The 144,179-nt window shown below is 37.6% G+C and overlaps 2 long non-coding RNA genes and 2 other non-coding genes across 4 annotated transcripts; 2 read left to right on the top strand and 2 right to left on the bottom strand.

The window, feature by feature from the left end:
* Positions 1 to 16,440: 16,440 nt before the first annotated feature.
* LOC103677805 lies at positions 16,441 to 38,471 on the bottom strand. The gene is made up of 8 exons (XR_572526.2): positions 38,389 to 38,471; positions 36,903 to 37,029; positions 30,884 to 31,368; positions 29,420 to 29,589; positions 28,821 to 28,912; positions 23,433 to 23,652; positions 19,802 to 19,932; positions 16,441 to 16,612 (listed from the first exon to the last, which is right to left on the bottom strand). It is a non-coding gene; the product is annotated as an uncharacterized LOC103677805 (long non-coding RNA).
* Positions 38,472 to 48,910: 10,439 nt separating this feature from the next.
* On the bottom strand, positions 48,911 to 91,961 carry LOC121105357. The gene is made up of 3 exons (XR_005837801.1): positions 91,816 to 91,961; positions 91,308 to 91,415; positions 48,911 to 49,210 (listed from the first exon to the last, which is right to left on the bottom strand). It is a non-coding gene; the product is annotated as an uncharacterized LOC121105357 (long non-coding RNA).
* Positions 79,829 to 79,955, top strand: LOC121105482. Its single transcript, XR_005838008.1, has one exon.
* An 8,144-nt stretch (positions 91,962 to 100,105) lies between the features above and the next one.
* LOC121105463 lies at positions 100,106 to 100,210 on the top strand. The gene has a single exon (XR_005837991.1). It is a non-coding gene; the product is annotated as a U6 spliceosomal RNA (small nuclear RNA).
* The last annotated feature ends 43,969 nt before the right edge of the window (positions 100,211 to 144,179 follow it).

Raw genomic sequence — 144,179 nt, 5'->3', positions numbered from 1 at the left:
TAAGTGAGTTCTAGCAAACATTCAAAAAACAAATAATGTATTTTAAAACAAAGTCTTTAACAGAAGAGACCACTTGCCAACTCAATTGATGAAGATGGTATAATGTTGGCATGAAAATCAAATAAGGAATATAAAAATAGGGACTACTAAAAACCAACTTATGCTATTCTTTGTAAGCATAGATGCAAAAATCCTAAATATTAGCTAGCCAGCTCTAGGAATTGGTAAACATTTCCTGAAAATCAGGAGGAATTCATTGATACACCTTATAATCATTTCTATTCTATTCTACTGGAGATCTTAGCTAGTGTAATATAATAACAAAAACAAAGTCTAAGAGCTGGAAAAGAAGAAAGAAGGCTTTTATTATTTGCAGATTATATAATTGTCTATATGGACAAACTCGATTTTCTGCAGATTAGAATAAGAGTACAGTACGATTGACAAATATAAGGACAATATACTAAAGTCAATTGAATTTCTGTATACCTGAAAATGATTGGACTTTTAATTTGACAAGTATACTGCTTACAATAAAAACCAAAAATATAGTAGTAGCCAGGAATAAATATAAATAGGAGTAAAATAATATAATGATGAAAGAAATTAAGTAAGGACTGCATTAATGAAATAAATACCATATTCATGGATAGAAAGACTCAAAAAATAGGTCATTCTCCCTAAATGGATTAATAGATTGACTAAAATTTCCATCCAAATCCCTAAAGAATTTGAGCCTGGACAAGCTTGGAATTTGATAAGCTGTTTCTAAAATTTATATGCAAGAACCAAGGATTGAGAATACCTAAATTATTCATGAGGAAGAAGGTGGAGGAGGATGAGAAGGAGGAATAGGAAAGTGCCTTACTAAAAATAAAACTCATCATTAAGAAAATTTAACTGACAATGTAGTACTGGTAAAGAACAGACCAGTGGACCTACGTACAGGGCAGGCCCAGAAATAGACCTCTCTCTATATATGGCTATCTGGAGTATGACAGAGATAGAATTCTCGGTCATTTGGGAGAGAATGAACTATCCACAAATAGTGCTGGGGCAATTTTGTATTCATATTAAATAAATATATTTGAACTCTGCTTTTCACCAGTACCAAAAAAGAAAAAATATTTCTATTAAACTCAAACTTACCTGTGAAAGACAGAACTTAAAAAAAAAAAAAAACAACTTTGATGAAAACACAGGAGAACACATCAGAGTAGTGAAGGATTTCTTAAATAAGGCATACAAAAGGATCCTAAGGAAAGATCCATATATTCGAATACATTAAAATACAGAACTTATCAAATCACCATGAAAAGACAAACAACAAACTAGGTCAGGAAAAATGTTTTCCAAATACGACCAAGGAAACCTTATAACCGGACTACGTAGAGAATTCCTGCAAAGCAATATGTAAAGGCAAACAATAAATTATAAAAACGGGAAAATAATAAGAAGCATTTGACAAAAGAAAAAAATATGAGTCGCCCAAACTTAAGTTGAGCAAATACAGAATGAAAACAAAATGAGTTATTCCCTGATATTGATAAAAACTTCAAAGATGGATAATTGAACTACTGGAAAGCATATGACAGAGCAGAAACATTATAAAGGACTGATGAGGGCGTACGTGGGTACAGTCAGTGGGAAACAATTAGGCATCCCCTCTTAAAGTTGACGTTATGCCTATACTACACCCAGCAATTCTGTTTCAAGGAACATACCATAAGGAACTCTTTCTGTATGCACGCTGGAGATATATTTTAAAACGTCAATAGAAGCAGAGTTTGAAATAGACAAAAACCAGAAATAATCCAACTGCGCATTGATGGGAGACTAGATAGGTAAATCATATTTAAATTCATGTAGTTATAGAGCATGCAATTTTGAAAATGAACGAGCCAGAGTATCAACATGGACACAACTCAAAATATAATCTTTAGGGGGGAAAAAAAATCACCGGAGTATATACACAGAAGTATGTTTTATTATCAGCATATAAAAGCAAAGCACGTACAAAACTATACAGTATATTTTTTAAGGACATACATATGTGGTAAGACCATGAAGAGTATCAAGGGAACGGTTAGTGGAAGTTTTAGAGTATTGACTACAGAAAAGAGTGGGTAGGACAGAAGTGTACTTGAGATGCAAGTAATTTTCAAATTTTTAAGACAGGTGGTTAGTATATGTCTAGCTGTCTTCTTGTTCTTTTAAAAATTGTACATATAGGTCATATGGTCCCTTTTTATGTATATTTTAATAAATTAAAATTAGGGTCTTTAAATGTGCTTTATTTCTGAGTCAAGAATATAGGAATTTGAGCTTTATTTTATCTATCTGATTTTGTCCAAAATAGTCACCCTCCCTCCCCCCCCCCCCAGTTCATCACTGAACAAACTATTTGCTTTAACCTAATTTATCACTATTTAGGAGTGACAGCCTGCCTTCTCCAGCCTTTCATTATTGGCATTTGCTTTAAGGTAATCACCGGGAATAACTTACTAAACTTTCACCACTGTATGCCAAAGGCTGAAGTTCCAGAACATGTATGGGATTGTCGCTGGCTTTCACTGCATCTTAGACTTAACCAACTCAAGCTCCTCACATTTCCCTAAGTTTTCTAAAAAACCTATTCTTTTTAAAAAATAATTACTTTTTAAAAAAGATTTTATTTATTTATTTGAGAGAGAGAGAGAGTGAGTCAGCATGCGTGAGCAGGGGGAGAGGGAGAGAGAAACTTAAGCAGACCCCGTGCTGAACTTGGAGCTCAACTCGGGACTCAATCTCAGGACCCTGAGATCATGACCTGAGCAGAAACCAAGAGGCAGATGCTTAACCGCCTAAGCCACCCAGGCGCCCCTGAAAAACCTACTCTTAAATATCAATCCCTAGATCATTCAGGGTTCTAACTAACCTGACATAATGTTTCTTACTTAAATATGCTGATGCTTGTCAACTGTAGCAAGGTACCCTAGGAAAATAACTATATATTTTTAAAAGATGTTACATACACTATCTTTCAAAGCCACCAAAGAAATCTTAGAAATGGTATCAACTTCACATAGGCCCTGGTAGAAACAGGGAAATTAGAAGATCATCAACAACTATAAATAAAACTCTGCCAAAGTGAAAGCCTATTAAACACGGTTGACCAATTTAATAGCCCTTATAGATTTCTATCCTAACTGACTTGCTGTGACACCCTGATTAGATTGTAATCCACAATCACCGAGGCAGCCATGTCTTCCTGCCATTAGGTTTTGAAAACAGGCATAGCCAACGATGGCTAGAAACGGACCATTATTTTAAACAATGGAAGGAAAGACTAAGGGTAATTCATTTAGGTTACACACAGAACGGAACATCTCAATGTTACTTGAAAACAGATACAACTTCAGTTAGGAACTGAGTGGAATTTTTTTTTCTAAATATTGATCACAGGAAAGCTAGTGAGGAGACAGAATCACTAGCGTACTGTTCTTTCTCTCTTCGAGACAGAAAGAGAGATCGGAAGGATCTTTCTAATTCCAGCATCCTCTGTCTTCTGTAGCTATTGGACATTGCCTTTCTCAGACAGATCGTGATCACTGCCCTACAGCACAGGTTCCGAGGAACTGTTCCTGCCCTCTGGGCGGGTGCACACACAATTAGCCGGAATCAATTAAAGATTAAGAGGAACAGCTTTTGGAAAGGCGACACAAGAAAGAAACAGTCACTGCAAATAAGTGAAGCTTGGTTGAAAGACTCAAGTAAAAATGTTCTCAGTCTGAAGTTTATTAGTGTTGTCATTTCAGATCCAGAGTAGTAGGGCCATGTGAAACTTTTTAATATGGGAAATAAACCAAAATAAAGTGTTGCCGAAGTAGCTGCTGTAATCATTTCTCGTCATTCTCTCTTAAGAACTGAAAACACCTGGTCACTTAACGGCGTACTGGGGGTATTTTCCAGGGAGATGCTCTTAGGGTACAAATGTATGTATGTCCCAGTGTCTGACGGGCATTTAGATGTCCTTTGAGTGGACTCAGCTCTTCTCTTGTACTTGGCTTTTTTTTTTTTTAATTGTGTAAACTTTATTTAGCTATGAACATCATTATATTACATCCTCAGTCTAGTATCTTTATCTCATAGCAATGGACATGGAAAACTCTTGATACTTAAGTAGGCAATTCTTATTCCCGAATGGGCTATGCTTTCTAAGCCTTTTCAATGTCTATGGAGAATACAACCTTCTCTTTTTTTTTCATCCTTCACCTAACTAAGATTCAACTTACTTCACATCAGAAATTAGCATTTAGCAAAATGCCTTATATCCATTACCTTGGTTAGTCTCCAAATAACACTGAGGTGAGCTCACCTGCCTAACAGGTGCGTAAATGAAAGCCTAGAGGGGTTAACTTGTCACGTGGCTAAGAAAGGGCATTGTGCCACAAAGCTGCTTGGATTTGCCTAGACCACAGCTGTGACTACGGAAATAAAGAGCAAGAGGTTTCAACCTAAAAGACTTCCCTGGTACAAGTGACAGGATTCAGTAATCATTTGGATCTTGAGGCAGGGGCTTGAGAAGCAGGGAGTCATCAAGGATAATTGGAGGCTTCTGACATGATTACACCAATAACTAACCACAAATAGGAGCTCTTAAAGCCAACTTGATAAGAAAGTTCAGTTTGGACAAGCTGAGATCTCAGTGTCTCTGGGACATGCAGGTGGTGCCCACTTAAGGGTTCAACAAGATCGTACTGTGGTTCTGAATAAAAGAATATAATGGAAACATGAAAAAGGAATCTAGGGTGTAAGGGGCAAAAAAAACCAAACCAAAACAAAAAAACAGGGTAAAAAATATCCTTTTGGCTCTAAAAATAGTGCAACTATGTACGTGCATATATAGTAACAGAAAATTTAGCCAGATAAAATAAATATGTCTAGGTTTCTAATCAGAACACAAAAAAGTTCATATAACAAACAAAACTTCTTAAATTTAGTTTACTTAATGATTTGCTTTCGTGTTTTGTAAAAATCCAGTAGCCTAAACACACACAACTTAATTTAGAAAGCAAGTACCATATTGATCTAAGACTGGAATGAAATAGAATTTGTCTGGTTAGGAAAGGTTCCATAATTTGGGTTTGTTCTTGCAATTCTGCAGTTACAACCAAGTCTCTATTGATTCAGAAATTTTGAGTGAATGCTGCAACCACTATTGAAGATGACAATAGAAGAATCAAGCAGGAATTTAAGAGTTGCTATCAATTTCCATTTCTGTCTTAAGTGCCTATCATTGAATTTAGTTGTGGGTATTTTTTTTAGGATGGTGTTTCTTGTTGTTTTAGTAGGAGAGCTATCCATAAAAGATTCTATGAGATTTTAGATAAATGTTCCACTCTTTTTATCTCACACACACTTGGAGAAAGAGGGAGAAAGAGAGAAAAGGAAAATGTAAAAGAATAAAATCTGACCTAATTTAAGCTCTAGCTAAACTTTCAAAACTACAAGGCATTAAATATGGTTATTAAATTAAATAAAAATGTTAAAACTTCTTGACTTATGCCACTATGCCATATGCGCTAATCTCTTTTAATTGTCCCCAGCCAGACATCAATTTTTTAAAGGGAGTTTAAAAAAGAAGAAGAATGGAAAATTCTTAACATGGCTAGGTAATAATCTGCTTGCAAATTGTTCATTTATGTCACCAAAGGGAAAGGGGAGCTCACATTAATACTGCATGTTAAGATGCTTCCTCTAGCTTATTCCACATACTTTACCCCAAATTGCCCATATTGCTCCTTAGAAATGTCACAGAACGTCTGCGTCAGCTAATTTTTATGGATTGGCATGAAAAGCCTGAGAAACACAGCCAGAAAATAGTCTCCCCATCACGCTCACTCACTAGATTACTTTCAGAACTCTTCGGCGAGAAAAGAAAAACCATATCATGAGCTTTGAAAAATCCAATTGCCAACTAACCTCCGGCTGTTTGTTGACGGCAGTAAAAGGTATCAGGTGGTCCTAAGCCTCAGACACGTGATTTAGCAAAGTTGCTTTCCGTGGTAAACGGAGTCACTCAAATTTAAAATACATTTCTCCTAATGACCACTAAATTTATATAGGACATACTCAACACAACAATTGAAGCCTATAATCTGTCCATTAAATACACGGGCCAGATTCTTAGATCTAAAAATTCTGGGGTTCACTAGCACTTAGTGAGTTTGTGTCACGTATTGAGAGTCTAAGTTCCACAAGAGTATTTACTATTTATTTATTTTTCAGAGAGGATGAGAGAGAGCGTGAGAGCGCAAGTTGGGGGGCAGGGGCAGAGGGAGAAGAGAGAGAGAGAGAACCTTAAGCCCCAACAAAGGCCTCGATCTCAGGACCTGAGCCAAAATCAAGAGTCGGACGCTTAACCGACTGGGCCACCCTGGCGCCGTGTCACAAGCCTATTTAAATATCCAGTCCAACCACATTTCACAGAGGACAAAAACTGAGGTCAATGAAAGGCAGTAACTTAGCTCATAAGGTGACCACTTCCACTGCCAGGACCAGCAGAGCGGGAGTCTCTCTGGGAAGCTGCTCTTCTCCCACCTCTGTATTTACATTTGGCCCAAGCACCGAAGGTTCTTATCAGGAGCGTTTGAATGGTAATGGCTCCAGCTGTGTGAGTATCCAGCACTAATCAAATGTTAAGGAGAGTAGGTGTATTCCTTTAAAATGACGTTTTTCTCAGGAATAACATAGTTTACCTTTAGGTGTTTCCAAAAGGAAACTTTCAATAGTGCATTGTTGATTTATTGCCTTCAGTGGATTTTATTTCTAGAGATGCTAGATTTGTGGATGACGATAATGGAGCCTGAATCTGAGCCTCATTCTGTAGTAATTCTTTGAACATAAATTAATATCCCAGAGAAAATTCAGTGTGTCTTATTTTTACAAAGGCCATGGAGTTTTTTCAGGAGTTGAGTAGTTTCGAAGCCTTTTGAGCACAGAAATTAGGATTTAAATTATGCTAAAAGATTTGAAATTACATTTCTTTTATTACAGAGGTATTTCCCCTCCAATTATAAATCAGTTACCTCCGATGAAAATACATTGTCAAAGTTAACTACTGAGCTCATCATAATTGCATCTAGAAATAAAAATACTTTTTTTTTTTTGTAAGTCCAGTGCAGGGCTTGAATTCATGACCCTGAGATCAAGACCTGCGCTGAGATCAAGAGTCAGACTCTCAACAAACTGAGCCACCCAGGTGCCCTGAAACAAAATACGTGTTATATTAAATTCTCCAATTGAGTTTTTAAGTATCACTTTGATAGCTTCTCTTTGTTTCTGTGCAGTAGGCAATCACTTTTCTTAGAAAGTTTCAAAAAAGGATATATCTAAAAAATTAAATTTTTTTATTTGAAAGTTATTAAGGTGAGTGGGTATTTTGTTGGGGTATTTTAACCTACAGTGAAGATTGACTAAGCAAGCAAACATTTTGGGGTCTTCATATTGAGATATTCTGCAGGAGACTAAGCTCATCATATTTTATTTATTTATTTATTGGGATTTTTTTTGGTCGTTTTTTAAAAAAATTTATTTAAATTTTGCTTAGTTAACATACAGTGTCAGTATATTTTAAAATGCAATTAAAACGTATCTCAAAGCTAACTAAGATTTTCTAAGCCTACTTTGGAAAAAGACTTTTGGAACTGGTTACCGTCATCATTCACAAGAGACTTTTTGGGATGACTACCCTGCAAAGGACCTTCTGTGAAGGGCTGCTTATAAAAAATTATACGAGACATAGTTTGCTCAAGAACTTTCTGACCCTGTTGGTAGTTAGTATATATGGAGTTAAACTTAGTGCTCAAGATCACTAATCATTGAGGAAATGCAAATCAAAACCACAATGAGATAACACCTTAACATTTTTCAGGAATGGCTAAAATGAAAAATCACAGGAAATAGCAAGTTTTGGTGAGGATGTAGAGAAAGAGGAATTCTCATGCACTGTTGGTGGGAATGCAAACTGGTGCAGCCACTGTGGAAAATACTATGGAGGTACCTTAAAAAATTAAAAATAGGATTACCATATGATCCAGTAATTCCACCACTGGATATTTGCCCCCTTGAAGGCCCCAAAACACTGATTTGAAAAGATTATGCATCCCTACGTTTATTGCAGCATAGCCAAATTATGGAAGCAACCCAAGTGTCCACTGATAGATGAATAAAGATGTGGTACACACACACACACGCAAAGTATATTACTCAGCCATGAAAGAGAATGAAATCTTGCCATCTGCAATCACGGGGATGGACTTAGAGGGCATAACGCTAAGTGAAATTAGTCAGAGAAAGATAGATACCATTGATTTCACTCATATGTGGAATTTAAGAAACAAAAAAATGAACAAAGAAAAAAATTGACAAAAAACCAGATACTTAAATATAGAGACCTGGTGGTTGCCAGAGGGGAGGGGGTCGGGGGATGGGTGAGATAGGTGACAGGGATTAAGAGTACAGTTATGGGGGCACCTGGGTGGCTCAGTCGTTAAGCGTCTGCCTTCGGCTCAGGGCATGATCCCAGCGTTCTAGGATCGAGTCCCACATCGGGCTCCTCGGCTAGGAGCCTGCTTCTTCCTCTCCCACTCCCCCTGCTTGTGTTCCCTCTCTTGCTGTCTCTCTGTCACATAAATAAATAAAATCTTAAAAAAAAAAAAAAGAGTACAGTTATCATGATGAGCACTGAGTCATGTATAGAGTTTAAGTCATTATATTGTACATATGTGACTAATATAACACTGCATATTAATTATACTTGAATAAAAAAATGAAAACTACCGAACTGATTTAAAAAAATTGTACAAGACATAGTTTGCTCAAGAAACTGTTGGCAGTGTGTGTGTATATATATATACACATATGTATACATGTACATATATATGTGTGTATATATGTATACATATATACACATGTATGTATACACATATGTATATGTATATATATGGTTAAACTTAACCAACAATGCAAATGAGATAGTAATCTCAGTGAAAAGACCAGGTTTTGCATTAGAAGGATCTCTCTGTTCTTCTGGCTTTAAGAACTTGGGCAGGGAGCCTGGGTGGCTCAGTCAGTTAAGCATCTGCCTTCAGCTCAGGTCATGACCCCAGGGTCCTGGGATCCAGCCCACACTGGGCTCCCTGCTCAGTGGGGAGTCTGCTTCTCCCTCTTTCTCTGTGGCTCCCCCTGCTTGTGCTCTCTCTGTATCACTCTCTCTCAAATAAATAAATAAAATCTTAATAATAATTTTTAAAAAACGAACTTGGGCAAATTGTTCAATCTCACTTAATCTCTATTTTCTCAACTGTAAGTGGGGTTATTGACACATCCACAGGATTTTTAGAGACACGAAAATGTGTTTTTGGATATGAAAGTATTTTGTAAGTTGCAAAATACAAATGGCAAGTTTTATTTAAAGATAACATAGGCTAGTACCACAAATACAGTTTACACAATAAATGATACAGCAGTTCATGGGAGGAAGCAAACAGCTTGCACAGGCAAAACATGTTTTCAATAAAGTATACTTAAGGTTCATTTAAACCTGAAATTAAGTTAGGCAAATTATGGAAAAGCACTGCTTTGATTATGCTTATGAACAAAGTCCCTTTCTCACCAAGTTAACAGGGTAGCCTTTTTTTCTTTACATTTGTGCTAACTGATACCATGTCTAGATTTGAAAATATAGTTTAAAATTCAGCACCATTTAAAACGGATTTTCCTTGCTAGAGATATCATTGCTAATTTNNNCAGGAAGTGTGGTGCAGACACGTGATCAGCAGGGTGATGGAGAGTGTGACCAGCAACTGATTGGACTGGAGCCCAAGAACGGCAATCAGATATTAACCACTTTGAGTCACAATCTTCAGTGCATGGAATGCATCTAAACGGGTCATTTCATTTCCTGTGACATCCAGTCTGCTCCGTTCCCTGACAGGGAAAAACTGTTTAAGTTCTCTCGTGTTTTGTGAAGTTCTTGACCGAAGCATCTAAATTAGAACGGAAATGGTTCAACTGACAGATCCAAAAAGGATTTTCCATTTTCATTTCTCCCTGCAAGACAATCACCAATCTCATCTAGCCTTTTATCATTTATATATTTTAATTTTCTTGTGAGCAATTTTTTTCTGTACAATTATTATCCCTTCCAAAATAGTAATGGTATTTTTTTCCTGTTATGAAAAGCAAAGTTGTACTTTTCTTTCATTTTGTAGGTATACTCTTTGATGAAAAGAAAAAAAAGATACATAATAGCTTTCACAAATCCCTTACTTTTTCAAAGAGAAACTTTACAGAATATTTTATTTTTAGTTTTTTTCTAAGTTTATTTGAGGGACAGAGAGGGAGTGCTCAAACAAGCACCGGGTGGGAGGGACAGAGGGAGAGGGAGAGGGAGAGAATCTCAAGGATGCTTAACCCACTGAGTCACCCAGGCCCTCCTACAGAATATTTTAATATGATATTCAAAAGTAGATGTTGGTCATGCAAGGTAAAGGAATAAAGACACAGAAAGTTAATCAGCATATATCGGATTTGCAGAGTCTCTGATGTACAGTAGCTGTGGCCAATAACACATGACTAGCCTAGTCTTATATTGGCTGAAGGTGCTTTTATTTTAGTTTCTCTCACATAGTCAAAAAAAGCAAAAGTTCTGGAATCTGACAGACCTGGGTTTAAATCCCACTACCACTGTACACTATTTACATATTTTTGAACAATTACTTAATCCCTGTAAGCTTCATTTTCCTTACATAGAAAATGGAGACACTTGTGAACACCTTGTGAAGATTAAAATGAGATAATACATGTATAGGTCATGGCTGGCCACCTAGGACATATTATGTCCCCAGTAGTGATGAGCTCTCTGACTCCTTTTTAGAAATGAATCTTTGTTAGTAGAAGTCATTGTGATTGGGAGATCAGTTACTGAAGCATAAACCAGCTTATCCTGACCAATACTGGACTTTGTATCTAGAAATGGGATGATATGTACCAAATAAACTATAATATATGGCACTGACTAGAGGGGTGATAGTAAGAGAATTGACATTTCAGGATAGATGTGTAGCAATCCATGCCATACAAAATTAGAATAGCTTAGAAGGTTGACAAAGTGTCTGATGAGCTCATAGCCCTAGGAGAAGCTGGAGAACAGAGTGTCAGTGCCCTTGTTAGTTGCTGCATATGACAAGATACAAGAAACACATGACTTATAAAAGAGCAGACTGATCTGTGAATAGTAATGAAAGGGTATGGAGCACACAATTTTAAAGTCCTATATAAATGGAAGACACAACCATTTCTCAAACCTAAACAGTAAAAGAATAAAATTAAGACATGCTCTGATAAAAACTTGGCTTTGTGGTAAGAATCAAAACAAGGGGATACTTGTCTCACCCACTGTAAAAACCTCTGAGTAGATTAAGGTAGTGCCCAAGAAATTCCTAAAATCGGACAGAATGACTCAGTGAACAGACACCAAAGTTGTAGCTCTCGCATCAAAGTCTGATATTTCTAAGGTACTCACAATAACTCAAGAGAGGAATCATGAGAAAGAAGAAGCAAAAATTTAAACAAGTATACATGTATTTATATATATGTATAGATACTTGCACACATATATGATTCTTGGATTTATTTTATATACTAATATATATGTAAAATTCTAAGAAGTATGTCTAGAAAAGAACAAAGAATTATGGTTTATTAGTACATGGAGCTAACAGGAATTTAATAGATATGAAACCTGTCATTTTAAGAGAGTTTATAGCTATAGATACAAGTCTTCTTCAAAACCAAAAATTATCCTTCAGGACCTATGTTTCTACAGGCCAATAATAGGCTCAGAATGTCTAGCTTCCAAGAAGGCATATTTTCCGATGCTCACTTCACATGGAGCCAGGGAAGATAATGAGAAAAGCCAACCAACCAATAAAAACAGAGAGAAGAAACAAAGGCCATGAGAGCCCTTCCCAGAGAATAGAACTGGACAAAATCAAGGAATATTCCTTTCCTGGGGGCGTAGAGGGATTTCAGACACTAGTATATACAGGTATAAAAAGTTTTCAAATAGGTTTATTTTCTGATTCTAAACCACCGTAACAGGTAAAAGCAGCATAAATGACCATATTTTGCCTATAAGCCTGCCTGCATTACATTCAGATTGCACTTGTAGAATCTTCTAAAAAATGCAAATTCTGATTCCTCTTCAGATAGATGTCCACCATCACTATCCACACAACTATACAGCAACAAAATGGTGAGCATGATGAGGATAGGTGGTCATAAAATCGTATCCTCTAGCCTTATTGCAATTCAGATAATACAGGTCATGAATGCTAGCTACCGACGCTTCCTAAGTGGATAGAGGAAACAGACTCCAGTTTAGGCTTCTTATAACTGAAATTCGACTTGCTGAGACATCACACGCTATGCCATTACCTTTTCTGCTGATTTTCTTCAAGTTCAACTTTAGTCATGTGGCTTCCCTCCTCATAATCTTTCCATGGCTCCCCATGACCTTCCAAGACATGGACAAGCTCCTCACTCTGGCATTCCAGGTCCTTCCTTATGAGACTCTAATTGTTCCAGCTTTATGTCTTACCACGAGCATAATTGCACGTGACTGCCACAAAGATAGGCCAGTGGAGTAGGTAGTGTTTTCTGCCCCAGAGTAGAGAGCAATTTCATCCACTGGCAGTAGAACTGAAGGTTTGTATGCCACGAATACTCTTTGGGCTCTCGGAAATAACAACACCCCCTGCCTTATGCTGTCAAAACAATTTGACCCTCAGAGATTCTCTTTTCTGCCCAATCAGTCCTTATTTTAAATCTTGTCCCTGATGGAGCTCACCCAGAGCTTTCAAACCCAGCTGGGCTACTGGATTTTTGCCTTTGGAAACTTGCCCTGCCCCTGTGTTGACACCATGGCATCCATCCATTTCTGGCTACTGGTCTTTGCTCTCAGATTTCCTTTTGGCAATTGTGTTGTTCCTTCGGCTTGGGCTGATTCTGACATCAGTCTTCATGCGACTTTGCCCCATCTGTCATTCAGTCATCCTCTACGCCCTTCTTGGCTTTAGCTGCCACTGCCCAGCCTCATGCCTTCAGGTGGGGGTTGGAAACACCCTCCTCTTCTAGTTGGCAGCCACTCCTCACACTACACCATATGCTGTAGCCAAACTAGCCTAGTCATCCAGTCTGGTGGCTGCCTAGAATTTCCTTCCTCCCGCGAGGGTTTTGAAGAATGGGAAGATACTATCTGTCTGAGATCTGCCCTAAATGCCATCTCTTATGTGAAGCTTTCTTTATCTGACTCCCTTGGACAAAATTAAGCAGTTCTCACTATGCATGCCCATAGCACTCTTTGTTTGGTCAAATTTGTATTAATCTCATCACTTCATGATTCCAAACCAAGCAAATGCTTCATCTGCCTTTATGGCCCAGCTCAAATGCCACTCTCTGTATCCCTCTTTGATGTTCTCCCCACCCATAGCAGAAGAAAACAATTCCTTTTCCTGTTTCCTTGACATTCAGGATAGATCTAAGTTCCTTAATGGCAGGAATATATTTTATTCTTCTTTGTATTCTCCAGGCCCAGCTCAGTGAGTTGTCAATAGGTTTCTGTAAAGCCTCACTGTTGACATGGACTTTTACCTATGTTATTTCATTTGATCCTCAAATGACAAATAAGAAAAAAAGAACAGTTATTATCCTCATGAGAAGAGGAAACCAAGGCTCCAAGTCATTAATCAATTAGTCCAATCCTACATAGGTATTACTGGAACCAGGTCTTAAAGGGACTTTAAGTCTAAGTAACTTACTACTAATCATTCATTCATTCAGTATCTGCATGCTAGAATTTCAAAGGCAAATAAAATAGGATCTTACCCTAAAAGGACTTACCTAAAGGTAACAACGAAAAAAATTAAACATATAATACATATAATACAGATTGAGACATACTTTGATAGAAGAAAGCCCAGAATTGTATCAGAACACATTCATGGAGATATATACATACTGAGATTATATGGGGGTGGAGAAGGGCCTAGAAACATTTTTATGTGGGATAAATACCACACTGGATCTTAGAGGACAAGTAGCAGTTAATCAAATGAATACATGGGGGAAAGAAATTTCTAGACATGAAGAAAGGGTGTACAAAGCCACAGAACTGTGGGAGGACACAGCCCTTCTGGGGAGCCACAAGCATATTAGAATGGCAGCTGCACTGAGTATGAGGACTAGGAAGGCAGAGAGGTGACACGCTCCTTGGAAGAGAGCGTGGACACATAACAAAGACAGTGTCAGAGCAGAATTACTCAACTCTCATTTGGCTTCCCTGTTCTCCATGAAAGGGCAATGACTTTTTTTTTTTTTTTAAAGGAAAGCCACCTTGGACATCATTAAGATTTAAAAGTGAAAGTAAGGGGCACCTGGGTGGCTCAGTCAGTTAAGCATCTGCCTTCAGCTCAGGCCATGATCCCAGGGTCCTGGAATCGAGTCCCGCATGGGGTTCCCTGCTCAGCAGGGAGCCTGCTTCTCCTTCTCCCTCTGCACCCTCCCCCCCACTCATGCTATCTCTCTCTCAAATAAATAAATAAAATCTTAAAAAATAAAATAAAAAAATAAAACTGAAAGTCAGCATGGTAGTAGCGGAGGAGATCATACACACTGGTTACTTCACATGACTTAAATGCCTCAGATCCAGCCAGACGGCTTAGGTGACGAATGAACTCCAGGAGGGCGTGTCCCCAAAATTCTCCTCCCTCCTCCAATTACTGCATAAAATGTGAGGAGCCACCATCATGATGTATTTTGAAAGGAATTACATGGCCTTCCTCTCCATTCTTCTTAGGGGTTTCTTCTTAGAGACAATTTAAATTAGGAAAGACTCATTTGTTAGTTTTAGGAGTATTTCTTAGTGTCATGCGGTAGGCGGAGTAACGGCCCCTCAAAGATGTCCACATCCTCATCTCCAGAACCTGTGAGTGTGTTACCTCACACAGCGAAAGGGATTTTGAAGATATGATCACATGAAACATTTTAAAAGGGGGAGATGTTCCTGGAATTTGGGGGGGGGGGGGCCAGTGTAATCATCGTGGTCTTCACAGGTGAGAAAGGGAGGTGGGAGAGTCAGCGTTAGAGAAGGAGATATAATGCTGGAACCAAGGAATGCATTTGCTGACTTTGAAGATGGAAGAAGCCCAGGAACTAAGAAACACAGGCAGCCTCTAGAAACCGGAAAAGTCAAGGAAAAAGATTCTCCCTGAAAGCCACCAAAAATGATACTGTGCTGCCAACACCTTGATTTTTAGCTCAGTGAGACCTGTTTTAGACATTTAATCTCCAAAACTATCAGATAATAAATTTATGTTGTTTTAAGCAGCTAAGTTTGTGGTAATTTGTTACAGCAAGAACAGAAAACTGAAACACCAGCCGTCAGGTTTCAAAATGCCCTTCATTTTTCAATGACTCTCTTCATTATTATTATATCTCCAATTTTTAGCACAATGCCAGGAACAAAATAGACACATAATAAAAATATTTAGATTTACTTAATTGATTAGATGATTCGTTCATTCATTCTTAGGAGCTTATATTTCACCTGTAAGTTAGGAGATTGAATCTTTCTGAAGTCTGCCAAATAGTTCTAGTAACATTTCCAACATTGTTCTGTAAGTCTCCAATGTGAAATGTAATGTATTTTTAGGACAAAAGAGTAACTGGATATTTGAATGTATTTTTAAGCAAAACTTTCAATGAAATATAAAATACATAAAGTACACAAATCTTGAATGAATAATTTCATTAATTTGTAAAAGGGAACACACCCATGCAACCACTCGCCAGATCAAGAAATAGAACATTGCTACCCTGAAGTGTCCCTCTTGCCCTATCCAATGACTGATTCCTTAAAAGTAACCAATCAGGACTTCTAATACCATAGATTAGCTTTGTCTGTTTTCCAAATGTATATAACCACAAACATATAATGTGTACTATTTTGTGTCTGGTTTACTTCAGTCAATAGTATTTGGGTGTCGTTTTCTCACCTGTTTCTACTCTCACTTCCGACACCAAATGTAGGGGTTTTATTTCCCACCTGAACCAATTTTCCCACATTCTGGACACCAACAGGGTGTCCTACAATTTCATTCAGACACTGTCTGGAATTAGCATAGATTCACAGATTAACGGCTCAATCCCACAGGACTGCCCCTACTTCAGAAGTCAGTCACAATTCCCTGGCTTCCTGTACTTCTGACAGACTGGCTCTTAGTTGAGGGAGTCCCACAATCCCTGTCAGGGTTTGATAATTTGCTAGAATAGCTCACAGAACTCAAGGCAATAGTTTATTTACTATCACCAGTTTATTATAAAGGATACAACTCAGGAACCACCAATGGAAGAGCTGTATAGGGCAAGGTGTAGGGGGAAGTGAGGCAGAGCTCCTGTGGTCCCTCTGAATGTATCACTCTCCTGGCACCTTGATGTGTTCATCAACCTGGAAACTCTCTGAATCCCATTGTTTCATGAGGTTTCATTATGCAGGTGTTTCTGGAGGCTGGAAAGTTCAAGATTAAGATTTAGTGTCGGGTGAGAGTCTACTTCCTCTTTTCTAGGCAGTTCTCTTGTTATGTCCTCACATGACAGAAGGGCAAAGGAATTCTCTAGGTACATTTAAAAGGGCATTAACACCATTCTTGAGGGCTCCATCCTTGTGACATAATCACTCCCCAAAGACCCCACCACCCATACCATCTCATTGGGGATTGGGATTTCAACATGTGAATTTTGTTTATTGAATTTAGTTCATTGCAGTAAGCATGTGTGATTAAATCATTGGCCATTGGTGATTAACTTAGTCTCCAACTCTTCTGTCCCTACCCACACCAGAGATCAGAGGGTGGGGCTGAAAGTTCCTCTGGAAACCAGCCCCACCTGAGCTATCTAGAGGCCCACCAAAGGTCACCCCACTTGCATAAACTCAGGTATGGGTGAAAGGGCCTTATTATGGTACGAAAGACACTCCTCTCATCCCTACCTATTGGGAAATTCCAAGAGTTTTACAAACCTCCGTGCCAGGGACCTGGACAAAGACTAAGTATATATTTCTTTTGTCTTTTTTTTTTTTATTATTATGATATGTTAGTCACCATACAGTACATTATTAGTTTTTGATGTAGTGTTCCATGATTCATTGTTTGTGTATAACACCCAGTGTTCCATGCAATATGTGCCCTCCTTAATACCCATGACCAGGCTAGCCCATCCCCCCAACCCCCTCCCCTGTAAAGCCCTCAGTTTGTTTGCCAGAGTCCATAGTCTCTTGTGGTTCATTTCCCCTTCTGTTTACCCCCCCTTCATTATTCCCTTCCTTCTCCTACCAATCTCCCTGCTATTCCTTATGTTCCACGAATGAGTGAAACCATTCGATAATTGTTTTTCTCTGCTTGACTTATTTCACTTAGCATAATCTCCTCCAGTCCCGTCCATGTTGCTGTAAATGTTGTGTAATCATTCTTTCTGATGGCTGAGTAATGTTTCATTGTATATAGGGACCACATCTTCTTTATCCCTTCATCTGTTGAAGGGCATCTCGATTCCTTTCACAGTTTGGCTATGTGGACAATGCTGCTATGAACATTGGGGCACATATGGCCCTTCTTACTATGTCTGTATCTTTGGGGTAAATACCCAGTAGTGCAATTGCTGGATCATAGGGTAGCTCTATTTTTAACTTTTTGAGGGACCTCCACACTGTTTTCCAAAGTGGCTGTACCAACTTGCATTCCCACCAACAGTGTTAGAGGGTTCCCCTTTCTCCACATCCTCTCCCTAGTAGATGTACTATTACACATTTACATTGTGTGTAGAAGTCTATTCGTTTTCATTATGGTAAAGTATTCTATTTTATGAAAGTATTAAAACTTATTTACTTATCCTTTATATTTTTAAGGGACATAGAGGTTGTGTCCAGTATGCAGAATAATGCCTGATGAACATTCTTTACTTGCATTTTTGATAGTCCTATATCCATTAGTAGAACTCATGGGTCACAGGGTGTTCTTGTGTTCAAACTGTATAGGTATTACCAAATGGCTTTTCAAAATGTTTGCACCAATGTATAGTCTCAATGGTGGTGAATGAGACTCCCAATTGACACATATCTACATCAACACTTAGTATTATTATTATTTTTTTTTAATTTAGCAGTCTGGTAGGTATATAGTATCATGCCATTAATTCTTATTACTCTGATATATAATTAAATTGAGGGTCTTTTCATATATTTTAGGCCTCTTTTATGGTATTTCTTGACCATTTTTCTGTTAGTTGTCTACCATTTTCTTATTGATTTTCTAGAGTTCTTTATATATTCTGGATATCATGGATATGAAATCTTGTTTGGATGTATGTATTACAAATGCTGTCACTCTTTCTGGGGCTTGCCTCTCACTCTCTAACAGGTGTCTTTTGATGAACAAAGTAGCAGTCCAATTTATTGACTTGTTTTATATTTGTGGTTTTCTCCTATTTAAAAAATGTCAAATATTCTAAATCCATGATGATTTTCACCATTCTACTTCTGAAAACTATCATTTCATTATCCAGCTTTAAATTTATAGCCCATCTCATTAAAATTTTTGCTATACAAGTATTTGTCTGATCCACTACCCATTATTAAAAAAAAAAAAAAAACCCTTACCTTTTGCAATAAATGTTATTTTTAATCCTAAAACAAGAGATCGTAGGGGCACATGAGTGGTTTAATCAGTTGAGCATTTGACTTTGATATTGGCTCAGGTCATGATCTCAGGGTCATGAGATCAAGACCAGCAAAGGACTCCACGCTGAGAATGGATTCTGTAGTCAAGCTGTAGTCAAGTAACTGACAAACTTGTTGAACAGGATCGAACAAAGTAATGTTTCTGGACGCTGCCGGGTGGGTTGATATCCAGCTCTAATTAATTTAAGATTCCCTCTCTCCCTCTCTCTCTGCCCCTCCCCTGCCTCCTGCTGGCATGCGTGCAGCCGTGTACTGTCTTAAACAAAAAACCAAACCAAACATGAGATTGTATATGGTAGCTTTATTTCTAAATCACTTTCCCTTCTAATCTTTTTATGTATTTGTGTATTCCTCATATAAATATCACATAGTCTTAATTACCATAGTTTGTTGTAATAACTCTTAATAGCTGGTTGTATAAGTATTTCAGCTTCATTCCTTGTCCTCAAGATCATTTTGGAAAAACTTGGCTTTCAATTTTACATGTTAAAGCTTTTCATCATATTCCATATTTATCTTATGTTTTTTGTTCTATTTATCATTTTGTTGCTGTTGTTTCCTTTTTTTTTTTAAGATTTTATGTTTTTATTTGAGAGACAGAGGAAAAGAAAGAGAGAGGAGGAGCAGTGGGAGAGGGACAAGCAGACTCCACGCTGAGCACGAACCTGGATGTGGGGCTCCATCTCACGACCCTGATGTCATGACCTGAGCCAAAACCAAGAGTCAGACACTTAACTGAGGCCACCCAGGCGCCCCTATTCCCTGTGTTTTAGCCAAATACATTTTACAGACTTGTCCTAGTGAACTAAACCTCTAATCTGTTGTGTTAAACCTGATATTAGATTTGTCCTTCGAGTTTTTAAAAAACCTACCATTCACATTTGATTCTTTTAAAAAAAATGAATCCCAACTTGTTTAGTAAAATTCTCTATCTTTTCAATTTTTCTTGAATATGCTACTCACAATTATAGTCCATGTCTTGATAACTCCAGTAAGTCATGTTATTACGATGATATCTTTTGCCGGGGAGGGCCCACTATTATCTGTAGACAGAGAGAGTGGGAACAGGGCACCTTCGTCCATTTGGGACTCACCTGAAACACACAGTTAGGTTGCAGTTTTTACAAAGTGTTCTCTTCTTCGTAGGTCCCCACCAAGAGTTTCAACTTGGCTGTCCTAAACAATTGTTTCTTCACTCATCACTGAAAGAATACTGTAAATTTTCTTGTGCTTTAAAAAAAACTACCAGTGATCATGCTTCCTTCTCTGCACTTCCTTTCTTACTAGGATCTTTTCCCTTCAAATCCTAGGCATCCTAGAATTCCTTTTATCTTCACCCTCTGGAACACTGGAAAATTGTAGAAAACTCTAACGGCTTCTCTCTATTTTAGTGGCAGCCCTCTGTTACAATTCCTGACATTTTATGAAGTCAGGAGTTGGCAAATGCCCTGAAGAAAAGATACGTACGGCTTGCAGCCTTATCTCTTCACCATTTTGTGCTTTGTGGTTTCCTTCTCTCTGAGATCACATATATATCATAAATATCATGGTATATGATATACGTGTCTTGTTTTTTGAGTTGTTCTTGGCAGGAACGTTGTTCTGCTATAAAACAACTCTGTTGTAACTGAAAGTGGAAGTTGTTATCTGGAAGATATTTGATATCGATAAATGAAGTGAATAAACAAAAATAACTTAGCTGAGTGATATTCTTACATGAAATTATGGGAAAGAACTTACACGTTCCTTTCTGTCCTATCTCTGCAGAATTATAAAAAAGAGGTAGTAGTTACTAGAGTATGGGAAGTATTCTTCCAGCACTTAGAAAGAGCATAAAAATACTTCCCCAAAACACAAACCATTGAGCTTTCATTTCAGTCCTCTTTAAAATTCTCGTATGGATTATAAATTGTTTTCCTGCTCTTATAAAAGGTAAGGCCTAGAATTCAGCATTAGTTCACTAAGAACAGGCTACGTCACAGAGAACTCTTTGCTTTTTAATAGCCTGACCCCACAGTTAGAAAATAGAAGTCCTATGGTAATGCTATAGCCTTAGAATATCCAGATTGAATCAAAACAATTCTCATAATGACTTTTTGGACATGTATGATATAATTAACTATAAATAATTTGTCCTGATTGAATTCTAGCCAGAGTGTGGATTAATAGAGCTGGATATCAACCCACCCGGCAGCGTCCAGAAACATTACTTTGTTCGATCCTGTTCAACAAGTTTGTCAGTTACTTGACTACAGCTTAGAAGGCGTGTTCGCGACATTTTTCAGTGATATGAAACTTAGAAATCTGGTTCATTCAGGATGCAAAAATCAGGATTCTAAAAGTTTTCTAAAGAATGTAAACAGCAAGACATAAATTTACTAAGAATAGAAATAAACATGTGAACCTACATTTAAAAAATAATTGAGTACGTGTAAAATGAATATTTTTATAAGAATGAGCATTACATTTTTATTAGAAAAATAATTTGGAACGCACTGGTGTCATAGTAATGTAAGACCGGGACCATGAGAGTTCTATGTCAAATTTGCCTGACTTCACCTGCCCTGATGTAGATATCAGGTTTTAATAGAAACACTAGCAAAGTGTGAAACATCTAGAGAAGAATGACTGGGATTGTGGTCAGGAATCACTGAGAGATTTGGGACTTTCACGCTCAGAGACAATTTGGAATTATAAATCCTATTCTCCCATCTGACAGTGTTTCTATATGAAAATTGAGAGAAGATAGAACTGTGAGAAAGGAAATAGACTTAAAAAGAGCCAAATGTGACAGGAAAATGAGTTTCTAGAATGCATATTTTAACTTGCTGTAAGGCAAACTTTTTACTAAATACCGACGTTGAGAACTGAATGGGCTAACTTGTGATGGTAAGCATTTATTTCTTCATTGCTAATTCACTTACAATTCGATAGCTACTGAATGCTTATGCTGTGTCAACATTGTAAAATATTAGAGAAAAGAATAACCAGAAATTCTACCTTCTCCCCACGAGCTCATCACTTAGTAGGAATGGAGTGGGTATGGGAGATAAAATGATAGATGGAAAAGTAATTATAATAGAATGTAAAAGATGCTATGGTAATTGTTTTCAGCAGGCCATATGAGTGGATAGAATTACCAATTCTATCCCAGGAAGAAGGAAATATCTAGGAAAGCTTCATTACAATAAAAAAAATATTAGCTAAGACTGGCTAGCTTTTTTCTTTGTGAAGTTCTGTAACAAAAGCTTTGCACACCTTATCTGGTCTAATCTTCAAGACCATTCTGTATTCTATTACTTTTCTCAGTAGATTAGGAAACTGATGTGCAGTAAGGCTGTGTAACTTTGCCATGGTTACCCACCTAGTAAGTGGTAGACTCAAATCACAAATCGAGGAAATTTCATTCCAAGAACAATATTCTCTTTTTTCCTATCTATTTTAACGTCTATATATTTGATATGCGGAACTTTATAAATCAAGTTGATAATGACCTCACAGATTACTAAAGAATGTTCTGAGTATATATTACATTTTATTATAGTTCGTCAACCCTTTAATAGTGGTATGTTTATCAGTTTATCTCCCCAACTTGAGTATAAATGTGTTTTTTTTTCCTTAAGTTTTCATTTTAATTCCAGTTAGTTAACACACAGTGTTATATTAGTTTCAGGTATATAATATAGTAATTCAATACTTTCATACACCACCCTGACTCATCATAAATTCACTCCTTAAACCCCATCACCTATTTAACCCATCCCCACACACCTCCCCTCTGGTAACCATCAGTATGTTCTCTAGAGTTAAGAATCTCTTTCTTGTTTAGCCTCTCTCACTTTTTCCCCCTGTGCTCATTTGTTTTGTTTCTTAAATTTCACATATGAGTGAAATCATATGGTATTTGTCTTTCTCTGACTGACTTATTTCACTTAGCATAATACTCTCTAGATCCATCCATGTTGTTGCAAATGGCAAGATTTCATTCTTTTTTATGACTGAATAATAGTCCATTATTTATATATACCACCTCTTCTTTATCCATTCATCAATTGATGGACATTTTCATACCTTGGCTATCATAGATAATGCTGCTACACACATCAGGGAGCACGTATCCCTTTGAATGAGTGTTCTTTGGGTAAATACCCAGTAGTGCAATTGCTGAATCATAAGGTAATTCTATTTTTAACATCTTGATGAATCTCAGGGGCAATATTCTTAACCAATGTTTTCCAAACTTTGTCACAACCAATTTGTGAGCTATATTATATTATACATGGTAAGGAGAAATATTTTTAATGAACTCTTGCTTTAGCTATACAAGTGTAACGGTGTCTGTATGTGTGCACATGCACGCTAAGTTACAATATAAAATGCATTTCTTATAGTCGTACATTAGGAATCTACGGCTATGTAACAAATGACTCGAAAATGTAGTGGATTCAGATAGCAGTATTCATTTATTATCTTCCAGTTTCTGTAAGTCAGAAATCAAGGCATGGCTTAGCTGGGTTCCCCGACTCTGGGTCTCTCACAAGACTTCTGTTCTCTTCAGTCTTCACTGGAGGTATTTGTGTCCCAGTTCACTCACCTGGTTGTTGGCAGGATTCAGTTTCTTCTAGGCTGTTGGACTGAAGCCTTAGTTCTTGACGCATGGTTGGCAGGAGGCTTCCAGCTTCTTGCTCCATCGGCCTCTCCACAGAGCACCTCCCAACATGGCATCTTGCTTCACAGAGCCAGCGACAGAATAAGGCAACGGAGAGCTTCGGCACAACGGAGCTTGCAAGATGGGAGTCACAGTCTTCTGAAAACTAATCACAGGAGTGACATCCTACAACTGTTGTCCTATTTGATTTGCAAGAAGGCGGTTACTGGGTCCAGCCCACATTCAGGGCACAGGATTCCACACAGGCAGGAATTCCAGGAGGAGGGTATCATTGAAAGTCTTGCCAGAAGTTGACTAACAAACAGGCTCTAGTCAGTAAGTACTATATACCCCGTTTCCCTTGACTTGTATAACTCAAGAAGCTATGTGGAAGTCATTTGAGGAGGGACGGTCAAAGGTTAGCATGGAGAAGCTTCACTATCCTCTTCCTCTACACTCTTAAAATCTGGGTCCTTTCCCCACAGCTTTGGTAACGATCACTGACATTTCTAACATGGAATAACAGTCTGTACAACACGGTAGGTACTGTTCTCAATGTCCCACAAATATCATAGCTCCTTTAATCTTTTGTAAGCACCCTATGGCTTAGGTATTATGATGATCTTCATCTTGTGACACACAGAGCGGGCACAGAGTTACTGAGTAGAGAGATGGGGCTAGAACTTAATAAGCAGCTGGTACCAGGGAAAAGGCTCTTCTCTTACTTACTATATATATATTAGGAGGTGTCCCACTGAATCTCCTAAAAGCTGAGCCCACTGCCTCTCCTCCCTCTCCTTTTACCTTTCTGCCATATTTCTTCTGCAGACAAGCCAACATTTCTTGGCATTGTCATTTCTCTTGGCTTTCAGAACACTGCAAGATCATAACTATAGATCGGACTATTCCTTCCACGGATACCAAATCGTGACTGAATCATTGCGTGTATGTGGTCTGTCTCCTCTATTAGATTTTAAGCCATTTACAGGTTGGCATCAGTTAAAATAAGCCGCGGAGTCGGTAGAGTGAGTGCATAATAATAATTGGTTGACTAACTTTAGAAACATTCAATTTACACTGAACGTAGGATTGAGCTTATGTGTATTCACTCAACAAACAGGTTAAGCAGCTACTCTGTGTCAGGTACTGTTCTAAGTGCCGGGTAAAGAGTACAGAACAAACGAGACAAAACTCAGCTCTCGTGGAACTTACATTCCCCTCAGATGAGTTTAAGATCAGTGAATGCAAACCAAGAAATGGATTCTGACTAGCTCACCGAAATGTACATCCAAACGCTAGGAAGCAATAAACACACAAATCACCAAAGATACGGTTGTCAGAGTAAATTGGGGCAGAATCTTGTCGTCCTTACATTTAAAGTCATAAAATCCTTCCCCAGTAAAGTACTGCACCTCTATGCAACATTCAAAAATGTTCCAGACATTGATAGAACAGACACCAAAAAGGAAACTGAAAGGCCTCTCATTTTATCCTTGGCTAAAAATGCTTCTATTGCTGACCTTTCCAAGGACTAAAAGATAGAGCTTAATGTCATAATTTCCTTTCCAGAAGAATTCAGAGCCTGTTTTCGTATTCAGCTTCTCACTTTCTCAGCTTTCCCGACTTTCCCCGACACTATTCTCACATGCAATACTTAGCATCTGGACAATCCATGTTTTCCCTTGCCAACGCTCCCCCCCCAAACCCCCCCTTTTTTTATTTCACTAACTCTTAAGGCCACCCTGTTGCCTCACTCAGCTACTCTCAGTTTCAACCACCACAGCACATTCTGGAATTATCTCATTATAATAGTCCAGAAATATGCCATAAATTAGAATTCTATTGTGGTCTAATAATTAGCTGCCACCGTGGAAAGAATTTCACACCAGATGAGGGAAGGCGTTTTGATCCTGCCAGGGGGCCTGCTTTCTTATTCATTTGCAAATTTCCCAGCTTTACAGAAAGGTGGTTCTGAATCCTACAAAGTCTGGTCTGCACAGCTAACTGGGGTCATCATGAGGCTGCAATTAACTTCAAGTGGTTTGTTTCTTATCGTAATCCTTGCCAAGTAATACTTCTGGGACAGGAAAAGTACCATGTTACCCAGTTCCTTTTTCAGTTGGAAAAGAGTCTATGTTGCCACCCACCAACTGCTTTGTGAGCCTGGCTTTGACGAAGCCTGCAAGTTTTTCAAATGAAATTTACTCCCAAAGATGCAGAGATCCGTGTCCTGTTTTGGATGACAAATGCTTCCTTAGGCACTGGCGAGGTCAGAGCAGAGACAGTCATTGTTGTTTAGTTGTGTTTTTTTGTTTTTTTTTTTTAATTTTCCAGCCATTCAAGGACTTGGATAAATTACCAGGGAGAGGAACATTTAAATGAGAGCTGCCCTCACTCTAGAGCAATGAACAAAACGCCGCACTGTGCATATGTGGGAAAAAAAGCAAATGATGAGATCTCCTTTTCAAGATACACACGCACACAAAGATCGGCAGCATTTGAAATAGTAAAAAAGATATTAGATATTAGATACTAGAATTATTTTTAGATATATCTGCTCTTTTTTTATGTTTACATTCGGTGACTTTGTCATAGGTGGATATTTCTCTATGAAGGCAGATTTATATTTAACATTTTAATGTTAAAATTTTCTAATTTGAGGACTTTATTAAGTATTGAATCTACACTCCCATGATGTTTGCAAGTTGTCAAATATGTTTTAGTTATCTCAAGTTCATTCAAATTCAGTCAATATTATAAATTACAAACATATCTGTACAGATATAAAACCCGTTGCTAATGTGTATATATTTTTATACACTATTTTATTCCCAAGAATAAAAAAAACTATGTTGAAAGCATAGATGAAGTTAATGAGAAGCCATGGTTTAGTCTGTTATAACCACTTTTCCTAACCCTTAAAATCTCTTCACCTACAATTTAGACAAGTTAACTCCACTGAAAAGGAAGACCTGGAACTACTATAGGACTTACCATCTGGCATTATAAAAGGAAGCACAAAGATTTTGATGGAGTATTATAAAAATATTTTCCCATTCATTTGGCTCAAAATACCATACGCTTTTGAAAGATGCATAATAAAAAATGGATTTTATGAATTTACATAAACATATGTTCTTTGGCCATCTCTATTAGACATTTATTTCAAATATATATCAGAGCATATGCAAATAAATGTGGTCCAGGTTCTTTGATGATAGCAACTCAATCTGAACTCTCTTCCCTTTGGAGTTTCCATGTCATTAGTTTTCTTTGTGTTCAGTGCTGCTCCGTGAGGCTCCTCCTTGGACAATCTCCCACCTTTTTTCTTAACAAAAGTAGGCAATGCCTTCCAGAAGAGAGATTTATGGTCTAGACGTTTCTGGATTTCTATGATTACAGGAATCTTCCCCTCTTTTTCTCAGGGTTCCACTGTTAGTGGTGTCCAGACAGCATAGTATTAAGAGAAACCAGGGAAGAGAAAATGTTTCTGGATTGGCTTCAATTTCAATTGGCAATTTTCTTTGATTTCATTTTTCCTTTTACCTATTGGTTTTTTGTACATTTCAGATTGGAATTGTTGCTTCCCTAACATTAAAAGTCTTTCTATATATAAAGAAAACTGAAACAAGAGGCTAAGGAAGCTGTCACAGCTCAAAAACCAACCCACAATGAACTAGCCAGCTGCCTGAGGAGGACCTCACCATGAGACAGTATCTGATGGCGTCATCACTACACAAAATCTTGGCTGAAGCTTTAATAGTTACACAGAGTGGATCAAGATTTGGAAGGACAGACTCATAGTAACCAAACCCCAAATAGATTGATTTATAAACAAAAGACCAATTAAATAATTTAGAGCAGGAATATTGAGAGAAAGGGTTGGTTTCCACACCCACCCCCTTATTTTGTCAAAATGAAGTTCCTGTATTTCTCTTTAAAAGTGATATAAGAACGTCTTTGTTACAGGCTGAATTGTGTCTCTCCCCACCTCCCAAATTCATATGTTAAAGTTCCAACCCTCCTATCTCGGAATATGACTGTATAGTATTTGGAGACTGTCTTTAAGAGGTAATTAAGTTAAAATGAGATCATTTCAGTGGGCACTAATCCAATATGACTGGTACCCTTTTAAGAAGAGAAAATTTGGACACAGATCACGTAAAGACAACAGGGAGAAAATAGCCATCTACAAGCCAAGAAGAGAGGACTTAAAAGAAACCAACAGCTGGCACCTCGATCTCAGGCTTCTGACCTCCAGAACTGTGAGAAAACAAATTTCTGTTGTTTAAGCCATTGGTCTGTGATAGTTTGTTATAGTAGTCCTAGCAAATGGATTCAACTGTGGGAGGAAAAGCCCAGAAATAAAAAAAAAAAAAAAAAAAAAAAAAAAAAAAAAAGACAAAGACAACAAAGAATACATAAAATTACCTAAATAAGCTGTGGTTATAATATTCAAGTATATCATTTTATATATTTTTTGGTGCATATATATGGCTGTTTTTAAAACAAAAATATAATTTTTACCAGATATAATATAAACTTACTTTTCCACTATTTCTATGTCTATAGAGTGCCTTTAAGGGCTAGATAATATTGCATCGTATGATCTTTATCTTCTATTATTTAACCAAGCCTCTGGCATTGAACAGTTAGGTTGTTTCCAACATTTTCACTCTTATATAAACAGTCTTTGGTTGAAAGCCTATTTCTACAACTTTATGACTATGTGGGTTTAGACAATTAGTGATAAATTTAGGGAAAAAGAAGTTCAATAAAAAGCTAGGACTATCAGTTCTGAAATATATGGATAAAATCATATAATTTCATTTAGGATTTTTCTCTTAGAAATATATTTTTTTTTTTTTGGCTGATGAAAATCTTTAGCACCATATTATGCATCTGGGTCATGTTGCCAAAGCCTGATTGCTTGCACATTATTTTAGGATTTATACCCTAGTTTGTATTTCAGAGTCCTCATCACTCAAAAATTTAAAACAGGCAGCTGATAAATTATTAATTCCATTTTTCAGTTTAGGCTTAATCTAAACATCTTCCTTGGGGCCAGCACTCTAATAATATATGAGCACTCATACAACTTAACCTTTACATTTAGGCAGGGATCACACGCATCTACTTTGACATAAATTAAATATGTTCAGGTTCCTTTTCACATTAGCAAAAAGAAGACTGGCCAATAAAGGAGAGAATGAGAAATGAAGAAAAATTATTTGTATCTGCAGTACTCATTGATGTGCTTGTATTTAAAACTGTCATTACATTCTTAAGTAGCTTGAGCTTAGCTATTAGAAAATTGAATTTTTTTCATTTTACCTTATTTCACATTTTGGAGATTACTTGAAGTCTCATGGCATTTTGTCTCATTCTCCCAGAGCAAAATTATACTTTAGTTTTCTTTTTAGTACCTAGAAAGGGGGAGGGGGTAGCAGTATATTTTTGTGGTCTATGCAGAAGACATGAATAATTTATCTTTATTTTTCCCTTTTTTTGAGGATAAAGTAAATTTTCTTTAAATTCTAGCATAAACACACAGTGTTACCTTAGTGTCAGGTATACAATACAGTGATTCAACAATTCTATACGTTACTCAATGCTCATCATGGTAAGTGCGGTAAGTGTACTCTTAATTCCCCACCCACCTCCCCTCTCATAACCATCAATTTGTTCTCCATATAGAATAAAGTACGTTTTAATTAAGCAATAAAAATTTAAATCGTAATTCTGTAAAATAAGGCAATTTCAATGCTCATTCCACCCTACTCACAAGAGAAGCATTAGGAAGTATTTTTGACTTAAGGAATTAAACTGGAATTTACAAATATAAGTGGAAAGTACTCCATAATTTTTCCTTCTTGTTTAATAAAACTACAGTCTTATTTGAAAGGGATAAAAACAAGCGTTAGAGAGCTCACCTTCTCCGGCTATTTAGGAAGAGCGTGATGCTTGATGTTATGTTGAGAGCAAGGAATACCCTAAGAAGGGTGAATGTTTCCTCCCGGAAATTAAGTTTGAACGTCAGGTATCTACCGCAAGGTGAAATGTGGTAGGTGCTTATGACTTCAGCACCAGAGCTTTGACCTGGCTTGAAAAATCAGAGAAACAAATGCATAGCACAGAATTCTCTCCAACACATTTTGTACAAAAGATGGATATTTAATAGAGCGTATTTTGACTGATTTCTGGTTTCTACGTAAGAAAACATGCCATGTGAATCAGAGCAAGTTTCATATAGTCTAATGCACAGATTCAAGTTAATTACCTGGTCAGTAGGCGTCACTTACCACAAAGAGCTTTGCTTTGCTCCTGCCTGCTGAGTTGCACTAGGATTTTTAGTTTGCTCTTTCTAATCATGATAGATGCTCATTGTTTAAAAAATAAAAATAAAAATAAAAAGCAAACAGTTCAAAAATGGGAAGAAGAAAGTGAAAATCATGAAAATCCCACCACCTAGAGGTAACCTCTACTGACATACTGGGGAAAATCTCTCTATGCATAAATGTAAATACAGAAATAAGCATGTAATTTTATATGAATGTGATATAGCATAAGAGCTAAAAATATGGGCTTTGCAGGAGTACCCACTTCATAGGGTATTGTAAGAAATGAATGAATTAATAAACAAAGAATTGTCCCTGGAACATAGTAAATGCTCCAAAATATTTGCTATTATCATGTATAGATACATAGGGGGCTAGGGGACCAAGGGTCTTGGTGCTGGTCTCTCTCTCTCCCTCTCTCTCTCTACACACACACACACACGATTTAAATTGATTTGTTAACAAATATGAGTATGACTTGAGATAATATTTACTGAGTCAAAGGAGAAAAGTTTGGTAAGAAGAATCATCTACATACACATAGGTCAAGGTGTTAGCTTTTTTTTGGAGGATACATTGTTGGATGCTTATTCAATTAAAAAAAATACACACATTAAATGCAAAAAAAGAAAACTTTGCTGGCATGCTGGCTTCAGGGTCTGTGGTTTTAATCTACCGCTACACTGTCAATGGTAATTATGATGCTAATCAATAAAACTGATAGTTACAATCATTAATAGGTAATCGTACTTGCTACCTTACCCTGCAGGAGGCACTGTCCAAGCACATCACATGTATTAACTAATTCAATCCTCACAAGAACCCCATGAAATGGAAATTATTATCTCCACATTAAAAATGAGGAAACTCTAGCATGATAGCATGAAGAGCTTTGCAGACCTTTCCCCATCGAAAATTATATAAACTGCAACCATTTAAAGTCTCTGGAAATGGTCCTAAAAGAATATAGAAAATGAATAAACATTTATTCCAGAAAATCTATAAAATTCTGCAAGAAAAACAAGAGTCTGCGGTATTTGAACCAAGTCCATTCCTTACCTCCCACCTCTCTTCCTGCTCAGCAAGGCAAAGACTCCATTTGATTGGTGCAGCCAAGAGCCCAGGGCTCCTCCCACTGGAGGGCTTTCTTCCACCCAGCTGCTTGTCCTTGAGGTTAAGTTCTAGGTGAGTGCCACGATGCACTGGGAATTGCCTTCTTCTGCCTAGCCCCTGCTCATGGACTGGAGACTCTGCTTTGAATTCAGTGTCACTGAGAATATTGGGTCCCTGTCAGCCTTGCTTGGGCCCATGAGGTGGTGGGTCCGTGCCAGAGGAGGGAAGTAGAGAAGACCTCAGGCTACTGCCCTTCCTCTGCCTATCACTCAGCAACTGAAATGAGCATGTCAATCAGAGAGAATTTTGCCATCGTCCCCACGGCCCAGATTCAGAGCCCTGGCTCAGAGATTTTGCCTTGGAGAGAAGTAGGCCATAAAACAGATAGCTCCTAATCTCTTCCCAAAGGAACTTTCTTCATTTGCAACAATCTGAAAATAAAATGAAGAAAACAATTCCATTTATAGTAACACCATAAGGAATAAAATACTTAGACCAAATTAAACAAAAGAAATGCAAATCTTACACTCTGAAAATGAAAAAAAAAGTTGAAAGGTTAAAGAATATCTAAATAAGTGGGGGGAAACATCCCATATTCATGAGTTGAAATACTTAATATTGTTATAATTTGGCAAAAGATTCGTAGATATAATACCAAAAGCATGATCAGAAATGGAAAGAAAGATAATTTGGATGTTATCAAAATGTAAAATGTTTGTGCTTCAAAAGACACCATCAAGAAAGTGAGAAAACAAAAAAACCTGTGGAACGGCAGAAAATACTTGCAAATCGTATATTTGATAAGGGACTTGTATACAGAATATATAAAGAACTCTTCTAATACAATAATAAAAAGACAAATAACCCAACTCAAAAATAAGCAAAGGATATGAATAGACACTTCAAGAAAGAGACACAAATGACCAATAAGCACCTGAAAAGATCCTCAGCATCATTAGTCACCAGGGAAATGCAAATCAGAACCACAGTGACAGACACCACTTCACACCCACAAAAAAGGCTAGAATCAAAGAATCAGAAAGTAACAAGTATGAGCAAGGACATGGAGAAACCAGAACCCTCATAGAATGTAAAACAATGTAGCCACTTTGGGAAACAGCCTGGAAGTTCCTTGAATGACTCCACACAGAGTTACCATGTGACCTGCAATTCTCCTAGGTATATGTTCAAAAGAAATAAAAACACACAAGAACTTTTTAAAAAAGATTTTATTTACTTATTTAATAGAGAGAGAGCACAAGCAGAGGGAGTGGCAGGCGGAGGGAGAGAGAGAAGCAGGCTGCCCGCTGAGCAGGGAGCCCGATCTGAGGCTCAATCCCAGGACCCTGGGATCATGACCTGAGCCATAGGCAGATGCTTAACCAACTGAGCCACCCAGGTGCCCCTGCAAAAACTTTTTATAGCAGCATTATTCGTGAGAGTAAAAAATGTTAATAACCCAAATGTCTATCAATGGATCAATGGATAAACAAATGCGATCTATCTATACAATGGAACATTATTCAGCCATAAGAAGGAATGAAGTACTGATAACTTGCTACAATTGGGATGAATCTTGAAGATTACGTTAAATGAAAGAAGCCAGTCACAAAAGGCCAGATATTACATGATTCCCTCATACAAAATGCCCAGAACAGACACATCCATAGAGACACAAAGTAGATCAGAAGTTGCTTGGGGCTGGGGAAAATTGGGGGGGTGGGTGGATGAATGATATCTAAAGGGCAGGAAGTTTCTTTCTGAGGGTGATGGAAATGTCATAAAGTTGACCGTAATGATCGTTGCACATATCTGTGAATATACTAAAAACCATTCAATTCTACACAAATGGGTGAATTTTATGATGTGATGGTTAGTTTTATGTATCAAATTGGGTAGGCATGGTACCCAGATATTTGGTCAAATATTATTCTGGATGTTTCTGTGAATGTATTTTTTAGATGAGATTAATTTAAATCAGTAGACTTTGAGTGAAGCAGGTTACCATCCATAGAGTGGGTGGATGTCATCCCATCAGCTGAAGGCCTTAAAAGAAAAAGACTGACCTCCCCAATCAAGAAGGAATTTTGGCAACAGACCGCCTTTGGACTTGACTTGCAACTCTTCCCGGGGTCTCCAGCCTCTTGGCCTACCCTGAAGATTCTGGACTTGCCCAACCTCCACAGTCCCATGAGCCAATTCTTGAAATAAATCTCTCTCCCTTTTTCTACACACACATCCTATTGTCGCTTTTTTTTTTTTTTTCTGGAGAAAACTAACTAATGCATACGATATATAAATTATATCTCAGTAAAGCTGTTTTAAAAAATGAGGACACTCAGGCAAAGGGAGGTTAATTAGCTATCCAGATCCCACAAAACAGAAAGCCTCTCTGTCTAGCACAACGGTGCCACACAGGGCGTTATCCGTGCCCTTGGTAACTGTGGGCCGGGTGTGGAGTGCTGCCGAGAAGCTTGAGCTAAGTCTAGGACGGCGGTAATGCTGCTGCTGAAATGGGGGTCTGCATCTGCAAAAGGGGCGCTGAATGAGAGGACTCAAGCTCTGCAGAAGGGATGAAAAATGTGTTTGGCGACTGGCATGACACAGACGTTAGGCTGTTAGGATGGACTGTGGCTGTATCTGGCCAGACTGGAAGAGAATTCACAGCATCTTAATCTCAGCCCTGACCTCTAGAAGCAATATTATCAAGGGCATTCTCCTCCTTTGGGCAGCATTCTCCTTTGGGTGGCATTCTCCTTTCTCATCGTGTGGCAGCTTTCTTACTACTTCCCTCACTGAAGTGATTTCTACAACAGAGGACAGAAAAAACACATAGTCCCATTGCAGTAAGAAAATACTACTCTAATGTGAGAACCATTCAGTTCCTTTATATTTTAACCATTTTGTAGAAATTACCCTTTCTAGCTTTTTTTGAAACAAGTGCACAGAATGTAATATTTTCATGCATCATCATTATGGTCAGAGTGATGGTAGGATTTCTCCAACAAGGCGAGAGATGCTCTCAGAGGCCATGGAGATATTTTAGGCTTGTTGCTTATACATTAAATGGCCCTGAAGCCTTTTGAGTGATGATGCCTGATTTCAAAAAAATAAATTTTCAAGATCTTAGTCCTTTCCATGGTTATACTTTCAGCTGTTATATTTTTGTTTTGACTGGGTCCTTCTGCTGTTGGGCACTGACAGATTAGAAACTTAACAGGTTATGATTTTGAGTAATGAACCTGAGCTTTGATACATGGCTTTTGCATCACTGACATTGTCCACCCAGGTGCCTTTGCCTTCCTCTTCCTGAATTCCTCTTGCATTTTTTGATAGAAGAGCCCTCCAGAATTTGCTTGTAGTTGTGCAGGATTGATCAGCTGATGTTTTCAGGTACAGCCTCACAAGGTAGCATCCCTTGTCACAGGCACTCCTGATCAGAGGCTAGTTTTAGACATATTTTATTGTTGGCCTCTTACAAGTATTTAGTCTTTGGGGGAACTCACTGACATTAACCAAATCCTTAAATGCCTGATTAAATTATTTCCTACATTTAGTTAATACATTTTACAGAATACTGCAGTGCACAAGATAATATGGTAGTCATGGGAGATACAATGCTCTCCTGAAATTCACGGAAAAGAGAGAAAGATACGTATGTATCTATGGAATATAACCGTATAGCAATCAGTACATTTGTGCTTGCTTTACAGTGCTCCCAGGATCAAGGTAAGTGAAAACCAAATAATTAATCAGAAAGTTTTCTGAGGTTCACTGAATCAGGAAAACATCATCTCTATAGTCTTCTGGGGCTCAGTTATCCAATATATATTTTTTTTTTTTTACTTATTTATTCATTTGCTCATTCATTTACTCAACATAGGCCACCATATGTTGATGTGCAGCTTGTATGACCTCCAAAGGTACTGGGACAAGGAAAAGTTAGGGACTGAAATTTGGCCTGTGCTCTGTTCTCCATGCTGGTTCCAGTCAGACGGCCACCCCTGAGCCAGGCACCTTATTCTGATACATCTCTCCAGAGAGAATGCCTTTTAAAAATCTACCTACTCGGACGTCAGTTTGTACCATCTACAGTCCTGTGCTTGAGCTTAGATAGAAGTACGTCTTACCCTTAAATGAGCTTGCTAGGTAGCAATACTTGAGATATTCTTTCTCTCCTTCATATGGTGTTGAATAAACTCTGATGTATCTGTCCTCGTGCAGCTTCCTTTTGTTCAGTATTCCTTATCAATTATCAAAAGATGGCCACTCCATGAACTCATTAATTTTAATAGGCTGCAGATAGATGACAATTTGTTTTATCTGAGTTCCATTCTACACTGATGTTTTAAGGTGATTTATACTCTTGGCTGAGCCTTCTGGGAGAGGTCATAATCAGTGACATTTCTAAATAATTTACTACTGGGGATCACTTCTCAGAAGGCATATGTACAATGTGGACTTCAACTTCAGAAGGACACATGGACCCAAATTCTGGAGTCCATTTGAGGCTGCTTGCTTCCTAGGCCTTGACAAATTATCACCCTTCACCCCAAATGCCCCATAAGAGGGGAAATTATAGCTTTTTGGCAACATCTCTGTTGAGTGACTGCTTAGCAGCTATAATAGTTCTTTTGTGGAAAATTTCACACTGAGAAGCAAATTGTTCCATCGTTTAAACACTCCCTTAGGATTTTGTCCCCCTTTAAATATGCCATGATCTACTTACTGTGTCTACCTATATTGGTCCTGGACCTATTTCATGGGCTACGTGCAGGGCAGGTCTAAGTGCAAATCATCTTGAAATGTCTCTAAGTCATTGAAGATTTTGAATATACCCTTCCATATATGCTTTCTCCCAAACTTTTTTTCTTTCAATAGATATTAAAATTAATAGGTAATTTAAAAAAATATTAGCTTTGGAGAATATTCCATTAAATCTTATGAATTAAATATACACATATTTCCTAAGAATAGTCATTTCAATAATTTGAACTATTAGTAAAGAAAAGTGAAAGGAGGGGCACCAGGTGGCTCAGTTGGTTAAGTGTCCTACTCTTGATTTTAGCTCAGGTCATGATCTCAGGGTGGTGAGATCAAGCCCCACATCAGGCTCTGTGCTGGGTGTGGAGCCTGCTTAAGATTCTCTCTCTCCCTCTCACTCCCTCTTTCAAAAAAAAAAAAAAAAAGTAAAAAAGTCAACAAGCTTCTAAGGCATTGAAATTATGACTATTTAAATTATAAAATTAGTTATATAAATTAGGTATACATGTATATGTAAGAAGTCATTCACTTGGTCACTATAAACAAAGGAATAAAAAATAATGCAAATTCTTGTACTGGATACCTATATAAAATACAAGGCTTAGATAGACAGTTAACACCATATCTGAAACTTTGTTTCTTCTCTGTTAGTTAGCAATTAATGTACACCCCTCAGAGAGAGAGAAAAGTTCTTTTTTTTTTTAATTCTCTAAGAAGATTTCTCAATTTCCATCACCGGAAAATTTTGTTTCTTTTATCTGTAGAACCGTATACATCTGTGCTTCTCATCTTATGATATTGCTGAGAGAATGACCCAAATCACATATTATCCTTCAAAATAATTACACAAAAAACAATGGTTGTGATTTGTATCAAACTACATACTTTTACTTTCATTGGTATAACACATTTAACACCTTGATGATACTACTGGGAACTCATGTAAACAGTATCTTGGCATATGGGGTAAATCTGCATAAAGTCGTTTGACTTTATTATCAACATTTCAGGGGCATCTGGGTGGTTCAGTCAGTTGAGAGTCTGCCTTCGGCTCAGGTCATGATCCCAGAGTCCTGAGATCAAGTCCCCTAACGGGAGTCCCTGCTCAGCAGGGAGCATGCTTCTCCCTCTCCCCCCTGCTTGTGCTCTCTCCCTCAAATAAATAAATAAAATCTTTAAAAAAAACATTTCATAGTCATACCAAATGGGATTCACACCAAGTCTTCTGTCTCATTACTTCTGTAGGTGAGCAGAACTTAGCAGCACGCTGGAGCTCCTCAGGAAGAAGAACCTTCTACACATGGCTCTATTCGACAATGAGAAGCATACTAGAAGAGAAGATGCAATTGTACTACTTTTCTTTGTAAAACCTTTCTTTTTGTTACAAAGATTGATTGTGTATTGCAAAAGAAGGAGGGAATATATTCTGGTTCTGAGTTCCAAAATAAAATATGAATTTTTTAGTTATTTGGTATCATTTGTTAAGATTGTTGTTAAATGACTATGTGCATAAGAAGATGTTGCAAATAAATTTGCCTGTGTAGTCACACTCCCAAGTGGAAAGTTACGCTTTTTTTTTTACTAAAACTTTGGCTCAACGTGTATAAATATTTGGAAATGTTCTTCTGTTGCACCTTTCAAGCCAAGATTGCAATCACCACCATACTAAAATAATTAATCACCAAAGCCTGTAAGGTTGCTAAAACCCTTTTGGAGAGCCAAAAGCCTTTCTCTGGGATATATTTATCGTTTAAATTCCCAAAGTCCCGGTTCCCACTTATAGTGCTCTGAGTATCACAGATCCAGTCGGTTCGTATCCAGCTACTCTGTGGTCTTGTAGCAGGAGCAAATAAATGGTGCCTTCATTAGTGTCACTGTACCTTTGGTCACTTAAAGCCTGTGGGAGATTGTTACCAGCTGTGTGGTGTTTCAGGGTCTAGTTCTTCTGTCACTGGAAGGAGGAATCAAATATTTCATGTTGGATGATGTGACATATTCTAGCAGATGCTGTCTTTTTCCTTCTGCAGATGCTTCTGATTTAATTCGTGTATTAGGATAAGCCTATATTTGCTGCTTTAATGGTGCGGATGTCAGAAATTCTTTCTGAAGTTAGGAGATGAAAGCCTGAAAGAATGGTTTTAATCTCTAGGTTTGTTTACCAGAGGAGGATATTATGAGAAAATACATTCTGTTCATCATCTTCACACCCTATATATTCTTGGGAAGTAGAATAAGAAAACACTCTCGGTCTTGCTAATACCCTAATTCTATTCTTAGATGTTAACAAGCAAGATGTGGAATATAAATGCCATGGCAGAACTGCTAACAAAAACAGGGTCAAGGTCCTTAATAGCAAATGAATGACTGGAACAAAGCTCCCTAAACCATGTTTATTCAACTCTGGAATCTTCCAACGTACAGACAGCACCTTCTTGCAGGGTCATCTGCAGCCCAGATGCTGAAGCAGTTAACATCTCAGCACATCTGCCCCTGGGAGTCTAGCAAATTCTCTGATATATGTGAGGCGTGAGTGACGTTGCTGTTCTCCACCTTAACAAATGGGGGGAAGGGGGAGAATATCTTTGGTTGCAAAATAAGATTTTTCTATGAGAAGAGGGGATGGAGACAGGACAGGGGGAAAGAAGTGAGTCATGCAAGGGACAGAAAAGTGATTGACAGCTGCTTACCCATCTCTCTGTCCAATCTATAGCTATGATTTAAAGGCAGAAGTGGGGCACCTGGGTGGCTCAGCTTGCTGAATGTCCAACTCTTGATCTCAGCTCAGGTCCTGGTCTCAGGGTCGTGAGTTCAAGCCCCACGCTGGGCTCCACGCTGGGCGTGAAGCCTATTTAAAAGATAAATAAATAAATAAATAAATAAATAAATAAATAAATAAGGCAGAATTGAACTGAATGTGCACAAGTAGATATAGATTGACTTTGTGGAATTAGATCCTGGCTCTACTACTTATTATCTGTGTAACCTTAGGAAAGTCACTCAACTCCACACAGCCCAAGGTTCCCCATTTCCATTCTGAAAATTTAGAAATACATATTTTAAAACCAATACATTCTAATTATAAAAAAAACACATATGAACACATAAATAAAATAAGAAAGTCCAGCAGTGTCCACAGACATATACATATGTAACACATTTCTAAGAGGTAATTACTGCTAAGATTGGTTATATCCTTTTGTCTCCTCATGTATAAGTTGGAAATAAAAATAAATGCACCATAGTATGAGTGAGAATAAAAAGGAGATAAAATACATAAAATGCTTAGAACATTGGGAAGTCTTATCTTTGTTTTCCTTTGCTCTCTGCTTCCTTCTTTCTAACTTTACTCATTTTACTTAATCTGATGCTTGCTCACATTCAGACCAATTTTTAAGCCCATAGTATTGTGCTAGTCAGATGGTGCCAAAAACAGCCCAGTATTTCCATGTCCTATTACCACATTTATTTCTAACCCATGGGTTTGTGGTTGATTTTTTGTTTGAGGGTCTGCAGGTTGGCTGGGCTTGGCTGTACCAGACTACAACTGGGTCACGTCTCAGACCTTATATCTCACTTATTGTGGACCCAGGCCAAGTGGTGACCACTATGGCAAGATGGGCATTTCCTCTCATGGGGGATGGCAGAAGATAAAGGGGGGCAAGGGAAAACATGTGATGCTGAATTTTGAGAAAGATAAAGATATATGACCAGATTTTTAAATAAGTTCTGTTGCATAGTGAAAGGGTGAAAGGTCCCCTCTCTTTTCCCCCCACGCTTCCCAAGAAAATGTTACGCACTCTATCTCACTGCTGTATGACGTGTGTTCCTGGATTTTCTTTAAGAGAGCAAATAGAAGTGCTAAGATCTATTCCAAGAACGTCAGTGAAGAACAGAAGCTGCTTGGGAAGACAAGCAGCCACTAAATTAAATATGAAAATGAGTCAGGTGGTATTAAGGATAACAGGGAGGTTTCTAATATGGGAGGATTGCCACTAAATAAAATAAGAGATAGAGGAGGAAGTGGGTATTGGGGGAAAGAGAGTGATTTAGGGCTGGCGGTAGGGATATAGTGGCCCCCAACAATGCAGAAATGAAGAGGGCAGGATGATAAGGAGACCTATGCTCATGAAGGGAGGAGGAAGCAGCTTGGATTGTTCAAACTAGACTTGGTTCTTTTTCTTTCCAACTTCAAAAAGAAAAAAAATAGGATGGGAGAATAAATGATATTATGTGCAGATGATCAAAAGGAGAGGATTAGATATTTTTTAAAAACTTGTATTGGGCCACCATGTCCCAATTTTAAGAACAGTGTAATCTGTTCTATCATTTTTATCCCATGCTAATAGAGCAATGAGCCAGGGAAAAGAGCCTAGCCTCTTTTACTAGCTGACTCCACGGCCACCATTATTCAAAAGGAAGTTTCTCAGTTGTGTGACCAAGACAGGAACTATGGCAATCTACCCCCCCTCCCCGCAAATTGTCAAAATAATGATTAAAAAAAAATCTAAGTATCTAACTTAAAATATGCCTTTCCCCCTATTTGACCACTTCATAATAGCCTGGAAAAGTCAGTTTCATCTTGGGATATTTTATGTAATGAATAGTCTATGAATATTTCAAAAGAGCCTACTTTGAATTGCATTGTTTTAGTAAATTGCAGATCTATGTTATAAACACACACACACACACACACGCACACACCCAGCTTGTCCTTAAATTTACAAAAAGGTAAAACTTAACTAATAAATTGGATATTAGACAGCTGCTCCCTTCCAGAATAACATTAGGTATACTTAAAAGAAATCTGAGGGGCACTTGGGTGGCTCCAACCCTTGAGCTCAGCTCAGGTCTCGATCTCAGGGTTGTGAGTTCAAGCTCTACACTGGGCTCCACGATGGGCATGGAATCTACTTAAAAAAAAATCTGAATCATTCTTGGTATTACAATTGGGTTTATTCTAGCTCAGTTGTCAATCTTCCATTGTATTATGAAGTCCTGCCTTATTTAAGATATTTCTTGTAGAATTATACATTTACTAGAGTTTTCTCTAATTCTCTCCTTTTCTTTTCGTCTCAGTTTCTCACATTTACTTAGGTAATCTTAATAACGGCAGTCAGGGTTAGCTTAAAAAAAAGATCTCTCACTGAAAAGGTAAAATAATCATTTGTTTTCTCTTTGTTTTCTATATACATCCATGGAAATGACCATATTGCTCATAAAAATGACCCAAAAGAAAATATTTCTTTTCTGGTTTAAAACTCTTTATAGGAGCATTTTTAAGTACATAGATTACAGTATGGGGAAAGCCAAGTGGCTCTCTCTAGGGTAGGAAAACTTAAATCTTACTCATTCTACTCATCTTATTTCCACTTAAAACAACGTTGTCAACCTAGTTGAAAGACAAATTTAAGATTCAGCATTATACAAAAAAAAAACAATTTTCAAAGGACTTATATCCCATTCCACTTTTTTTAGATGAAAGGAATTTCAGAGAAGGCTATGCACAGGGAGGGAAAGTCATAAATATTTCTCGGATTTAATTATTTCAAACCCAATTTTGCATTTTTACTTACAAAGAACACCTTTAAAACAGACCTGTACTCAATTTTCACCTAGAACGCTGGAGTTGCCATTTTTCATCAAATTAGAAGCTACTTTTAGGACTAATTTAGTATGTTTTGTAATCAATCAAGCAACTTTAGGGCTTACTATCAGTAGTAAGTATTTAACAATTATTCAGAAAGATGGTGTCTATTATTCCCAACAGCAGGAGGGAAAAATATAATCCATTAGTTCATCTTTAAATTAAGGTAAGCTGTTAGGCCAAAACTCTAAGTAAGTAGGCCTTGTGAGCATGCCTGATGAAAACAATTCATCATTTTGATTAGAAAAAGAATAGCATCATTTCAGGAACAAGACCGAGCTATTTCTTTTTCCACTGGCATTAATCAAGAACATTCAGTAATTTTTCTCCAGGGTATTTACCGTTATATACCTTCAGAGTTATGCTCAACAAAACATCCAGTATTACAAAATAAAGATAAAATACTCCCAGGTTTTTAGAGATCTTGAAGTATCAGAAATAGTAAATGATGCTTTATTTCTATAACGTTATAGCTTTTAAAAGGTCTCACATACATTATTTCATTTAACCCTTAAAAGGATCTCTTTCAGGTAAAATTATTATTACCCTCTGCTCAGAAAGGTGCACCATTTATCCAGATAATAACTAGCAGACCTTGTTTGATTCTAGGGCTCTGGATTGCAAAACCTGTTCTTGCTCTGATTTATCACTTTGCATTCCTGATTTTATGAACAGACTTTCCCATCAACCACAGTAGTAGTTTTTAAAAAGGTAGCCATAAAACAGGCTAATTTATACTTGGTAATTTTTTGTATCCTTAATGCTCAGTAACAAACAGCTGACCCATCATGAAGTCATATTTCTGTGATTTTTTAAAAAACCATGAAGGTTATTTTACTTGTATATAATTAACCGCAGTTCGAGCTATTAAATATGTAGCGAGGCAGGATAACTAAATGTTAGAAAGTTTCATTCATTCATTCATTTAACACACATACATGTCTCACAGTCAGTGCAATAATTAATTAATTAATAATTAAATGCTGGGGGTGGGGAGTACGTTAAGAAATACTTCCTTCTCCTAAGGAGCTTACAGTCTTTGGAAACCAAGGCATCTAAATCAAAGATAGCTGGATCAGGACTCATGGAGATATTCACTGTGTCCTGCGTGCACAGAAAAAAGTGATACATTGTACTAAAATGGAGACTAACTGATTAAGAAGGTGACCAGTGAGATAAACTTTTTAAGCCTGAACTGTAAAAGGGCAGAGTGATTGGTAGAGAGGCCTAAAGCAGAATGACTCTCCCCGGGACACACTGGCTCACTTGAATCATGTGACCGGATGTTGGGCAAGGCTCCTCCTGGAATCAGCCGCTAGGGCCTATGAGGACAATCAGGGATTGAGTTAAAAAGAAGAAAAACAGGGGCGCCTGGGTGGCACAGCGGTTAAGCGTCTGCCTTCGGCTCAGGGCGTGATCCCGGCGTTATGGGATCGAGCCCCGCATCAGGCTCCTCTGCTAGGAGCCTGCTTCTTCCTCTCCCACTCCCCCTGCTTGTGTTCCCTCTCTCGCTGGCTCTCTCTATCTCGGTCAAATAAATAAATAAAATCTTTAAAAAAAAAGAAGAAGAAGAAAAACAGGTGAGTGAGGAGAAGTTGGGAGCGCAGTGTTCATATGGACACAATTTCCTTCCCTTCCCCTTTGGAGAAGGAAGGAAAAATAGTCTGTAAACGCCAACCGAAGGAAAGTGCATTGAAAAGAGGCTCCAAGGGATCCTTTGTAAGGATTAGGGCTGCCTGGCTAGAGAGACTGGCATCTCACTGCCTGCCTGGACATGTATGGAGGCCATGGACTTACTGATTTTCCCACCTGCGCCTCCTTGAACACGAGAGCAGGAGGATTGGAGGGAGAAGTTCGGACCCTGGGGACGGGCACGGGAAGAATGGAACGGGCTTGAGCTAAGAACGTTTGCTACTTGCAGACAAATGAGATAACTGTGGAAGCTGGCTCGGGTCAGCTGTCCAATGTCAGACCCACGGAGCAAAATGACGGGCGGGGGGCAGCTGAGCGGCAAGAGGCTGGTGTGTCCCAACACCAGCAGGAAGTGGGAAGAAGCGGCCCAGGTGGAGGTGGCTGCCTCGCAGCTGGGAATTGTCAAGTGAGATGCTCCCCCACCCCCACCCCCACCCCCACCCCGGGCTGCTGATGGGCTTCAGCGTTTGGATTTCAGCAACAGAAGGGCCCCCTGACCTGTCACTGTTCACCAGGGAAGCAGCAACCATTAACAGAAAACTACAAAAGGTCCGTGAGGAAGAGCCACTGGTTTATCTCCCTCCCACCAGCCCCAGCACACTGGAGAAGAGCTGGAGCCAGGAAAAGGCAGACAAAGGAAGGGTCCCAGAGGCAGACCCATCCCTTGCCCTTTCCATTGTAAGGGGAGTGAGGAGTAAAAGAGCAGATTACGTCCCTAAACCACAAAAGTGATGGGCCCTGTAGGAGGGAAGTAAAAAAGATGCAAAAGACAGAAGCTCTAACTTCTACAGTAGAGAAATTTTAAACAATCAAGAGTAGTAAGGAAGTCAGTAAATCTGTATTTTTTGTAATGTACTACCCAGTGCATTGGGGAAGTCTGACAGTGTCGCTGAGGAGGGTGACTGGAGAAAGCAAAATCCGGTTCATGTGATGCCTCCGCTAAACAGCGAACAGCGAGCTGATTACAGCTAGACGTATGGAGAAGGGCAGGAGACAGGCCTAGGGAGGTGAGCGGGGGTTAGGACAACGTGGGCTACAATGTGCTAACTACAGAGGACTTTGGAATGAAGCTATGGGGAGCCACTGAAAGGTTCCAATCAGGGAAGTCATATAATGAGTGTAAAAAGTACCCTTTGGCAGGAGAGGAAACACTTTGCAGGAAAGCCAGGCTCATCTAGTTTAGGTAGGTTTAGAAATGACAATAAATAAAACACCATTAAAAAATCCAGTGTAATTAACATACATAAGTTTCAGGTGAACACTATAGCGATCCAATGATTCCCTAGGACACCGGGTGCTCATCACAGCAAGTGCCCTCCTTCATCCCCATCACCCATTTCCCCCATCCCCTCACCCACCTCCCCTCTGCTAACCAGCAGTTTGTTCTCTAGAGTGAAGAGTCTGTTTTTATGGTTTATATCTTTTTTTCTATGTTTGTTTGTAAAATACCATTTTCGTTAAGGAATGCTTAGGTCACTCTTGGCAACTATATCAACACATTACAATATTTCTTCTCAATGTACAACAATCAGCACAAACCTAATGACAAAATAGTTTCCTATGTCTTTAAGTACAGATCTATTAAAAGCTACATAAAGATGCTTTTAGAGTCTTTATGCTAAGGCAATTTAGAATGCTAAACTGCGTTAATCTCTCTAAATCCCATCTTTTACCCCACCACTGACCTGAAAATATTTAGTAGAATGTAGTACTTTAGAGAGCAAATTCCCCAAAGGTGCTTCCAAAAATTCATTAACAGTATGGTCATAGTTAAAAATGTTCTTGAAAACCGAATGCCAAGGAGAAAAACATTTCTAATCAACATTGCTGAACATGGACATTTTTACCTCCTTAGCTAGTCACTGGAAGCTAAAAACTGAACCTCGCTCCAATTTTTTTTACTTTAGGGAAAAGAGAATATGTTGGTGAAAATTTGAGAAAAATGAGATATTTTTTAACCCAGTACATTTAGGAAAATACATGACCACATGTGTTCTATGTAACCCGTGTCATTAAAACTGCCTTAAGTTCGGACACGGGAGAGGAAGAGGGAGCCTACCCGGGCCAGCAACGGATGGTTTCATTTAAACTCTCCAGTCTTTACCTGGGGTTCCTGTGGTAACAGAAGGTGAGACGCACTTGTCTTTCTTTTCATCTAGCTCTAGAATATTATGCCATTTATTTGTTTTTGTTTTTTTCAGTTTAGCAGGCAAAAAAAAAAAAAAAAATCCCCAAAGAATAAATATCTAAAATTTAATCAGATGGAACATGTTTTAGTTATGAAGTATAAGAAGAAATGAAGGTATTTCTTTTTATAAGGTTAATATAGGAGAAAGACCAAAATTAAAACAATTAGGGACTGCAAATTAAATCACTGTTTAAAAAAAAAAAGCCAAAAGCCTTAGAATGCATGACCGACAGCATCATTAGAATCACCTGGAAGTTTATTACAATTATGGGATCGCAGGCCTCACCCAAGACTTGCGGAATTAGAATTTACATTTTAACAAGACCTCTAAACAATTCTTATGTACCCTGAATTTTGAAAAGTTACAGAAAGGCCTGTTGAATACCTTAGATAATTCTAATGAATGGTTTCTACCACATGACTTACGGAGTTAGCCCAAACCTGTTATCAAGTAGGGACATATTCTTTTTTTCCTTGCGGATAGCTAAAACAAGCCTAAATTTGCTTTGTACATATTTAATTCTTTCTCAAATTTCCAATATATTAATACCTTTATTTATGGGAATGAATTTTGTCTTGCCAAAAAAAAAAAAAAAAAAAAGGAGTCCAATCAGCTGATCTGAGGAAAAGGATTTCTAGAAATAAACACCATGGTTTGAAAGGCACCCTCATAAATTAAAAGTTCCATTCTCATTATTGAGAGCTAGCCCTGGCATGTTATAATGAAAGAGGGTTTTCTTTCTGCCAACTGTGCTTTTTTTGGGGGGGGGGCAAGTTTGAATAAGAACAGTTCACTCGCTTTTACTATTCCTTACCCTCTTTCTCTTGTAACAGTCAAGAGCACCCCCTTCTTCAGGCAACACCTCAGAGAGTAGAAAGTCTGGGAGATGGGGATAGTCCATTTGCACTCTGTGCTTTCAAAGACCTAAGACAAACATTAAGAAAAATCACGGAGGAGAGATGTGATCATGAAGATAAAGAAGAAAGAATGGGACAAGAAATACCACCTGGGGAATGTCAGACATGGCACACTGTGAACAAGTTCAATGCATAAAGCTGCTTAAAAACAAAGCTTTTTTTCCCAGGTGCTACGTGCTACGTCATCTTATATGTTTTACTAGACAACTTTCATTCCGAATGGTAGTTTTGTGGTTATAAAACTATGAAGCAAAACTTACATTTGTTTATGAAAAGAATATAGCAACTTTCGCTTTGAAAATGCCAAATGTTATCATTCACTATTGTTTATTCATTCAGTCCTACATTCATTTCTTCAGTAAATCTTCGTTGAGTAAAAACTATGTTCCAGGAACCATTCTAGATGCTCAGAATAAATCAGTAAATCAAACAAAGACCACTGTCCTCAAGGGGTTTGTTTGTGTTCTGATGGGATTAGAGGGAAATAAAAATAACCTACAAACCAAATACATAAATAGTTGCTAGAGGATTCCATTATCAACTAAATTGGCAATCCACTTCCTTTTGATTCCACATGCATTGAGAATAAGTGTGTAAACAGTGAAGGGAGGAAAGTGGATAGGAGGAGACAATGGAGAAACTAGGAGTTGCTCTTAAAGAACAGTAATTGAGTGGAGGGGAAACAGCAGGAACACAAGTAAATATTATAAGGCAGATTCTATCAAGTGGTTAAAAAAAAGCATTATAAAGAGTTTTCAGGGGACTTAGAGGAAGGAATTTTTTATTTAAATAAATGAAACGACAAGAAATGAGGAAATGGAATATTCCATCAGAGAAAGGAAGTGCTAATTTTAAAGAGCTTAAATAATAGATGTGACAAGTTGTGCTTAAAGAAACTATTTCAACTGTGTAATAAAAAAACATTTCCCAAGTTGAAAAATATATTTCAAAAATCTGGCTGATTTCAAAGAATGAAAGCTCTGAGCTTTGGCTAATCCAAAAGGAATATTTATATAAGGTTTTATAAACGGCCAGTATCCTTGTTCTAAGACGATTTCCTTTCCGTTATGTACCTTCTACGTTCGCTGTTGGTATCACTCAGCCACTGTGTTTTGGTGACGTGTAAATTCAAATTCAAATTTAATTTTCTTAGTTGGCTTAGAAGTTGTTTCATTTGTTAATGAAATCACTTTGAAATATAGGGCATAAAGGTGGAGACGGGGGCAGTTTTAAGCTGCCAATGGAATAGAACACCAAGGTCTAAGAGGATAAATCGTCAGTAAAACACCCAGCGATAAAGGCCTCCATTGTTAGGCTGATGTTTTCTTAAGCGCTCCAAGAAAAGATGAATTCACTCTGATTCTCTTAAGAAACGGGACTTACCTGATCCTTCCTTCCTTTCCTTCTTTCTTTCTTTCTTCCTTTTTTTTTTTCTTTTTTTCCCCCCTAAGCAACAGATGGATAAACAAGGAAAGTCAGTGTAGGGACCATGGAGAAAAACTAAATGTACACAGAAGAGTACAGAAAGACTTTCTGAATTCCAAGAGGCAACAAATGAAGCAATAAATATTAGGCCAATATAATAATGCTATTGAGTAGGGGGCGCCTGGCTGGCTCAGTTGGCAGAACACGTGACTCTTAATCTCAGGGTCATGAGTTCAAGCCCCATGTTGGGCATTGAGCCTACTTAAAATAAAAAATGGTACCGAGTATTAACAGTTAACTTTTATATTGTACTTCACAGTTTACAAATGTTTTTCACATGCCTTAAGATATTCAAATCAAAACAACTCTACTTTCATCAATCATTAATTATCTCCTAGTCATTATTATTCATAAAATAGGCTCAAGTTAATTCCAATGTCACCTGTGGCTAATCCTTGAACTGTGGTTGTTTTGAGTTCTTTCTTGGGATGGAAGGACAGAAAGAAACCTCTGAACTACCTCATCCATAAAATCTGATACCACGCAATAATCTGGAAGAGCAGTGAAAAAAATGGATATGCAAAAGTTCTTTCAATTGCGGAAAACCTAGCCCAACTGATTTCCACCAACATGTCTCCTGCTCTCTGCCCCATTTAAAGCTAAGTCCAGAACTGAGTTTAATTGTCTGGTTTCCCTGAATTGGGTTACAGTTCCCCTCAGAACGAATAGCAATAGCCAGGCGAAGGACCCAAAATGCCCTAAACTATCTAGGCTAAACCCAGGTCAAATGTTCCGTCCCTGAAGCTAAAATAGAAGATATAGGATAGAATTAGCATTCTGTTGTTTTAAGAATGGAGGCTACCTTGCAAAAGCAACCCCTACCTACTGTAGCTAAGGAAGAAAATGTTGCAAAGAAGAGGGTTTTACGGCTTGCTACTGTGTTCTTTCCAGGGCTAGTCTGCCCTTTCTCCAAAAACCACCCTGCGATTTATGAAACAAATTTCATACTTCTTAGCCTGATGTTTTAGGTCCTTCCCAACCTCGTCATGACAATTTACCTAACTATTCCTATCTTCAGCCCAACAGAACCACTCTGGGGCCTTTGTTTCTTCTGCTTTCTTTATACAATTTTTCTTTGCATTTCTGTTGTCTTAAGTATACTGATAGAATAATCGAGGCAAATGCCATGTGTTTTTATAAAGCTGAAAGTCTGTCTTCCTTTCAATGCCCAAACTGTAAACCTCTCACACAGTACCTACCCCATTCTATCCAAGTAACGGTCATTTCTGGATCTATCTACCAGAGTCTCTATTCCTTACCGAAGGTGGGGTTTAGATTTCAAACATCTTTGCTACCTGTGAAACAACAAAATACCTTACACTCAATAATACGGATGTTTTTAAAAAAAAATAAACATGGAATATTGAGGAAAAAAGCAACTCACCCTAGGTCTTCTCTATTTAGGCAGAATGTTTTTGTTTGTTTACATTGGAAACAAAGTTTTAGCAAATCAATAATTCATTCGTTCATTCAGCCTTTCATTTGTTCAACCTTTGACCACTGCAAACTGTGCCAGGTATGGTGCAAGGTGATAGAGACATGATATTAAATGGCTTCGTTCTCATCCTCAAGAAACTCGTGGCTTAAATGGAAAGACACACAAGTAATTACAGTATAATAGAATAAGATGATGTGGGAACACAGAGGAGTAAAAGATGAATTATGTTACAAAAATTCTTACAAATCTTCACAGAAAAAAAAAAACATTTGAGTTGGAAAGAAAGGGGCAGGAGAATGGCAGGCATAAATAAAACCAAAGAAACAAGGTGTGGTTAGAAATCGTGACAGTTTAACATCACCTGTATTGAGTCAATTTGGGGGTGTAGAGGAAAATGAGGTTGGGAAAATTTATCAAAGCCAGCTAATAGAGGCTGTATGTTATATTCCAAGGAGTTTACATTTCATCATGTAGGTAAACTGAGCATTAGCCAAAATTTGAGGCTGGGGATTGGTATCAGATTTACACTCTAGAGGGTGATGTATAAGGATGGACCAGGGGTGGGAAAGAGACCCTGGAAGATGGTTAGAAGGTGAGTGTAACTTTGAAGATTCTATCCTGGAGAACAGGATACATTTTAATGTCACAGTCATTCATCGAGGCAGGGAATATTAAAAATAACAGATTGGGCAGAGAGGAAAAAAAAATGATCATGTTGAATTTGAGATTCATGGAACCTTTAGGTGGAGGCATCTAACAGAAGAAATCCACAACTAGAAATCATTACTACTTTACCTATTTCATCACTGGTTATGGGATTAATAAAAATCAAAATGTTTTAGGGGTAAACATAAAAGTATACAGTATTATACACAGTAAAAAAAATTGCACAATGCAGATTATTATTGTACACGGTCAAGGTAGATAAACATATAATTTGCCATTTGGCTTATTTGGTTTACATTTTACGAATGGGGAGGGAGATTAATAAACTGATGACTAAGTGAGTAATGTGTCATGTAAATTGGATCCAATGACTGAATGTGTAACTTTGTGTTAAGTTTGATCTAAGTTGTTAAGGATGGTGAATTCAAGTTCCTGGACCGGACTGCCACCCAGTTAGTGAAGTTCAGAGGGGCTGATACTTCACAAAACGTTTTCCTGTCCTTTCTGTTGAGACTTTATTGTGTTTTTCTCTGCCTTTACTTTCTGGAATTTTATCCCAACTACTGTCACTTTCTGTGCACCACAAAAATCTACTCAGTATTTTGGTTATTTAAAAGAGTTACCTTAGTGCTAAGATATTTTCAGTTATTTTGCCAGAAACCATTGAAACCACAAGAAAAGATAAGCTCAAAGATTTCTTTGGGTTTCTCTGAAAAGTTATATTAATCTCAAACAATACGGTAAGAAGATTTTATATGCAGGTTATATATCAGTCACCGTTAAAGTCAGAAATAGAAGCTCTCATTTGAATACTTACACACACTTGGGAAAATAATTTTCTTACATGTTACAATTCACTCTTGAATACTTGAGCCATTGGCAAACATTGACAACTGGGCTCGCAACTGTTCTAGGCTTTGCTGAGGACATTGTGATGGCAGCCAGAGCTGAAGTCTAATATGGATATTATTGGGTTTGCCAGCTAATTAAATTTAAACAAAAAAAAATTCCTGAGATAGAATCCCACCCTACAGGACATTATACTCACTTTTAATATTTAATTAAATATGATGTAAGTTTAAGAATATGAGAAAACAAGCCACAAACTGGGAGAAGATATCTGTAAAATACATATTTGATAAAGACCTCTATGGACATATACAACAATAAAATAACAGCCCAATTAAAAATTGGGCAAAAGATCCAAACAGACATTTCACCAAGGAAGATATACAGATGACAATAAACATATGAAAAGATGCTCAATATTATGTCGCGAGGGAACTGCAAATTAAAACAATTGCAAATTAAAACTGCACACCTGTTACAATGGCTAAAATCCAAACACCAACACCAAATGCTGGCAAGGATATGGAGTAACAGGAACTCTTACTCATTGCTGGTGGGAATGCAAAACGGTAGAGCCATTTTGGAAAACATCTTGGCTGTTTCTTACAAAACTAAACATACTCTCACCCCATAATCCAGGAATCACACTCCTAGGTAATCACCCAAGTGAGTCGAAAGCCTTTATCTATATAACAACCTGCACATAGTGTTTATAGTAACTTTATTCATAATTGCCCAAACTTGGAATCAGTCAAGATATCTTTCAATGGATAAACACTGAATGATAAATAAGCTGAATGGATAAACAAATGGTATGGCCATACAACAGATTATTATTTAGTGATGAAAAGAAATGAGCTACTAAGGAACAAAAAGGAATCTTAAATGCATATTGCTAGGTGAAGGAAGCCAATCTCAAAAGGCTATATACTATATAATTCCAACTATATGACATTCTGTATAAAGCAAGAGGGAGCAGGAAGGAAGGTTGCCGGGGGGAAGGGGAGAGGAAGGGATAAATAGGTGGAGTACTGAGAGTCTTTAGGGAAGTGAAACGTTCTGCATACTATATGTGAATACATATAGTAGTGAAGAGTGAATATAATGCATTTGGCAACACCCATAGAACTGTCCAACAGAAAAAGTGAACCCTAATGTAAACTGTGGACATTAGTTAATAATAATGTATCGACATTAGTTCATCGGTTGTAATAAATGTATCACACCAGTACAAAAAGTTAACAATAAGGGGAATACTTTCCTCCTGAAGGTAGCAGAGGTAAAGTATTTGGAAGCCTCTGTACTTTCTCTTCAACTTTTCTATAAACCCAAAAATGCTCTAAAAAATAAAGCCTATTAAAAACAATGCTTACAAATGACTACATTTTTGGTCTTGTAAAAACAAACCAATGGTATGAGAATGTTGGTGAATTCTGTAAGAATTCTAACTAATGGTGTTCATGAAGACTTCATAGAAGTAGTGAACTTCTTTTTTTAAGGGGGGAGGTGCAGAGGGAGAGAGCCCCAAGCCAACTCTATGCTGAGCATGGAGCCCAACACGGGCTCAATCTCATGACCCTGAGACTGTGACCTGAGCCAAAATCAAGAGTCAGATGCTTAACCCACTGACGCATCTAGGTACCCCAAGGTAGTGAGCTTTAAGTTTTGAATGATGAACTAAATTTAATGAGAACCATTAAAGCAAACAAGACATATTTTATCAGGTAGCACTTCATAAACAGAACTCTGTGGGGAATGGTAGTCATTTAGACTGTATTGCGTTATACTACATTGAGAGAAAAAGGTGGCATAGCAGGGAATGACAGTAAAGTATTATCTTTCTTACATAATTATTCCAATGTAATCATACTTTTCCTCGTTTAAAGCCTTGGGGGGCCACCTGGAGGGCTCAGTCAGTTGAGCATCTGACTCTTGATTTCGGCTCAGGTCATGATCTCATGGGTCTTGAGAGATCATGAGATCCATCCAGGCATCCTGTTCCATTTGTTTGGCTCTGAGCTTAGCAGGGAGTCAGCTTGAAGCTTCTCTCCCTCCACCCCTCCCCCACTCATGCACACTCTCCTGCTCTCTCAAATAAATAAATAAATCTTTTTAAATGAATGAATGAATGAATGAATGAACAAAAGGTTTAGAAAAAATAATCATGCTAGGATTATTAATGAAAGTTTATGAAGGTGTTAAAATCAAATTCATCTCCCCCATCTTTGAAATATTTTTCCCTTTGCCAATACTGATGTATTTACTTACCATTATATTTTTCTTTTACTGCCAAAATTTTCTAATATGTGAGCTATATTCAATTCTTCAGCACCAAAACTTTATTTCCCATGCATCTACCTCTGCTTCTTTAAGACTCAGTCTCAAGAATTACTTCAATGATCTCTTTTATCTCAAACTCAAAGGTCTTTCCTCCATTCTCTCTTTTTAAATTTTTTTTGACACTTTTTGAGCTCTTACCCCTAATGGCCACAACCATTCTTCTTCAAAACTTCTCTATCCCCAGATTTCAAACATATGGGATTCTTCGCCTCTGATTCTAGTACTCTGACTATTCTGGTGATAATACCTGGATGGGTACAGTACCTTCCTCCCGCTATCAGATTGCTGTGCTCTGAGTATATGGAATGGATACAATCTGGTAGAATACAAGACCACCTGACCCATTTGCTATAAGAAGAGGCATAAAGCACTACATGGGAACTGATGTTGGCTTAATAAATGTGTGGGGGTAGGTAGCATGGGATCAGGGGATAGCAAATGCAAAAGCATGGTAATAATCCCATAACATATCAGATACTGGCTGAGAAGTTCAGCAAGTGCAGAGTTTAAAGGCAGATACAAAGTTGAAAATCAGAGCTGAAAAGTAGATTGAGAACTAAATTGTAAGAGATCTTATTCATTACGCTAAGTTTTTGCCTTGTAACTATGAACATAATCAGTGCTCAATAACTACAAGTACTGATTCAAAGAATCAATCTATAGACCAATTAGGATGTATTGAATATTTGAAGGGAAAAATAAAGAATGGTCTCTGATTACAAGAAATTTAGTATCAGGCTCCTGGGTGGCTCAGTCGGTTAAGCGCCTGCCTTCAGCCCAGGTCATGATCTCAGTACCCTAGGATCAAGGCTCGCATCAGGCTCTCTGCTCAGTGGTGAGTCTGCTTCTGCCTCTCCCTCTCCCTCTGTGATCTCTCTGGCTCTCACTCTCTCTCAAATAAATAAAATCTTTAAAAAAATTTATCTAATTGTAGGAAACAGTTTATAAAATGAGAATATATAAAATAATGCTAAATTATATGGGGTACTTAATAAGTATGAGAGAAAAGAATAGTAATCCATGTGTTGATAGTCAGTGTGTATTGACTATCCCAACTAAATGATTTAAACTTGAATTAGGCCTTGAAAGTTGAGCAGAATTTGGTTAGAGTCGGAACAAAAAGGAGGGCATTTTACATAGGTGGAAAATCTCAAACAAAGCCATGGAGCTGCAGACTGACAACGGGTGGGATGAGAACAATCCTAGCATTTGGCCTGTATGAACGCTAGCATTCTGGGAAATGCAATACTTGTTAATGGTTGTGGTACTGGCCCTACATGATCCCCTTCTGATATTTATCAGCAAAAAAATGGAGATAAGCTACAAAAATTTTGTTAAGAATCAAAATTGAAGGTAGTGAATACACAGGAGGAATGAGCATATGTATAGGTTGCTATCAGTAAAATAGAAGTGAGGCAAAATTTAGGATTATTTAGAATGAAACTGAAGTCACTTTACTATAGAAGTTTCTATGGCTCATTTAGACCTTCTGTAATATCCTAAAGGCAGAATACTGGCAGGTAGAGGTCTTCCCTGTGTATCTTGTTGACCTCCCTGAATAAGACTCTTATTACCTTGCCTCTGTGTCACTATAGTGTACTTTACTTTGGATGATCTTCTTTCTTCTGTCTGCCTATTCTGCTCTGTATGTCATTCTGCCCCAGGAGTACCCTGTCTCCTCCTCTATGTCTACTCAAGCCTTGACCATTTTTTTTTTTTTTAGGATTTTATTTATTTTGGAGAGGGAGAGAGAAAGAGAGACAGTATGCAGGAGGGGCAGAGGAAGAGGGAGAGAGAGAATCTCAAGCAGACTCCACGCTGAGCATGGAGCCCAACATGGGGCTCCATCTCAGTACCCTGAGATCATGACCTGACCAAGAGTCAGATGCTTAACCGACTGAACCACCCAGGCACCCCCAAGTCCTGACCATTTTTATGGCCCAACTGAAGTCATACTTCTATTTACCTTAACCAACAACTTCTCAGAACTCTTAGTATAGATTAGAGAAGTTCCCTTCTGAGACAGAGAAGAGGTCCTTCTGGCTATTAAATATTGTCAGAGGAAAAACCTTGCTACCCAAAGTCATTTTACTTGGTGTTATTAAATTTGTTCTTCCAGCCCTAAAGACAAAACAAAAACAAACACAAAACCAAAACAAAACCCAAAGTGGAGATATTTATATCTTTCTTAAGGACTTTTCTCAATTCCTTTCTTTCTCTATCTTGCCATCTAGAAAGATTTCCATTATTTATAGTCCTTTTACCACTCAAGGTCCAACATCCTCTAGTATATACAGAGGAAAAAGTCAGTTTACGCATATTCCCTCTTGACTTCCTAGGCTTGATCTGGAAGCTATGCCAAGAGCGTGAGTTCCACCCAGTGATTCTCCCTGTTCCTGGGCCAACTTCTCAAGGGAATGCTGCTTCCTTCCCACAACATATAACTGACGTATAATTAAAGGATTGGCCGTAATTGCTTGTTCTATTTTTCCCTNCACTCTACAATACCACAACATAAAGCTATATATGCATATTGGACTTCTCAAAAGGTGAGATAATTTAATTACAGTCATAAAAAATAAAACTAGAGATGTTTGCTTTATGCATATTTCAATGTAAAAGTTTCTGAGATATTACACACTTCACAGGAAATGTCCTGTGAATACACCCTGCTTCCTGGCATTACTTTTCTCTCCTTAGACAAGGACTTATTTGTAAAATAGCCTCTTGATTCAGATCTCCTGACAGCAGATTACATCACGCAAAGACTCAGCACATGCACACAAGCATGAGTATAAAATAATTAATCATTTATACACTGAGAGCATATTGAAATAATATTTTGGATACACTGGATTAAATATATCATTAAAATTGATTTTACCTGTTTCTTTTCCCTTATTTTAATGTGGTTATTAACAATATAAATGTGTCTTGCTATAATGCTATATATAATTCTGTTGGACATTGTTGGTCTCAAATACTGGAGAGGGCGCTTTTGCTAGATGAGGTTGGGGATAAGTTATAGGGAGAGAGGAAAAAAGCCTCAGTAGGAGAGTTGTGGTGATTTTAAAGTTCTAATTCCAGCAGAAAAGTCTGGGCTAGATGTCTTCGTATCACAGTGAGGTCGAAGGCACGGACACTCTAAGGCTCATCCTCATATGGGGGTACACCTCACCTGTGTGAATCACAGGATTTTTTAAAAGTCTCCCTATGATTATGATTGAGTCATAACCACACACATGCTGAGCTCCAAAACACAAATTTTACTCCCCCCGGACAATGTTCTATAAAGCAGGGACTATATGCTCAGATGCTGGTAGGGGTTAGAGTGGTAACCCCAGTGAGTCAAGGGACCAGGCGAGCTCTGTGGTAAACCAGAAAACACATTTTGCATGAAGAGGGGCAGCTGGTGCTCACTCCAGGCAATTGTTACCACGTGGGAATGTTCACCCTGTGTTGCCAGACCTTCTGATATTTTTAGAAAAACTAGAAATCCCAGATTTTTATGTGACCTTTCCCTACTTAGCCTTTTAAATAATATCGGGTACGGTATACAACCCATACTGGAGCCATTTATACTTTAGGTTAAAAATCTGTAATCTGTGGCCTAAATTTAGAAAGAATAATTTTCTAAATAGTTCCATAATTTTTCAGATTTGCAACCAAGGTACAGTGAAGTCAGTATTTAACATAGGGGTGTGGGGCACGTGACTACTCTTTACCTTATTTATCTCCTTTAGAAAATTTCAAAGACAGGTAGGCAACAAAAAGGGGCAGTTCCTTACAGTCACCTATTCCTTATTAATTTTTATAGATGAACTATTTCAGGCATTCAACAAAATTAGACGAAATAATGTAATGCATGATCATACTCATCACCCAGTATAAGATATAAAACTTGACAAATGAGTAAATTGGTACAACCTCTATGGGGGCCATTTGGCAATATTCATGAAAATTAAAATGTGTCTATCCACTCTATATTCCTCTTCTCAATACTGAATTATACCAATTACTGCCTCTGCCCTAAGCTGTTACTCTCCTGAATTTAGTGTTTATAATTCCCAGACTTTAATACGTTTGAGATGTATTCATAAATGATACAGTATTATTTATTAATGTTTTAATACTTAATATAGTGTCACATGATAAAATTTCTTCTGAAACTTACTGTTTTTCCTGAATGCCCTGTGTCTTTTCTCCTCCGTGTTCTTTCAATTTTTTTAAAGATTTTATTTATTTGAGAGCACGAGAGAAAGCAAGAGAGCATGAGCGGGGAGAGGGGCAGAGGGAGAAACAGACTCCCCGCTGAGCAGGGAGGCCCAACTCAGGACTGGATCCCAGGACCCTGGGATCATGACCTGAGCTCAAGACAGACGCTTAACTGACTGAGCTACCCAGACGCCTGTCTCTTCTGTGTTCTATGTGCCCTTTCTGCATCCACTGTCCCCACTGAGATCAAATGATGGTCCCTATTGTTTTTGGTCCTCCACATTATGTTTCATGAGATTTATCCATTTGATACGTGTGTCTAGTTCATTTTAACAACTGTAGAAAATTCCATTGTCAGAATAACAATATAATAAGTCATTCTTTTATGAAGAACCTGTAAGGTTCTTCCCATCCTTTTTTTAGTTTATGTGCTGCCGAAGTAAGCACAAGATCTTCCCAATTCTTAACCACAATGTTGAGACATTCTTGTACAGGCTTCCTTCCTTCTGCACATGTGGGAGATGTTTTAGGACAGTGGAACTCAAAGTGTGTCCCTAGACCAGCAACACTGGCATTACTCGAGTTACTTGTTAGGAATGCAAATTCTTAGGTCCTACTCTCATGGAATCGGAAATTCTAGGGCTAGAGCTTAGCAATCTGTTAGAAGAAGCCCTGCCTATGATTCTGTTGCACACTAACACTTAAGAACCACAGCTCTAAGGTAAAAGCCTAGGAATTGTATTGCTGGCTTGTGGACTACGCACGTCATTTCTTTACTACAGATTTTAAAAGTTACTTCCAAAGTGCTTAAAGCAATGTACAGGCAGGAGGCTTTATCATATCTGATAGAATAATTAGAAGATAAATTATACCACTGTGTTTTAGTAGTTAAAACAGTGTAGTTTTAGCATGTAACACAAAGAATAATGGTACAAAATCAGAAGAACAGGAATAGACCCAAGTATACTTGTAAATTTAGTATAAGAATATGGGGACACTTTAGAAAAGATTAATTTGTCACTGAATTCTGTTTAGACAACTGGGGAGACATGTGGAATGAGATAAAATGGGGTCCATTCCTAGGTAAATTCCAAATCAATAAATTCAGGAGCTAGATAGACACGTTGTACATGTGTGTGCATGTGCACACGTGTGTGTGTAACCAAAACAGTGCTAGGAGAAAAGAACACATGGAGAACTCTTGCCTTCAGAGTGAAGAAGGCCTTTCTTTCTATGACATAAAATTCAGAAGCCATAAAATAAAATTCAGTTTAAAAAAACCAAAAACACCTTATAAGTGGAAAAAAAAAAAGAAAGAAAGAAAAAGGCAAGGTGAAAATATTCAAATTACACACCTGGGAAAAATGTAACCCATATCACAGAAATGGGCAATTCACTCTGCAGAAAAATGGGCAAAGGATATGAAAAAAAGGTTCTTCTAGAATAAAACACAAGTATCTCTCCAACATATGAAACGATACCCGAATGGGTCTGTATTAAGAGAAACAAAGTCAAACAACAGTGACACAAAATTTGTACCTACTTGATAGGCTGAAATCCAAAATACACTGTGTTGACAAGGCTGTTGGAAAATAGTAACTTTCGTGAATTTTTAGGGAGAGAGTCAATGGGTACAACCACTAGCAAGGCCATTTAGCAGCATTTATCAAAATTAAAATGTATATACTCATTGGCATCATAATTCTACTCCTAGGATTTTATCCTAAATGTATATTACTATATGTGTGAAATTGCTATGTACATGATTATTGTTGTGACATTATTTATAGTAGTAAAAAAGAAAACAACCGAAGTTCCATTAGTAGAGGGCTGATTACATAAATCATGATATATTCACACAATGGCATACTTTGCAATTGCTAAAAAATAAAAAAGGACCAGGAAATACTTTATAAATGGATTAATATGGCTTAACATCGAAAGAACTTTAAGACGCAAAAGAACATAGAGTATATGTTACAAGAAGGGCATAGAAAACTCATTCCAGGTATATTTTTATATTTTTATGTTTGAAGTATGCGAATATGTTACCAATTCAAAATCATATGTGTCTGTGTATATTTGAATGGATTTGCTCAGATTCTGTATTAGAGAAATTAGCTATGCTACATTCTATTATTATGATATAATAATATTTAGTTGATGATGTCTAGCAAAAGGGTTTTATGTTTATAGTACAACTACCAATTCTGTTTTCTAAAATTCATTTGAGAATTTATTTCCTTTTCTGCATGACATTTTTTTTTATCGAAGTAGAGTTGACATTCAATGTTACAGATATATCTGTATGATATTCTTAGTGATTGTTTTTTCTGCTGCTATATTACATGAAACATATTCCAAAATACTATTTGTCTATTGGGAATTTGTTATAAAACTCTTCTGCCCTCGGTGAAATGATCTACCTTTCACAAGTTGATTTATTTCTATTTATTCTTAAATACTACTTCTGATTAAAACCAGGGCTTTGACTTGGATGCCCCATTTTCCCCTTCCATGTTCAAAAAAATCTTCCATGTTAACCAATCATAGTTCTCCGTGGACCTCTCCCCTCATGCTCTGGCCCATCCCCTTTCCACTGTTCCTTGCTACCAGACAGCTAGATTTCCCCTAATACACACTGAAAGATTTATTGCGATTTCTAAAATTCCTGATGTTGAATTCTGATTAAATTATGAACCAAAGTAAAATGCGTAAACATCTATTTTAAAAACTTGCGATTTTATCCAGGATTCTCAATGACCTCAATTGCATCTATTTACTTTAAAGCAAGCAAGCAAGCGCACGGATGGTTTAGATCTAACAACTGATTTTTAACCCTTCTGTTCTTGCTAGGCTTCCACCTCTCTCAAGGATTGGATGCGGGTACATGGACAAGCCTTTTCACGGTTTCCAGGAGTCTACCCATACATCTGTCAGGATAGCATTCTGTGACATTCTGTGATGCCTCCTCTCAGATCTTGTTCAAATGTTAATTTCTCAGGGAGACATGCCCCCAGCCTCCCATTCAAAACTGATACACTTTTTCACTCCCAATTCAGAGGTCACCCGTCTTCCTTATCTTTTATATAGAGGGGTGTGTGTGTGTGTGTGTGTGTGTGTGTGTCTTCATTCTTGTGTGTTATATTAAAAAATTTAAATTTATAATAGAAGTATTTTCATATAAAGATATAGATACACCCATTTACTAGATAGAAGGGACTGGAGGAGATTATGCTAAGTGAAATAAGTCAAGCAGAGAAAGACAATTATCATACGGTTTCACTCATTTATGGAACATAAGAAATAGCAGGAAGATCGGTAGGAGAAGGAAGGGAAGAATGAAGGGGGGGTAAACAGAAGGGGGAATGAACCATGAGAGACTGTGGACTCTGGGAAACAAACTGAGGCCTTCAGAGGGGGGGAAGGTGGGGGACTGGGATAGGCCGGTGATGGGTAGTAAGGAGGGCACGTATTGCATGGTGCACTGGGTGTTATACGCAAATAATGAATCACGGAACAGTACATCAAAAACTAAGGATATACTGTATGGAGACTAACATAATAAAAAATTATTATAAAAAAATAAAAATTAAAAAAACAAAGAAGTTTCATGGGATAAGGATTTTTTTTTTTCATTTTTGTCCACTGCTTTATCTTCAAGTATCTAGAACAGTGTCTGCTACAAAGAGGTATTCAATGAATATTTGTTGAATGAAGAAAACACAAGTTTTCATGGAACCCAAGAAGTCTTAGGACTTCAAATCGTAAACTCAATCAGAATATATCTTCAGATGTAATTTAAAAATGGAGCTAAAATCTCTTACTTGGATTTTCAATTGTATCATTTCTTTCGTAACTATCCACTTTTTTGCAAGAAATGTTAGTGAGAAAGTCCGTTCTAAAACTGGACCTGCTTGGGAGAAGTACAAAGTAAAGAGGAGCCTTGGAGGAAAAGCAAGGGTGAAAACCAACAACAGAAATATAAATGGACATCCAAAGCTTTCTAGGGTTATCATCAACAATAATGCCAACTGTGTGATAAGTACTTTGGAGACCATTTCATTTTTCTAAATGTTCCCATCTAGATAAAAATGTACTCATGTAGGGAGGGAGGAGCCAGGTCCCCCCGCGGCCGGTTCGGGAGCTCTCTGTCTCGGTCGCTAGAGATTGGGGTTTGTAGGTTAAATTCCACGTTATACAGAATGTAGGAGTTAAGATGGCGGAGGAGTAGGAGACACCGTTTTCAGCCGGTCCTCCGAGTCGAGCTGGATCGGTACCAGACCAGCCTAAACAACCACGGAACCAGCCTGAGACGCAGGAAGACGCATCTGGATCTCTACAAATGAACATCTCCAGCGCTGAGTATTGAGGTATGAAGTGGGGAGCCATGAAACTGTGCACAGATTCGGAAGATAAACGGAAGGGGAGGGAGCCGCGTGTTCGGGCGCCGGGAAGCGGTAGCCACTTCGAGGCGGGCGCGGGGGCTCGCGGGCCGGCACCCGCAAAACAACGGACTGAGACTGTGAGCCGGATGCGCGCGCCCACCCAGGCATCTCGTGACACGGAATCCCGGTGCGCTCACTGGATCCAGACTGAGACGGGAGATCCGGGAGCGCGTCGGCTGCGGCTGGCGGCTGGCGGCTAGAAACACAAAGACAGAGCGCTGACCCTGGAAGTGAGGGCTGGGACGCCGGGTGTGGGGCGCACATCCCGGGACGCTGCAGGGTTGAGCAGCACCAACAGAAACAGAGTTAAAGTGGCCAGAACATTAGTAGAGAACGGGCCGCAATCCTTCTGTTCCGTGACAGAGGCTGAAATTTGGCCGCTGCTGCTCTGACTCTCAGAAGAGGCACAGCAAACCGCCAGGGAAAGCCGCCAGAGAACAAAAGCCTGGAAATACCGGCTCAGAGAGTGCCCATCCCCATCCTCCCTCGCAGGGGACACGGAGACTCTACCCAAACAGGGTTGCCTGAGTATTGGCGCGGCAGGCCCCTCCCCCAGAACACAGAAGGCAGGCTGAAAAATCAAGAAGCCCACAACCCGGGCGCCTGGGTGGCGCAGTCATTGAGCGCCTGCCTTCGGCTTAGGGCGTGATCCCGGCGTTCCGGAAAGGAGTCCCTCATCGGGCTCCTCCGCTGGGAGCCTGCTTCTTCCTCTCCCACTCCCCTGCTTCTGTTCCCTCTCTCGCTGGTTGGCTGCCACATAAATAAATAAATAAAATCTTTAAAGAAGAAGCCCACATCCCTAAGATCCCTATAAAACAAGGGGCACGGCCTGGGACCCAGTCAATAATTTGGGCTCTGGAAACCCCGCAACCTCTCTTCATCAGAATGACAAGAAGGAGAAGCCCCCCCCAGCAAAGAAAAGACAGTGATTCTGTGGCCTCTGCCACAGAAATAATGGATATGGATGTAACCAAATTATCAGAAATGGAATTCAGAGTAACGATGGTCAAAATGATGAGTAGAATTGAAAAAACTATTAACGAAAAGGTTACTGAGAATATAGAATCCCTAAGGACAGAAATGAGAGCGAATCTGACAGAAATTAAAAATTCTATGAGCCAAATGCAGGCAAAACTAGAGGCTCTGACGGCCAGGGTCGCAGAAGCAGAGGAACGGGTTAGTGAATTGGAGGATGGGTTAATAGAGGAAAAAATGAAAATAGAAGATGGTCTTAAAAAAATCCACGCCCACGAATGTAGGTTACGGGAGATTACTGACTCAATGAAACGATCCAATGTTAGAATCATCGGCATCCCCGAGGGGGTGGAGAAAAACAGAGGTCTAGAAGAGATATTTGAACAAATTGTAGCTGAAAACTTCCCTAATCTAGCAAGGGAAACAAACATTCGTGTCCAAGAGGCAGAGAGGACCCCTCCCAAGCTCAACCACGACAAACCTACGCCACGTCACGTCATAGTGCAATTCGCAAATATTAGATGCAAGGATACAGTATTGAAAGCGGCCAGGGCAAAGAAATTTCTCACGTACCAAGGCAAAAGCATCAGAATTACGTCAGACCTGTCTACACAGACCTGGAATGAGAGAAAGGGTTGGGGGAGCATATTTAAAGCTCTTTCAGAGAAAAACATGCAGCCAAGGATCCTTTATCCAGCAAGGCTGTCATTCAGAATTGATGGAGAAATAAAGACATTTCAGAATCGCCAGTCACTAACCAATTTTGTAACCACGAAACCAGCCCTACAGGAGATATTACGGGGGGTTCTATAAAAGTAAAAAGGCCCCAAGAGTGATACAGAACAGAAAGTCACAGCCAATACAAACAAAGACTTTACTGGCAACATGGCAACATTAAAATCATATCTCTCAGTAATCAGTCTTAATGTAAATGGTTTGAACCATCCCATAAAACGCCACAGGGTTGCAGATTGGATAAAAAGAAATGACCCATCCATTTGCTGTCTACAAGAGACTCATTTCGAACCCAAAGATGCATTCAGACTGAGAGTAAGGGGATGGAGTACCATCTTTCACGCAAATGGACCTCAAAAGAAAGCTGGGGTAGCAATTCTCATATCAGATAAATTGGATTTTAAACTACAGACTATAGTTAGAGATGCAGAAGGGCACTATATTATTCTTAAGGGAAGTATTCAACAAGTGGATATGACAATTATAAATATATATGCCCCCAACAGGGGAGCAGCAAGATACACAAGCCAACTCTTAACCAGAATAAAGAGACATATAAATAAAAATACATTAATAGTAGGGGACCTCAACACTCCACTCTCAGAAATAGACAGAACACCCTGGCAAAAACTAAGCAAAGAATCAAAGGCTTTGAATGCCATACTCGACGAGTTGGACCTCATAGATATATATAGAACACTACACCCCAGAACCAAAGAATACTCATTCTATTCTAATGCCCATGGAACATTCTCAAGAATAGACCATGTTCTGGGACACAAAACAGGTCTCAACCGATACCAAAAGATTGAAATTATCCCCTGCATATTCTCAGACCACAACGCTCTGAAATTGGAACTCAACCACAAGGAAAAATTTGGAAGAAACTCAAACACTTGGAGACTAAGAACCATCCTGCTCAGGAATGACTCGATAAACCAGGAAATCAAAAATCAAATTAAACAATTTATGGAGACCAATGAGAATGAAAATACAACAGTCCAAAACCTATGGGATACTGCAAAGGCAGTCCTAAGGGGGAAATACATAGCCATCCAAGCCTCACTCAAAAGAATAGAAAAATCTAAAATGCAGTTTTTATATTCTCACCTCAAGAAGCTGGAACAGCAACAGAGGGACAGGCCTAATCCACGCACGAGGAAGCAGTTGACCAAAATTAGAGCTGAAATCAATCAAGCAGAAACCAGAAGTACAGTAGAGCAGATCAACAGGACTAGAAGCTGGTTCTTTGAGAGAATCAATAAAATTGACAGACCACTGGCAAGACTTATCCAAAAGAAAAGAGAAAGGACCCAGATTATTAAAATTATGAATGAAAAAGGAGAGGTCACGACGAACACCATTGAAATTGGAAGGATTATTAGAAATTTTTATCAACAGCTATATGCCAATAAACTAAGCAATCTGGAAGAGATGGAATCCTTCCTGGAAACCTATAAACTACCAAGATTGAAACCGGAAGAAATTGATTCCTTAAACAGGCCAATTAATTATGAAGAAATTGAGTCAGTGATAAACAACCTTCCAAATAACAAAACTCCAGGCCCGGACGGTTTTCCTGGGGAATTCTACCAAACATTCAAAGAAGAAATAATACCTATTCTCCTAAAGCTATTTCAAAAAATAGAAACAGAAGGAAAGCTACCAAACTCATTCTATGAGGCCAATATTACCTTGATCCCCAAACCAGGCAAAGACCCCCTCAAAAAGGAGAATTACAGACCGATTTCCCTAATGAATATGGACGCCAAAATCCTCAACAAGATACTTGCTAATAGAATCCAACAGTACATTAAAAGGATTATCCATCACGATCAAGTGGGATTCATACCTGGGATGCAAGCGTGGTTCAATATTCGCAAATCAATCAGCGTGATACATCATATCAACAAGAAAAGACTCAGGAACCATATGATCCTCTCAATCGATGCCGAAAAAGCATTTGACAAAATACAGCATCCTTTCCTGATTAAAACCCTTCAGAGTGTAGGAATAGAAGGTACATTTCTCAATCTCATAAAAGCCATCTATGAAAAGCCTACTGCAAATATTATTCTCAATGGGGAAAAGCTGGAAGCCTTTCCCTTAAGATCAGGAACTCGACAAGGATGCCCACTCTCGCCACTATTATTCAACATAGTACTAGAAGTCCTTGCAACAGCAATCAGACGACAAAAAGGGATCAAAGGTATTCAAATTGGCAAAGAAGAAGTCAAAATGTCTCTCTTTGCAGATGACATGATACTCTATATGGAAAACCCAAAAGAAGCCACTCCCAAACTATTAGAAGTTATAGAGCAATTCAGTAACGTGGCGGGATACAAAATCAATGCTCAGAAATCAGTTGCATTTCTATACACGAATAACGAGACCGAAGAAAGAGAAATTAGGGAATCCATCCCATTTACAATAGCACCAAAAACCATACGTTACCTTGGAATTAACTTAACCAGAGACGTAAAGGACCTATATTCTAGAAACTATAAATCACTCTTGAAAGACATTGAGGAAGACATAAAAAGATGGAAAGATATTCCATGCTCATGGATTGGAAGAATTAACATAGTTAAAATGTCCATGCTACCCAGAGCAATCTACACTTTCAATGCTATCCCGATCAAAATACCGAGGACATTTTTCAAAGAACTGGAACAAATAGTCCTTAAATTTGTATGGAAACAGAAAAGGCCCCGAATCTCCAAGGAACTGTTGAAAAGGAAAAACAAAGCTGGGGGCATCACAATGCCGGATTTCGAGCTGTACTACAAAGCTGTGATCACAAAGACAGCATGGTACTGGCACAAAAACAGACACATAGACCAATGGAACAGAATAGAGAGCCCAGAAATGGACCCTCGGCTCTTTGGGCAACTAATATTTGATAAAGCAGGAAAAAACATCCGGTGGGAAAAAGACAGTCTCTTCAATAAATGGTGCTGGGAAAATTGGACAGCTACATGCAAAAGAATGAAACTTGACCACTCTCTCACACCATACACAAAAATAAACTCCAAATGGATGAAAGACCTCGATGTGAGACAGGAATCCATCAAAATTCTAGAGGAGAACATAGGCAGCAACCTCTACGACATCGGCCAAAGCAACCTTTTTCATGACACATCCCCAAAGGCAAGAGAAACAAAAGATAAAATGAATTTATGGGACTTCATCAAGATTAAAAGTTTCTGCACAGCCAAGGAAACAGTCAGAAAAACTAAGAGGCAGCCCACGGAATGGGAGAATATATTTGCAAATGACACTACAGATAAAGGACTGGTATCCAAGATCTACAAAGAACTTCTCAAACTCAATACACGAGAAACAAATAAACAAATCAAAAAATGGGCAGAAGATATGAACAGACACTTTTCCAATGAAGACATACAAATGGCTAACAGACACATGAAAAAATGTTCAAAATCATTAGCCATCAAGGAAATTCAAATCAAAACCACACTGAGATACCACCTTACGCCAGTTAGAATGGCAAAAATAGACAAGGCAAGAAACAACAATTGTTGGAGAGGATGTGGAGAAAGGGGATCCCTCCTACATTGTTGGTGGGAATGCAAGTTGGTACAGCCACTCTGGAAAACAGTGTGGAGGTCCCTTAAAAAGTTAAAAATTGAGCTACCCTATGATCCAGCCATTGCACTACTGGGTATTTACCCCAAAGATACAGACGTAGTGAAGAGAAGGGCCATATGCACCCCAATGTTCATAGCAGCAATGTCCACAATAGCTAAATTGTGGAAGGAGCCGAGATGCCCTTCAACAGATGACTGGATTAAGAAGTTGTGGTCCATATATACAATGGAATATTACTCAGCTATCAGAAAGAACGAGTTCTCAACATTTGCTACAACATGGACAGCACTGGAGGAGATAATGCTAAGTGAAATAAGTCAAGCAGAGAAAGACAACTATCATATGATTTCTCTCATCTATGGGACATAAGAACTAGGATGATCGGTAGGGGAAGAAAGGGATAAAGAAAGGGGGGGTAATCAGAAGGGGGAATGAAACATGAGAGACTATAGACTATGAGAAACAAACTGAGGACTTCAGAGGGGAGGGTGGTGGGGGAATGGGATAGACCGGTGATGGGTAGTAAGGAGGGCACGTATTGCATGGTGCACTGGGTGTTATACACAACTAATGAATCATCGAGCCTTACATCGGAAACCGGGGATGTACTGTATGGTGACTAACATAATACAATAAAAAATCATTTAAAAAAAAAAATGTACTCATGTGCTTACTGACTGAATATACTACCGCTAGTTTTCAGTTTTAGCCAGAGATATTTGAGGGGGGAGAATTCCCAGCATGTCTGAAGACATCATTGCAGGATATCCTCCTCTGGAATCTTGAACCACTCATTTTATTAAGAGAGTTTCAAACATTTCTGTTCTGGGTTGTAACTAAAGTTAATGAAAGCTAGATTTCCTTGTGAGGATTTGCTAAATTCCCTCTGGCCAGATGGCTTCTATATCCTGGGTTTCCTTGCTAGGCTGATCTTTGATGATCCTCGGCTGCGGGGCTCCCCTGCTGTTTAACCTTGCCTCATCACACTGTCATCCCGCTACAAAGGATTCTCCCCAGATCAACCCCTACACAAATCTCTTTTACATAATTGCATCCAGAAATAGAACTGAAATATTATATGTGAAAACAACTTAAGCAAAAACTTCATGAAATAATCATAAAAAATGTACACTCTTTATGGCAATCTTTTTTTTTTTTTTAAGACTGTCCTATCAAAATCTTAACCCTTGCGAATAACGATTACCAGTGTTGCGTGTAGAGTTGCAGAGTGCGTGGCAAAGTGCTTGGCTATATAGTTCTTATTTTTAATATTGTGTCTCATTAAAGAAAAAACTTTTTTATATCTGGCTCACTTGATATATATATGTATAATTGATGAATATGCAATTTCTAAAACCAGGTGCTATTAACATGGTTAATGAATGCTTGTTGACTGATTAAATGAATAGTTATTGTATAAAGTTGGCTTTTTTTTTTCCTCTATTACAACCCAGTTGTCTCTGCTTCAATTTTCAGGAGTCACCCTTCACTTTACCATAAATAGAATCATCCTCAACAACTGAGTAACTGGTCTTGGAAGACTTTCTCCTCCCTTGGTATTTCTAGAATCACTGAGGAATGTTTACAGGCTCCAGGATTATTCCCGTTATCACTGCTACCCAGTGCTCTACTCCTCATGACAGACTGTCTCCTTTCTACTCTGGATCTCCTTCTGCAGGCTGGAAACTTCTCTCAGACCATTGCTGCTCTCCACTTTGGGCCCACAATAGTCCCCAACTCCCCACAGCAAAGACCTGCCAACATGATTTAACAAAGGTTTGGGTAGAAAAAAAGAATACAGTGAAACACACCCACACCCAAGAAATTGGATTAAACATATAAAATCTCTCAGCATTCTTAGACCAGGCTATGCCACAATTCCTCTTGGACAGTTCTCAGCTGAGCAAAGTTCCATTCAACTATCATTACAAGGACAACCACATCTCCCTTCCTGTATCTTCCCACCACGGAATCCAGACCACCACTCTCAGATGCCCCCCAAAAGGGATCTTGAGTAACTCTGTCTAGAACAAAAATCATTTACAATATTTATTCTTGGAAGAACAGAACTTTATTGTCTTTAATACCCCCCCCCCATTCCAGAACAGGATATTGGCTTTAACTTTGCCTAGCAGCAAGGCCAATTAGCAGCAACAAAACTATCTTTACCCCAAAAAGAATACATCATCCATCTGCGAGAAAAACTACTTTCAGCTTTGAAATAATACTGACCAATTCACACACTCATACCCACATATATACTAAAGCCATCGATATGACCAAATAGGAATCTGGTTTATTGTACATCTGGATCAATGATATCCTTTCTGATCATGTGGGGCACGCTCTTACATTCTATCAAGATATTTATTTTAGGTGTATATTTTCAAATATTAGCAGAAGAACATGTCTGTTCTGAAGAAAATGGTAAAATAAGAATTTTATGAGTATTTTTTCAAGCCTATTATTTCAAAAAAAGTTATAATAATAATTATTTTAAAGTATTTGAAAACCTTGGGAGGAAATGTCAGGAAAAACAAGCCAGCAGCTAGAAAATCTGCTGGACCAGTATTTCCAAAGAGTGACTGTACCTTTCAACCATAGAGAGGAGTTCTGAAAAATAGTGATACGCGGGTCCTATCCCCAGTGATTCTGATTTGTGTGGGGTGTATCCTAAGCACCAATTAAAAAAAAAAAAAAAAGCTCTCTAGGTGATTCTACCTGCAGCAAAGACTGACAATCTGCATTACAAGCATCCAGTGGGAGGAGGGGGGTGATGGGGAACAGGATTACACTCTGTCCCTCTGAATGGAGTCAGGAACTCACAAGTGCGTGCAACAAAAGCACTTTCTGCATTTGATCAGGAAGACACACGTTTCCCCCCACCCCAAATTTGAGCAAAAATTTACTTGTGTTGGTTTTCCTGGGAAAATATACCTTTTAACTATGATTTTTTAGTAATTCATGTCTAAATCTATAATTCATCTTTTTTTCAGAGGAAAAAAAACACTTCTAAAATTTTACATTTTAAAAGACTGATTTAAAAATAAAATAATACGTTCCACTCTTGATCTCGTGCAATTGAACATCTTGGCCAAAAGAGTTTAACAACGAAAACATTGTTTGAATTTGTATGAATGTAACTAGTGGTATTTGTTGAACTGGAGACTCTTCAGTGGCAATTTAAATGTTGAATTTCTAACACGTACACAGGGAACGTCTTACCATTTCACAAATGAATACCATTTGTAAAATTTAAAGTTATTCAAGCTTTTGGTACAGTGGAGAACTGAGGATAGATGACATAGGAAAATGCTAATTTATTGTACACCTTTGAGATATTTCACCTAATTTTCCAGAGTCTAAGCTGTAACGTAGACAGCTGTGCGCTACTGACGCACATATTAACACATGCTGATCAAACTTTCAGAAATACCCAGCCTAGAGTGTTCACTGATAATATAACTTGAATATTAGAAAGGAATTATCTTACTGTAGGCATTTTCCCCTTTCAGAGACAGTTTGGGTGGAAGTGAATAAGAAATTAGTTTTCGTATTAAAAGTTTATCTAATTATCTAGAAGTATGTATCTCTCCAGTTTTGTTTTGCCATCTGCTCTTAATTATTAGGCTATTTTACAACTCTGAAAAGGCTGTAAACTAACTTGTAGAAATCTAAGAGCAATGCAAATTATTCATGGCTAATAAAAATTAGCAATGAATTTGAAAATGAATTTCTCATGTTAAGAAGCATTATTCCTCTCCATCGTAAGTATTACAACTCAAAAGTTTTAGCTTATTATTGGTTTATTTTTGACTTGTATGGCATTAATCAGTTGTATTACTCTGGGTTTTTCAGAGAAAGAACCAACAGAATGGAGATACACACACATACACACACACACACACACACACATACAGAAGGAGGGAGAGAGGGAGAAATTTACTATAAAGAATTGGCTTACAACTATGGAGGCTGAAAAATCTAAGATATGCAGTCAGCAAGCTGGAGACTCAGGAGAGACAACTGTACAGTTTCAGTCCAAGTCTGAGAGCCTGAGAACCAAGAGAGCTCTTGGTGTAAGTGCCAGTCTAAGACCAAATTCAAAGGCAGGAGAAAACCAATGTCCCAGCTCAGAGACATAGGCAGCGAGAAAGAATCCATTGTTCCTCAGTCTTTTAGGCTATTTGGGCCTTCGACTGATTGGATGAGGCCCACCCACACTGGGAAGAGAAAACTCCTTTACTCAGTCAACTGATTCAAATGTTAGCCTCATCCAGAAACACCCTTACAGACACACTCAGAAATAATGTTTAACCAAATACGTGGGCACCCCAGGCGTCCAGTCAAGTGGACACATAAAATCACCAACTTGGCATCCATACACACCTCCTTGAACTATACTTAATCTCCAAATGAAGACAAGGCCATACTCCATCTAAGATCGTACAACTCTCCTGCATACAACCAGATATGCATTAATATCTTCCCCAGAAGAGAAGGTGAAGTCCTTGAGTGATGCTTACTCTTTTCCTCATTATCCCATAAGTTTAACACTGTGATGTAAAATTAACAATAAATATTATGACTTAAAGTCAATATGTCTTACATTACATAAGAAAATAAGACTGGGGAAAATAAAAAAATATATTTGGAAAATACTTTTGCATATATGCATACACATACATATATGTATACACACAAGAAAATATTTATAACAGAACCAGGAGGATGACAATTATAGTCCTTATTTCTGTAATTGGTCACGTGGTCATAGCTGGTATTTATAACTTTCATTCCTGTAGGGTCCGGGCCGCCTGCATTGTGTTACTGTAGTTTTCCACTGACCTTAATCACAAGGCATGGTAATACTAAGAGATGCCCTACGAGAGCTCCTGTATTCCAGACATTCTTTCTTACATTCACTGTAGAATAGTAATCCAATTTCCCTTCAGTAGTCAGGATCAATTATTCCAGTTGGCACAGTAACTCCCTTCTTTGCTTGTTGATTCAGAGTCTAAGGTGGCTGGGCGGCAGACTTAATTTCCAGTTCAATGGAATCATTGTTGTGTCTCCTGGTGGAAGTATTTCTGCCTTTGGAATCAAGAGCAGAGCATGTGGTTGCAAGAACAGGAAGTAAACGTTTTATCAGTGGGTCACTAGGGTTAATAGTGATGCCACTCCCATTTCCACCCCTGGATTCTTGTCTGTGGGAGAAAGAGCACCATATACTGGGTACTGATTCAGAGTGTATATACTTCCCAGAGAACCTTGCCTCACCACAGGCCATTCCCTTGTTCTATCAAGCCAGCTGCTTGAGGATAGTAGGGACTATGGTAATAGCAGAGAATTCCAGGAGCAGGAGCCCATTGTCACATTTCTTTGGCTGTGAAGGGAGTTTCCTGATCAGAAGCAATGCCGTGTAGACGACCATAATGGTAGATAAGGCAGAAGCACCGCATGCAGGGAAGCCAGATTCATACCCTGGTTACGTATCTCTTCTAGAAAGAATGAAACACTGGCCCTTCCACAGTTGGCGATGGTAGAGGTCCATGTTGCTGAGCCCATGAATAACCTCCATCCCTGCCACCACGGCCACTTTGTTCAAGAACCCGTTGGACAATGACAGGGTGGCTGAGGAAAGAGGCTGACTAGTGTCCACAGAGCAAGTCCTTCTATCCACTTGATTATTAAAATCTTCCTCTGCTGAGGTAGCACCAGACACACACACACCCCCTCACAGATGCATGCAGAAATAATGTTTAACCAAATAGCTGGGTACCTCTTGGTCCAGTCAAGTTGGCAAAATTAACCATCACACCAGTTTTGCATGTAATTTCACAATTTCCCCCATCATTCTTTCATTTAATCACCATGAATACTCCTGTTTTATTTATATATTTTTGAACCCAAGTCCTTTCAAGTTTGGGTACTAGTTAATGAACCTTTGATGTGCTCCCATTATATGAGTTATATTTTGAACTTCTAAAAAATCATGAGAGTTTTGGAGGTTTCACTGAGATGTCCAAGGAAGCAAAGCACATATTTTCTTTCCTCTTAGAAAGAATACCCTAATGAATCATTGAACACTACATTAAAAACTAATGATGTACTATATGTTGGCTAATTGAATTTAAATTAAAAAAGAAAAAGAAAAAAAAAGGCAAAGAAAGAATACCAAGTAGTAATAAATTAACTTTACTGACTCTTGTTTCTTTACTATTTTAATTTTTCACTATATGCTTTTATTTTCTATGTCTTAAGTTTGGTTCTGCTTCTGGTTTGCATAGAACAGCAAAAAACGAAAATCTGTTCTCATGATCTGACCATTGAAGATCTGTCATGGGTAGAGACAGAGATTAGTTCTCTGATAGGTGAGAGATAACATATTATCTCAGTTACTGGTCTTTTTGTTAGCTTATTTGTGAGTTCAAATTAATTAAGAAAATATTTCCTGCTTGTTGGAAAATAGAACAATACTTTGGGATCTGAACCAGAGATTTGTGTGTGTTGCGTTGAATTTTGACCTGTGTCCTAAGTTGTGAAGTAAAGCTGCAAAGTCTGTGTGCACATCTGTGTCAGTAATTGAAAAAAGCCTTTACTTCTCATTGTGTGAGTGGGAAATATTTTCCTGCTCCAGGAAATATTAATATATTAGATAGAAAATCTCTAAAAATAAATTAGGTCTGTTCTCATATAGAAACTAGTCATCATGGACATAATTCTAATATTCCTGGAATATAAAGACTCTAAACTTCTGATATTTTAAAAATGTGATTTTTGAAAAACAAAGCATTTTTTTCATCTGTGATTAAATTAATGCCAATAAGGTGACTCTTGAACAAATCAGACCAGTGTGACAATTTTGGGTTAAAAAATCCTCAGCAACCCATAATTTCCCTATCAGTATACAGTAAACCTGTAAAAAGTATTTTTATAATATTTGGATTTGTATTCTCTTGAAGGGACTAGTTAATCTGAGCTTCCCAAGCATCATACAGTGATTTACTAATTAGAAAAGCTAATATTATTCCCATAAAGTTTTTTAAAGTTTGTCTGCTCAGAGGTCCATTTGTGCAATCCATATCCCTAGATAATTTCTAAGTTGGAATACTGAGATATTGGTTACAAACGGTTAATTTTGTATGGATAAATTGTTATTAATAGAAATACATTTTAGAGACTGTACATCCTGCAGGAAGGCTCTAGAGATTTACAATGCCTACACTGTGAAGAATATTTTCTCACCTTTATTGGAAGACAATTCTCCAAGGATCTCTTTCATTTCTATATGTCTTACAAACATAAACACTGGCTACCTTTGCTCTGGGTCATCTTTCCAAGGATATTTGTATAACAAATGGACTTGGAAGACAGTGTTTCTCTCCACAGCTAGGGACAAGGTTGTTTACAGGCCAGATTAATAAAACTAATGTCACCTTCACGTAAATTTCATTTCTATTTCCTGAGAGCCTATTATAAAAGATTTGGGTTTCCTAAACTCCATGTTCCATAATGCAAACTCACAGTATGCCCAGCATCCACCTAGTCCCTTCCACTGGTCCCTCCAGAAAGTGGTAGGCAAGGCCAGCGGATGTGAACATGGTGATCATGCTGCTTGTACTGCTTGAGTAATAAACAGTCCCTTGTCTCTGAGCCAGGAGTGTTGTATGTTCTGCAACATCCATGAAACTATGGCAGACTAACTTGTTAGCAAGTAACATCCTATGCCTTATAAGGTAACATCACAATTCCTGCAAACAATCAGGAAACCAACAAAACACCTTCCACACCAGTATTAAAGAGGGAGGGAAAACAAAATTCATTAGTGAGTAACCATTTCATATTTACGTGCATATGAAGGCAGCCTGAAAGTGTCTACAAAGGCTGGATAGAATTTCACACAAATTTATACACTTAAGTGGAAAAAGAACAACTAAATTTTCTCAAATCTTCTTGGGAGATAAAATGATACACCTGTGATTACTTCCTGATAACCTGAGAGACAATCCTGAACTAACTCTGAAGGTGTTTACAGTTCCAATGGTCAGAAGGACTAAGACTTCGCATTGTCAAATCAAAAGGTTGAGCCTTTTATTGAGCCAAGAATGTGTCAGGGAGACATTCTGAGGAGAGGTGGGGAGGCATGTGCCTCTCTCCTCTTCATTAAAAAAGAAAGTTTGATCATCTTACCCCTACTCAGCCCTAAGGGCAAACACTGATCAAATTCTCATGACATGGTTATACAAGTATCTCAGTAGAGAATATTACCCTTCTTCAATAATTAATCACATAGGACTGAATGAATGGATAAAGGAAGCTATTTTGTGATTATATATGTTTTGTTTGGAATATTGATTTTTTTAAAGATTTTATTTATTTTACTTGAGAGAGACTCAGTGAGGGGGAGAGAGAGAGAGCATGCACATGAGCAAGGGGGAGAATCAGAGGCAGAGGGAGAAGCAGACTCCCCACTGAGCAGGGAGCCTGATGCGGGGCTCAATCCCAGGACCCTGGGATCATGATCTGAGCTGAAGGCAGATGCTTAACCAACTGAGACACCCTGGCACCCCTGGAATATTGATATTTTTGATGGGTATATGAAAGCCTCTTAATCTTTTCCATCTCTGTTTTTTAGACTATGTTTTTACAGACTGAAATGAAATATTCTTTAAATAGTATTTTTTAAGAAACCCATAAGACTGGTTCTCATACCTCAGAAACAAATATTTTATTAAATCTTTAATTTTAACAGAAACATAATTATTTTCATAGTTCATAGGAATCTTTTCATTTTTAATTGGGATATCACTGCAGAAATCACTTGTACAGCCAAGACTGTGTCCTGTTGGAGAATAAATCCAATGTAATCAGAACTAAAAAGCCCACGAAGGAACAAAGGTTGTAATTTGGCTCTGGAATCAGAGTCCTTGGCCCTCTAGGACACCAGTCTTGCACCTTCTGTGGATTTCAAGATCAAAGCCTCATAGGCAGTATAATAGATCAATTAATTCCTCACTGGTTAGAACACTTTAGCAGATTTTGTGAACCTTGAAGAAGTAGAATCCATACACATACAGAGACACTGAAGGTGTAACTTAATGAAGATAAATTTCTTTTTTTCTTTTCCTCCGTAGAATAGAACAACAAATAAGAGTTATTTAAAACTCAACCAAAGCAACCCAAAAACTGTGGAGCATACTGTTAGGAAACTGTGAGTATTTTTTGCTATATTTCTGTAACTGGTCAAAACACTGTGACCAACTTTGTTTTTTTAGTCAGCAATAATCTCTAGAATTTATTTAGGATCACAAGGAGATACTGTCATATTGAAGCACTGTCTAATAAGCACAGCCAAGGATTTTCTGATTTTGGATTACTTATTATTGGTTAGGATATCTTCCTACACTCTAAGGGTAGACATTAACTTGTGTAATATGGTAGACATTTTAATGAATTTTGTCCTGCAGAGATGCAAATGGGTCTGAAATCCAAAGCTGCTTTCTTTTTTCCCCACATAAGACATAATTCAGTTTTGTGTGTAATTTCATAGTCTTCTCCCACCATTCTTTTACTCAGTCACTATAAATATTTCTGTTCCTTCTAAACTTTTTTTGAAAACAACTTCACCCCTTTGTTTGCTCATTAATGTGTTAAATAAATTTTTGACATGGGCTCATTTTCATTTGAAAGTCATGTGTTAAACTTTCAAAACCTATATTTTGAAAAAAATTAAGGGTTGAAACACTAATGGAAATAGCTTTTTATATATAATATAAATATGTATATTTATATATTAAGTATAAACATGCATTTAAATTTAAATATAATATTAATATATATTAATATTAATAAATATTTAACAAAATGCTAGCAAACCAAATTCAACAATACATTAATAAAATCATTCACCACAATTAAGGGGGATTTATTCCTGGGTGGCAAGGGTGGTTCAATATTTGCAAATTAATCAATGTAGTACATAAGATCAATGAGGGAAAGAATAAGAACCATATTATCATTTCAAAAGACTCAGAAGAGCATTTGACAGCCATTCATGGTAAAAACCATCAACAAAGTAGGTTTAGAGGAAATATAAAGGCCATATGAAAAACCCACAGCTAACAACATCCTTAATGGGGAAAAACTGAGGGCTTTCCCCCTAAGGTCATGAAGAAGACAATGATGTCCACTCTCACCACTTGTATTCAACATAGTACTGGAAGTCCTAGCCACAGCAATCAGACAACAACAGCAAAAAATAAAAGATATCCACACTGGTAAGGAAGAGGTAAAATTATTTGCAGAACACACGATACTATATAGAGAAAACACAAGACTCCACCAAAGATCTGTTGGAACTGATAAGCAAATTCAGTAGTCACAGGATACAAAGTCAATGTACAGAAATTTGTTGCATTTGTATATAACAAAAATGAAGCAGCAATAAGAGAAATTAAGAAAACAATCCCATTTAAAATTGAACCCAAAATAATAAGATAGCTAGGAACAAATCTAACTAAAGAGGTGAAAGACCTGGACTCTGAAAACTATAAAACATTCACAAAAGAAATCGAAGATGACACAAGGAAATGGAAAGACATTCCATGCTTATGGATTGGAAGAACAAATATTAGTAAAAATGTCTATACTACCCAAAGCAATCTACACAATTAATGCAATCCCTACCAAAACACCAACAGCATTTTTCACACAGAGCTAGAACGAACAATCCTAAAATTTGTATGGAACCACAAAAGACCTCAAATATAGAAAAAGCAACCTTGAAAAAGAAAAGCAAAGCTGGAGGCATCACAATTCAGGACTTCAAGTTATATTACAAAGCTACAGTGATCGAAACAGTATGGTACTAGCACAAAAACAGACACATAAATCAAAGGAACAGAATAAAAAACCCAGAAATGAACTCACAACTCTATGGTTGATTAATCTTATACAAAGGAGGAAAGAATATCCAATGGAAAAAAGTTTCTTCAACAAATGGTCTTGGGAAAACTGGACTGCTACATGCAAAAGAATGAACCTGGGCCACTTTCTTACACAAAAATAAACTCAAAATGGATTAAAAACTTAATTGTGAGATATGAAACCATAAAAATTGTAGAAGAGAACACAGGCAGTAACTTCTTTGACTTTGGCCACAGCAACTTCTTTCTAGATACATCTCCCTAGGCAATGGAAACAAAAGCAAAAATAAACTATTGGGGCATCGAAATAAAATGCTTCTGCACAGTGAAGGAAGCAATCAAGAAAACTAAAAGGCAACCTGTGGAGTGGGAGAAGATATGTGCAAATGGCATAAAGGGTTAGTATCCAAAATATATAAAGAACTTACACAACTCAAACTCAAAAAATGAATAATCCAATTAAAAAATGGCAGAAGACATGAACAGATGGCCAGTAGACAGATGAAAAGATGCTCAACATCACTGATCATCAGGAAATGCAAATCTAAACTACAATGAGATATTACCTCACACCTGTCAGAATGGCTAAAATCAGTAACAAGAAACAACTGTTGGCAAGGATGTGAAGAAAGAGGAACCCTCTTGCACTGTCGGTGGGAATGCAAACTAGAGTAGCCACTGTAGAAAACAGTATGGAGGTTTCTCAAAAAGTTAAACATAGAATGATCCTATGATCCAGCAATTATACTACTAGGTATTTATCCAAATACAAAAACACTAATTCGAAGGAATACATGTACCCTGATGTTTATAGCAGCATTATCAACAATAGCCAAATTATGGAAATAGCCAAGTACCCATCAACTAATGAGTAGATAAAGAAGAATGGTGTGTATACACACACACACACACACGCACACGCACACACACACTGGAATATTATTCAGCCATAAAAAAGAATGAAATCTTGCCATTTGCAATAACATGGATGGAGTTAGAGAGTATAATGCTAAGTGAAATGAGTCAGTCAGAGAAAGATAAATACCATATGACTTTAGTCAAATGTGGAATTTAAGAAATAAAACAAACAGGCAAAGGGAAAAAAATAAAGAGAGAGACAAATCGAGAAACATACTCAACTACAGAGGACAAACTGATTTACCAGAGGGGAGGGAGTTGTAAGGATGGGTTAACTGGGTGATATGGATTAAGGAAAAATATATACATATATATTTTATATATTAAATATTAATTCCATATATAGGTTCTTTAATAAGCATACATAATCTATATAGTGGCCTATGTGAATTCTTATGGAGTATTCTAATATATTAAGTTTTAACCTATTCAAAAACTATAAATGAAGCAAGTTATTTCCCTTTGTCTCTAAGACTTAAATTTGGTAATTCACCTGGCTTCACATTTAATGGCTATAGACATGATATATTTCACAATGCTGAGATACAAAGATTCCATAGATATATAATTCCCTGAACTTATGTTGTTCACTAAAAAATGAGATTTCCTCCCTAAATCCTTTGAAAGATTGCTATATTTTTGGTGCTCTAAAGAGCAGTAGAATAATTAGTAGTTATATATCTTATGCGATTAATTGCATATAAGACCTAGATGTTACCATTATAATTCCTTTATAGGCATTATTAGTTTTTTTAAGTATAATTTATGAAGATCACTTTGGATACTCAAAATTATTTTTTAAACTTTCAATTGGCATTCAATGGTTTGTTATTTAATTATACTCCAATTTCATATACTTGAAACTTAGTAAGGATTTTATCTTTATAACTTTATAGCTATGATGGTTAATCACTTTGAAGAATTTTTAACTATTTTAAAATTGTATTTTGGATTTATGTGATTTGGGTTTAAAAATATATCAATAAAGGCAGTAAATCCTCTTAAAGAAAACAAAGTATAGAGTTTTAACCGAGGATGGGAGTTTCAAGGCAATTGAAATGTCAAGAATTTTAGATCTCATATCTAAATCCAATCTTTGGAGTTATAACTCATTGGCTTATGGGAGTCTGGCAAGATACACAGAAATCTCCCTCTCAGTTTAGGAGGGCTGTCCTAGGAATAGGGCTGGCTCTCAGAGGTGACAATTTACAACTTAAAAAAAAAATCATTGGCTCTTAGAAAAATCTTATTTCTAGGGAAAAAAAGAGAAGTCAAATAGCTTGAATGTGTGTGTGTGTGTGTGTGCACATGTGTTTTAAATGTAATGCTGATGAGCCAAAATGTGAATTTATCATAAATGAGTTTTTCAGAAAATGTATTTTAAAATAGAGACTTTCATGACATTTAGGTTTTAAACAATTCTAATGTTTATTCTATTTAATCAACTACTTCTCCACATATACTCTTAAATGTTCATGCATTAAATCATTCTTAATGACAATTTTTACATAAGCGTGTGCCATGAAACCTGCCCTAACCAGTCTGGAAGTCAGAGATAATTTTCAAATAAAAGGATAAACGCTGGAATAGGAAGAATATTTTATGAAAGTATAATTAACTTGGATTTTGCTACATAGTCTTAGGAGACACTTTTTTTTTTTTTCCTCTTTGGACATAAAAAAGTGAGTTAACGTTTTGAGATTCTCCATCTTGTGGGAATTGGATTAGAATTTTCTACAGTCCCTAAAGTGAAAGGGATGATTTGGGTCTTTTTCCTTCATTACATTCTCTCAGTGAGAGCACCAGATCATATCATATACTTGTATACTTGCTTTTTAAGAGACACACAGCAAAAACACAGCTAACCACCTCAGAAATACAGAAAGAAATCTACTGTTTCCCTCATTATTTGGATCAGAGATCGACAAGAAGATGGATCCTATATTGAAGACGGGAAATTGCAAAACCTGCTATTTTTTTTCTTCCAATTTTCTTAGGCTTACTGCATTGTCTGCACGCACTTCATATAGCTTAAAATGATGGTCTTAAGAAAATCACAAGTTTAAAATCTTTCTGTGGTCTACACTTTTTGAGATAGTTAAGAACGTACAATTTATTTATTAACTGATTCTTAGTGAAATGTTATATGTTTAGTATTTTTCTTAATCTGCTCAGGGTGCCATACCATAGACTGGGTGGCTTAAACAACAGAAATTTATTTCTCAATGTTGTGGAGGCCAGAAGTCCAAGACCAAGGGGTCAGCAAGGTAGGATTTATTCTGAGGCCTGTCCTGTTGGTGTATAGGTGCTCACCTTCTCACTGTGGGCCCACATACCCTCTTCCTTGTCCACTGAAGGAGAGTGAGCGAGCACTCTGGTCTCTCTTCCTTACAAGGACATCAATTCTATTGGATTAAGGTTAAATGAGGTCATAAGAATGAAGCCCTGACTACTTTTAAGAGCTCCATTGCCATAACAGCCACACTGGGGGGGGGGGGGGGTTAAGGCTTCAACGTATGAATTTGAGGCAGACACAAACATTAAGTCAATAAAAATATTTTTTTCAGGTATTTTGTATTCCAATATTCATTAATTAAAAGAGAAATTTGTTTTGCTTGGATACTAGTGAGCAGGTTATAAGAGAGTGCTCTGCAGAAAAGTACTGTTTACACAAATCTGTGGAGAATTCTCTCGTACACATTTAAGAACAGCAAAACTTTCCCCCTGTAATCCAAAACTTCTGGATTCAAATTCAAGGGTTTACACTGAAAAATGTTGCTATGTCATACCTCCTAGTGTTACTAATCCAAGACTGATATCTACTAGTTATATGTTTTCAATAGCATGTAATTTTAGAAAAGACATCAAAAGTTGTTGAACATGAGTCATTCGAATGACAGCAAAAGAATTCTTTGTAGAAACTGTGTTTCAACATCGAGGTATAAAGATATAACAATAAAGACTCTACTCCGGGCTCCTCTCTCCCTCCACCCTATTTTTAAACTCACTGTTTCCTCCCCACATTTCTATTCTGAATACAAACAAAGTTCAGGCTCAAGTATCAGATTTGCAGTGAAGGCAACAGTATTAGTCAAGGTTCAACCAGAGCAGGAGACCAGTGGGCGATCATATCTATAAGCAAATATATGCCTTTTTGTTTATGTAATTGTGGCAACTGGCTACACAAGTGGAGGGCCTGTGGGGCAAGCAGTCAGGAAAAGAATGTCATGAGCGAGCTGGAACCCTGGGGCAGGAGGGGAGGCTAATGACCACAGGTGGGAGGCTCTCCACTCAGAGAAGCCCTGAGCATATTTTAAAGGACTTCCAAAGAATTGATTCAGGCCCATACAAGATCATCTCCTGTTCAACCAATTTAACTGATTAGCAGGTCTAATCACATCTGCAAAATTCCTTCACAGAAGAATGTAGGTTAGTGTTTGATGGATAACCAAGAGCTGCTACATGTACTAAAAAATGGTTTTAACTCCTGATGACTCTTCCGCTGATACGCATGTAACCTTAAACTGGTATTAAACTCTGACTTGTAATTTCTACATCTGTGAAATGAGAATAAGATCTGTATCGCAGAATTGCTGTGAAGATTAAAAATGTATTACAAGTGATAGTTATTGTCATTATGAATTCAGAGTTTTAAAAGAAAATTGACGTATGTTAACTAATTTCTCATTGTTATCCTGAAAAATAGAATGTGTAATGTATACTCTTTCCTATTGGAAATAGAAAAGGAGAGCAATTATATAGCAATAAAATGTTAATGAACAGGAATAAAAACTGATAAATTACCAAAAAAGAAAAGCTTTAAAAAGCAGGTGCTGATGGGGCGCCTGGGTGGCACGGTCGGTTAAGCATCCGACTCTTGCTTTCATCTCAGGATCATGAGATCAAGCCCCAAATTGGATTGTGCTCAGCTCGAAGTCTGCTTAAGACTCTCTCCCTCTCCCTCGGCCCCTCCCCACCGTGCTCGTGCTCACTCACGCACTAACTCTCTCCCTAAAATAAATAAACAAATATTTTTAAAAAGCATATATACACACACACACACACACACACACACACGCACACAATACAAAATCCGAGCACATGAGCAACTGTTTATCTGAAATACACATTCACAGCAAATTATTTTTAACTCTGCAAACTAGAGTTCAGGTTTTCAGAAATGCCATGTGATGTTAACCATAATTAGAATAGTTTGCTTTATGAGTCATACATTCAAAAAGATTTCAAGTATACCCTTTGATGCTTTTCTTTTCTGATATATTTGCTAATGTAACACATGCCACTTTTCATTCAAGAAAAGAAGATAAACAATAGATCTGACGTAGTGAAATAGTTTCAATTAAAATATTAGTTTACCCCCAGGTTTTCCCAGGAAGACAGTAGCTAAGGAACCAGCTGTCTCCAGAACCCTTCCACCAGCTTCCTTCCCAACATACAAACATACATATACTTTTATCAGTGTTTTAAAATATTACACTTGACGACTTGCCTCAAACACAGAAATCCCAACAACTGTATTTCAAAACGGCCAAAGCCTATCTTATTACAAGATAAAAGCAGCACAGTATAGCAGGGACATGAGACAACGGTGAGAAAAATATTGTAAAGAATGCATTTTCTCTTTAGGAAGAAAATGTTAATTTGCTTCTGTGTGGGTGGATTTGAATGTCAAGAGCTAAAAGGGTAGTGGGTCTCCCAAGGGCAAAGGGTATTTATTAATTCATAGTTTTTAAACTAAAGATTCTGTGACTCATCTATGACTGAATTGCTGATATCAGATGAAATTTGCCATCTAGAATAACTCAATAAGCTGAATAAAATACAAACAAAAACTAAATGGTAGCATCCGAGAGCAACCAAAGCAGCCCATACTGAAGGGACCAGCTCCTAGAGAGCAGGAAAGGCATTAAGATCAGCCTGCAATGATCCTAACACCAGAAAGCTCTGAGAGGGAGATGAAGAGCAGCCCCGGAGGCTTGACCTGCAGGGAACAGTGCAAATGATCGATGGAGTATGGTGTCCCCATGAGAAAGAGAAGTGGGTAGCGAGCAAAGGTTCAGCTCAAAGTCAATAATGACAACAGCAACAAGAGAGCGAGAACAGGGGAGGGTAGGAAGATGAGGGAAATTGCCAAGAAAACATCATAATTCTTTGCCTGGTTTTCAGAATGGAGATAATTTTCAGGTTTGGAACCCACTGACTGGGTCCTAGGGATCCCAAGGACAAGGGACCCTGTAATAGCATGGAAGGGTTTACTGCGGCTGTTCCCATAGTCCTTTCCCAAAGGGACCTTTGCTTATTCACTCAGGTGACTGTACATCCACGAAAAGGGGAAATCACCAGACATCTCGAGAACTATCAGACATCGAACACCAGTTAGTTTGCTGTCTTCAACCCTATGCGGCCCCAGAATCCAGGAATTGTCCTAATTCTCCTAAGGAGAAAATCAGCCATGTGACTGGTACATTCCAAATCTCAGCCTCCCAAACCAGTGCCCCCGGGGTTTATTTCCTCAACAGCCTCTGACACCATCAAACAGATCACACCATTTTACCGGGCTTTTCTAGTTATTCTTACTAACAGTCCTGGTCTACCCCAAGTTATTCCATCCCCTCTAGAATGAAGTCTCATTCAGCCCTTTGTCATCTTCTAGAATCACATATTCATTCTTAGACTCTTTTTTTCAACAGATATTTATTTAGTGACTGTTATAGCACAGCATAAGATCAGAGTCAGGGAAAAGCCTAAAAATAAACCACCCTGAAAGAGAAGGAAATATTTGGCATTTACAGATATCACGTAATAGAATGCCCAGTGTTCTTCATTCTTCAGGCAATACTCCCATCTCCTCCTCCTTCATCTCCAATAGTCTCACAACCTTATCTCTATAATTTGCTTTAAGACTACCAAATTTAATTCTATTAAACTTATATCTATTAATGTTATTTCTGTCAGTCATAAGAAGCCCTTGACTCCTAGGTTATTACCCATCTCTGAGACCCCAAACCTGTATGGCTCTATCTCCTAACCTAACCTCATCTCCTGCCATTCTCCGGTTCCTAAAACCATTCTGCTAAGTCCTCTGGGCTAAGCAGGAAAATACCCTATGTCTTCAAATATATCTCGAAGTTTCCCTTCACCTTTTTCACTCCAACTAAAAAAATGCCTCCTTCCTAATGGCACAAACTCCCACTCAGCCCCCTAGCATGATGGCTAGTTTCTCTTCTACACCTTACTACCCCTAGGTGTGGAGGCTGCTAGGGGCTCTTCATGTTGACCCTTCCTGTCTTTCGTCCCTCTCTCTTCCCTAACCCACCCCGAGTAGAATCTCATGCCATCAGAGTATGCAACCTGATCCCCTCCTTATTCCAGTCATCTCTGTCCTACCCAATTCTCTGCACTTACTGAAATATAAACTGTATATCTTTACCTTCAATTTTTCGTCTCCATGCTCTATTTAATCCAATTCAATCCAATCCAATCCAGTCTTTTGGGGATCATCTCTCTATTGAAACAGCTCTTGTTGAGGTCATGAACAATCTCCCTGTTAAAGCTCTTGATCCGTTCTCTACTCTCATCTTCCATGGTTGTCCAGCAACATGTGGCACCATTAATTAATCCTCCTTAGTATACTTTTCATTACTTGACTTTCAGATAGTGAGTTCTCCTGTTTTTTCTCCTACTTCACTGGGTGCTCTAAGTCTTTTTTTTTTTTTTCTTTCCTCTTCTGCCTATTTCCCTTAGCCTCCACCCCATTTTTCTATTCTATGACTTCAACTGTTTTTTTTTTTGTTTTGTTTTCATTTTAAGATTCTACTTATGAGTGATGCCTTGCAGTATTTGTCTTTCCCTGTCTGGCTTATTTCACTTAGCATAATGTCCTCAGATCTATCCATGCTGTGGTAAATGGCAGGATTTCCTTCCTTCTCATGGCTGAATAATATTCCATTGCGCGTGCGCGCGTGTGTGTGTGTGTACGTGATATGATATATATACATATATATACACACATACATGTATGATGCAACCATAGCTGGACACTTAGGTTGCTTCCATATCTTGGCTATTGTGAATAACATTGCAATAAACATGGGAGTGCAGACTCCATCTTTGTTTATGCTCAATCATGAAATGAACAGTACTTGCTCAGGTGAGTTCATTCCATCTCAGGTCTGTAAATACTTCTGGAAGTCGACAACCTTCCAATCTCTGTTTCATGCAGGGACATCTCCTCTGAGCTCCAGCCTCATATATCCAACAGCCTCTTTAACATCTGCAAACTGAATTCCTCATCTCCTGAGCCTCCTCACCCTACAGTCCTTCCCATCTGAGTAAATGGAAACTTAATCCTTCCCATTGCTCAGAAAAAAAAAACCTCTCTATGATCCTTGACAGACCTCTTTCTCTTCTACCCCATATCCAGTTCCTTGACAAAGCTTAGCAATTCTGCCTTCAAATATATATATCCAGATTATGGCCACTTCTTCCACTTCGCTGTTACTATCTCAGGAAAACATCATCATCTCTCACCTGGACCACTTTAAGAGCTTCCACTCTTGCCCCTGGCCAATTCATAATACAGTAAGCAGTCAGAGTAATCCTGATACAGGATAAATTGAATCATGTTCTTCTGCTCAAAGTCCACTAATGGTTTCCTGTGCAGAGATTTTGAGCCCTTACAATAGTCTGTAAGGCACTATCTTACATTCATTCTCCTCTCTGACTTTATTGCATACCATGCTCTCTGTCCTGACCCCAGCCTTCTTCCTCCCAACGTTACAGGCACACTCCAGCCTTTGGGACCTTGTACTTACTAGTCTATTTTCAAAAATGTTTTTCTCACCCTCCTGAGTATCTACAGCTCACTTACCTCCTTCATATTTTTGAACAGACATCATCTTATGTATGAGGGCTCCTACATCACTGTATTTTAAAACCTGCGTGTGTGTGCGTGTGTCCACACGTGCATGCACGTGCACACACACACACACACACACACACACACACACACTTCATATCCTGTTTTATTTGTATTTGTTGTTATCCCCATTGGACAGAGTATATATTTAACTTCTTGTTTATTCTCTCTTCCTACACTAGACTGTATGTTCTACGAGGGAAGAATTTTTCTCCATTTTGATTACTACTGTACTTCTAGTATTGAGAACCATGACATTGTAGGCACTCAAACATTTTTAATCATTGATTGGAAGAACTAACAAATTCGTAGGGGTATAAAGCCATTTTGAGTGTATCCAAAAACAGATACCTCACTGGTACGTGTAGTGGGATTGTCCATGTATAGGTGAATTTGGTGTGATATACATATTCAAATTAAAAAACATTTCTCAGACCACATTTTCCCAGTGAAGCCTTTTGAGAAGAGGTATTCTCTCTCTTTTTTTATTAGTAGGCTTCACAGACAAGTTGAAAAGTTGCAGTTTTATAATTCCACCTACAAACAAATGCTGTCTATTCATTTTTTATGTGTGTCCCCACTAACAAGCTCTCTATTAATGTGTCAATGTTAAGTTTTTCCCCATTCACTCAGTAACTATTTATTGAATGTCTCCTATTTCCCAGGTACTGTGCTAATTGTTAGGGATATAGGGTCCCTGCCCTCAGGGAATTTACAATTCTTTTTTCTCCTCAGCATATGACAGTCTTGCTCACCTACAGCCTTAGTAACATCAGGTAAAATTATGTAGTTATTTGTGGAAATCCTGATACATATATCATTGATCTTAACTGCGTTGGGTCTATCCCAAAATAAATACCCAAAACGGATGATGTGATCTAATGTAAATGACAGCATTTCAACACAGAAGACCTCAATCCTATTTCCCATAATGTGATTAATCTTTGTAGAAAGTCAGAGGATCTCCCCTGACCGAAGCTTCACCTCAGTTTACCTCAGTTTCTTCATCTGTAAGAAAAGGTTAATCCTTATTAAGTACCAAAGGTTTTTGTGAGGATAGGTAATAAAATGCAGAACTTCATGTACATGAACACTTAATATACTACTTAATGGAATAACAGTATTATTTCAACTGGGAAGCAGCCCTGTGTGAGGTGACAGAGACCAAACTTTTGAAAGGAGACGAGCTTGGGGTCAAATCCTCACCCTGGGACTTAGCAGCAAATAAAAACAATGCCATTTAATTTAGAAAGTTAACATGAGCATCAGAACTGACACATTTCAAAAGCCTGGCACCTAGCATAGGATTGGGCACAGAAAAGATGCTATTCTCAGCTCCTTTCGTCTACTGTAAGATTGTGGCCCCCGACCATTGTAATTGCAACTTTCTTCCATTTTAAAAGTATGCCTCAGATTTTCAATTTGTAGAATGAGGAAACTATATCAGATTGGGCTCTTTGAAAAGGCCTCTTCAGAAGTATGACATTAATAATGGACTGGGATGCTTAGGCAAAGTCACTATTATCCTTGAGGGCAGCACTTTGACGTGCTCTATTAGGTTTTGGCATGGTCAACTCTGAGGGGAGAGACAGAAAAATCATATTCAGGAAAAGCTCTTCAAGGCAGTACACCAGAGGAAAAGAAGAATAATGAGGTAACACTAACTGTAAAGTAAACCAGGCCAAGAGCCAAGAATTTTCCTGCAAAGGGAGACCGGAGACAATCAGCTCTCATGTACCTACAGCTTCCAGCAACTTTCAAATGGCAAGAGACAAAGAACACTCTTCTCAGGCAATTTTGAAAAGTCAACGCCAAACAAGCCCTCACACCTCCACTGCTGTGAGAGGACATCCCCTCGGAGGTCAACGAGGGCCTCAGATTACTGGCTTTCCTGCCACCACGCTAGTCACACGGTGGGATGTTCACAGTTTGTGGACATTTCAATTCTATTCTACATCAATCTAGCGACAAGGTTACTCTCCCAAGCAAAATGAAAGTGGAAGAATGAAACGTTCAAATCATTTGATCACAATTGGACTGAAAGGATCACAATTGGACTGAAAGGACATCACTCAAGTTCCCAGAACTGGGAGGGCTCTCTGTCCCATCTCATTTCAAGTACTTTTGGCCTTTCAAAATGAGAAAGGAGTAAGCTTTATATTCTAGCAGCTAGAAAGGAGCTGATGTTCTGGCGCACGCTGCGGCTGTCTTCTGACAACATTGCACAACCGCCTCAAGCCCAGCAGCTCCTGCTCCATTTTACAAGGCCTGGAACCAACACTCTGCTCCTTGATCTCTCTACTTCATGCTTTAGAAACAAAGAGCGTCACTTGATGAACCAATACTTCACGAACCAACTGACAAACCTGGTTGCATTACCTACTGGAACATTTTCTTGATTTCATGGCACTTCCTTAAAAAAGCAATTTGTGGGGATTTAGGTCACACTTTGATAATTCAGCCTATGAAAGCCTACCTCTTTTTATTCTCTGGTCCTATCTGAACATCCAAGAGTATAACAAAGAGTCATATTCTTCCATATCACAAGCTCGAAATGGGATTCATTGTTATAAAACTGAAATTTTACTACAGAAGAATAGCTGTGATTTATGTATATATTTATAGTTATTTTTAGCATTATTGCAAGAAGCCCATCCCTGCTTAAGACATTAAATACTGAGTTTCCTAACCCAAGAACTGGGAACTCTTGGTTCCTGATACGTGACAGTTGATATTTACCACAGTGTTCAGTAGGTACGTCTTTAAATGTAAATTTGGCTCTGTTCTTTGCCTGGTTGTTTGGGGGTTTGCCCATCTGCTAGTCATTTGCTGCCAGTCTGTGGCTTGTTTTTTGTTGATTGATTCAGAGTTAAACAAACAGGTTTCTTCTCTCTCATCCATCTCTTGCCCAGTCTGTCTTATGCTCATTAATTCTGTGGCCCAGTGACCCTTGAGCAGATCAATCTTTCCTTCCGAGACATCCATTTACGAAATTTAAAATCTATATGATACACTTTGGGTCAAGATAAAGTTTTCTAAAAAGGGCTTGCGAACTGTTTTCTCACTAGAATAGAAAAAGGGCTGTGATTTTCTACACGGCACAGAGACATGAGAAGCTAGGGACATTTTCCTCCTCTGGTTCCAGAGAAGGGGGCTGAAGAGCTCAGGGTTTCTTTTGTCTCGCTAAGATCACACACATATAGCTAATGGCCCGAGGCACTCATACATTTCAGGGAGCTCTCCAGCCTTCTCTTGAACTAATTCCTTCCAGAGCCTCTGTTCAAGTGTGACTCATCACTTTACAAAGCCACTGCCTCCCTGTCCTCCTCCTGCCAAATGTGGAGGGCATGTCTTTCCCATTGGATTCCTGCCATTTCTTTCATACATTTGACGTAATCTTCTTTCCCATTGTTTTTGTGCATCAGATTGTGCAAAATTGCAGACAAAAAAAGTAGAGAAAACCTAAAAACTTGCAGAAATGACTCTGTTGAGATGCCTTCAGTTATCCTGGGACCTGTGAAAATCTTCATCAGTTTGAATAGGGAGTTTTAATTTAGTTCTGTTTGTGTGTGTGTGTTTGGTGGGAAAGTGGGGTACTTTCATCACACTTTCGTATGATTGAGGAAAGTCGGCGAGATTAGAGGAGACATAAAAATATAACTAGCCTTGAAGAAGTTAAAACAATTTTTTGAATAGAACACTTTTTAAAAAGTGTAAAAACACTCTTTAAAAAGAACACTCGTAGTCAAATTGATCATCTGAGTAGACACTAGACCTTACTAGAGATTTCATGGTAACAGAAATATTCATCACATCCTGCCCCTGCCTGGACTTTCCTCCATTAATTATCCCCTCTCTTCTCAGTACTGTCAACCTTTTCCTTTCCACTGGCCTCATTCCCGTAGGCTAGAAATATGCTCAAGTCTCTCCCATCTTGGGAATAAATACTTCCTTAACTGTCTACACTCTAGCTACTGCACCTTCTTCTTTAAGATTTTTTTTCTTTTTGTTCAGCTTCTAAAACAAGCAATCTACATGAAATGTCTCATACTATTTCTTTCCCTTATTGATTACAAACCCTCTATCCCTACATTATCGCTATGCCAGAGGGAGTATCTATGTTACTGATTCCAACTTTATTAGTGTTCTTGGATATAAATGACCGAAATCTTATTTCAATCTGGGCCAAGCCAAAAGAAAAGTTATTTTTATTATTGTGGTTATTGTTGTTTAGCTCCTTTACCAAAAAAGTACATAGTCAGAGCTAACTTTAGGTCCAGCGGACCCAGGACTTACTGTCACTTTCCTGACTCTGCCTCTTATTTTAGCTTTACATCTTGGCCACTTCATGCCTCGTGGTTGCAAACAGTGACAAGGATCTCTAGATTCACCTTCTCAGTGCTCCAAATGTGGCAGAAAAAGAAAGTTTGTTTGACCAGATCTCAGGGTTAACTTTGGTCATCATGAGTCACAGACCAACTGTTAAGCGAAGCAGTCCAAGGGGCTGTGACATTCTGACTGGTTAAGGCCTGTGTTGTGTGCATTCTTTGGAATCAAGAAGGGCTTTGAATTTCAGCTCTCATAGTGTTTATTCACAGTAACAATATGACTATACCTACCATGTCCGATCCTCTACAGCGAACACCAGTTCTTTACAACAGCCGTGCAAGCTACGCGTGAAACGTTATGAAGATGATCGATGTTTGAATAACTTAATTGGCTCAGCTCTAAAAATGAAGAGAAAGGATTTGGGATCTAAACTCAAGTTTGTTTAGTTTCAAAACTGTGCTCTTCCCAGTGCATCATGCCAAAATACTGTACCCGAAGCACTCATCACTGAGCCAGGACGTGCTTAACTCATGTTAGTTACTTCTGTTTTCTCTGCCCACACAATTCAGAGCACATCCTGATTCTCGAATATTTCTTGTTGCAGGCCCCCCATAACCTGGCTCCTGCCTACTTTGAATGGTTTCATCTCTCACCATGTTGCCCAGGTTGTTCTGAACCATTTATTCTTCCTTCAACAAACCAGGTTCCTCTTACTTGTCTGAAATTTTGAATATAAAATGTATTCATTCTGTCTGGCTCCCTATCCCCATGGCAAACTATTCATTTTTCAAGTCTGACCTTAAGCACTGACTTTCCTCTGTGTTCCTCTGCTGTTCATACATGCCTCCATCGAGCAGAATGTAGTGGTTCCTCCATGCTCTCCCCACTGCGCTGTGAAATCTCCAAGTCCGGGCCATGGATCAGGTCACTTTCTTGTCCCATTCCCAGGGACACACTGCAGGTACCGAATAAATGTTTGTTGAATGAATAAAGGTACATACAAAGAAATGAATTTCTTTTTCCCCCAAATGGCCCAAATTCCCTTCCCCAGCATAAACTTTGTTAGATACAAGTAGCAACAAGACAAAGTGAGGGAGGAAGAGAAATGTTGCCAAAAAAAACCCCCTACTATACAGAGGAACTACAGAGAAAAACTTTTCTTATCTTTTATATAATTAAATGATCACTGATACACAATTATTATAAGGAAGTAAAGAATTTTGGCTGCTTGCCTTCTAAAACAATTCTCGATAGCTCCTTGATTTACCTTCATTTTGTGCTCATTCCTCTATTTTTTTTAGTGTTTTCACTGCTCTGGTCTCAAGGTCTTCATCAGTATGGACTGTGGAAATAGTCTCTCCCCACCCCCTTCCATCTGCACAGGCCTCCCTGCAAACCACCTTCCACGTAGCTGTGAAAATGATATTACTAAAACAGAACAAAACAAGAAATCCTTCTATAGGTTTCTATTTTCTGCAGTATGAACTCCAGACTGCATGCACCTATCGTTTCAAGTCTCTTACTTTTCTACCTAGAATACTCTTCTCACTTTGTCCACTTGGTGAGTACAAGCTCACAATCGTTGCAACCATCATTTTATCTACGAAGACTTGTCAGATCTCCCCACATATAACTAACCGCTTCTTTCCTTTTCCCTAGAGGTACATACTTATATTAAAAAGCCTATAATACTTTATTTCGTTTTATCTTTCCCACTAGATGATAAAGCCTTTATTAGCAGGGACCATGTCTTATTTATCTTGTTCCCTGGTACCTAGCCCAGTGCATAGAACATAAATATTTGGTGGTTGGGATGAAAAGAAGGAAGAAAAAGAGACAAATACAGAAAGAATTAAGTCTACTTTCACTTTTGTTTCAGGTCTCTGAGATTCAAATCCCTAGAGAGAAAAATTTCTAATGGAATAAAGGAGAAAAGACTTGTCTTTATCAAAATTGCTTTTGTCAACAATAGCTTTTGTTGCAATGCAGGGAAGTATATATACTCATGGATTCTTTGGTCTTGAGTCTCACTTTTAAGACTTTAATTCTCCCAGGAATTGTCTTTTCTTTAGCTAGCTTAAAAACCCATTAGAAATTGTTGGGAAATAAAATCCAAAAAGACTCTGTGTGCTAAATTAAGTAAATAAATTAGTAAATATGAATAGATGAATTATCTTCATTACTTATATATTTCTTCCCCCAATAAATTGACTTGATTCTTAACAAGAAACAAATGGAAACATATACAAAATATTTTCTGTCTTAAAGTTGATACTAATTATTTTACTATTTTTCAATGTATATTCTGTTTCTGCATCAAGTAGACACTATTGAATTTTTTCTTTTTCCCCTAGAAAAAACTTTTCTCTTTTAGCAACTGTGATGCTACTTTCCTGGTTGATGAAAGACTGTTCAAGATTGTTAGGGGATGCCTGTGAGGACTGGCAATTTCTCCTGACCTGAAGAATTTAATTTGACCACTGATGCTACGCTCAGAGTCTCTGGAATCATAGAGATGAGGGATGAGGTCAATTCTTCTGGATGTTTGCACAGGGAAGTAGAGCCCCCTACTCAGATACTGAACCCTAGAACACCAAAAGGTCACCCAGATATTTGGGGACTGGCAACCACAGCACTAAACAAAAACTTATTCCTTCTTTTATTTTTTATTTTTTGGATGACAGGTCATGAGGAAACCATGTAAGTTCACTGTCATTTCACTTGAAAGGTAGATTTAATACATATTCAATAAATTGAACAATGGTTTATTATATTACTTTTCATATTTATTTATATTTTTAAAATATGGTGCTCCTTAGAAGCAAATTTGTTAGTTTTACATATTTCTATATATCTTTAAAAGGAAACCCTCTGAGACAAAGCATATGTATTACATGTACTTAAACACAAATATAAATACATAAATTTTATTAATGGACCTATAGTATTCATCAAAACATGTATTTAAAAACTAAGTTTTCGGAATCAATTTTCAAAATGATCAAAAGATACGTGGTATCTATGTGATATACTATATACGTGTGTATACACACACACACACACACACACACAAATATCTATGTATGCCCAAATGATCATAGGATAGTTTTAAAATACAGCATCCAAAATATATCAGACATTATAATTATTAAAAATGTTGCTTATGTATAAATGCTTCAAAACAGAAAATTAGGAATACTTATCTTGGAAGCACTTCTAATCACTTCCAGTTTGGCACTGTCCCATTCATATCAATTTTTGCTTAAACTCTTAAAACAAAACAAAAAAAAAACTGAGCTCTTTTTTTTGTTGAAAATGCTAATTCATTTCAATTTTCTTAATTTCAAAAATAATGTTTCTCATTCACCAGTTTTCTCATTACTGAAACATTGGAGAAATATCATGAAATAATTCGTTAAACAGACTAGTTGGTATTCTGTAGACCGAAAAGTCGGTGAAACTGAATTTAAACATTTTGAAACCTAATTTCTGTCAACCTGATTTACCACTGAGGCTTTGTGTGTTCTTATCTCTCAGATTTATCTCCTCCAGCCTAACCAAGCCCTTTGATTTAGCACCGATAGTTTTACATGTAACTGTAAGATATCTTTTAAAAGTGCTTCTAAACAGTTAATCTTCAGATTTACTTTTCATGCAGTTTGTAGCAAATGCTAACAAAAGAGACTGCTTGACACTGGAAGCTCTCGACTTGAAACTCTACTTAGTAATTTTGAGTACAAATAAGTAATTGTGTCTTCAATTTTACATGCTCCAAGAAAACGTACAGACAGGAAGAATTATCTATGTGAAATTAGAGCTAGATTTCACATTGAAGCCTTGCTAATTTCCTGTGAAAATCCACTTCTCAAATGAACGTGACAACAGCGCACGGGTCCACACATTAATAGGAACATCCACCAACGGGACACCTTCCCCATTTAGCTTTAAAGGAACCATGGGGAAACTTTACAGGCTCAGGAGTGAAGGCAACAGATAGGCCATGCTATTATTTTGGAGCAGGGACTACATATTCTGAAATTGCAGCGTTTGCATGATTTCAGCAAAGACAAAGTCTGCCCTATGTGTATCTCACGGTGACTTGGAGTAAAGCCTAAGTCCACAGCGCTGAAATTCTGAGAGTTAAATCATCATATACTATCAACCGGAACAACACAGCGATTCAAGTCATTTGCCTCAAAAGCAACTTTGAAATAAACTCCAGTAAAGCTGGTTAGAACAAGTCTATCCCTGTTTTTAGGAAGTTCAAAAATGTGGAAGTTAAGTTTTTCAGAGGCGCTCCGAAGTATACATGTAAAAAAAAGGCAGTGTCTAATTATTAAATGTAAGTTTATTTAATAATAGGCCATTTAGTTCTTTTGAGGTAGGTTTTCTGCCATATATTGAAAACACTTACGGCTAACCTGGTAAAAAACAACACAACAAATCATCCAAGTTCGTCGATCCTTAAGTCCAAAATAAGCTGAATGCTGAACACATCATGTAGGATTTTTAAAATGCTTTATAAATTTGAATTTATCTTTAAACAGAAGTCAGTCTTCCTCAGAAAGTCTGAGAAATCTTGGCTTAATAACTATTTTTTTTAAGTCCGTTAACGGGGAGCAACTGGAACATTCTACAAAGGGCTGATGGTAATCAAATGCACCTAATAAAAATCCACGGGCCCATAGCGCTGAGGGATTTTGTTATTCATCAGTGAAAACCCTTTTAACAACTACATTTGATTCCCCACAATCATTCATGCTCACAAACATCCAAACCAAAAGTGGACAAATATTTTCATCCTGTATTAAGCGATATAATAAAGGCCTGGGCATGATAATGAAGTGAGAAACATTTACTGGCATACCAGGGTGGTGTAAAAATAGTAATAACCTTTGACAACAAAAAGCTTAGTCAACTCATAGGGACAGTCGCTTTCTGTGCTAGACATGAAATCAATATTATCTGCAAAATCAGAAGACGCTGCAACCTAAAATGATATTTACCTTGAAATTTATAAAACAGAAAGTATTTCCGGTGAGAAGAATTGAATCTTTTCAAACACATAATGGCATCATATTTGCAACTGCAGGCATGTTGAAATATTCAGCTCTGCTTAATTGCTCGAACTGTACTTCTGAAAGAGGTAAATGTTACAAATATTTGTTGAAATCAGTTGAAATGTGTGGTATTTAACTAGTTTAAACTAATTAGCCACGAGGTCGTAACCATTTCCATTTATCTAATTTCTTCGGGAAAAAACCGACGTTGTAATAAAACTAGAAGGATGATTACACAACCCACATCGATGTCTTTAAAACCACCTACTCGTCCACAGGGCCATTACCATGGGCTTTGCCCTTCGATAAGTAACATGGTAATTCTCACAGGCTTTTTGTGTGATAACTTCTGGGAGTCAGGGAGAAGACAATTTTTAGTTTAGGCTGCTTGAACTGCAGAACAGATACAGAAAAGCACTTCATTTATTATAGTGATGGAATGCAAAAAGAGCCCACTTGTCTAAGTGCCGTAGGGCTGGGATCACAAAGACACTTATGTTTAGCTCCTGTGCCTTTTGGCGACTATATTTGAAACTGAGTACTGTTACAATATTTAGCAATTTTGTTATATTTTCTGAAATAATGACTATTTGTACATAGAAAATTGCTTAAAGTCCTGTTTCACAGTCCTTAAAAAAAAAAAAAATCAAAGCTCATTTACTGGAATATAATCAAGGGTCCTATAATTCAAAGATAATTAATCCTACTTCTACATGTCCCTTTGCTGACAACTAGCAGTGAACCCGAAGAAGTTGTTAAACCCTTTAACTGCCAGATTCTTTAGCGTCATCAATTATGGGACGTAAAGATAAATTAGAAATATATATTAAGCATGTTGAGATGCTCATAAGAAACTGTGTAAAATGCTGTGGAAATCGAGGATAAGAAAATGTTTACTCTATTTGAACAAGGACATATTGACAGAAATACTTTTTTTTTTAATGATTTTTTATTATATTATGTTAGTCACCATACAGTACATCCCCGGTTTCCGATGTAAGGCTCGATGATTCATTAGTTGTGTATAACACCCAGGACAGAAATACTTTTAAAACAATCGAAATGCCCTCCCCCCCAAACTGAAGTATACATTTTAACTAAATAAAATATGTTTTCAGAGAAATATGGAAAAAAGTTTAAGGTTTTGATATTGGTGTCATCACCTTATTTTCTTTAATGATATGTGATACAGATAATCAACACGGGGGAATAAATGCCTGACTTCTGAAAATTAAAAAAAAAAAAATGCTGAGTGAAAGTAAAGAAGCCTTAAATAATTAGAAAGATATACCCAGTTCATGGACCAGGAAGCTTGACATTATTAACAGGTCACTTCTCCCCAAAGTTATCTATAATTCCATGTAATCATATCAAAATCTCAATGGGATTTTCCTTTTGTTCTTGTTTTATTTTTGCCTGGGACTTGACAAACATCGAAAATTCACATGGAAATATAAAGAACATAAAATAGCCAAAAAGCTTCAAAAACAACAAAATTGGAGGGTTCCTACTACTTGATTCCAACACACATTATAAAGCCGTGGGAATCTAAGGTAGTGCAGCATTGGCATCAAGATAGACAAATACATCAATGGAGCAAATAAGCTGTTCAGAAATAGGGCCCCTACTTACATAAACAAATGGTTTTTGACAAGTTGCAAAGGCAGCTCAGTGCAGAAAGAACAGGCTTTCAGCAAAAGGTGCTCAGACATTTGGAAATCCACATGCAAGAAAATGAACGGTTTTTTAGTGTCTATTTTTCTTATATAAGAAAAATGCTCAAAATGGATCATAGATTTGAATATAAAAATCTAAAACTATAAAATTTCTGGGAAAAAAACATAAGAGAAGACCTTTGTCACCTTGGGTTGTCAGAGATTTCTCAGGACACCAAAAGCATGATCCATATAAGAAAAAAAAAATGATATACTGCGCTCAAAATTAGAAACTTTGTTCTTCAAAAGATACTTTAAGGATAATAAACAGACAAGCTACACTGGAGGCAAATATTTTCAAAGCATGTAGCTCATAAAGGACTTCTATAAAGCACTCTCAAAACTGAATTAAAAGGGAAGGAAAATGGGCCAGAGATTGAACATACACTTCACCAAAGGAGAAATAATGAGTGATATGGTAGATGAATTATGGCTTCCCAACATTTATCCATGTCCTATTCTCTGCCCCACACCCCCCAAAAAAAGAAAAAGAAAAAGACTTTGTAGATGTGGGGTAAATTAAGGGTGCTGAGATGAGATTATTCTGGATTATATGGGTGGACGCTAAATGCAATCACACGTTCTTTATAAGAGGAAGGCAGAGGAAGATTTGACCATAGACAAAGGAAGGCCATGTGACAGAAAGCAGAGAGAAACAGAGCCAGAGAGAGAAGATGTTATGCCATTGGCTTTGAGGATGGAAGAGAGGAAAGGACCATGAGCCAAAGAATTCCAGAAGTTCAGTTCTAGATGCTGGAAAGGGCAAGGAACAGGATTTTCTGCTAACACCTTGATATTAGCTAAGCAAAACTGATTTCAGACACCTAGTGTCCACAACTGAGGGAATAACCTTCTGTTGTTTCAAGCCAAGTTTGTAGTAATATATTAGAGCAGCCAGAGGAGAGTGATGTAGATGGTGTAAAAGCACCTGAAAAGATGCCCAACATCATTAGTCATGAGGAAAATAATTAACACACCAACTATAACAAGATGAGAATGTGAAGGAACTAGAACTGGCATGCAATGGTGGGAATGTGAAATTGTGCCACCACTTTCGAAAACAGTTTAGCAGCTTCTTAAAAAGTTCATCAACATGTGCCATATGACACAAGTCATTCCAATCCTAAGTATTTACTCAAGAGAAAAGTTAACCTCCATACAAAGATTTGCACTTGAATGCTTATAGCAACTTTATTTGTAATAGCTGAAAACTGACAATTACCCAAATGTCCATAAAGAAGCAAATGGATAGGGGCGCCTGGTTGGCTCAGTCCATTAAGCATCTGCCTTTGGCTCAGGTCATGATCTCAGGGTCCTGGGAGGGAGCCCCATGTCTGGCTCCCTGCTCAGCAGAGAGTCTGCTTCTCCCTCTCCCTCTGTCCCTACCCCCCTCCTCATGCTTGCTCTCTCTCTCTCAAATAAATAAATAAAATCTTAAAAAAAAAAAAAAGGAAATGGTAAACAAATGGTGGTATACCCATACAATGGAATGAAACTCAGATATAATAAAAAAGGAACACATGATACATGAAAAGCATGGATGACTCTCAAAATAGTAATTCTGAGAGAAGGAGGCCAGACCAAATAAAAGAACATACAGACCGCAAGATTCCATTTCTATAAAACTGTATAAAATGAAAAGTAATCAACAGTGACAGAAAGCCTGGGAAGAGGGCATGGGAAGGACAGACGGCAAGGATTTTAAAGGGGCATGAACAAACTTTGGGGATGACACATGGTTTCACAGGTGTATACACATGACAGAACTTACCAGATGGTACCCATATGCAGTTCACTGTATATCAATGATACTCCAGTCAAGCTATTCACGATAAATAAATAAGAACATATTTTTGATGATCTGTTTGCAATCCAGGAGCTGGATCTAAATGTCAAATTCATAGATTGTTAATCTTGAAGGCATTTGTTTTTGCAGAGTATGTAAGATGCCTCAACTTGTTTACTCATTTGATTTGTAGTCAAGTTTTATATTTTATCTTATGTCTTAGAAAACTCTTCTTCTACTATGGAATAATACCCTGTAGGTAACATCTATTAATTAACAAGCAATGTTTAGTTTTCCAATTCAATAAAACTACCTCAGGGAGAAACCAATGGCTCAGTTCAATTAGGAAAAGAAAATATGAATTATACCATCTACAGGATGCCTAGAATAGGAGTAATTGGTAGAACTACAGTAAAGAAAACAGTAAAGGCCTAAGGAAAATTAATATGAAATATAATTATGGAAAATATTTGTGCAGACAAAAACGAGTCCCCTAGTTTCTACTCCATTCCAAATTCTGGCATTTCGTGCTCCTGTCAGCAGCACGTATATCAAACTGGAACAATACAGAGAAAATTAGCATGGCCCTGTGCAAGGATGACGTATGGGTTCATGAAGCATTCCATATATTTTTTTAAAATTTTAGAAAAAAAAATAAATTTTGTTATGTCTACACTCTCTTCATCTTTTAAATTATTTATAAAACACACTTACGGGGCACCTGGGTGGCTCAGTCAGTTCAGTGTCTGCCTTCAACTCTGGTCATGATCCCAAGACCCTGGCATGGAGCCCCGGCTCAGCAGGGAGCCTGCTTCTCCCTCTTCTTCTGACCCTCCCCTACTCGTATTTTTTTTCTCTCTCTCTTTCTCAGATAAATAAAATTAAACACACACACACACACACACACACACACACACATTTATGCAGTACCAATGTATATTTAAACACAGTGTTCAGCTTCTAAGTATTTAAAGAGAAATAAGAAAGTCTGTACCCTAAAGAACCTGACAGGTTAGGAGGTGAGCTCAACAATTTAAGGAAAGAGGAAAAAAAAGAAACTAGACCATAAATGAATGCTGTGACAGCTACATAAAAGGACTTGCTGATGGTAAGGGAATCATGAATGGATAATAGAAATGGGAATTATGATTAAAGCATACTCTTTGGCTTAATTTAAACAAAACCGAATTTTCTTGATTATATCATATAATAATAAAATAAAATGGTAAAAGGACCACTTCTCTATTTCCTCCTTCTGTCTTTCACTTTTACACGTAAGGAATGTTTTGTTCACTACAGGTAGAATCTGGATGCCTGATTGATGCGGCCAAGTCATGGCAGCCCATTGCTGTAAAAAGCTGCTGGGTTATAAACCAAATCTACACGGTTCAAAAACATTCCTTTATAACGAATATTGAGCATGCATTTCAAACATTTAAACCATTCATGCAGATCCACTTTTCAAACAGCAAACAACAGCAATGTTCACTACGCCATTAAAATAAGAGATAACAAAACCATTCTCATTTTGCATTTCCTTTGTCAAAATATTTCACCAAACACAATTCTAACCATAACTTCAAAACCATTTGTAATTTGCAAACCCACTACTGAATTATAGAAATCGTTACCAAATTTCCTGCCAAGAGTTTAAAAACCTTCAAGGCACTTTCCCACATGAACCATGTAAAATGGTGGCTGCCTAACCCAAGCTGAACTAATGTGTCCCTTGTCAGAAAGTCCAATAACCCAAAGCCAAAAATGGAGATTAGTTTCAATCTGGTGGCTAAGGCCCTAACATAAAAATCCTGAGCTGCCAGCAGCCATATTTCCCACCATCAGATGTAAGAATCTTGACGGAATCCTGACGCGTCGAGACAGACAGCCATGAGGCAGAAGGAAAGGCATTTCTATTTCTTGTTAATAAGATAACTGCCCTACTGCCTTTATGGTTTTCTTAAAACAAAGTTGCCGAAACTTTCTTGGATTCTAAGAGCTTAAAGCTTTTGGCTTAAGCTGGTTTGAGTTATAATTCTTAAAAGCTGCAAAATTTTTGCAAAATCAAAAAGAAACACTATGAAAGACAAAATATATTAATAATCATTCTTTCTCTAAGGTACAAATTATCATACAGCTACAATAATTAAAGCAGTAGGATTCTAAGGATGGAATATAGAAACAGATTAGTATAAGAATATTCAAAACCAGAATTATACCAACTACATATCAATGAGAAAGGATAAATTCTTTAAAAAAAATGCTACTGGGTCAATGGCTTCCTAAACTGGAAATAGGTATATTCAGATACCTTCTTGACAGCTGGCACTAAAAATAAATTTCAGATATATTAAAAGTTTTACCTGTGAAAAATGAATATACAAGTGCTAGAAAGGGATGCCTGGGTGGCTCAGTCAGTTAAGCGCCTGCCTTTGGCTCAGGTCATGATCCCAGGGTCCTGGGATCAAGTCCTGCATTGGGCTCCTTGCTCGGAAGGGAACCTGCTTCTCCCTCTCCTTCTGCCTGCCGCTCCCTCTGCTTGTGCACTGGTTCTCTCTCTCTCTGACAAATAAATTAAAAATATATTAAAAAAAAAGTACCAGAAGGAAATTTATCTGGTTACTTACGTGAGAATGCAGCAGGCCTTTTTAAGCATAAGACCACAGCTTGAAGTAAGAAGGGAAGATAGACTTGAATTTGAAAAATTCAAATTTTGAAAAGTCGGCTTAAAATAAAAACTTTTACATGAAGAAATGGCAAAAAAAAGATAACATATGTCAATTGAGACAAAGACTAAATGTCCTTGATATATAAAATGCTTTTTTTTAAAAAGGACAAAAATACATACAGAAAAATGTACTAAGAACACATGGAGGCACTTTAACAAAACACACGGCAAAAGAGTCAACCTCATTTTAAAAGGGGATATGATTTTCAACTCTGAGATTGACAGAGATGAATAAATGACTAAAGACAGTATTGGTGAGAGTATAGAACATTCTTACGTGGTTTTAACTTAGATATAAATTACATTGCTTTCCTGGAAAACCATTTGGTAGCTTAAAACTTAAAATATAGATTCTCTGACTCATTATTCTACTTCGAAGAATTTAATATAGAGAAATAATTGTGTAAGTCTATAGGTGTAAAAGGACTAGGAGATTCACCAAAAACTTTCTTTTTAATACAGAATCAAATAATATAATAAGTGCTCAAATGCAGAGGACTTGTTAATTACGACAAATACATATAGTGGAATAAAAGTAGTCATTAAAAGTGATAATTTAGACACATTTTTATTGACATAGGGATATATAAATATGTTATTAACTAAAAACAGAAATTTATAAGACGCGATACTATTTCTTAGAAGTATATACATATGTATATATGATATTCGATATCCTAAGAATTGAAAGGAGCAAGGAAACTCTTTTCAGGCTATAAGCTACATGGCAAATATCCAAGTGGTCTCCGTTTCTGCTTACAGTGCATGCTAATAGTTCTACCATTAACTTTTTTACTACAAAGAAGAGTGCACCTGTTTGTTCTTCTTAATTCTGATGAATTAGTTGCTGACCTAGGAGACGTTAAGCCCTGGTTAAAATTAAAACTCTAGAGAACTGGCGTATCTTGAATGTGAAAATGGCAAACCTTTTCTACATTATCCCATCAGCTCTGACAGGCTCTGTTAAGTCTCAGACTTAAGTCTTTCCAAGTCAGCTAAGAGGATTAAAATATGGACACAGAAACATTAGCACCCAGCCCTGAGTTTCAGTATCACGCAGGACCAAGAATCATGGGCTCATACACAGCTGCTTACTGCTACCATTTGCTTTTTCCCCCCCGGTCAGGAGGAAATAGAAAGTGCTATTCCACAAACAACTGCCATACCTTCCTTTAACACTGCCACTGAAGTCTGTGAAACCAGGTGGCTTCGAGACTGTTCCTCATTACAGTCCATGCAGTAAATCTCTGTTTCTCTATTTTCTCCTGTGTTCTAATACCTCTAATGTTCTGGACTTCCTTTGTCCTGACCCAAATTTCTATTTCATTACTTCTCCTAGATCCCTGATTTTATCCTCTTGAACTTTAAATTCGTGGGGAAAAAAAAAAACAAAACCCTATCATCACTAAACATTCCCTTCTCTTCCTTTTCTCAACAGAAACCTTGCTCTGTGCAGCAACTGTGACAGAAGCATGCATGCACCATCGGATCTCCTTCAAAGGAGAGTTTACTGACCAGCTGAAGGGAATGTGGACAGCCACCATCTACAGCTGTCAATGCCTTCCTGGTTGGCCACAACTGAAGAGAGTCTCCTTGTCTCAAGTCACACTTTTCTTGGGGGCAGGTTGCTCACTGAGTGAGGTAAGGCCAGCCATTTTAACCCAAATATCAGACACGCCAGTGGGCTCACTCAAGTGCTCCCTGCAGAGTTGGTAAGGTTGTGTTGGCTCTCCCTTGCAATTTAACTTCTTCCTTTGTCAAATTTGACTTCTTCCCTCCTTCCTTTCACAGGTGCTAATTTCTAATAAACAATTTGCCTTTTGAACTCCATGCAGTGTCTGCTTCCAGAAATACATCCTGTGATCACTGGTGTTACTAATGGGTCCAACAAGCCATCAATACAATGGGACTTGGGAGCTGATCATTCATTACCTGGCTGACAGTGAGGAGCCCTAATGGCAGATGGAACACAGCTCCTGGCACAAAGTGGCCTTTCAATTGTGAAAACTGTCACTGGCTGTGAATTGGAAGGGTACCAGTGAAATGGGCAGTGAATGTGGTGAGAACATATATACGCTCACAGGCAGTGATGAATGTCCTGGCCAGTTGTTCAGGGGCATAGAAGAGAAAATACAAGAAAATCAGGAGGAGGAGGAGGTATCCTGCTTGGCAAGGGTAATTGCCCCCGATCATTAGGAGAAGAAACGTTCTTATATATAGTTGCCATTACAGTGGGAGCAGGGAGAATATGTGTGGAGTCTAGATAATCCTCATTGTGCCTTTTTATACCTTTTTGCCCAATTTTGAATTTAAATAAACAAATACAGTGAACCCAACCTGAGAAGAACATAGTTAACAAGAGGCTCAGGACCCTGAGATTAGCAGGGCTTGGGTCATGCCACCAAGCGAGCCAGCAAGGACAAGTTGAGGACAAATCATTATGGTTCCTGGAATACACAGGAAATCATGGTGGAGGTCTTGCCCCAATCTGAATCACAATTTCACAATACCTAGTTCTGAATTGGTTGTTATGGAGAGAAAACTACACATATACCATTATAAGGATTTACTAAATTGAGGAAATAGTAAATATTTTCTCATTATATCAACATTAGAAATTGCTTTACAGTCTAACAACAAAAGCCTCCCAAATTCCTGAGAAATTATTTTTTCTTCTATGAGGAGAGAAGTTGATAGTGAATGTGCTGAAACATTTATCTTTCTCATTTGAGAGTCAAGGTCTGCTGGAGTTTTGACTTCTACGGTAGGGTTTTCAATTTCAAGCTTTGGAACATTCAAAATACTGTCTAACACTGGAGAAATCTATGGAAGGTACTGTGCCAGGGTTGGTAGAACAGTGACTCTGAGCCATGAATTAGGATGTGCTGTTAAAATGGAACATGGACGTTAAGTTCCTCTGCCAAAGATGCCTCTTGGTCATCTCTCCAGCTGAGAGAATCTTTTATATGGGAAGACACAATGCAAAAGAAAAGGCCTGCTCTCCAGTTACTGTCATTTGAACGTATAAGCGAAGTATATGGCACCTTTGTTCTCCTCGGTGCACTGTTGGTCTCTAAAGCAGTAGACAATCATCCACTTCCCTGCCGGATGGGGAGCCCAAGCAGCTGCCTCAGGTCATGTACGACCCAGCACATCAGTTAATAGTCTGAACATGGCCACAGTACATTTGATCCAGCCACCATCTTTTTCACTATATCTTGTTATTTCTCCCCACTCCTATGCCACAGCATCTACAAATGCAATTGAGAGGTAAGGTAAAATACAGAATATCTTCATGTTAATTTCATCTTTCTAATGCAGAGAAAGCATCCCCATTTCTTGGATATTGTTTTAAGTCATAATCATATTTACTAGATCTCTCAGCCTTGTGTCATCTGCAAATCTTAACCTAGACACAGACATCTTCTTTTAAAGAAAGATTTACAAGAAGCCTGCCTAGAGGAAGTGAGATGCTCCAGATGACCTCTGAAAGTCCCTGCCAGGCTTATGTTTTGAATTTTCCATAACATTTCATTATGTAAAACAGACCCATTAGCTGTGTTTACTCAGGCACATGGAAGAAGATTGAGACAATTACCTAAAAATCCACTGTGACTTTTCAGTAAATGTTATTAAAGAAAAAGTGGGAAATGGGGCTTGAATTATCCAGGGTGTTTATTTCCATTGATCAAAGTCACAAAATAATTACCTCATTTCACTTTGCCTGATTACTTATAAGTTCATGATAGATTTTATCTTAGGACATAAAGAAAGGGAAATAGGGTGAAACTACATAAAAACCGACATAGCAGAGAGCAGTTTGTTAAGGTTCCCTTATTTAAAGTGAAAGAACACCTCTATAAAGTTAGAATTGTTTCAACTGTAAGTTAGGTTGACGAGGATCAATGTACCAGTATACATTCTGTGAATCCTGACCAAGAAATTGTAGTTAAGATTAACATTTCAACCCAAAATCTTACTAACTTTACACCATAAAATTATGAGATGGCTCTTCTTACTCCTTAGAATCAACATGCTCATAATGTTGAGCTTTACTGAAGATCATAAACAAGGGGTAAATAACATATGAGATACTCTCCTCTCTAGAAGGTACAATGATTAGAAGAAAGAGACACTTTAAAACTTTACTTAGAACGATTAAACATTTGCATGTGACGTTAAAATTCACCTAGGAAAACAAGCTAATTCTCATGATGGTAATAAAGAAAATAAAGTAACTACTAAGAAAAATTGAACTGTTAGGATTCAAGACAGTGATTTCACATGAAACCTAACTTTTCTTTTTCCATGGTTGATGGAGATGTATCAAGTCACAAACCATGCTCATCACAATTTTCTATATATGGTACTGGTGAGGCTATTTACTTTCGGGCAAAGATCAGGAAACATTCCATGGCAATGAGATCTCTTAATCTGTGAAACATTATCTCAGGGGAAATGGTAGAATCCCCTTCACTGGCCACTCACTGTTTACTTAGAAAGTATAGTGGACAAAATATGATAAGAGATATCATGGGAAGCAAATCCTTTTTAAAGGGGGAGGTAAGCACAAGAGATAAGGGAACAAGTTCTGCTCAGTGCCTACTCTGTGAAGAAAGCGTTTCTACACACTTATTTAATATCCATCACTACTCTGGGAAAGCACGTTATGAACATTTTACAGATCAGAAAACTGAAGCTAAGGGGAGCTTGCTGACTCAAGAGTACTGAGTGACAGAGAGCAGGTCTGTCTTACTTTGTGACTGGTAATTTTAAGTGTCAACTTGACTAGGGCATGGGATGGCCAAATAATTATTAAACATTCTGGGTATGCCTGGGAGGGTTCTTGGATGAGGTTAACATTTTATTGGGTAGACTGAATAAGTCAGATTGCCCTCCTGAATGTGGGTGGGCCTCATCCAATCTGTTTGAGGCCTAAATAGAACAAAAGGGAGAGTAAAAAGTACTTCGTTCCTTCAACCTGTTTTTGAGCTGGGATATTAGTCTTTTGCACTTGAACTAGAACTTATACCAACAGCTGTCCTGGGTTACCAGCTTGTAGAAGGTAGATCACAGAACTTCTCAGCCTCCATAATCGTGTGATCCAATTCCTCATAATAAATCCTATTTATATATAAGTAAATATAAATATTATATAGTATATATCATATATTTCGTATTGCTTCTATTTCTCTGGAGAACCCTGACTAATACATGCCCTTAGGTTCATTCTCTCCTGTCTGTGAAGAAAATATGTTAAAGCGACTATCACAAAAAAGTCAAGTGCAGCAATATTTAATTCTCTACCCCATTAGGCACACAGTCTTCTATCTTTGCCATGAGTGGTTACACTCTATGTCCGGACACAAACCTGTAAGAATATGAAAAATAAGCATACAATAGCAAAACAAGATTATCTTCTCATCATTATATTTGCAAATCAGGAGATTAATGAAAACTATCGAGAGCTCAGTTGCAATAATATTATAGGAATGAAAGCCAGATTGCTGGAGACTTAATAATGTGTGACAGAAAACCAAGGCAACTATTGTCAACAACTCATCCAATCTGCACATTGTCATTGGAATTCCCTCTCTTTCAGGGACAGTAGAAAATGCAGATCACAATTTCAAGAAAAAGAGAAAAGAGTTTTATGAGAGGGAAGAAAGATTATGGAAAGAAGTATTCTTTTTGGATGAAACACTATCACAATATGTTTATAGGTTGATAAGAACAATCAAGAGAAAAAAGAAAGATTCAAGGGTGAGATTGGATAATTCCTAGTTAACAATAATACTTATTATTAATTAAAATCACTGAGACAATATTTGAAGAGATGGAAATCAGAGGAAGTAAAAGAGATTCATTCTGGAAAAAGATGGAAGAAGGTAAAAATGTGAATAAACACAGAGCCATACAAGGCTTTGTAATAGTTATCTCTAGAAAATTAGGAAGACATCAGCTGTGAATAAATAGGTAATGATTAGGGAGTTGAATAAAGAAGAAAAGACTAGAATATGTAATATGTGTGTAGAAAAAGGGACAGGGATGGCAAGTAGGAATTGCACTGGAGAAGAGGAAAAGGATTGTTGAGCAGCCCCTCAGGGATTTGAGATAGGACAACACAACCTCCTTAGGTGATGTATGCCATCAACCATCATCACTGTGGAAGGAGAAAGGAGGTACTTTGGTTTTTCCTAGGTTGATGGCTCAGAGGGCAAGAGATATGATCAAAATAGCAATGCTGCAAGTGAGAATAGAATTGAAATGGAAAGTCAAGGAGCCCAAGCTAAATGGGGGGAAAAAATCAATATAATTGGGACTAAGACTTAGAAATGAATGAGAAGTTAGGCCCTGAAAACTGACATGAAATGAAGAGAGTCTCAGTGAAAGTGGAGTAATGGCAAAGACAGAAACATAAGAGGCCAGGAGAACTTCAGTTAAAACTTATTTAAAATTACTTTTGGATGATAACAAGTTCTAAGTGTAGCCAAATATGTGGGTCGCTAACAGGGACAGGAAGGAATGACCACTAAAGGAGAGATCACAGGAAAGAAAGGGTTAGGTATTAAATGGATCGGTTGCAGACACATCAAGAGCTACCCAGATTCATGGAGTAGAAAAGGTTATAGTGAGTTCGCTGTTAAAATCTCTGAGAAGTCAGAAGGGGGCAGCACATAAATCACTGTGGTAAAGATGAAGTTGCTAAGTGGCAGCTGTCATTGAATAGTATGAATTTTATAGATTAGAGAATGGTTATGGAGATTAGCAAGCAGTGGTGGTATAATCAGGTGAAGTCCAAGTACCAGTTTAATGAAAAAGGTGGAAAGATTATTTAAAGGAAAAAAAAAAAAGGCTGAGGTGGAAGAGAAAATGGATTACCAGCAAAATAGAAGTTTCTAAAAGCATTGGGAAAGACGGTTAAAGGGCTTAGTGTGAAGAGCCAGCAGAGAGGAAAGACAATTGAAGTTAACTGCAATAAGGCTGTGGCGGAGCAGGGAGTTGGGAGTGGGAAGTGTACAAGGGATTGGGACTGCAGAGACTAAAGAAAAATGCCAAGGGACAGAAGGTAAAAGGTCATGATGAGGAAAAGGTTTGTACCCTGTCCCAAAGCAGAAATGATTAACTAGAGCTAAATCATATTGCTGTATTTTATCTGATAATTTGTGATCTCTATCTGAGAGTGCCCAAAAAGTGGATACAAAGGTCTGGGAATAATTAAAAATCATTCCTCAGTTTGTAGCCCCAGGTACAATTTAATTTAGCAACCACTACAAATACCAATGAAAATCAGTATCTTTAAAACCTTTTGAACATATTTCTTTTCCAAACCCCATCAAACACAAACATACACACGCACTCACAGAATGGCTTCCTTCTCTTAAAATATCATTGTCAATAAAATCACTTACCACTCTCCAACTCTGAAAATCCCAGTTCTCCTCTATTCCCACCCACTCTCTTACCTCCTGCCCTCCTTTTTCCCTTTCTCTCTTTTTTTCCATCCTTCCTTCTTTCCTCAGCCTGGGACACAGTATAGTGATGATGAGCTCACTGATCTGGATCCTGATTTATTTCATTTTCAGTCTTGACCTATTCATTTATTGGCTTCACAGCACCTAATATCAGATTCTTTCTCAGTTTTTTTCAGGAATATCTTCATCTTTCCCTTAATCTAATTGATGCTTTATAGAATATGTCATTTAACCACAGTAGAATATACATTCTTCTTAAGCTTAGATGGAACATTCACCCAGATAGACCACATTTGGGGCCATAAAACACTCAACAAATTCAAAGAATAAAAATCATACAATGTATACTCTCAGACCACAGTGGAATCAAACCAGAAAACTATAACCAAAAGATAGTTGGGTAAAAAAACCACAAATATTTGGAAGTTAATGGACATATGTCTATGTAACTAATGGGTTACAGAATTCTCAAGAGAAATTTACCACATTAAGGGCATAAGTATTTAAAATGAAGAACAATCTAAAATTGATAACCTAAGCTTTCACCTTAGGAAACTGAAGGAAAAAAAGCAATATAAGTCTGAATCAAGCAAAAAAATAAATAAATAAATAAAAATAAAAAAATTAGAGAAGTCAATGAAATTGAATAGGAAATTGAATAGGAAAAAATAGAGAATGTCAATATAACCAAAAGTTGGTTTGTTAAAAAGATCAATAAAGTTGATAGAACTCTAAACAGGCTAACTAGAAAAGACAGAGACAGATAGATACACCAAACACACACACACACACACACACACACACACACACACACACATTACTTTCACTATCAGATGTGAAAGAAGGATCATCCTTACTGATCTTATAGACATTAAAAATATCCTAAAGAAATACTATGAACAATTCTGTGCAAATTAATTTAATAACTTAGTTGAGATGCACCAATCCTTTGAAAGACAAACTACTAAAACTCATAAAAGGTGAAAAAATAACCTTAATAGCCCCATGTCTATTAAACAAATGGAGTCAATAATTAATAGCCTTCCAAAAAATAATGCCCAAGGACTCAAATAGCTTCACTAGTGAATTTCCCTGAACACTCAAAGAAGAAATAATTCCAATTATCCACAACCTCTTCCATAAAATAGAAGCAGAGGGAATACTTCCTAACTCATAAGGTCAGCCATTTACTATTAGAACAAAACCGTTAAGGACATTTCAAGAAAATTAAACAATAATAAAATTAAAAGAAAACCAATGCAAAAAGTCTAACAAAATATTAGCAACTCAAATACAGTATTGTATAAAAAACAGTTATGTACCACAACCAAGTGGAATTTATTCTGGGTATGGAAGGTTGCTTCAACATGATAATACCAATTTATGTGATCTATCATATTAACAAGTTAAAGAAGAAAAATCACATGATCATATCAACTGACACAGAAAAAGTACTAGATAAAATTCACTTAATCCATGATAAAACTCTCAGCAAACTAAAAACAGAGGAAAGGTTCCTGACCTTGATAAAGAATATCTATGAAAACCTTGTAGCTAACATCATACTTAACACTTTCCTCCTCAGATAAGAAACAAGGCAAGTATACTCCCTCTAACCACTCCTATTTAACAACATACTGGAGGTTCTAAGGAGTGCACTGGGGGGGGGGGGGGCACACAGGTTGAAAAGGAGGAAATAAAACTGTGGTTCATATATACAATGGAATATTACTCAGCCATCAAAAGGATGAAATCTTACCATTTACATCAACGTGGATGGAACTGGAGGGCATTATGTTGGGTGAAATAAGTCAATCAGAGAAAGATAATTATCATATAGTTTCACTCATATGTGGAATATAAGAAACAGCAAGGAGGATCATAGGGGAAGGAAGGGAAAACTGAATGGGAAGAAATCAGAGGGAGATAAACCAGGAAAGACTCTTAATTATAGGGAATAAACTGAGGGTTGCTGGAGGGGAGGTGGGGGGTATGGGGTAATTGGGCAATGGGCATTAAGGAGGTCCCATGATGTGATGAGCACTGGGTGTTAATAATGCAACTGACGATTAACTGAAGTCTACATCTGAAACTAATGATGTACTATCTGTTAGCTAATTGAAATTAAATTTTAAAAAAGAAAAGACAAGCTTCAGACTGGGAGAAAATATGTTCACAACACATCTGGTAAAGGAATTGTATTAAAATATATTTTTAATATATTTTATATATTTATACATTTAATATACATTTTATACATTTAATATAAATGTATCCTTAAAATTAAACAACAAGAAAACAACTCCATTAAAATAGGCAAAAAATCTGATTAGACACAACAGGATATATAGATGGTAAATAAGCATATGAAAACATGCTCAACATTTGTCATTAGAGAAATGCAAATAAAACAGTGCGATATTTCTATGTACCTATTAGAATGGATAAAATAACATTTCTTGAATCTAATAATACCAATTGCTGGTGAGAATGTGAGCTCACAGAAACTCTTATTCATTGCTGGTGGGAATGGAAAATGGTATAGCCACTTTGGAAGATAATTTGGAAGATTCTTTCAAAAGCTAAACATAGTCTTATCATAACAATCAAACAATTGCACTCTTAGGTATTTACCTAGCTGGTTTGAAAGCTTAATGTCTATGCAAAAGCCTGCATGTACATGTTTATAAGAGCTTTATTCATAATTATCAAAAACTAGGAACAACCAAGATGTCTTTCAACAGGTGAACAGATAAACTGTGGTACATCCGTACAATGAATTATCATTCAGTGATACAAAGAAATGAGCTGTTAAGCCACAAAAAGACATGGAGGAATCTTAAACACATATTGCTAAGTGACAGAGGCTAAGCTGGATATAAGAAGTCTGAAAAGGCTACATGCTGTATGATTCCAACTGTATGACATTCTGGAAAAGGCAAAACTCTAGAGATGATAAATAGATCAGTGGTTGCCAAGGGCTCAGGGTTCTCGGGAGAGTTGAATAGGTGAAGTTCAGGGATTTTTTAGTATGATGAAACTATTCTGTAGCATATGATACTGTAATGATGGATACAGACACTATCCACTTACTAGAACCCACAAAACTTTACAGCAGAAAAAGTGAACATTAATTAATGTAAGTTTAAACAAGTCATTTAGAAGGATGAGGAATGTGGATTGAATGCATATCATGATAAAAGAATCTAACTGTATTACAATGTATGAAGGAACTTCATTGAAGTGGATGGGAGGGAAGAGGTGATGACCTAAGTACCTTTAGAAATGAATGGAGTCTATAAGACTAAAGGCAAAAGGAACTTCACATTAGCACTGTCTTCTAGTTAATAAAGTTGTTTCCTGAAGGGGTGCAAGTTAACCATCCTGAAACCACTATACATATAGACTAGAATAAACAATTACATAAATGGATGGCAAAAGGTGGGAATCAAGTTTCTCTTGTTGGAGTGGGAGGTTACAGACAAGAAAGGGGGGAAAGTTAAAACGATCCACATGGTATTAGATAATTACCCATGTTAACTTAATATAGATGGTAATGAATATGATATAATAGAAAGATTTATGGATATGTGTATACCCATGGGTTAATGTGTATACATACTTCCTTTCTCTCTCATAAAAGAAACCAGGGCTCCTTGGGAAAAAATGGCTGATTCTAGGAACAGGAAATCAAATGAGCCAAGAGTACCTTGTAGTTCCAGAAAGTAAAGAAGTACTCAAAAAAAAAAAAAAATCAACAATGCAGGTATGTCAATGGGATATAGGTGCCAACTGAAAGGGCTTCCAATGGCCAAATTGAAACAATTTGAGAAGAAAAAAAAAAGCGTATTGATTTCACACTGATATAAATAAATGATTAAATAATTAAATGGGGAGAAGAGGCAAATGTGTGTTGCATAACAATTCCACATAATTTATGTAGATACTCTGTCCTCAAAGAGATGTAGCATAATTTCCCACTCCCTAAGTGTGGGCTGTGAATAGTGACTTTTTTTTTTTTTTAACAAAGAATAGAATATAGAAAGGTTGGGGTAAGTGTGGAAAGTAATTTTACAGTGGACCATAGTGGATGATACCCTGAAAAACACTACTTCACCCAGGTGATCAAAGTCAGTAGCAACCAGCACTGTTGCTTATTATGACTTATCACTAGTCATGTTGATATCATAAGATACCATATCATGAGAATGGCACTTTACCTGCGTGGTCTTTCCCCAAATTCTTAACCTCAGTAGAATCACGAGAAAAAAGACAAACCCCAGTAGAGGGATGTTCCACAAAAATACCTAACCAGCACTTCTCAGAAATCTCAAGGTCATCAAAACCAAGAAGAGTCTGATAAACTGTCACAGCCAGGAGTTGCCTAAAGAGAAGTAATGACTAATGCTAATGACTATCCTGGATAGAATTCCTAAACAGCCAAAGGACATTAAGTAAAAACAAACGAAATCTGAAAATGTACATATTTAATAATGTATCATACTAGTTTATTATTTGTGACAAATGTACCATATTATTGAAAGATGTTAATAATAGGAAAAACTAGATACAGAGTATATGGGAACTCTCTATACTATCTTTGTAATTTTTTTCATAAATTTAAACCTATAATATACTATATATATAGTAGACTCTCTCTCTCTATATATATATATATATAATTTGTAAAATTAAGTTTATTTAAAATAAAAAGCTTATTAACAATGTAAAACAAGAAGCGTCACATCCAACACTAAAGACATACCTTTCAACAAAAACCTTTCCCTCATCCTCAACTGTGTATCTATATCAGAAACCTAATGTGTTTTTGACTCTCTCCTTCCTTTATCCTGCTCATTTAAATAATCACTAAATTTGGTCAATTATTCTTCCTTAATTTACAAATTCATTTCTACTTCTCCATTCCCACTGCCTTAGTCCAATATTTTTCACCAAACTCCTTAATAGAATTATAATGTCCCAGCTTCTGTTTTTTCCCTACTTCAGTCCATTGCATCATGCTGTAACCACAGTAAAACTTCAGAAATAGCAAAATGACTTTTTTTTTTTAAAGGCTCAAAATCCTTACTGACTCCCCTGTGCCTTCAGCATGGAGTCCAAATAGCTTAATCACATCATAGAAGACCCTTTGGTAACTACTTTTGCCTATTTTTCCAGCACCATCTGTCGATGTCCATCCTTTTATCCTATCATATTGAATTACTTATAGTTATTTGAGTGGTTTGACACTCTCATATCATTCTATAATATTTTCCTTCTGCCAGCTGAAATGTTACCTTTTCTGAGAAATCTTCTCCTCTTTCAGCTTGTTAGATGCGCTTCTTTTTCCTCGCCTTCTGGGTATACCTTGGTGAAAACACTTATTACACTGCCTAGTAATTACTTTGTCATTTTTTTTCTAAAGATTTTATTTGTTTATTTGACAGAGATAGAGACAGCCAGCAAGAGAGAGAACACAAGCAGGGGGATTGGGAGAGGAAGCAGGCTCATAGTGGAGGAGCCCGATGTGGGGCTCGATCCCATAACGCCGGGATCACGCCCTGAGCCGAAGGCAGACGCTTAACTGCTGTACCACCCAGGCGCCCCTACTTTGTCATTTTTTACTCACATATCCTTGCCTTGAGCTTTCTGAGGGAAAGGACAACATCTTTTCCCTCTGAATTCTAAGAATCTAGCATAGTGTCTGGATATAATATTCAGCAAATATCTGTGTAAAAAGTTCTGCAAGTCAACTTCTGGAACCACAGTTGAGTCTAAAGAACCATCTCTTTTCTTTTAGAGGAAGTATAGTATATATTTGGGTGGAGGAAGAGGGAGCTGCTAGTATTTGTTAAGTAAATGTCATGTGCTAGGTATTAGGATGGGAAATGTGTGTGTGTGTGTGTGTGTGTGTGTGTGTGTGTGTGTGTGTGTGTGTTTTCAGAGAGAGACAGAGAGAGTGGGGGTTGGAGGGAGAAACACAATCCTAAGCAGGCTCCATGCTCAGCATGACACCAGCCTCGATCTCACAACCCTAAGATCATGACCTGAGCCAAAATCAAGAGTCAGACACATAACCTACTGAGTCATCCAGGCACCCCTATATATATTTTTAAATCACAGTCAAAACACAACATTTCCTTCACCACCAAAAGAATCCTTGTACCCTCTGCAGTCTACAGGCAACAACTGAAATGCTTTTTGTCACTATGATAGTTTTCATTCTCTAGAATTTTACATAAATGGAATCATACACCATGTACTCTTATGTCTGGCTTGTTTCATTCTGCCTACTGAGATTCATTCATGTTGCATGTATCAGTAGCTTGTTTCTTTTTATTGCTAAATAGTAATACATGGATTGTATGGATTAAAAAAAATAAATCCCCTTTACACCTGATAGAACTGAAACTTGGGTGGAAGAATTTACAGGGGACAGGAGTTTTGAAGATCAAAGGTGTCATTCTCACTTTGCTTCTCATATCCAAATAAATTCAGAAACAACTGAATTCACATTTTACAGAAATATGAGTCTGACAGATCCAAACACTAGCTTTATTATAGGTAAGCTGGATTGGAGATCGAGTCTGGCTCTATGGTAACAGGACCAGATCTTTGAATTTCATACACAAATAAGAGTTGGCTCGGCAAAGCTGAGAGACCAACCAAAACTACTGCTTCAAACACACCTGTACATCACTGACACCATTATTATCAATACTGGGGAGAGAGAAAGATAAACCTCCAGATCTGCTCTGAGTTTTTGGAAATAAGATCTTTCCACATCAGTAAGGAACTAAGTATTCTGGGATATCAGACACTAGTGAGCACTGACTGCTGGTTCCTAGAACCTCATGTAGTTTTATGCTTTTGCTGAGCTCGACTTAAGAAAAAGAAAGATCCCTATAACTGTACGTATTTTACCTGAAAATAAAGTGCATAGTGTTCCTCCAAGTTCTTCACGAAAAACACAGCACAGGACATAGACAATAGAGCTTGAAAACTTAAAAAAAGAAGTAAAAAACTGTAAAAGCTTTGGAGAGAAATGATAGAAAAAGAAGACAAAGTAAAGGAGTTCCAATTTTCGACATTCTCTAATTCATGATGATTTGACTTAAGATTTTTTTAACTTTAAAATGGTGTGAGGGGCGCCTGGGTGGCACAGCAGTTAAGCGTCTGCCTTTGGCTCAGGGCGTGATCCCGGCGTTCTGGGATCGAGCCCCACATCAGGCTCCTCTGCTGGGAGCCTGCTTCTTCCTCTCCCACTCCCCCTGCTTGTGTTCCCTTTCTCGCTGGCTGTCTCTATCTCTGTCGAATAAATAAATAAAATCTTTAAAAAAAAAAATAAAAAAAAATAAAATAAAATGGTGTGAAAGCAACATGCATTCAATAGAAACTGAACTTCAAAACTTGAATTTGGATCTTTTCCCAGGCTAGCATGTGGAATGATTCTCTCTTGTGATGCTGGGCAGTAGCATCTAGCCACAACTGCTGGTCAGCCACACAATCACAAGGGTAAACAACCCATATACTTACAGCCATTCGGTACCCAATAATCATCTCCCTTTTCACTTTCAGCACTGTATTCAGTAAAGTACATGAGATATTTAACACTTTATTATTAAATAGGCTTTGTGTTGGATGATTTTGCCCAACTATACACTAATGTAAGGGTTGGGAGCACATTTAAGGGAGGCTAGGCTAAGTGATGCTGTTCGGTAGGTTAGGCGTAGTAAATGAATTTTTGATTTTTTGGTATTTTCAAGTTACAGTGGGGTTATCGGGATATAACCCCTCATAAGTGTAGGAAGATCTGTATACAACTGAGATTCAAAGACATACAAAGTAATGGACCAGAAAAGTATTTAATTTTTAATAAAAATTTCATTAAATTAACAAATACATTAATTTATGTAATGAAAGAACACCTGGACTACCAGGCAAAACTGATCAGAATGATCAACCCAAGATATCTTTTCAAAGATACTAGACTTCAAAAATGAAGAAAGAATCCTTAAGGAAGCCAGTCAAAGACACCATGTCACTTGTAAAGGGAAAGGCAGACTGGCCTTACGTTTCTCCACAATATTTAACAGCAGAAGGCTAAAGGATAACAAGTATCTTGAGTACAAGATACATATTCAAGAAAAGAAAGTTTACACAAAGGTTTTACTATGTAGCCAAATTATCTTTCAAAAGATGCCTACAAAAACTCAGGCAATATTGTTTCTGTACTTCTTGAGAAGTACTTTGGGCAGTGAAGAGATATATAGGGAGACTGTGGCAAAGAAAGTGGCAATGAGCACAAAGGCTAAAACAGAGGTGAGATTGGAGGGACAGGACAGAACAAATATAATTGTACTCTGAAAATGCAGAAATGATGGAACTAATAAAAATTTGTCAGGAAAGAGGGGGAAGGTTGAAGGTGAAATAGGTTTGCTCATTACCTCCTCTGTAATCTCTGGAGTCAGAGGATATCATTTAATGCTGGCAGATCAATTAATAGATGTTTAAGCATACTTAACAGTACAAAAGTAAATATGAAGAAAGATAGCACTATTGACCAAAGGCTGTTGATGGAACAAGAGAGAGAAAAGTGGAAATATGCTAAATGTATCCTTGCTTACAGTAGAGAACTAATAGAAACTGGCTAAATAAACATTAGAGGAGTGGTTCTCGAAGTAGTCATCTGAGGACATTCAGGGGTCCTGGTAACACTTTGAGAAAGTTCAGGAGATCAAAAATACTTTCCTAATAATACTAAAATGTTATTTGCTCTTTTCACTGTGCAGACATTAATAGTGGTGCTGCCAAATAATGGGTAAAACGTTTCCATTTTAGAAATCAAGGCAGTGACACCTAACTATAATAGCAATCATTGCATCCTTCACTGTCACAGACTTTCAAGAACAAACAAAAATTTCCAGCTTTACTTAAGTATGTCCTTATTGAAGTGGTTAAAAGAAAAATCTTAATTTAATTATACCTCACCCCTGGAAGATATTTCTTTTTAATTCTGTATAACAAAATAGAAGGTACAAAGAACACTTCTGCTATACACCAAAGAGTGATGACTGTCTCAGTGAAAGCACTTGCGCAATTGTTTGAGATGTGAGTGGAACCAGCTGCTTTTTTCATGAAACATCATTTTTACTTGAAAGAATAATTGACAATCTATGGTTAATCTGATTTTGGTATTTAGCAGACATGTTTTTGAAAATGTACAAAGTAAGCTTATTAGTTCAAGGAAAACCACTGAAAAGCAAAAAATTAGAATCTTGGAAAAATTATATCTGCTACATTGAGCTTGACAGCTCTCTAATACTTAAAAGATTTTTCTGATGAAAACTGTGATGATGCTAATAAATGGGTCTTTTATATTATTTGATAAAATGTGTCAATATTTGGAAGACCTGTATAAGTCAGTGAACCAGAATTTTCCAAATGACCAATGCATAATTTTACAAAAGCACATATAGGTGAAAGATTTATTTGAAGAGTGAAAAAGATTTTAATGCAACAAAATACTGAGACTCCACTGATATTGTTTAATGTGGCGAATATCTTTAAAACTATTGTGTGTTTGTTGAATTTTGTTAAAGTGACAAAGAAGGATATTGCCAATTTTCTGAAAAATCTATTAAAATATTTAGTGCTTTCCAACTATATATCTCTGTGAAACCAGATTTTCTACATGAACTTCAACCAAAACAATATGCCATAACAGATTGAATGCAGAAGCATATGAAACTCCAGCTGTGTTCCATTAAGCCAGATACTGAAATGATTTGCAAAACAATACCAAACTTCTCATGAGCAATATTTGTTTTGAAGATAATTATACTTATAAATATATGATATTTATGTTAACATGTAATGGGTTTATTATTATTATTCTGAAATAAAATAAATATTTTAAAAATATCTCAGCTCTAATTTCTAAGATAGGAAATATTGATAACTATAGCCCACATAAACACACCCGTTCGGGTTCTCAATAATTTTTAAGACCGTAAACAGTTTCAAAGACAAAGTTTGGGAACCATAGCATATAGTATTATATAGTTTGTCAATTAAAAGTCTATCTTGGAAACAATCCTTTATAATGCTAAAGATTAAGTGGACTCATCTTAACACGATAAAATGTTTCTTAAATATATTTAAAACTTTGCATTATGTATTTGCTGGATATAGAATTCTGAGGAAAACATTGCGCCACCTCCTCTAGCTTTCATGGTTTCTTTTTTTTTTTTTTTAAGATTTTATTTATTTATTTGACAGAGAGAGGGAACACAAGCAGGGGGAATGGGAGAGGGAGAAGCAGCCTTCCTGCTGAGCGGGGATCCCAATGCGGGGCTTGATCCCAGAATACTGGGATCATGACCTGAGCCGAAGGCAGACGCTTAATGACTGAGCCACCCAGGTGCCTAGCTTTCATGGTTTCTGACAAGAAATTTACCCTCATTGAAATTTTTTCCCCCTGTAGATGAAGTGTTGCTTCACTTTTTCAAGATTTTTTTCTTTATCTTTAGTTTTCATAAGTTTAATTATGTGTCTTTGGTGTGGACTTCTTTGAGTTTTTCCTATTTGGATTTCATATAGCTTCCTGATTCTGTAGGCTTATGTCTTTTGCCAAATTTGGGACATTTTAAGCTATTATTTCTAAAGTATTTTTCAGCTTTTCCTTTCCCCCTTCCCCCCCATTCCAGGACTCTGATAACATGAATGCTTGATCTTTTTTCTCTATAATTTCATAGGTCCCCAGAGGCTCTGTTAATTTTTTCCTATCCATTTTCTCTCTATTGTTGAGATTTAGTAATTTCTGTTGTTCTATATTAAACTTCACATATTCTTTCTTCCCCCCTCCTTTCTGCTATTGAACCCATCCAAAGTGTTCTTAACTTTATATTTTTTCAATTCTAGAATTTCCATTTAGCTCTTCATGTCTTCTATTTCTTTGTTGTAACGTTCTATTCCTTTGCTGAGACTTTCTCTTTTTTTTTTTTTTTTTTTAAGATTTATGTATTTATTTTAGAGAGAGGGACAGAGACAGAGAGAATGTGTGAATGGGGGAGGGGGAGAGGGAGAGAGAGAATCTCAAGCAAACTTCCTGCTGAGCACGAAGCCCGATGCAAGACTTGATCTCACAACCCTGAGATCATGATCTGAGCTGAAACAAGGACCTGGACACCTAACCAACTGAGCCACCCAGATGCTATGACTTTCTATTTTTTAATTTGTCTTAAGTGTGTTCATAATTATTGTTCACACAATTGTTGAAACATTTTTATGATGGCTACTTTAAAATGTTTGTCAGATAATTCTAACATCTCTATCATCTCAGTGTTGGTATCTACCGATTGTCTTCTCCATTTGAGTTGAGATTTTCCTAGTTTTTAGTATGACAAGTGACTTTTTTTTTGAAACCTGGACATTTGGAAATATTATGTTATGAGACTCTAGATCTTATTTAAACCTTCTGTTTTAATTAACTTCCTCTGACAGAACTCTGGCAGGGGAAGAGGGGGAGCCATCTCTGCAGGTATAGGTAAAGACCAGGTTCCATTTCAGTCTCTGTTGACACCTGAGGGTCGGGGTGGTGGGTGGGTGGTCCTTGTTACTGGAGGTGTTAGTGGAAGTTCTATCTCCACAATAAGATTCTGCTGATATCACCCTAGACGGGAGGGGTAGAAGTGCCTCATTATTACTTTTGTGGTCTCCACTGATACACAGATGAGCGGTAGACTTTTCAATGATGGGTGGGGGTGAGACTCCTGATTCTCTATTGGGCCTTCTCTGATATCATGGGTTGTGGGGAAGGGGTAGTTTGGGGAGCCTCAGACTTTGGTGATATAGGTGGAGGTAGAGCCACATTTTTCCTGTGGCATTTGGCTAGAGTATTATCTAAACATATTCTGTCTTGCTAGGCTTCCCTTTTTCTGGCCAGTTGGCTAGAAAGAATGGGATTTTGTAGGGGTTATTTATTTATTTATTTATTTAGTCTGTGCCTATTGACATTTTTTGAGTTTCCTGCTTTTTCAGTTCCAAGTTGGAGTTAATAAGCTCAAAACAAAACCCAAAGAACTCACCACTGAGTTGCTCCTTGGGTCCCAAGATCCTTAGTGGTCTTCTCTCACTTTTCAGAGCCTTCTCAGATTTGTTTTACATACAATGCCCAGGGTTTCTAGTTGTCCTTAGGGGGAGAAATAGGGAAAAGTACATCTACCCCTTCCTCTCAAGAGTGGAAGACTCCCAAGGCTGAACTTTGTAGTAATATCAAGGAATAGGTATACCTGGGTAGCCAAATAGAAAAATAAAGTTGGATAAATATCAACTAATGTGTACTATATACCAGAAAAATTTGAAATGGACTAAATATTTTAATGTGAACTACAAAACTGTAAAAGAAAGCATGGAAGAATTATTTCTATAAGCCAAGACTGGGGGAAAATCCTAATTGTAATATAATATTTAGGAACTGTAAGAGAAAATGGGTACATTTGTCTATGTAAAAATTAAATCTATTGCATGGCAAAAAATAAAACAAATATCATAAGCATAGTCAAGAAATCATATAGCAATCTAAAAAAGTATACATTCCCAATTTATGTCACAAAGAGTTAATCTCTTTGGCATATGAAGAGTTACCAATTGGTAAGAAAATCACCAATAACCCAACAGAAAAAATAGGTAAAGAATATGAAAAGAAACACTCACAGGAAAGCAACTACAAATTTAAAATTAAATTTAAAAATTTTAAATATTATTTAAAATAAAACGTTACTCAACTTAGAGAAATACAAATGTAAACAGCACTGGGGAAACACTGTACCCTCCATTCCTTTCGGACCAGCAAAAATCCAAAAGTTTAGGGCACATTTGATCAGTAGGAAATTTAGAAAATACAAACTTCCATCTGTTGTTGATGGGAGTATAAACTTGTAGAGCCCTTTGGAAAGCATTTTGGTAATATTAAAATTACTTCTAGGAATTTATCTTAAGGTATAATTGCATGTGTGGAGAATGATGCATTTATGTGGTTATTCATTGCAACTTTTTTTAATAGCAAAAGATTGAAAATGATCTGTTGTTAAATGAAAAAATGTGTGTAATATGCTACCACTTATATTTTAAAAGGGGACAAAATCTATGATTTTATTGGCTTGTACTTATACACAAATTCTTTGAAACAATAAACAGAAAATTTGTAATAGTGATTACCTGAGGCATGGGAGAGGCAGGATATTTACTGAGCAAATAGAGGACTCATGGGAAGGCAAATTTTCATTAAATAACTTTATATTTTTGATTTCTGAATCGAGAGAAACAAGGAAGAGAGAGAAGGTGAGAGGAAGGGAGAAGGCAAAGAGAGAGGAAAGAAGATTAAAGAGACTTATGGGGAAAAAAAAAACCCAAGAGGACAAAAAGAAAAAGTTAGCATGAAGAGATGGCTGTAGAATCCAATTAGTGATTATTTAGTCGTCATAAAGGAAAACAAAAGGATGACATTAAAAAGGAGAGTACAGTACAAAGTTTGCTAAAAGGATAATAATATGTTTTTTAGCACATTGTATGTTGACCAATACAGATTATGTTACTTGTACATTCAGTTTTATTCTTCCACTGAGTGATAAGCATACAATGACTTTGTTTTCACAGGCAATGAAACCTTTTAAAAGCGCTTGTGTAAAAGGTTACTGACTCTAAAAGTCAGAAGTGGATTAAAAATTCTGGTCCTAAGACTCAATCCATTATGGAACTTCTCCATTCCATAAAAAGATACTCCAAAATATCAGAGTTAGACCGTCACCGTGTGGAATGGTTTATGTAGGATGTATCTGGACGTAGGAGATAAAACCAATCAGGGATGCCCCAACACTAATTTTGTTCTTTATAGGATAAAAACATGGTCTTGATGCCGGGGTTGACTTGAGAAACAGGAGGCTCTCATTGCGTGTAAACATTTCCTTTAATAGAAATATCAAGTCCACATGCTATCTTGAAGAACACGGTCAGCCTCAAGTAAAAAAGAACCATGGCACAGCATAAATTAATCTTTCCAGATTAATGAGACCATGTCCTACTCATGGAATCTTCCTAGCCACTGCATTTCCACATGAGAGATTCTGGCCAGCCTCAAGAGACTCCATCAAGGCACACTACCTTTTGGCCAGGTTTCCGAAGCCACTGGTTTTAGCTGAAGAGCTGTATGCTTTGTTAAATAAAGCAGAAAAACTTTATCAGATCTGTAAATGAGTGAGTGAGGGGAGTGGTAGGGAGAGAGGAGAAAGAAGAGATGAGGGTGAGAGGGAAGGGGGGGAAGGAGAGAGGGAGGGAAATGGCCATGCTACGCTGGATGTTTCTGTTTGCTGTACTACTTTAGACACACTTCACTAATCCGCCCAGTATGCTATATAGCAAATGTGGTTTTCTTCTCTTCAGTTCTGACCTGCCTCTCGGCAGGACTTTTTCAAGTCACCTTCTTTACTTCATCATTTCAAAATAGTTTAATTTTTTCTAACTCCCTGATGATTGTTTTTCTTCGACAATTTCCACTGAACGTAAATAGAACCACTATAAAAGTTTTATTTTAACATCTAGAAGATTAAACCTTCTTGGTATTTTTGCAGTACCTCTAAGAATGCCATTTGTCAGCAACTTAGGGTCAAACTGTTCAATGTAGTAATGGACACCCCCACACACATGCATACATTCACACTAACACTGAAAACATTAAAAATGTTTCTGAGACAAATAGCCAGACACAGAGAATGTGTACAAAGACTGGTACTTCCCCCAATATCCTGTTGGCTCTTCACAGTAACCCTACTAGGCAACTATCTTCACTTCGGGTTATACAGGAGCCTGTGGATGAATTATCCTAGTTGGCGAGCAAGTTAGTATTTCATGTTTAGACCTTCTTATTTTAGAACTCAAATTCTTCCACAACACCAACAACTTGGCTAGGTATTGCTTTTATTCTGCTTTTCTTTTTTAAAAACTTGCACCACTGTGACCTAATATCCCACCATCAATTCAGTCTCATGTGCAGGTCATACAGCTGAGTTGGTCTTAAAACTTTATCTCAGGAAGGAACTAATTTTCATAAATTAGCAATTAACGGGTCATTATTACTTGTTCCTCCCTGGATTCAGTCAGAGCCTATCTGCCATTTCTTTGGCATCTTTGTTTGCAGAGCTCCTGAGAACAGGAGCTATGATTTATTTCTAAGCTCCCAGAATTACATATCCTTGAACTGTACAGATCACTATTATCTCCGTTCTCAGTCCTGAACTGAAGTCTGTAACTCCAAAATAGAACTTGCAATTTTTAAAAATCCTGTACCAGGATTGTTGAACAAGCACAGGAAAGTTCAATAGCCAGGAAAGGTTTTAAAAAATTCTATTTGCTATACACATTTGATTTGCAGTGTGCAATAGATTCTGGGAATAATCACAGGCTTTGTTTAATGAAAGCTATGACAACAAAACAGAATATTGACTTATGCTACCTCAGGCCCATTTTTCATTTATACATCCAATAAGCATTTATTGAAACTCTGCTAAGTTCCAGAATTTTGCTGAATACAATCTAGATAATATAAAACAAAACCTAACAACATGTAATTCCTACCAGGGAATGTTGAGAGAATATTGCATTGGATACTCAGAAACCTGGGTTTAAAACCTATCTGCAAATAACTGCTGTCTGATTTAGGGTAAGTCATTAATCTCTCTAGTTCTTTTTTCTCACCTAAAAAATGAATTAAATTATATCCTCTTTTGAGTCTCTTTCAAGATTCAAAGTTGTGTGGTCTGTGACAGGCCCTACTGACAAAGTTGAAAAATACAAATAATGCCTAACTCTCCAGAGGCAATTTAGTAGAAAGTTTAAAAAAAAAAAAAAAATCATGGCCCCACTTTGAGTATTTTCCCTAAATTACTTGGTTCTTTGAAATGTTTATCTTCCCTTTTTAAGTCATCCCCTTGGTTTTGATAGAGATCGCTACCACATATAATCGTAATAGAGATAGATGCTAAGGAACCACAATCATGACTGCTCTAAAAACTGCCATCAAAGGGGGTGCCTGGGTGGCTCAGTTGGTTAAGCGTCTGCCTTCAGCTCAGGTCATGATCCCATGATCCTGGGATCGAGCCCCACATCAGGCTCTCTGCTCAGGAGAGAGCCTGCTTTTTCCTCTCCCTCTGCCTGCTGCTCTGCCTACTGTGCTCTCTCTATCTCTCTGTCAAATAAATAAATAAAATCTTAAAAAAAATAAAACAGCCATAAAAATGAAACAGTAACAACAAAAAACTGATTGTCACCCCCCTATTAGCAAGATCGCTTTGTGTTTGTCTATTTCACATTGCAAATATGGTCTAATTTAATTTCCTTTCTTTCTTTGGCAATATCATTTTTCAGTTCACATCTTTGTTTTCTGCTACCAGCATGCTTTGGCATCTCAATCCACATTTGGAGTTTTCTAATACCATTGTAACATAATTTTTAATAGAAGATGTTACTAGTAAACTTAAAAAACAGTTGGGACATGATCATTCCTAGACTTTAGCTAAGATACATTCCTATTAATATTTCTCAGAGACAATCTCACATTTTTTGTGTTTACTTTAAACCTTTCCAACCATTTTTCTTTTGTCAATTTTTATTTTGAATTGTATGTAAGATATTAAGTAATGTGTCAAAGACCCTGTATTGAAAAATCAAATTCCTAAAGTCTGTTCTTCTCTCTATAGAATACTAATGATGAGATCAAGTCTTGCTTACATCATGAACACTGTGAGTAACAAAGTGATTCCAAGTAAAAATGTTTATCCATAAAAACCGAAAAACTCAAATATGTGATTTGTCAAGATAACTGACTCAATAAAATATACTTCTACTCCCAAAGAGATAATTTTGTCAGGAGGGTTCCTACTCCACAGACAGCAGAGTTTATAGGAATAGGTCAAAACGTCAGGAAAGTGTATTATTTCATCTGTAGGAAAGAGGGAATAAACTAGTCTTACAACTAGAGTCATGAAGAACAAGGATTTAAATCGTGTTAGTCCTTTCCCAAGTCATTGAAGAAATCAAGGTGAAGCTGGAAAGTAGACTGTAGCCAGAAAAGGAAAGGAGTAATTTTAAACAAATAGTATATTAGCAAAAGCAGAAAAGTTATGTTGGGAATGAGTTTGAAGATATTGCCTTGATGATTGTTATTGTTCAAAGTATGCATTTAAAAATACACCCTCTTCCACATACACACTCACAGGCAAACAAAAGCATTGCTCTTAGAAATTGTTTGACACACCAGTCTCATCCTACGTGCTTCTTTCTCTCTGTTTATAAACAAATTATCAAGTAGAATCCTCTTGCTTCACTTTTCCTCCTTTGGTTGGGACATGAATATATTAAGAACAAAACCATAAAATACAAAATTTATATTATTATTTTTTCACCTTAAAGGGATTCCTTTCTCACACAGACTATATAGTTAGGTGATACATAGGGGAAGAAACAGGCTGATGTTAAGTCATTTTAAAACTCCCAAGCTTACATTTTCTCACTAATAATGTAAAGGAGAGCTTACATTCTAGGTGTAAAGAACAGTATTTAATTTAATACAGCGAGTCTACTCTTGCCGATACTTAGCATAACTACCACCAATATAAGATAAATGACAAACCTTAATTTCAAATACTTGATAAAATATGAGCACAGGGATTATTGTTAGTCTTCATTATAAGCATAATTCCAGTTATCTTACCTACGCCAGTATTTTAGAAAGATCTGAAGCATTTCACTGATATAGTAACTGAGAGAAAAAGAGTATCCTCTCTCACTGTGAATGACTGTTGACATTAGAACTTCAAAATCACTTTAAGCAAAAAGTTGACCACATTTTTAAAAACACTTTGGTAGCTACTAGACAATGAAATTCAAAATGTGCACATGCAAGATTTGGACTTTAAGAAAAAATAATTGCATGAGCAGTGAACTGAAAACATAATGATAATAATGATAATGCTGTTGTTGCTGCCAATATTTATTTAGAGCTTATCACATCCCAGAACTGTGCTAAGAACTGTGTATGTGTCGTTCTAGATCTCTATCTCTCTCTATATGTCTGTATCTGTTCATGTCTCTAGACTGTGGTACTGAAAGTATTCCCATTTTTTAACTGATGAAACTACAAATATTAAATAACTTGTTGAAAGTCAAACATCTTGGAATTGGAAAAGCCTGAATTTGAACTCATAAAACCTGACCCCAGAGGCAGTATTTTTAACCACTGTGGAGAAAAGCCACCACAACAGCCTTCATGTGAAAAAGAACTGGGCAGATTAATTAATATACGGCAATTGTAAAATAGGATTGCTAAAAATACAAAATGAGATCATCTTAGCCTGTCTTATGAGGTTTTTAGTATTTAAATTTACGAGGTAACAGTACTCTTACTGGTCACAACACACCTGGAGCTCTGGGTTTATCTCTAAACATGACGCTTAAAGAGAAACAAGTAATTAGAGCAAATGCACAAAAGTAACAGTACAATGTATCAAATTGAAGTCATGCTGGAGAAGGAGTGGATAGGAGAAACCAGAGGAAGTTGTCCTAAAAAAGAAGAAGGGAGAAATGCCTGTTTATTGTGTACTACCCATGTAGATTGCACGCTGCTAGACAATTTAAGTTCATCAGGAAAAAATGCTAAACCACATCTGCTTTTCAAAGGGGCTTATGATCACTAAGACAAGGCTTTTTCCTCAGGTGGGCACTTTGCTCAGCTGGAATATGTAAAATGAGCTGGGAGGTGAGTTTGGGAATAGGGGCTGGAAAGTGCTATATTGATTATGTAGTTATTAATAAAACGGAATGAGTTTAATACCAAAGACAATGACAGATGGAAAGAGTAAGAGGAACAGGGGAAAGGAGCTGAGAGGCAGAAGAGACAGAAGCCAGGAGGCACAGCTGAGACAAAGTGAAAAAGTAGGCATGATTTAAGCAAAGACAATCTATTGGGGATGCAGGGATAAAGTTGGGAGGGCTAATGAGAAACATGACTACATAGTCCAGCAGGAGCTAGCCAGATAGGGAAATTAAGTCACATTAAGGACACTGGACTTTATCCAAAGGCCGATGGGACAACATTAGCAGGGACGTTGCATGAGCAGTTTTAAATTTTAGAAGGGTCTCTCTGTTTAGAAGGAGGAAAATAGATTGGAGGCTTGGAGAACAGGCAGAAGTGTCAGGTGAAAGATCACGGTGGCATGAAATGAGGTCATTGTAGTGGTAGTGAGGAACAAATGAATGATCTGACAGTCCAGGGTAATGGACTGAAAAGGTAGTATCAAGATTGACATTTTGGTTTCTGGCTTCAGCAAACGGCTAGATGGTTGTATAATTCACGGAGCTAGATGGAAACTAAGATGAATTCTGTTTTGTACATACTGAGTTTGTGGTTCCTGTAAACTCAGTCCAAATGTTCCATATGCAGGTGGACACATGGGTTTGTTGCTCTGAGCCAGAGATACCCACTTGGGACTTAGCAGCAGGACAGGGGTAGTGAATGCAGATACGGGTGTGAATAACTTCGTACAAGGAATGTTTGGAGAGGAGACTGCTTAGAATAGAAATAAAGAACACAAGCAGTTGAGTGCCATGGGAAGGCACAGTAAAGCAAAATAAGAGGGACAAGAAACCCAGACAAAAAGGAATAAAACATTCTGGAGGAGAGAGTGGTTCCAAGGGCCTAACAGTGAGGAGATTTCAAGTAGGATAAGAATGCCCTTTGAATTAGTAACCAGAAAGTTTTTGATAAGAGTTTTGATGAAAATTCTGAGTACAGTTTCAGTGGAAAATGAGTGTTACTCCTTAAAAGTCTCTGTGACCCTTACAGAAGTATGATTAACAGTATTTTTAAAATTAAAGTTAACAGTGAAAGAGAATTGCGTAAACCCTGCTTAACATTAAATTATTCTGAAAAGGGGAGAATTGAGCAATATTGTAAACTCTGCGTAAATTCGAGTGTTTCTGCATAAGCACAGTAAATGGGCAAATCACAGCAAGGCCAACGGATACAACATATTTTTTAAGAATCAGATCAGGAATGTTGAAATCTATTGCTCATGTTGGCTTGAAAGAAGTAACAGAAAGCTCAGATTTGAGGTAGAGTCTCTGTTCTTGACTGATTTTCTCTGGTGTCCTTTTGAAGCTGTTGGTTAAATAACTGGAGGTCCACCAATGAAGAAGTAAACCACTTGATTAAGTGACGCAGCTTAAGGGGACAAATGTAGTCATTACTCCAGCATAAATTACAACAAAATATTCAGACCATAAGAAAAGATGTAAAAAATCCTCAATTCCTTTTATAATCCTGATAAGTAAAGTATGAAAAGGAAAAGGAAAAGAGATGAAGAAAGGAAGATAAGAAAGAGGAAAAAGAACACTACAAACCAATCTCACTAATAAAAATAGAGGTAGAAATTTTAAGCAAAATATTAGGTTATAGAATTCTTCATTGTGGGAAAAAATATTCTATGATAAAATGAGGTCTATTTGAGGATCCAAGAGTGGTTTAATATCAAGAAGTTACCAATATAATCACATAAAAACTAAAATAGAAACATAATATAATCATGGTAACATGCTAAAATTTAAGCAGCCATTTTTACTAAAGTATTATAAACTAAATATAAATAGAAGGAATTAAATAGGAGAAAAACCAAGTGAAAAAAGAAAGCAACCATCAGTCTAAGCAAAGATATACCAAGGCCATTTTCATTAGATGCAGGGGGGAAAAAAACAGATATGCTTGTTATCATCATTATCTAAACTTTTCAAGAGGTTTTATTAAATCTAACAACCAGCATTATTTAATAATTAATACAAATATTATAACAATGATATACAATGACCTAGTTTGCTGACTATATGACCACATTTTTAAAAATGTAATAAAGAGTATATTTAATGAAAGAATTTGGTAAGGTGTTTGGATACAAGGTAAATATATAGGTTTTTTCATATTTGCAATATCTAAAAAATATTAATGGTAAAAATATTCCAATATAATAGTGCCACAACAAAAATATATGTCTCACTGAAGGTCATGAAATGTGATCAGAACAAAAGAAATGATGTTCTTGGAAAGAAAATATCAATTGTCCCGAAATTAATATAAAAATGTAATGTCTTTCCAATTTCAATCCCATCGTACTTATTTTGGAAGGGGGATGGGAGAAAAGTTAGATAGAATTATCTTAAAGTTTATATAAAGAATAAATTTTAAAAGTAGCAAAAAAATTCAACACTAAGACTATTAAAGAATAACTTGCCATACTGGTTAAAAATAAAGCCAATACAACCAGAAATAAATATATGAAAAATTAGACATGAAAAAAGAATTTATATAATAAATGATGATGGCACAGTTGGCTATCTTTATTTTTTACCTTACCTTATACCATATATAAGAAAAATTCCAAATGAAATTCAAAATAATGCACAATCTAAAATAGAAGAAAATTTGTACACATAATCTAGGAGTTGGGAGGACACTTTAAAATGAAAATAAGAAACTGAAGCAAAAAAAAAAAGATAGACATATTTGATTAACATTTTTAAAACTATACATTTTTGAAAATTCATTTAAAAAGTCAAAAGACAAACCACAGTTCAGGAAAATATGTCTGTAATGTTTGTTAAAGATAAAGGGTTAATAAGACTGAAAAGCTTTTGCAAAAATGTTTTTGTAATTGGCCATGGATATGAATTTGCAATTCTGACAAGTGGCAATCCAAATGTCCAATAAATTTGGAAATCCAGTTAACCTTCCTACTATTCATTCATTCATTTAACAAATATCTGTTCGGTTTTGTCTAGATTGTTAATGAGATATAAACTGGTTTAAAGGATTACTCTAATTCTCTGATTCGTTGAGAATAAACCAAAAGAGGGTAAGTGCAGAAGCAGGCAAATGCAGTACTGCAACAATCTAGGAAACAAATGAGGGCAGCATGAATTTAGTAGTTAATAAAAGGTTGAATTCTGGGGCGCCTGGGTGGTGCAGTCATTAAGCGTCTGCCTTCAGCTCAGGGCGTGATCCCGGCGTTCTGGGATTGAGCCCCACATCAGGCTCCTTTGCTAGGAACCTGCTTCTTCCTCTCCCACTCCCCCTGCTTGTGTTCCCTCTCTCGCTGGCTGTCTCTCTCTGTCAAATAAATAAATAAAATCTTTATAAATAAATAAATAAATAAATAAATAAATAAATGGTTGAATTCTGAATATTTGTGAAATGAGGTATAATGGGATTAGCTAATAGAAGGGGAGTACTCTGGAGGAGTAGGTTTGGAAGAAAATCAGAAATTCTGTTTTATACATGTTACATTTATAGTGCCTATCAGACATATAAAAGTAAACAGTTTGAAAAAGTTTCTAGAATTTGGGCAAGAAGTCCAGGCTGGAAATATAAATATGGGAGTCAGCAGATACAGAGTGAGCAATGAAACTGAACAATATCACAAAAAGAGTTAGTGTGCAAAGAAAAATGTCCAAGGGCTGAATCCTGGGTCACTCCACAGTTGGAAACTGAGCAAGAGTCACCAACGAAAGAAAACGTAGGAGTGTTCAGTGATAGGAAGAAAATCTGTAGAATGTGATATCCTGGCTATTAAATGAAGAGAGCATTCACAAAGGAAAGTATAATAAACTGTGAAGGATTAAATAAGAAAAGGACTCACAACCCATTAGGAGATTTACTCACATGGAGGTCATTGGTGACTTTAGCAAAAGATGTGTCTATGGAGTGGTAGGCAACTCTTGAGTGGGCTAGGTTCAAAGGAGAATGATTGTGGTTTTAAGCCACTACATTTCGGTGGTCATTTGTTTATAGTAAACATTCACTGATAGAAGGGATGTGGTGTCAAGAAAGTTTTCTTTTTTTTTAATGAGTTTAGCATATTTTATGCTGACCCCAATGTTCATAAAGAGGGAGAACTTGCTGTAATAAAGCCCTTGAGCAAGGGGGTGGGGGGACGAGATCTAGTGCTCAGGTGGTAATATCGGCCTTTGATAGGCGTATGGACGGTCCTTTCACAGTTCACAGGAGAACAGGAGTAATGGGCACACACCCACACTGGTAAATGTGACTCTAGGTCATGTGCAGAGGCTCTCTTTAACGGCCTCTATTTTTCTCAGTGAAACTGAAAGCAAGGTCATCAGAGAAAAGTGAGGTGGAAGAGGAAGCGCAACAGATTTGAGCAGAGAAAAGATATGAAATAGAAACCCAGCACAGTAAACAATGAATGGCTGAGAGAAATGTTTTAAGATTGTGGGCAGCTCTAATATGCATGGGGTTCCGAGGTCATGAATTTAAAGTGAGAGCAGTCAGCATGGTTTTGTATTTTTTCCAGCCACATTCACCTGGATGTGTGCTCACCAAACAGAGAGCAGAGGGATTATGCCTGGTAGGCATAACAAAGGGACAGAAATATAAGGGTATTATTTTTTAGAGTGAATGACAATTGAATTTAGGCTGAATAAGGAGAAAAACGAGAACGTGAAGAGAATGAGGGATAGTAAGAGGTGGTAGATTGAGCTGGAGTAGAATAATTTTTATAGTGTAATCGCAGAAGTAAATTAAAATGATGGGATGTTGTGGTCAGAGAACAGAACACGAGAAATTGAGATTATGGAGGTTTGAGTTGTTGATAATGATGAGATCTCAGTTATGGTCATAAAGAGTACAGTAGAGGATGAAGGTAGAATGTAGGACGAGATCATTTGGGGAAAAGAGATTTAGGAATTGAGAAGCCAGTGTATGTGAAGGATTATGTATGTAGACATTGAAATCACTGTGAAGGATGAGAAAGCAGTGTTGGAGACAGTTCCCTTGTGCCTGATATTTAGGCCTTCGGGAAAGGAAGAAGAGTGACTTAGGAGTTCTCCAGGTGTCTCCAACAAGGTGAAGTAGAATGTGGTATAGTTGCTGGATTTAAAGGTAGGGACTTCTAGGGTAAGAAGGAGACACAAGTAGCAGTAAAAAAAAAAAAAAAAAAATCATCGAAGCAAATCTATGCTATTTCAATGCCATTTGGGGTTGGGGGTGAGGAGTTCTCCACTTAAGAGAGCTGCAAGAGAAGCAGTGTTTTCAAGTGGAAATATATGGTAGGTGTCTTACTTGCTCCAGACCAAATTTCTCTAATGCCATCCCTTACTCTTCTTTTTCAGGTCATCTACCATCATAAGTTTTGAAGGAATTAGCCCCAAATCACTGTTATTTTTTCCCTACCACATCTGATTCTTACTGATTTCAATATCCATCTACAATGTCCACTTTAGGCCCTGGCCTTTCAGTTCCTTGGCTTTCTTACTTTCAGTGACCTTACCTGCTATCTCTCCTCAGTCATCCACTTTCCTTGTTAAAACCTAGATATTGTCAGCACCAGTATGTTGCAGCAGATACTGATGGTTAGCCAACCAAAATCATTTCCAACTCTCCCTAGCCTGCATCTACAGTAGAGAGGGCAAAAGCGAAACAGGATCGTACATGGTGGTCACATGCAATATGAATAAATGTATTGCTGCTTTCACTTGTACTTTCTTCTCGCCTGGAACACAGACTTGTGGCCCAGGGATACAGTGACCAACTAGAAGCCATAAGCTAAGGAGTATAACGATCCAAGGCTCAAAGTCAATATACTGAGAGTAGTGGAAGGAAACATAGAAAATGCCAAGTGTTCCAGGATAAGATGGGGAACAAAAAGACATGGAAGAAAAAATTTGAGGAGTCAAGATCCCTGGAAAAACAGAAGCCACCAATTCAAGAAATACTATATTCTCAAGTATGATAAATACAAAGAAAACATAATAAAATTACTTAAAACTAAGTACAAAGAGAAAAGTCTTAAAATCAGTGAAACCAGACATACGATCTTTAAGGAAGCAATAATAAATGATAGTTGATTTCTCTAAAGAAACAATGGAAAAACACAATCTGATTAAAAGATAGGCAGATGGGGTAACTGGGTGGCTCAGTCAGTTAAACATCTGCCTTCAGCTCAGATCATGATCCGGGAGTCCCAGGATCGAGCCCCACATCGGGCTTCCTGCTCAGTGGGGAGTCTGCTTCTGTCTCTGCCTCTGCCCTTCCACCTGCTCATGTTCTGTCTCTCTCTCTCTCAAATAAATAAATGAAATCTTCAAAAAAAAAAAAAAAAGATAGGCAGACATTTTTCCAAGGAAGACAGACAGATGTCTAACAGGTACATGAAAAGGTGCTCAACACCACTAATCATCAGGGAAATGCTAATCAAAACCACAATGAAATACCACCTCAATGTTAAAATGGCTATTATCAAAAAGACAAAAATTAAGTGTTGGTGAGAATGTGGGGAAAAAAGGGACCCTTATGCACTGTTGGTGGGAATGTAATTTGGTGCAGCCACTATTAAAAACAGTGTGGAGGGTTCTCAGAAAATTAAAAAATAGAACTACCATATGATCTAGCAATTCTACTTCTGGGTATTTATCCAAAGGAAACAAAAACACTAACTCAAAAGATATATACGCACCCCCACATTCATTGCAGGATTATTTACAATAGCCAAGATATGGAAACATCACAAACGTCCATTGATGAGTGAATGGATAAAAGAATTATGGTGTATGTGTATATATACATATATGTACACACACACAATGGGATATTATTCAGCCATAAAAAAAAAAAAGAGATCTTGCCAATTGCAAAAACATGAATGGAACTTGAGGGCATTATGCTAAGTGAAATAAGTCACAGAAAGACAAATAACACATGATCTTAATTATACGTGGAATCTAAAAGCAAAAACAAAACAAACATAGATACAGAAAACAGACTGGTGGTTACCAGTGGAAGGGGTGGGGGCCTGAAATGAGTGAAGGTGGTTAAAAGGTACAAACTTCTAGCCGTAAAAAAAAATAAATGCTGGGATGTAACGTACAGCATAGTGACTAGAGTTAACAGTACCGTGTTAAATATTTGAAAGTTGCTAACAGAGATTTTATAAGTTCTCATCACAAGAAAGAAAACAGTTGTAACTATATATGGTATTGTATGTTAAATAGACTTATTGTGGTGATCATTTTGCAATATATGCAAATATCAAATCATTATGTTGTACACTAGAAACTAATGTAAGTTTAAAGAAAGAAACTAATGTAACATTATATGTCACTTATATCTCAATAAAGAAAGAAACAATGGAAGCCAGAAGAGAAATGTATAATGTATCCCAAATGATTGAAGATAATAATTGCCAACCTAGAAATCTACACCCAGCAAAACTATCTCTAAAAATTGATCTTTTAATCTTTAAAATCTGCAGATAAAGAAAAATTGATAGAATTCGTCCAGAGCAAAATGGCTCTGAGGAAAATACTAAAGGGGATTCTTACAGGAGGTATATATAAAGATTAATAGAAAGGGTTAATATGCAGTGTATCTAAATAAATACTGTAGAAAACATGATTGCCTTGTAGACTGTAAAATGAAGATGCAAACATTTTCAAATGGGTAAGTAGAGTTATAGTACTTAAAGTCCTTGCATTTTCTGCAATTGCTTAAGTATCAATATAGGGAAGATTCTAGTAAGTCAAGAACTCATGCTGCAACAGGTTAACCACTGAAAGTAGAGTTTTAAAAAAAATGCAAAACTAATAAGCTCATAGAACGGAAGGAATAGAATTAGGGAAAAAACAAGTAATCCAAAATAGACAAAAAGAAGGGAAAGAAAGGAACATAGGGCAGGTTGAATTAATAGCAAAGAAATATAAAATCGTAGATTTATGAACACGAAATAAAAGCTTCAATTAAAAGACACAATTTTCAACCCTGAAAAAACCAAAACCTAATTACACGCTGCCTTCCAGAGACACACTTTAATGATAATGACAGGCTGAATTTACAAGAAGTAAAGTTTTGAAAAGATAAGGATTGCAAACACTGTGCTCTTGGCTACATGAGCACCAGGTGAGGTAGAAAGAAGTAGGGCAGATGCATGCATCCAGATAAAAAGAACCTTTTCAACGACAAAATTGGTCAGGCAATTAAGATAGACCAACTCTAAATTTTTATGCATTGAATAATATAGCCTTAAAAATAAGCAACATTTAACAGAATTAAAATCAGAAAGCCACATCCTCAAACATAATGGGAGATTTTTTAACAGAGGAAACTCAAAAAAAAGATAACACAAGCAAGCAGTAAGCACGTCTAAGATTTGAATGTGCTTCACAAATGACCTAATTAACATACACAGAACACTGTACAAAACTGTAGAATACTTTCTTTTCTAGTGTATGTGAAACCTTTACCAAAAACAGATGTACACCGGGCCATAGTTAAGACATATTTCAAAAGACTGACATCATGCAAAACACATCTTCCGACCACAGTGAAATCAAGTTAGAAACCCAGACAAGACAGACCCCAAATATTTAAAAATGTAACACAACTCATCTAAATCGCCCTATGTTAAGGAAGAAATCCCTGTGAAAAATTAAAATTAAAAGAAGAAAATTAGAATAAATTGGTAACAGAAAATGACACCCCAAAGGTGTGGGATGTTACTAACGCATAACTTAGAGCGGCGGCTCTCAAACAGTAGCAAGCATCTGAATCACCTGGCAGCCTTCTTAAAACGCAGGCTGCTGGACCCCAGCTGTAGAGCTTCTGACTCACTAGCTCTGTGATCGGGTGAGAATGTGCATTTCTAACAATGTTCCAGGTGAGACTGATGCTGCTGGTCCAGGAACCACAACTCATACTGACACTATGAAGAACTTCATGACAATAAATTTGATAAATAAATACATTTTTAGAAAAAACATTCACTGAAATTAGCACAACAGATACAAAATCTGAATGGTTTCATATCTATTTAAGTTTTTTCTTAATTTGTGAGTTTCTTTTATTTTACCCTAATGTTGTTTTCAAATTGCATTACCTTCCCATTACTGATAACATGTTCTTGATGGATTTTTTAATTTAAATTCAATTAATTAACATAATGTATTATTGGTTTCAGAGGTAGAGGTCAGTGAATCATCAGTCTTATATAATATCCAGTGTTCATTACATCACATGCCCTCCTTAATGCCCATCATCCAGTTACCCCATCTCCTCACCCCTCTCCCCTCCAGCAACTCTGTTTCTTTCCTATGATTCAGAGTCTCTTATGGTTCGTCTCCCTCTCTGATTTCGTCTTGTTTCATTTTTTTCCTCTCTTCCCCTATGATCCTATGTTTTGTTTCTTAACTTCCACATACCAGTGAGATCATATGATAATTGTCTTTCTCTGATTGACTCATTTAGCTTAGCATAACACCTTCTAGTTTCATCCACGTCATTGCTAATGGCAAAATTTCGTATTTTTTGATGGCTGAATAGTATTCCATTGTGTATATATACCACATTTTCTTTATCCATTCATTTGTCCATGGACATCTAGGCTCTTTCCATAGTTTGGCTATTGTGGACATTGCTGCTATAAACATTAGGGTACAGGTACCCCTTCGGATCACTACATTTGTATCTTTGGGGTAAATACCTGGTAGTGCAATTGCTGGGTCATAAGGTAGCTCTATTTTCAACTTTTTTTTTTTATTTTAATGTTTATTATATTATGTTAGTCACCATACAGTACATCCCGGTTTCCAATGTAAAGTTCGATGATTCATTAGTTGCGTATAACACCCAGTGCACCATGCAATACGTGCCCTCCTTACTACCCATCACCAGTCTATCCCATTCCCCCACCCCCGCTCCGGTCTGAGGCCCTCAGTTTGTTTCTCATAGTCCATAGTCTCTCATGCTTCATTCCCCCTTCTGATTACCCCCCCTTTCTTTATCCCTTTCTTCCCCTACTGATCTTCCTAGTTCTTATGTCCCATAGATGAGAGAAATCCTATGATAATTGTCTTTCTCTGCTTGACTTATTTCACTTAGCATTATCTCCTCCAGTGCCGTCCATGTTGCAGCAAATGTTGAGAACTCGTTCTTTCTGATAGCTGAGTAATATTCCATTGTATATATGGACCACAACTTCTTAATCCAGTCATCTGTTGAAGGGCATCTCAGTTCCTTCCACGATTTGGCTATTGTGGACAATGCTGCTATGAACATTGGGGTGCATATGGCCCTTCTCTTCAATACGTCTGTATCTTTGGGGTAAATACCCAGTAGTGCAATGGCTGGGTCATAGGGTAGCTCAATTTTTAACTTTTTAAGGGACCTCCACACTGTTTTCCAGAGTGGCTGTACCAACTTGCATTCCCACCAACGATGTAGGAGGGATCCCCTTTCTCCACATCCTCTCCAGCAATTGTTGCTTCTTGCCTTGTCAATTTTTGCCATTCTAACTGGCGTAAGGTGGTATCTTAGTGTGGTTTTGATTTGAATTTCCCTGATGGCTAATGATTTTGAACATTTTTTCATGTGTCTGTTAGCCATTTGTATGTCTTCATTGGAAAAGTGTCTGTTCATATCCTCTGCCCATTTTATGATTTGTTTATTTGTTTCTTGCGTATTGAGTTTGAGAAGTTCTTTGGAGATCTTGGATACCAGTCTTTTATCTGTACCATCATTTGCAAATATATTCTCCCATTCTGTGGGCTGCCTCTTAGTTTTTTTGACTGTTTCCTTGGCTGTGCAGAAGCTTTTTATCTTGATGAAGTCCCACAAGTTCATTTTATCTTTTGTTTCTCTTGCCTTTGGAGATGTGTCATGAAAACGGTTGCTTTGGCCGATGTCGTAGAGGTTGTTGCCTATGTTCTCCTCTATGATTTTGATGGATTCCTGTCTCACATCGAGGTCTTTCATCCATTTGGAGTTTATTTTTGTGTATGGTGTGAGAGAGTGGTCAAGTTTCATTCTTTTGCATGTAGCTGTCCAATTTTCCCAGCACCATTTACTGAAGAGACTGTCTTTTTTCCACCAGATGTTTTTTTCCTGCTTTATCAAAGATTAGTTGCCCAAAGAGCCAAGGGTCCATTTCTGGGCTCTCTATTCTGTTCCATTGGTCTATGTGTCTCTTTTTGTGCCAGTACCATGCTGTCTTTGTGATCACAGCTTTGTAGTACAGCTCAAAATCCGGCATTGTGATGCCCCCAGCTTTGTTTTTCCTTTTCAACAGTTCCTTGGAGATTCGGGGCCTCTTCTGGTTCCATACACACTTAAGGACTATTTGTTCCAGTTCTTTGAAATATGTCATTGGTATCTTGATCGGATAGCATTGAAAGTGTAGATTGCTTTGGGTAGCATGGACATTTTAACTATGTTAATTCTTCCGATCCATGAGCATGGAATATTTTTCCATCTTTTTGTGTCTTCCTCAATGTCTTTCAAGAGTGATCTGTAGTTTCTAAAATATAGATCCTTTACATCTCTGGTTAAGTTAATTCCAAGGTAATGTATGGTTTTTTGATGCTATTGTAAATGGGATGGATTCCCTAATTTCTCTTTCTTCAGTCTCATTATTCGTGTATAGAAATGCAACTGATTTCTGAGTATTGAGTTTGTATCCTGCCACATTACTGAATTGCTCTATAACTTCTAATAGTTTGGGCATGGATTCTTATGGGTTTTCCATATAGAGTATCATGTCATCTGCTAAGAGAGACATTTTGACTTCTTCTTTGCCAATTTGGATACCTTTTATCCCTTTTTGTTGTCTGATTGCTGTTGCAAGGACTTCTAGTACTATGTTGAATAATAGTGGCGAGAGTGGGCATCCTTGTCGGTTCCTGATCTTGAGCGAAAGGCTTCCAGCTTTCCCCATTGAGAAATATTTGCTGTAGGCTTTTCATAGATGGCTTTCATGAGATTGAGAAATGTACCCTCTATTCCTACACTCTGAAGGGTTTTAATCAGGAAAGGATGCTGTATTTTGTCAAATGCTTTTTCTGCATCGAGAGGATCATATGGTTCCTGAGTCTTTTCTTGTTGATGTGATGAATCATGCTGATCGATTTGCGAATGTTGAACCACGCTTGCATCCCAGGTATGAATCCCACTTGGTCATGATGGATAATCCTTTTAATGTACTGTTGGATTCTATTAGCAAGGATCTTGTTGAGGATTTTGGCATCCATATTCATTAGGGAAATCGGTCTGTAATTCTCTTTTTTGATGGGGTCTTTGCCTGGTTTGGGGATCAAGGTAATATTGGCCTCATAGAATGAGTTTGGTAGCTTTCCTTCTGTTTCTATTTTTTGAAATAGCTTTAGGAGAATAGGTATTATTTCTTCTTTGAATGTTTGGTAGAATTCCCCAGGAAAACCGTCCGGGCCTGGAGTTCTGTTATTTGGAAGGTTGTTTATCACTGACTCAATCTCTTCATAATTAATTGGCCTGTTTAAGAAATCAATTTCTTCCTGTTTCAGTCTTGGTAGTTTATAGGCTTCCAAGAAGGCCTCCATCTCTTCCAGATTGCTTAATTTATTGGCATATAGATGTTGATAAAAGTTTCTAATAATCCTTCCAATTTCATTGGTGTTAATGACCTCTCCTTTTTCATTCATAATTTGATTAATTTGGGTCCTTTCTCTATTCTTTTGGATAAGTCTTGCCAGTAGTTTGTCAATTTTATTGATTCTCTCAAAGAACCAGCTTCTAGTCCTGTTGATTTGCTCTACTGTACTTCTGGTTTCTAATTCATTGATTTCTGCTCTAATCTTGGTCAACTGCTTCCTCGTGCGTGGATTAGGCCTGTCCCTCTGTTGCTGTTCCAGCTCCTTGAGGTGAGAATATAAAAACCGCATTTTAGGTTTTTCTATTCTTTTGAGTGAGGCTTGGATGGCTATGTATTTCCCCCTTAGGACTGCCTTTGCAGTATCCCATAGGTTTTGGACCGTTGTGTTTTCATTCTCGTTGGTCTCCATAAATTGTTTAAATTGATTTTTGATTTCCTGGTTTATCGAATCATTCCTGAGCAGGATGGTTCTTAGTTTCCAAGTGTTTGAGTTTCTTCCAAATTTTTCCTTGTGGTTGAGTTCCAATTTCAGAGTGTTGTGGTCTGAGAATATGCAGGGAATAATTTCAGTCTTTTGGTACTGGCCGAGACCTGTTTTGTGTCCCAGAACATGGTCTATTCTTGAGAATGTTCCATGGGCATTAGAATAGAATGAGTATTCTTTCGTTCTGGGGTGTGGTGTTCTATATATATCTATGAGGTCCAACTCGTCGAGTATGGCATTCAAAGCCCTTGTTTCTTTGCTGATTTCTTACTTAGGTGATCTATTGCTGATAGTGGAGTGTTGAGGTCCCCTACTATTAATGGATTTTTATCTATATGTCTCTTTATTCTGGTTAAGAGTTGGCTTGTGTATCTGGCTGCTCCCCTGTTGGGGGCATATATATTTATAATTGTCATATCCACTTGTTGGATACATCCTTTAAGAATAATATAGTGCCCTTCCGTGTCTCTAACTATAGTCTTTAGTTTAAAATCCAATCTGTCTGATATGAGAATTGCTACCCCAGCTTTCTTTTGAGGTCCATCAGCGTGAAAGATGGTATTCCATTCCTTTACTTTCAGTCTGAATGTATCTTTAGGTTCAAAATGAGTCTCTTGTAGACAGCGAATGGATGGGTCATGTCTTTTTGTCCAATCTGCAACCCTGTGGCACTTTATGGGAGCATTTAGGCCATTTACATTGAGAATGATTATTGAGAGATATGATTTTAATGATGCCATGTTGCCAGTAAAGTCTTTGTTTCTATAGATTGTGACTTTCTGTTCTGTATCACTCTTGGCGCCTTTTTACCTTTATAGAACCCCCCTTAATATCTCCTGTAGGGCTGGTTTCGTGGTTACGAAATTGGTCAATGACTGGCAATTCTTCTGGAAGGTCTTTATTTCTCCATCAATTCTGAATGACAGCCTTGCTGGATAAAGGATCCTTGGCTACATGTTTGTCTCTGAAAGAGTTTTAAAAATGCCCCCCCCCCAACCCTTTCTCTCATTCCATGTCTGTGTAGACAGGTCTGATGTAATTCTAATACCTTTGCCTTGGTACGTGAGAAATTTCTTTGCCCTGGCTGCTTTCAATACTGTATCCTTGGATCTAATATTTGCAAATTGCACTATGACGTGACGTGGCGTAGGTTTGTCGTGGTCGAGCTTGGGAGGGGTCCTCTCTGCCTCTTGGACACGAATGTTTGTTTCCCTTGCTAGATTAGGGATGTTTTCAGCTACAATTTGTTCAAATATCTCTTCTAGACCTCTGTTTTTCTCCACCCCTCGGGGATGCCGATGATTCTGACATTGGAACGTTTCATTGAGTGAGTAATCTCCCGTAACCTACATTCTTGAGCGTGGATTTTTTTAAGTCCAGATTCTATTTTAGCTTTCTCTTCTACTAACCTATCCTCCAATTTGCTGATAGGTCTTCTGCCTCATTCACCCTGGCCATCAGAGCCTCTAGTTTTGACTGCATTTGGCTTGTAGAATTTTTAATTTCTGCCAGATTCGCTCTCATTTCCGCCCTTAGATATCCTATATTCTCATTAACATTTTCGATAATACTTTTTTCAAGTCTACACATCATCTTGACCATTGTTACTCAGAATTCCATTTCTGATAATTTGGTTATATCCATATCCATTAGTTCTATGGCAGAGGCCACAGACTCATTGTCTTTCCTTTGCTGGGGGCGATTTCTCCTTCTCATCATTCTGATGAGAAGAGGTTGCAGGGTTGTCCAGAGCCCAAATTATTGACCGGGACCCAGGCCGTGCACCCTTGTTTTATAGGGATCTTAGTGATGTGGGCTTCTTGATTTTTCAGCCTGCCTTCTGGGGGGAGGGGCCTGCTGAACCGATACTCAGGCAACCCTGTTTGGGTAGAGTCGCCCTGTCCCCTGCGAGGGGGGATGGGGATGGGCACAATGTGAGGTGGTATTTCCAGGCTTTTGTTCTCTGGCGGCTTTCCCTGGCGGTTTGCTGTGCCTCTTCTGAGAGTCAGAGCAGCAGTAGCCGAATCCCAGCCTCTTTCTCAGAACAGAGGGATCGCAGTCTGCTCTCCACTGAGCTCTTCTGGCCTCTTTAACTCTGTTTCTGTTGGTGGTGCTAAAAACCCTGCAGCATCCCGGGTTGTGCACCCCACAGCTGGCATCCCAGCCCTCACTTCCAGGGCCGGCGCGTCTCTGTCCTTTGTGTTTCTAACACTGCCAGCCACCAGCCACCCCGTGTGCTCCGGAGCTCCCAGTCTCAGTCTGGTTCCAGTGAGCACACCGGAGCTCCGTTTCAGTCTGGTCACACGCCTTCCCTGGCTCACGGTCTCAGTGTGCTCTCTCGCGGGTGCCAGTCCACGAGTCAGGCCACTCCCCCGTGCAGGTGGCTACCGCTTCCCGGTGCCTGAA

This window comes from Ursus maritimus, unplaced genomic scaffold (genome assembly GCF_017311325.1).
Source record: "Ursus maritimus isolate PB19 unplaced genomic scaffold, ASM1731132v1 scaffold_26, whole genome shotgun sequence".
NCBI lineage: Eukaryota > Metazoa > Chordata > Mammalia > Carnivora > Ursidae > Ursus > Ursus maritimus.
Note: the sequence above shows the minus strand (reverse complement) of the source record. Positions and strands in the feature narration are given on the sequence as shown.